The sequence below is a fragment of the Cyprinus carpio genome, chromosome B9 (assembly GCF_018340385.1).
Source record: "Cyprinus carpio isolate SPL01 chromosome B9, ASM1834038v1, whole genome shotgun sequence".
Lineage (NCBI taxonomy): Eukaryota > Metazoa > Chordata > Actinopteri > Cypriniformes > Cyprinidae > Cyprinus > Cyprinus carpio.
Genome location: NC_056605.1, coordinates 20,995,282 through 21,134,133, shown reverse-complemented (window position 1 = coordinate 21,134,133; position 138,852 = coordinate 20,995,282). Strand labels below are relative to the sequence as shown.

The 138,852-nt window shown below is 36.8% G+C and overlaps 8 protein-coding genes across 13 annotated transcripts; all 8 read right to left on the bottom strand.

The window, feature by feature from the left end:
* Positions 1 to 2,284: 2,284 nt before the first annotated feature.
* LOC109073172 (ladderlectin-like) lies at positions 2,285 to 4,126 on the bottom strand. The gene is made up of 6 exons (XM_019089344.2): positions 3,976 to 4,126; positions 3,805 to 3,872; positions 3,512 to 3,606; positions 3,222 to 3,347; positions 2,964 to 3,072; positions 2,285 to 2,491 (listed from the first exon to the last, which is right to left on the bottom strand). The coding sequence occupies exons 2-6, from the start codon at positions 3,863 to 3,865 to the stop codon at positions 2,424 to 2,426; spliced, it is 459 nt and encodes a 152-aa protein (XP_018944889.1). The 5' UTR covers positions 3,866 to 3,872; positions 3,976 to 4,126; the 3' UTR covers positions 2,285 to 2,423.
* A 16,135-nt stretch (positions 4,127 to 20,261) lies between these two features.
* LOC109072851 (galactose-specific lectin nattectin-like) lies at positions 20,262 to 21,826 on the bottom strand. Its single transcript, XM_019089048.2, has 6 exons — positions 21,698 to 21,826; positions 21,496 to 21,563; positions 21,224 to 21,318; positions 20,969 to 21,094; positions 20,674 to 20,791; positions 20,262 to 20,506 (listed from the first exon to the last, which is right to left on the bottom strand). Exons 2-6 carry the CDS (start codon positions 21,554 to 21,556, stop codon positions 20,442 to 20,444), a joined length of 465 nt encoding a protein of 154 aa, XP_018944593.1. The 5' UTR covers positions 21,557 to 21,563; positions 21,698 to 21,826; the 3' UTR covers positions 20,262 to 20,441.
* A 21,259-nt stretch (positions 21,827 to 43,085) lies between these two features.
* Positions 43,086 to 54,385, bottom strand: LOC109072852 (galactose-specific lectin nattectin-like). 2 transcript variants are annotated; one of them, XM_042731485.1, is made up of 6 exons: positions 54,245 to 54,385; positions 54,044 to 54,111; positions 53,772 to 53,867; positions 43,727 to 43,852; positions 43,441 to 43,549; positions 43,086 to 43,266 (listed from the first exon to the last, which is right to left on the bottom strand). In XM_042731485.1, the coding sequence occupies exons 3-6, from the start codon at positions 53,841 to 53,843 to the stop codon at positions 43,202 to 43,204; spliced, it is 372 nt and encodes a 123-aa protein (XP_042587419.1). In that variant the 5' UTR covers positions 53,844 to 53,867; positions 54,044 to 54,111; positions 54,245 to 54,385; the 3' UTR covers positions 43,086 to 43,201. The 2 variants fall into 2 exon arrangements, with proteins under 2 accessions (XP_042587419.1, XP_042587418.1); XM_042731484.1 differs by lacking the exons at positions 53,772 to 53,867; positions 54,044 to 54,111; positions 54,245 to 54,385 and adding exons at positions 44,056 to 44,150; positions 44,838 to 44,905; positions 45,040 to 45,107.
* Positions 54,386 to 62,321: 7,936 nt separating this feature from the next.
* LOC122138505 (galactose-specific lectin nattectin-like) lies at positions 62,322 to 64,339 on the bottom strand. Its single transcript, XM_042731486.1, has 6 exons — positions 64,251 to 64,339; positions 64,050 to 64,117; positions 63,297 to 63,391; positions 62,968 to 63,093; positions 62,682 to 62,790; positions 62,322 to 62,508 (listed from the first exon to the last, which is right to left on the bottom strand). Exons 2-6 carry the CDS (start codon positions 64,108 to 64,110, stop codon positions 62,444 to 62,446), a joined length of 456 nt encoding a protein of 151 aa, XP_042587420.1. The 5' UTR covers positions 64,111 to 64,117; positions 64,251 to 64,339; the 3' UTR covers positions 62,322 to 62,443.
* A 9,750-nt stretch (positions 64,340 to 74,089) lies between these two features.
* On the bottom strand, positions 74,090 to 75,694 carry LOC109072853 (galactose-specific lectin nattectin-like). Its single transcript, XM_042731483.1, has 6 exons — positions 75,540 to 75,694; positions 75,338 to 75,405; positions 75,066 to 75,160; positions 74,738 to 74,863; positions 74,452 to 74,560; positions 74,090 to 74,276 (listed from the first exon to the last, which is right to left on the bottom strand). Exons 2-6 carry the CDS (start codon positions 75,396 to 75,398, stop codon positions 74,212 to 74,214), a joined length of 456 nt encoding a protein of 151 aa, XP_042587417.1. The 5' UTR covers positions 75,399 to 75,405; positions 75,540 to 75,694; the 3' UTR covers positions 74,090 to 74,211.
* Positions 75,695 to 81,865: 6,171 nt separating this feature from the next.
* LOC109096358 (vang-like protein 1) lies at positions 81,866 to 110,454 on the bottom strand. 5 transcript variants are annotated; one of them, XM_042731480.1, is made up of 11 exons: positions 110,277 to 110,454; positions 102,769 to 102,911; positions 100,845 to 101,060; positions 96,205 to 96,340; positions 88,887 to 89,321; positions 87,997 to 88,172; positions 86,954 to 87,087; positions 85,492 to 85,527; positions 83,747 to 83,882; positions 83,399 to 83,633; positions 81,866 to 82,163 (listed from the first exon to the last, which is right to left on the bottom strand). In XM_042731480.1, exons 3-11 carry the CDS (start codon positions 100,913 to 100,915, stop codon positions 81,903 to 81,905), a joined length of 1,620 nt encoding a protein of 539 aa, XP_042587414.1. In that variant the 5' UTR covers positions 100,916 to 101,060; positions 102,769 to 102,911; positions 110,277 to 110,454; the 3' UTR covers positions 81,866 to 81,902. The 5 variants fall into 5 exon arrangements, with proteins under 5 accessions (XP_042587414.1, XP_042587415.1, XP_042587412.1 ...); XM_042731481.1 differs by lacking the exon at positions 110,277 to 110,454 and adding an exon at positions 108,841 to 109,107; XM_042731478.1 differs by lacking the exon at positions 102,769 to 102,911.
* Positions 110,455 to 118,049: 7,595 nt separating this feature from the next.
* LOC122138353 (helix-loop-helix protein 2-like) lies at positions 118,050 to 118,442 on the bottom strand. Its single transcript, XM_042730438.1, has one exon. It carries the CDS (start codon positions 118,440 to 118,442, stop codon positions 118,050 to 118,052), a length of 393 nt encoding a protein of 130 aa, XP_042586372.1.
* A 13,480-nt stretch (positions 118,443 to 131,922) lies between these two features.
* LOC109106140 (cyclic nucleotide-gated cation channel alpha-4-like) lies at positions 131,923 to 138,151 on the bottom strand. The gene is given in 8 exon segments (XM_042731477.1): positions 131,923 to 132,590; positions 132,592 to 133,004; positions 133,630 to 133,795; positions 133,973 to 134,131; positions 135,466 to 136,139; positions 136,354 to 136,460; positions 136,742 to 136,843; positions 137,046 to 138,151. Coding segments are annotated over 8 exon segments (1,962 nt in total). The 5' UTR covers positions 137,168 to 138,151; the 3' UTR covers positions 131,923 to 132,371.
* Positions 138,152 to 138,852: the final 701 nt, after the last annotated feature.

Here is a 138,852-nt window from a genome sequence, read left to right as displayed (position 1 = left end):
GGTGCACAAGGTAACAAGGTAGTCCTTTAATTTAGTCCAAAAAGGGATCCCAAGTCTTATAAAAGAATTTGAGTGAACCAGATAGTGAGCAGCTTAACTTTTAAAGTCTGATGCCTTAAAAAATGTCCTGTATCCACCTGTCATGTGTTGGGGGCGGACTTGTTGCATGCAGAGAAGGGAGAGCAGTCCCTGAGATAAAACAGTTATTGGTAATAGTATAACAAGGAATTTATAAGCAATTTTTTGTAGGCCAGTCATTTTTAACAGAAAAGGTGGGAAAATTTGTAAAAAATGATAAAAAAAATTCAGTAAAGTTGTTATGGGCTACCCCGAGTGCAGGGCTTAATTTGTGCTGGAACAAGCCAGATCTTTGGTCTCAAAGACCAGAGATTGTTGTGGACTTCAGGAGACAGACCAGAGAACCATCAATGAGAGAGTTAAACACTTTAAATATCTTGGCTCATCAGCGTCTCTTATTCTTGAGACAACTGAGTAAATTCAGAATCATTCTACATAAGCACTGTAAAGAGCATCCTTTCAAGCTCTAGTACTATTTGGTTTGGTAACAGTACTGCTGCAAACCGCAAAGCACTGAGAGTAGTGCAAGCATCCCAGCACAGTGTCGGAGGTGAGCTTCCCTCCCTCCAGGACATCTACAACATGCGCTGTGTGAGGAAAGCTCAGATGATCATCAAAGATTCCCGCCACCCTCATGGACTCCTCTCATTGCTACTGTCAGACAGACAGTACGGAAACATGGAGAACTGATCGCACACTGTCTGAGAGAACTGGGATCACAAGAGAGAAAGCGTTTCTGGTGTGTGTCATTCAGCATGATTCCACCTATCCCACCTTTACTAACTGCAATGGGGAAGTCGTGGCCTAATGGTTAAAGAGTTTGACTCCTAACCCTAAGGTTGTGGGTTTGAGCCTCGGGCCGGCAATACCACGACTGAGGTTCCCTTGAGCAAGACACCAAACCCCCAACTGCTCCCTGGGCACCGTAGCATAAATGCCTGCCCACTGCTCTGGGTGTGTGTTCATGGTGTGTGTGTTCACTGCTGTGTGTGTGCACTTTGGACGGGTTAAATTCTGAGTATTGGTCACCATACTTGGCTGTATGTCATGTCACTTTCAAGTTAATCTATAACAAATTGTAATTGGATGCTAATTTTGTTCTACGATGAGCTTGGTAACCATTGATCAGGTATGTTTAATTGCTTCAGAGCCTTCTCAACTCATCTTCAGAGACAGTGATAACATCATGTCATGTCAAGCCTACCTGCTTCAAAGTGTTGGCGAATAACTAGTTACATGTAACTGAATTACATACTTTAATCACAAAATAAATGTAACTGTAATCATGTAATTAAATTACATTTATTTATGAAAATGCTAATTATTACAAAGGGGCTACATCTGAATATTTTCACACACATACAGATTTAATTGATTTCTTTCCCAAATTGCATCGACTGCTCTAAAATATGAGATACCAATGTTTCAGGAGTTTTGAAGGCAGAATAGGACACATGCTTATTTGCTAACTGTTTTAGTTCCTAGATGGGTTTATGTGCAGTGTATGCTTTATTTTTTAAGATGAACTGTTTTTTTTTTTCAAAGATTTGATTTCAAAAACAGCATCACAGCCTGTTTTAAATGTCTGAAAATGATTAACAGTTGAAAACATTCACTAGAAATTTTGAAAAGTAATCAAAAAGTAACCAAATGTAATCCGTTACATTACTTTAATAAATGAATTGAAATAGTTACACTACTTATTACATTTTAAATAGAGTAACTTCTAATCTGTAACCTACTGTATTAAATTTCCAAAGTAACCTTCCCAACAGTTCTGCTTCATTCTGTCACGTTTAGACTAGCGCTAACACAGTGATTAGGCTACTAATTATACATTTTTATCTTTCATATAAACTTTTTAGAAATACTAATTGCGTGTTGTGAACTGCCTATTTAAGAATTTGTTTCTAATGTCAGGTTTGAACAATTGAAATTTGTTGTCCAGATATTAAATGCAGTAGTATTTAATTCAATTTGTTGTTACAAATACATTATGACACTGCATTCCCAATGAGCTCTTACATAATAATGACTTATATATTGTATTTTAATGTTTTAATATGAATCAAACTTTTAATCTTTTACCTACTCCTGAGAACTGCATTAGAATTGCAAAATAGTAATTGCTTTTCTGGCCTTCTAATAACCATGTTCTCACAATAATGTTATAAATGATTTTGATTTAACACCACAGCTCACAAGCTTTGCTTTAATATGTTTATTGATTAGAGGATCAGTATTGGGAAGAGATTAAAGTTGAGAACATTTTGTAAAGATAAGATCAGAAAATGTAAATGTAGTACAATCAAAGTAACTGTGGAGCAGGATGACTGCGTATGATCTCACAGGTCTTTAGCACAAATATAACCCAGTGAGGTTGAACAGCTTATATCATTCCAGCAACGGTTAGCTGTAGGGTGGAAAAATTAAATATGTTATTCTGATCATTACAGTGGTGTTAGAAAATTAGGCTTTTTTTTTTACTTGTTGATATGAAATTATAGAACAGTAAATAATCATTGAAAGCAAAAACCACACTGCATTCGTGGCCTAATGGTTTTTTTCGGACTCCAAAAATCGAAGGGTTGTGAGTTCGAGTCCCGGGCCGGCAGGAATTGTGGGTGGGGGGAGTGCATGTACAGTTCTCTCTCCACCTTCAATACCACGACTGAGGTGCCCTTGAGCAAGGCATCGAACCCCCAACTGCTCCCCGGGCGCCGCAGCATAAAATGGCTGCCCACTGCTCCGGGTGTGTGTTCACAGTGTGTGTGTGTGTTCCACAGCTCTGTGTGTGTGCACTTCGGATGGGTTTTTAAATGCAGAGCACTAATTCTGAGTATGGGTCACCATACTTGGCTGAATGTCACGTCACTTTTTCTTACAGCTCCAGTTGATCTCTCCACAGTTCTCGGTATTCAGATTGTTAGGTTCATTAGGGCACCAGCTGGTGTAGTCATATGGAGTCCCATCACTCCACAACCACTGTCCTTCCTAAAGAGAAAAAAAGTGCACTACTCATACTCCATAAAGAAGGTCATTTAGTTTGACTTTGAAGAAGTCAAACCATCTTCATTGGAAACTTTAGAAATTTTATTATAGACAAGCAAAAAAGTCTCATTAGACCACACAATTTAACTTACTTGTATACCATCATGAACACCAAGCCAACAACGAGTGGAAGAAGAAGGTAACAGACTCAGCAGAAAATCGTGTTCAGGTTTACTGTGCACAGATGCGAGATTTGCATCCAGACTTAGGCAGCCTCTCTAAAGAGATATATTTTTTTATTGTCAATACAAGATAATCTTTTAGCAAAAAGCATAAATTATTTTTTAAAACATTTTAAGTCATTTTCAAACAAAATATGCTGTAAAGGAATTTTAACTTTAAAAATAAAATAAAAATTGCCTTGGTGTAACTAACACTTTACCTCTGCTGTGATCCAGTTAGCCGACTGAGAGAAGAACTTGTAGCACTGGACTCCAAAATTTGTCCATCCAAAGGGGCATTTTTCATCTATATCAACTGTATCCAGTACATAAATGTTAGTCTTGTAATATTTACATGATTTCTCTTATTATTATGCAAATAGACAGAATAATGTATATTCAACAGAATAATGTATATTTCTTTCTATCCCTCTCTACAAAATGCAAATGATTTGGAAGAACAAGCTTTTAAAATGGAATAATGAGGATTTATATAAATAAATGTATTGGTTACCATCTGCATTCCCCATGGAGAACACGGTGAACAGAAGCAGAAGACTTCTCAGCATTGCCATGATGAACCTGAAAATTTATAAGCAGCAAAGGTTAACTGTCTGCACTCATATGCTGCATTATATTTTAAAGACAAAGTTATTTAGTAGGTCTCTGTGCTAAAAAAAATCACCTTGGTTTTCAGATCGTTGCCTTCAGAATCTCAGAGAGGAAAGATTTTGTGAAGTTCCAGAAAGAGCCCTGCTTTTATACTTTTGAATTTAAGTGTGTATAAGTCACAAGGACGACACGGAATGTGACTGTTTAAACTATGGACTTGTGTACACAATCCAAATCCAAACATGGGAGAATGGATTAAGATGAGCCGGCCAAAAATACAATATTATCTTAATTAAATATTTATTTTATTCAAAGTTAAATTACATATTAGCCATAAGGGAAATTCTCTCCCCATACTTGTAAGAGGATTTGAAGAGCAAGGAGAAAAAAAATGAATTAGCATAAATACGAAATTATAGTCCATTTCTGTAAACCAGTGGTTTTCAACCTGGTATTGCAGGTGGGCCGCCAATTACTATTAAAATAAATAATAATATTGTTAATATATGTAAACATGTCTAAGTCATAACATAATAACACCATTTCATATATATAATTAAATAAGCCCGAGTTATTTTTTGTTCATTGTCAGTTCATTCTAGGGCTGTGCGATAGAAATCGTAATAAAAACACGATTTGTGCGTGCGCGATTTCTAAATCGCTTTATAGCACGATTTTCCGCGTCCCTGACCTCCCGCAGTATGCTATCCGATCTAATCAGAATGCAACGCGCCTAGCGCGAGAACAGAACAGACTGGGCATGCCTACGTAACTCCAGGTTCACACACTGTCTGTGATGCTCCTTTTTTCCTAGCCCATGTTAATGGATCAGAGCGTTCACACTGCACGCGGCAAAAGGCTAGAAATAAAAACGTGCGAAAATAATTAATATCTAGCACATGAGCATAGAGAGAGTTGTGAGTGCACAGGACGCAGTTTAAGTGAGAGGAGACACGTTTTAAGTGCGCGCATTCTCTCCGGGCAAGAGGAGCGTGTATCTGAGCAAGCACGTCTGGTTTTGTTACAGAGCAAAGGAAATCTGGTGCGAGCAGAGAGATTCGCGCTCGTGCATTAATTTAATGTGGTTTCGCGTTACATTAATGCGCTCTCGCTGCTGCTTCTGCACCGCATACACATACTGTATACGCACTGCAGACGGAGTAGGCCTACGTGTGAACCTGTATAATGTATAACAAATCTATTTCCACACCTGAGGCACCGCTACAATTAATGAGCTCTATAAACAATGTATGGCAAAAAAGAAAAACAGTCCCTGGACTCAGGATTCATTTATTTATATATTTTTTTGCCATAAATTTTGTTACATCTTTACTATAGTGATTATTTTGACTTATGTCAGTTCTAGAGTAGCTCTAATTGGTTTTCTTTTGGAAATATGTTTCAAATTCATCCTGAATGCATTTATGACTGTAAAGCATATCTGTGTGTGTCAAAATTGTGATTAAAATCAAAATCGCAAAATTGATCAAAGAAATCGCGATAGTTTTTTTTTTTTGTACATATCGCACAGCCCTAGTTCATTCAATAAATACAGTTAACAATCTAACTTCTGAGTACTAAGTTATTTAATTTACAATTAATTTTTTTAATTTACAATTAATTTTAGGAAACTTAATTTCAAAACGTGAGATTTTGCATCAAAATGCATTAAAAAAGTAATTTACACAAAGGCTCTTACTGCATGTTTTGGTTATTAAACATTCATTATGAAACCATTAAAACTACACAATTTCCTTGTATTAAGGGGCTTTTATTTCGATCTTCAGGCTAAAGAAAGTTTTTGAACGAAAATTCCTGACCTTGGCCGTTGGTCCTCTGTACAAGGCTGCACACTCATGAGACTTTAGCAATTTTCTCTGACTTACACCATAAAAATAAATAAAATACAAAAAAAATAATAATAATAATAATAAATAAATAAAAACAATCTTTTAACAAAATAAGTTGTGAGAAATCAAGAATAATAGGCTAAACCTGCGACATGAAAACTAGAAATCATGAAAAAAATGGGATATTAACTTGGAATATATAGATTACATTAAAGGATATGTGCATTATGCCATAAAAAATAAAACGATTGAAAAGGTGGCTTATTGTTGCATGTTATAGGCTAGGCCTAGTTCTAACACATATTTTGGCACTGTCACATTAATGTCACAAATTATGAAAGGCTTGAAACTTACATTTAATATTTTGCTTATTTCAGCAGGTCACACATATTTATTAGTTATCTGCCGTGTCAGAAACTGATGGTTTATATTTACAGAAAGCTACATATAATACATATAACACTGAATCCATGGAGGGCTAATAATGACAGTAAAACGTTAATATTACTGCGCTTTGAACAGGCTGAAACCAGGCTGATTACATCAGGTATTGCAGAGAGATCAGAGATAAATAATTAATTATTATTACAGCAAAAATATGTTTATATTCCATTAATAATTTTTATGTGAGGTTGAAAAATAAACGGTGCTACTGTATTACCATTGGTGCTATAAGTCAGTTTTATAGGCTATTCATCAAAAGCAGCATCAAAAAGCAGCTTGCTCACTGGCAGTCCAGTTCACACTCACACACACACACACACACACACACACACACACACACACACACACACACACACACACACACACACACACACACACACACACACACACACACACACACACACACACACACACACATATTAGGCCTATAAGATCAGCATTAGAACACTATAAACACACAATAATTATCTGCTTGGTGACACTGTTATTTTTATTATTGTGAAATGAGAAGAATGAAGAGGGCATCTGTCTTGCGCAAACAAGCAATGGAAAAGGGAAGTTTGGTTTATCAAGTTAATCCATGGTCCAGTGGAAGAAGTGATTTCTGAAATCAGAATTTTTTTTTTTTTTAAATACTACTAATAAAATAATATATAAAATGATTAATATTTAAAATGATTAATACAGATGTGTGTATTCTGCAGTTTGCTGGGTTTTTTTCTTTTCATTTTTTTCTTTTAGATAGAGCCTGTCCATTTTACACTAAGCATCCAGTAGTGTGACTGAATCAAGTCCAGCTGGTGTGGGTTGGGGGTTAGTTCTATATAGCTTGTGGGGGTTGAAATAAAGGTGTGAATCTCTTGCTCTTTCATATGGAGAATATCTGATCAGCATTTTAAACTTGCAGATATATTTCTCATGAATGTGAGGCACCCCAATTTTAAGTTATTTCATTATCAGGGAAAAATTCAAGTGATCACGAGGGCGCCTCCCTGTAATGCATGTGTATTAATTTTCCGCACAAACATTTGAATATGAATAGTAATAGAGCACATTTCTTTTAGGTTACAGTATGGGATCCCCATTAAAAATAAATCTTCACAAGTCTACAACAGAGACAGATGCAGTTTTAACCTGTAAATTGAAGGCAATTTGACGTTTTAAAATAATCAAACTGCCAATGTCGCCCCAAATCATTGATCATTAGCTGTTCTTGATCGAGATTAAACGGATGCATGACTCTCATAAACTTGTTTTAATAAATCTCTTTTGTATTTAATAATAAAGATACAAAGCAGGTTAAGTTAAATATTATTGTAGTGCGAATAAGATTGCAGTTTCACATTTTGCGTATGCATTACAAAGTTAATTATTTTTTACATGCAATTATACAAAATAAAACCAAACAAGATTTTTATGTAGACAAATAAGAATAAATGTTGCACTCTGATATTTTAAGGAATAGTAGCTATACACCCCTGCATTTAATTTTTTTTTTTTTTAGTTTTATATAAATGTACAAAAGCATGTAAAGGCGGCTCCCTTTAAAATCACTGAGGTTGTCAATTAATGAAGCTCTTTTTACATCGTGTGCACTTTGTTGATTATAATGAGAGAACTTGAGTTTAAGCGTGAGTATGTTTTATTAATCCGTCCATTCTTTTCAGTTTCAATGATTTAGCTAAATCGTGGCCAGGTTTAATTTATTCTTTCTTGTTTTAGTTAGGCCTAAATAATGGGAGCAAAATTATAGCCTACAGTGACTCCTACGATTTGTAAAATAGAAAACCATTATTTTAATTGGCAATAACATTTCACAATATTACATTTTTTTCTGTGTTTTTTATCAAATAAATGCAGCCTTGAGGAGCAGAAGAAACTTTAAAGATCTTACTGAACATTTGAACGGCAGTGTATATAATAAACTCAATGTGTATCAGGTGCATTTTTTTGTCCATTAAGTTGGTTTTTGGTTTTCCTGTAAACTAAAGGCAAAATATATAAACTATCTGATAAAAACCTGTTATTAAAGGTGGTAGTGGAGGATGGGAATAACATCGACAAGACAGCAACACAAAATGTGACCTTACTTGAAAAAGTAAGTGTGAAGACCTACAGTCTTCATTCAGTGTACTGTATGAAAATTATTATATTGTATTATATATATTATATATATATAGATATATATATATATATATATATATATATATATATATATATATATATATATATATATATACACACACACGACATTCTAATTTATTGAGAAGCACCTGTATATATCGACATTCTAATTTATAAAGATATCATCTAAAAGCATCTCTCTCTTTGGAGGTGTGGTCTGTTTGTACAACAGGAAAAAAACAGAGAAAAGGTGTTCACAGGAAAACCAGCAAGACCAACAAAACTTTATTTATGCTAGTAGCGATCCATGACAATCACTGATAATAGAGATAATATCATTTGTTCAAGTCAACATTTAAAGACTATTTTAATTATTTAAATATTTGCAAAATGTACCCGCATGCAAAGTTTCTGGCCTCAATAAATTATTATTTATTATTTTTATTATTCGTTTATTATTATTTTTAAGTCATTTAATTTATACGTGTAGCCTATTTCTATTTTTTCTGCCCTTTTTAATTACTTAATTTATATATTCATTTAAAAACAACAACAACAAAAAACGAGTAAAGTGTGCAATAAAGTACAGTCAATCGTTATATTACAATCACATTGCACTTGAATAAAGTTAAAGGTGTAATCTGCCGATTGTCCTGCAAGTGACCACATAAATCTGTCTTCTTACGATGCACTTAGGGCTTTACGATTACTCCAGAGCACTCGTAGATCTACGATGATTTTCAAGTGCTACTTAAGCTACGATGCTTTTGGGAAACAGACCGTAATATTAAGATTTGTTTTTACGAACTTCATAGGCTTCCAAAGGTTTTGGGGGACTATCTATAAAAATAAATAAAGATGTGTGTGGTTCATTGTGTGTATGTAAACTTTTGAACATCTTTATAAATTATACATTTTCATTTTTATAAAATCAGTAAATGTAAATATCTATTATGTAAAATTGCTTATTTATGACGGTACTTTATAAAAATAGCATACATTATGATCCCTCTTATTTTGTTATAATGATCGCATATTCTGCTAGGGCACAGATGGGCAAACTCAGTCCTGGAGGGCTACTGTCCTGCAGAGTTTCACTCCAGCCCTAATTAAACAGACCTGAAGCTAATCAAGGTCTTCAGGATTACTGGAAGGCTACAGGCAGGTGAGTGTGATCAGGGTTGGAGCAAAACTCTGCAGGGCAGTGGCCCTCCAGGACTGAGTTTGCTCATCTCTGTGATGGGGTATGTAAACTTATGAGCATAACAGATCTTCTGTAGCTTCTGAAAGGCAGAATTAAATGAAAAAAAATATGGCATGGTCCTGATGGTGCCATTAGTTGTAAAATATGTGTGTGTGACTGTCTGATTGTGAGAGCAGTAATCACTGTCCCGGCTTGAGTGTCCATTGCAGGTGTATTCATTATTGTGTTTGTCTTTTGGTTAGTATACATTTTTTTTATTGTTTCTTTTCAAAATGATTTATTTTTTTAATCAGTTTATTGATTTACTTTAAGTGTCTGTGTTTGCAAAATATTCAAAAGATTTTTCTCAGTCTAAATGATGGTGCAGTCCTGCTGAGGTATTTAAACATTTGTTAAGCGTTAATTTGACAAGTTGGCAGTCCTGTTAATGTTTGCAGTCTTGCATTTGCTGACAAATAAAAATTGAGTTTGTTTGTGCCAAATGCCTTGCTTTGTTTGTGGCTTTTGTTGACTACTTGTTTAATTTTTTTTATAAGCGCATATGACGCATTTTTTTGTATAGAAGGCCCGTATTTAACATTTGTGGAAACTGTGGTCCATGATCCAAACATTTGTGTGCAGGATATCAACTTTTACCTCCGAGACGTTTAATTTAATAGGCTATCATTATGACTGTTGTACTATACTTTTTTACCATTATATAATAGATGAGTATAACAAAAGTTTATGAAAGGTCACTCCCAAACCTATCAAAAAATATAAAAATGTATAGTATGTTTGTTACGTCAGTGACTAGCCACTTCCTAAGATTGAAGAAAAGTATTGTATAATAACTAATTAGTACAGACCATTCAAGAAATTTTTCCGGAGCCTGTTTAATACTACTGGGCTAATTAAAAACCCCTATACAGTCAGATTTTGCCTTTGGAAACCACTTGTACCCTGCATAAAATTGTACCAGGTGCCAGGATATTCCCACTTCTTACCTTCCCCGCACACTTGGGTTGTGGTTTAATGTAAATCCCTTACTAATGGACCCTATTAATTTTTTTTATTTGTGGTTATGGAACCCGAGTCCACCGAGGTGTCTCTTTTTGCGGAGACTTCGAGAAGGGTAATTCCCTGCACAACCGACCATTTTTTTACCAGCCCCTTAAGAGTTTGTTTTCCTAGATCGTTTTTATTTTGGCCCCCTTTTAACTTGTAAAATAACAAGTGCCAAATATTTCAGCCCCCGGGTAAAAAAACTACTTACTTGAAAGCCACCCTCCTTTATAACCACGTTGATTTTCAATTTTTTTTCTGAACACCAAACCCACCAAAACAAGAAGAAAACGACCCGTTTTGCCCACCGTTGCCCACAACGGTTTCCCCCCCCAAAGCACGCCCAACCGGTCTAGCTTGGGCCCCCCTGGACCCTGCTTTCAGGACCAGTTTTTTTTTGTGACCCCAGACTAGGACCCTAGTTTTTTTTTTTTTTGTGCCAGCCGCCCTACCGTAATGGATACACGCAGCATTAAAAATTGCCCACTGACTCCGGGTGTGTGTTCACAGTGTTGTGTGGACGACGTGGACTTTCCAGCAATCACTAATTCTGGAACGGTGACTAAGTTCACGAATACCGACCGAATTATTTAATTAAGTTTTTTATTTTATAACGTTTAAACGGTGCGAAGTTTACATAGTGAGAACTGCTAACTATGAATTAATAATTAATTCCCACCAAATTAAGAATTTGTGAGCTAGTTTTATAATTTACTACGACGTTAATTCGTGGCCATGATTTCATAAATCCTTGTTGAGTTTTTTTTTTAATGACGCAATTAAGTATTATAAGTGAATCTAGCCAGCCCACATTAATTAAACTTATCAGATGACAAGAGCATGGTTGATGTAAGGTTTGTAAGATTTACCTGCAGCTTAATGTATTAGTGTGAATACTGGCTTAATACTCGTTGTTTTACCATATTTAAGTATAAAATATCTTTCATAATTAAACTGAACTGACTGCCTAGTTGCACTATGTGTTAGCCTGTTGTTTTGGCATTGTTTTGCAATGATGAATGAGGCGTTTGGCAGTTTTAATAGTTTGTTACAATTTGGCCTAATCTGCGGGCCTAACGTACTCCACATACAGTCCATTGTTATCATGTGTTAGTTTCTGTCATGTTCTGCATGGCCCATATGAAGTGATTTTATGGATTTGGTTAGGCTCATTGTAGGACAGATGATTTAAAAAGGCACTAGGGATATTTTCATGATCTCAAAATATTCTAACAAGTCTTCCTTTCTGTTCCAGATTATCATTTCAGGTCAGAGTACAATATGAATTATTTTTGCATAATGCCTAGTGCACCATTTTGCTACTGATATTTCTGTTATCACAAAAGTGATTGTTCTCTGATAACTATTTCAGTGAAGTGGAAGAATATAATAGAAAGATTGACAAACAATTGAGGAAAGAAGGGAGATCATTCAATTGGTGAGTATTGCTCTTATGTACTTACACATTTGAAGTTTGTAATTAGATGTCAGTAACAGGAATATTCTGTTTGGCTCTCTCTCTAAAACTCCAACATTGCATAAGTGTTAAATCATATATATATATATATATAATATATATATATATATATATATGAATTATATAATATTATATATATGTTATAACAAATGTATGAATTCATTGAATCAGTAATGTTTCTTATTTCTCTCTCTCTCTCTCGGTCTCTCGCTCTCTCTTTCTCTAGAGTTGAAGCCTACAGCCATTCTATCCATGCAGTAACTGATGGAAAAGGGGTTCGCTTTGGTGCTGTTGTCGCAAAAATTACACATAATATATATATATATATATATATATATATATCTACACTACCGTTACACACACACACAAAAGTTTTGGATCAGTAAGACTTGTAATGTTTTTTTATGATTATCTTGTGTTCATTTATTTTATATTTATTTGATTAAAAAAAACGGTAATCTTGCAAAATGTTATTATAATATAAAATAATGGTTTCTATTTATATATCCTTTAAAATATAATTTATTTCTGTGATCAAAGCTGAATTTCCATCAGCATTACTCCAGTATAAAGTGTCACATGATCCTTCAGAAATCATTCTAATATGATGATTTATTATTAGAATTATCAACAGTTGTGCTGCCAAACATTTTTTTGGAAGCTGTGATATTTTTTTCAGGATTCTTTGATGAATAAAAAGTTTAAAAAGAAGAGCATTTATTCAAAATATGAATCTTTTCTAACAATATAAATCTTTTCTATCACTTCTTAACAATTTAACACATCCTTGCTAAATAAAAGGTTTTATTTTTTCTTTCAAAAAAAAGAAAATAGAAATTTACCGACCCCAAACATTTGAACAGTAGTGTATATTGTTAGAAAAGATTTCTATTTTAAATAAATGCTCTTCTTTTTAACTTTTTATTCATCAAAGAATCCTGAATCAAAAAAGCATCACAGCTTCCAAAAAAATATTTGGCTGTTGCCAACATTGATAATTCTAATAATAAATCAGCATATTAGAATGATTTCTGAAGGTTCATTTGTCACTTTAAACTGGAGTCATTGGTGATGGAAATTCAGCTTTTCATCACAGAAATAAATTATATTTTAAAGGATATTTAAATAGAAATAGAAATTATTTTATATTCTAATAACATTTTGCAAGATTAGAGTTTTTTTTCTGAATTTTTGATCAAATAAATGGAGCCTTGATGAGCAGAAGAGACTTTTTTAAAAAAAAAACATTACAAGTCTTACTGATCCCAAACACTTTTTTGAACGGTAGTATATATATATATATATATATATATATATATATATATATATATATATATATATACACACAATTTATATATTAATAAACATTCTTGAATCATTCTTGGTGTCTTGTCTTGCCTCTCAACAACCTTTAAAAATATCAGCTGTAATTTAGTGACTGCATACGCTGATTCCAACTTTAACTTACCTGATAATGAGCTAATTCACCTTAAGGAGGTTAATCAGTATACTGTATAATTCAAGAGACTAAGACTTTTAAGGGTTTCTCCATTTTTTTACAATTGTTTTAAAATTGATATACAGATTTCATTTATATTTTGTGTAAATTCATGTTTAAATTTAAAATTGTGACTCAAAGCACACTTAGTAATCAACCTCTGATGCATTTTAAATCAAAAATCACATTTAAAAAACAAATACTACTGAGATTAATATATTGATGCTATATACAAACATGACTTACAAACTAAACCAACAGGGTCCTAGAACTGCGGTCCTGAAACTGCAGCCATCGCTATATCATCCATCACGGTAGGCGGCGCTGTCACGAAAAACTAGGGTCCTAGAACTGCGGTCCTAGATCTGTGGTCCTGAAACTGCAGCCTCCAGTTGTGCAGGAACATACTATTGGGGAGACTTCTCATGCACAGGGATGTACGTGGATTTACCGGTGAGTGAGTAAACATTTCCGTCCGTGTCTGGGAGTTTATCGCGTTAGTGAGCGGACTGGAAAACTGCCACACACAAAATAGTCCGTTTGCGTTTCTGTCAGTGTCCAGAAATCAGAAACGCCAGAGCACATAGACGGAAACTGCCGGAAACCATTTACGGGTTTGTGTGCTGACGTGAACTGTCCGGAAACGCACTTTTTCATGCAGTGGACCACGAGACCATCGGCTGCAACTTCTCAATGTATTTTAAAGACAACGCATGAATATATTTTTTATAGAAATGTTATTCCGTCATGTATTTTATGTATATAGACAGTATATATATACACATGAATATAATACATAAATAATCATGAAAAAGAATACTGTAAATATCAAAAAGATATAATCTAAAAGCATCTCTCTCTCTTCGGAGGTGTGGTCTGTTTGTACAACAGAAAAAAAACAGAAAAGGTGTTCACAGGAAAACCAGCAAGACCAACAAAACTTTATTTATGCTAGTAGCGATCCATGACAATCACTGATAATAGAGATAATATTATTTGTTCAAGTCAGCATTCAAAGACTATTTTAATTATTTAAATATTTGCAAAATGTACTCACATGCAAAGTTTCTGGCCTCGAGCCAAAGGTTTTTGCCAGCATTAAATTAAGATTTTGTGAAAATTCAAATGAGGCTTGGTTGGTTTCAATAAGTAGGCCTACATTTTTTAACAAAATGGAAAGTATGTCCAGTCTAGGCCATCTGATTGAAACTTCAAAAGCCTGATAAGCAAGGCAATAAGCAATAAATAAGCAAGGCAACATGACAAGGACCCCAAACTCTACCAGACAGGTGTGTTGCCAACTTTACTTAAAAAAAACAACAAAAAAAACAACAACATTTGTTTCAACTTAAAAAAGGTGTTAGTGCTACCTTAAAATTTGTAGTGATGTAGTCAAACGGATATGGCAAGAATCCAAGTTGTCATATAGCACAGCTAAGCATTTCAAGTTGCAACTTTATTTATTTATTTTTTTAAGTTGAAACAACATTTTTTTTTACAACGTAGGAATGCAGTTGTAAAAATACTGACTCTCTTAATCAAGTGGTTCAAGTAAATAATAATAATAATAATAATAATAATAATAATTACTATTTTACATAGCTTATTTCATGTTTGAAATAACATATTTGCAGTTTCTTATTTATTCAGTTTATATTGAGATTAATGTTTGGGTGAATATTTCGTTGGGGCTCAGCCCCACCTGTTCTTACAGTCGAGCCATGCCTGATCTGGACCTTGTCATTGGCCTGTCACACGGAAGCCTGTTTATGCCTCAAGGTAAAAATTAAAGAAGGATATGTGAACTGCGCTATATGAAGTTTCAGTTGTAAAATATCCCCTTTTGTTTATTTATTAACTAGTTTGAGTTAAATTTAGGTTTTATAACTCAACATCAACTCTCTGCACTGTTCTTCAGAATCTTCTAGACAATAAACCTGTGTGCAATGATTGAACTGCACTCCTTGTGTCTGTCTCATTCTTGGCTCACAGGTATACCTGTCTCTTTTCTGTGCTACATCACTCAACCAGAACAGATCTTCTCGAAATACTTGATCTCCAAATTCTTAATTCTAACAGCCCTGCTTTTATAATTTACTTGAAGTCAAGTGTGTTTAAGTCACGAGGATGATACCAGATATGATTGTTTGATCTCTGACTTGTGTACATATTAAATAAAATGTAAATAAGGGAACTTTGAGTAAAATGAGCCTGTCTAAAAATACAATATTAGGTTAACAAAATATTTACTGTAAGTAGATTTTAAGGACAAAGAGAAAAAAAAATGAATTAGCGCAAATAAAAATAAATTATAGTCCTTTTTATATAAACTTTTTTAGAAATATCCAGTGCTTTCTTTTATAAAGGTTTCATGTAGCAAGAAAGAACAACAAAGTGTCGTGAACATGGCTACAACACACTACCACTAATGCAACTCAATCAGGTCTTTTTGCGCATGCCTTGGGCTGTAATTATTTACATTTACATTTAGATTTATTCATTTAGCAGACACTTTTATCCAAAGTGACTAGTGAGTTTGATCTTCCTGCTACAGTATTTTCTTCTCTTTGCTTTCATCTTCAGTGTCTCTGGCCCCTGTTAATGGCTATAGTTGGTTTTTATTTTATTTGCCCAGTTAAATAATAAGTTTGTGTTATATAGAAGTTTCCCTAACCATTAGTTAGAAGTGTATGCAGGGATCTCCTCTCAATTTACAATGTTGTCTACATTGCTTAGCCACAAATGTTAAAAATTCATACCGTTTGTGTAATTCAAACTGGCTTACCGTTTGAACTGGTATATCGCCCAGCACTGCTGACGCAGTTTTGTTAGGCCTGATTGCTAAGAGCAATGAAATGATCAAATACCAGCAAGAATGCAGGGTGAGGACTTGATTCTAACCATTGGCTGTTCATTAGATTTTGAGATGTGAGCTTGCAGTCAATTGTTCGAGGGGCAGGTTTTAAGCAGACTAAAATATTAGAGATAGAGAAGACTGGCATATGTCTCCAGGGTGAAATCTGTCACCTTCACCGGAAGATCGAGTTTAGATTGAATATTAAAAAGAAAGAAAGAAAGAAAGAAAGAAAAAGACAAACATATTCATGGATGAATTCACAATAATATCCATAAAATACAAAAAAAAAAACCATGGGAATTTACATTTCATGCAAACTTTAATTACTCTGCAGTAAAAAAGAGAGAAAAAACTAAAAATAAATTGAAAATTAAAAAAAAAACTCATAAAAAACTCAAAGTGAAGAAACACCTAAATTATAAATGCAAATAAAACCAGCTCAGTTGAAATGAAATAACTTCAGATTATCTCAAACTATTTTCAAAGACTATGCCACTAAATTCATATGCTCCTGACTTATCTGTAAAAGAGGGATCAGCATGACAATCTGAATGAAAAGTCTTGTCAGCTCAGGGACATTGTGATGTCTTTTGTGATACTTAAACACTCCACCAGTATATAAAGCCAATAGACACCTAAATAGATGCTTTTACATCTGCAGGAAAGGTTGCACTTATATTCTTATATATATTATTTATAAATATTAATCTTAATTAAATACAGTTATTAATTAATGCTGTTCGTGCACACACACACACACACACACACACACACACACATACACAAACAAGCCAGTTACAGGTGATATCACTGAACTAATCCACCTTTTTCCTACACCCCAGGATGCTTTATGCAAATTAGGAGAATAACAAAACATTCACTCTATGAACTCAATAAGAATCAAAAACTGGTTTGATAAGGTGACATTATTCCAGTGTAGTAACTGATTACATGTAATCTGGATTACATAATCAGATTCTAAAAATTAAATTGTAATTAGATTAGACTAAATTACATCTTAAAATATAGCTGCAAGTGGTGATCATCGGGGTCCAAGCATGGCCCATTGGGCAATTGATGTTGAAAAACATCAAAATTGACATAAAAGAAAAAATGTTTCGATGTAAATTGAACGTCAAACATATTGGCCCACACATAAATTAAACCAATTTCAGTGTGGGATTAATTTCCTATTTTCACCCAGTTACCACCCAGACAGCAACCAGTGTCTGGCTCACATCTGTCCCGCATGGATTTCACATGGGCCAGATGTGGACCGGATCTGGGCCAACACTATGTTGCTGGGCACTGGAAGAAATTGCTGTCCAAACTGAATTTAAAATGATGTTCCTGCATTGTCATCAATGACTTATTTTAAAGATTTGTTTTTGACATTATTTAAATAGGACAGTGTAACAACAGGAAGTGAGAGAGGGGGCGAGATCAGGAAAAGGCCCACAAGCTGGGATTCAGACTCAGGACGCCCATAACTCAGTGGTGTTTTATGTAGGCACTCTGCCCACAAGGCCACTGGCACCGACATCACTGACTAATATTTGATGTCAAACTGAAATCAAGGTGCCTGCTGGGAAACGCCTCATGTAAAGGATACAGTTATCTTATAATGGCCATGTCTCTTTTCAAATGTAATAGGAGTAGACCTATTTAAGTGTCTTTCTATGGAAGTATTATTTTATGTACCATATCACAACAGAGAAATAATATTGCCTCTTCATTTTAACTGGACCACAATATATACTGTCATGTCTGACAACTTGACAAATGTTTTCTGAATTTAGGGTATATAAATATGAAGGTATTTTGGAGATCACAGATTTATTTGGAAACTGATCAGACTTAGACTGTTTAGTCTTTATTAAACTTTATGAAACTATAATGAATGTTATGCATAGTTAATCTACTGAACCATTTGCAAAGATTTTTTAAAAAAACCTACGATCTAAAATCATTTGTTGTCTTGTCCCTCCCTCTGATGGACAACATTAGTATTACGGCCTTCCTTCATCTCTCATTTCCATTGGTAAAAATCAGAAAGTCACGCGGGTTGCCATGAGTACAGTTGAAGGCAGCAATATGTAGGCTACTGCAATAAAACCAGGCACCTTTTCACTTTAACTGGACAGCGATTATTAAAATCATGCAACTTGACAAATGTTTTTAATATTATTTGGATATTTTAAAATTATTATAACATTAATGATGTTTAAGTGTTTTGGAGATCACACATTCTTTTACAAACTGAAGTTCATTCATCCGTATGAAATATGCTAATCATGCTAGAATCATTCTAGCAACATGTTAGTAATTTGCTAATTATGTTAACAACATGCTAGTAACATGCTAATCCTGATAGAAACATGCTAGTAACTTGCTAATCATGCTAACCAAATGCTAACTATGTTAGAAACATACTAGTAACATGCTAATCATGATAGCAACATGCTAGTAACATGTTAATTGTGCTAGCAAAATGTTAATCATGCTAGAAAAATGCTAATCATGATAGCAACATGCTAGTAACAGGCTAATCATGCTAAAAATATGTTAGCAAAATGCTAGTCATGCTAGAAACAGCTTAGCAACCATCCCAGGTACCCTAGCAATGTGTTTTATCTGTTTTTCTGATAGACTGTATTGCCTTGAAAACATTCAAACTTTAATCTTTAAAACTACTTTAACTTTTAAACTACTCCAAACTGAAAACTTTAAGATTGCAAGCTTTTAAAACTATTTCACACTTTCTGGCTAGGCTTTTTCAAGCCAACTTAAAGTTTGTCTTCAAACTTTACTCATCTAGTTATTATTTGTTCTAAAGGTTATGTAGTTGTTCAGTTTCCCTAAGGAAACATAAAAGGCCTGCTTTTAACTGGATTAAGCACTGACATGGTATCCTATGTGGGGACATGATGAAGAAACAAACAACAAACCTATCTACTGCACGTAAATCTGTTTTGACCTTTTCTGTCTTTAAATGATTGCCACACATACCCACAACACTTGAAATCACAGAATTTACATTTAGTATGCTGATGAGAACAAACTTATAAGTCCCCTGAGTCACGTTAACAAATAGTGTAGCTAGAAAGATTTTATGTATAGCTGGACTGCTGAAAAAAAGGTGTTCAAATCAGTCAACAATGGATCCTTCAGACAGCTTGCTAAAATAATAACATTTCTGTTCACTTACTGACATGTGCTTTATAGAACTGTTAGCTAGCCTGTTTGTCAGTTATTTATAACAATGATAAAACTAGTTTATATGACAGGATGAACATTTACAACAGAAACTAACTGCAAACTACAAAGGAATATAAATACCATCAAATGACCATTGGCCATAAATCTGACAATCAGCATGTGACAAATGAAATCCATACTTGGGTCAGAAAGTTTGGGCTGCCAAAATTATTTTTTAGTTTTAAAAAATAACAGTGGACATTATGGTGATTACAGTAATAAACGCAATGCCCATGCAGAGGTGTACACAAAATGACTGTAAACAACGTACACTAATAAATAAATGTATACATACTGTACTTAGGTGTGTAACCTACTAGCTATTTATATATATTAACATATAAGTATTATGCAGTCATTTAATATTTTTTCCTTACATAGAACCTTTTTGGCATAAAATGTTCTTTAAAAGTGAGTAAAGAACCCTAGGGTGTATAGAACTCACTGTACTTTTTTGTAAAGAGTATACTGAAAGACACCCTTAGATTTTTGTCTTCTAGTCACTGTGGTACCAGCATCTTTGTAAGCCCCTCCCATGATGATGACGTCACTTAAAGCCAATAAGCCATTCTAATAACTATATATTAAATCCTTGCAACACAATGTTTTTAAATGCCTTTATTGATTTGAGGAGTGTTTCAGTATTGAGAAGAGATTAGAAGAGAAGTTGAGAAAATATTTAAGAAAAGTTTAATTTCAGAATAACACTTGTAAAGATCAGATCAGAGCATGTAAATGTAGTACAATCAAAGTAACTGTGTAGCAGGATGACTGCATGTGATCTTACAGGTATTTAGCACAAACATATCCCTGTGGGGTTAAACAGGTTCCATCATTCCAACCGTTATCTATGGGGTGAAAAAATGAAATATGTCATTCTCATCATTACTGTCATGTTAGAATCAAAATAAAATTGAATGTTTAAGACATGTTTGACAAATCAACAATTTCATGTTACTGGCTGACGTGAAATTATATTTCTTATATTTAAATTATATTTTCTTATTATTCTTACTTTCATAGTTCAACTCCCCACAACTCTCCGTTCTAGGTTCTCCCTTATTGTCAGGTTGTCCAGGGGCCCAGTGGGTGTAGTCAAACAGAGTTCCATCAGTCCACAACCACTGTGCTTCCTAAACAGCAAAGGCAGTTATTATAAGAGTGCTCTACTGTACTCAGACTCCATTTAGAAGGTCATTTAGTTTAGCTTTGAAGAAGTCAAACCATCTTCATTACAAACTTTGGAGATTTCAGGCATGACAAACATACTAGACAAAGCAAAACAAAAAAGGCCACACAACTTTACTTACTACTTCACCATCATGAGCACCAAACCAACAACGTGTGGAAGAAGAAGGCAACAGACTCAGCAGAAAATCGTTTTCTATTTTACTGTGTACAGATGCGAGATTTGCATCCAGACTTTGGCAGTTCTTCTAAAGACATAGATTTTTTTATTGTCAATACAAAATAGTCTTTTTTAGAATAAAGCATTTTTAAACAACATTTTTGTCATTTTCAAACAAAGTCAGGTAATAAAAATCACCTTGTAACTAACAATTTACCTCTGCTGTGATCCAGGTGACCATCTGAGAGAAGAACTTGTAGCATCGGACTCCAAGATTTGTCCATCCATAGGGGCATTTTTTAACTAAATTAACTATCCAGTAAATAAACATAAGAAATATTATAATAATATTATGATAAATATTAGTTGGTTGAATATCATACATTTCCTGCTATCCTTCTCCATAAAACTACAAAACATCAAAGGTTTGGCAGAAAAGCTTTTAAAATTAATTATCAAGGAGTTTTAACAAATAATTATATGCGTTACCTTCTGCATTCCCCATGGAGAACACAATGAAAAGAAGCAGAAGACTTCTCTGCATTGCCATGATGAAACTGAAAAATAAAAGTCAAGCATTTAAAATTAAAAGTATGTATTATACCTCACATTGTGGATTGTCAATGTATTTTAAAGACAAAGATACTTTAAGTCAAAACGTTATTCAGTAGGTCTCTGTGCCAAAACTTACCTTGGTTTTCAGATTGTTGCCTTCAGAATCTCAGAGAAAGATTTTGTGAAGTTCCATAAAGAGCATGTAAGATTTTAGAACATCCTGTGCTCTTTTCTGTACCTCCTATATGTGGCCATTGTATCATGGTCATAAGACATGTTGTTTTGCTTGGCATCTATCTCCCTCTTTCCTCAACTAATGCTGATCTGAAAGTTTCACTTCCTATATTATCCATATACACTACCTGTCAAAAGTTTGGGATCAGTAAGACTTGTAATGTTTTTTTAAAGAAGTCTCTTATGCTCATCAAGGCTGCATTTATTTGATCAAAAATACTTTAATATACTTTAAAATATAAATAATTTTTGTGATGCAAAGCTGAATTATTCCAGTATAAAGTGTGACATGATCCTTAAGAAATCATTGTAATATGCTGATTTATTATTAGAATGATCAATGTTGGCAATTTTTTGGTAATTTTTTTTTGGAAACTGCTGTAATGAAGGTTCTGAGGCACGGAGATCCATTTGCAGCTTTATTAAAGAGAGTCAAACAGGCTGAGATCAGATAACAACAACAGGGGTATCAGAGACAAATCCAAACTCATGAATGGGTTTACCAGGCAGAGGTCAGGGCAGGTGGCAGAGAATCACACTATCAGTCCGAGGTAATACACAGGGGCTCAGGATACAGGGGAAAAATGCTCAGTAGTGTACCCAGAGCAAAACAAGACTTCGCAGTGACTGTGAGTTTGGTCACTGCTTAAGTAGGTCACTGAGATAGGAAACACCTGTGCAGGCAATCAGTCTCAGGCATGGGCCGAATTGTAGGAAATGCAGTTCAAACTAAAATTCAGGAGAGGGTTCCCTCCGGTGGTGTTCGTGGAGGGCCACAGAGGCCGGATTCGTGACAGAGACCCCTCCCTGCGAGCGGCTCCTGAAGCGAGGGGCAGTTCTACGCCAAGGCCTTCCACAGGGTGGAGGCACAGGCCTGTTGGGATAAGCATGGTGAAAGTTGCCTGTGAGTGTGGGGTCCAAGATATCCTGGGCATTAACCCAAGACCTCTCCTCAGGACCGTAACCTTCCCAGTGTGAGATACTGTAGCACCCTGCCTCGGCGTAGGGGATCCAAGATCTCGGTGCACAGCGTGTTGGAGGTGAACATGAGTGGAGTTCCAGGTCTCCTCACTACGACCTAGCCAGTCGTTAACAGCAGGCAGAAGGCTCCCCTGACCACGTGAATAGCGAGGGCTGGAAGCCAAGCACACACTGAAAGGGAGTTAGGCCAGTGGATGGTTTGCGCAAGGAGTTCTGTGCCTATTCAGCCCATAATAAATAGCGACTCCAGTCGTTCTGGTTGCCATGACAGTAGGAGCATAGGAAACGAGTTAGTTCCTGGTTGAGTCTCTCCACCTGGCCGTTGGACTGGGGGGGGTGATAGCCGGAGGTTAGGCTGACATTTATATTAAGTTGCTGACAGAAAGCAGACCAGACTCTGGAGGTGAACTGCGGTCCGCGATCTGAGACTATATAATCTGGCAGTCCGTAGAACCTGAATACCTGCTCCAGTAATACCTCAGTGGTTTAAAGGCAGTGGGCAGTTTACTAACGGGAATGAGGCGGCATGCCTTGGAGAAGCGATCAACGACTGTCAGTATGGTGGTGTGATTTCTGGAGAGAGGAAGGTTGGTTACGAAGTCTATGGCAATATGAGACCGGGGTGTTGAGGTTTGGGTAATGGCTGAAATAAACCGGCTGGACATTGATGAGAGGATTTGGTAATGTTGCAGGTAACACAGCGCTGGATGAAAGTAGTAATGTCCTTCTGCAATGATGGCTACCAGAACCGTCCAGCTGCTAGATGAGCTGGGGCAGTGATACCAGGATGGCCAGAGCTAGGGGACTTGTGGATCATCTGCATGACTCTTTGTCGAAAACTCACATGGACATATGTTAGAGTCTGTGGGCAGTCAGGTGGTGAAGGATCATCAGACTGAGCCTCCGTAATCTCCGTCATTATGTCCCATTGTACTGGAGCAAGGACAAGTGTAGCTGGGATGACGGGCTCATTGGGTGAGTTGGAAGAGAGATCAGAGTCAAACTGTCTTGAGAGAGTGTCGGCCTTTTCATTCTTAGTGCCAGGGCGGTAAGTTACACGGAAGTCGAACTGTGAGAAGAACAGCGACCATCTTGTTTGCCTGGGATTGAGCCGCTTGGCTGATCTGATGTATTCCAGATTTCTGTGGTCCGTGAGCACTGTGAATGGGTGTTTGGCGCCTTCTAGCCAGTGTCTCCACTCCTCAAAAGCCGCTTTCATGGCTAGCAGCTCTCGGTCTCCAACATCATAATTTCTCTCTGCGGCATTAAGTTTCCTGGAGTAAAAGGCACAAGGATAAAGCTTGAGAGGGTTGCCCTGGCGTTGTTTCAGGATGGCTCGATACCCGTGTTAAATGCATTGACCTCCACAGTAAATTCAATTTCGGGATAAGGATGATGGAGAATGGGTGCGGTGGTGAATTGCTCCTTTAATTGTTGAAAGGCCTCTGTTGCTGCCGTTGACCAGACAAGATGATGCTTGCCTCCCCTGAGCAATGATGTCATCGGTGCGGCTATAGTGTTGAAGTTGCGTATAAACCGCCTGTAGAAGTTGGCAAACCCCAGGAAACTCTGCAGATCTTTGATGGTCCTAGGCAGCGGACAACTGAGAATAAAACGAATCTTTTTTTTCATCATCCATCGCCACCCCATCTGCACTGATGATTTACCCCAGGAATGAAGTCAGGGTTCGATGAAACTCGCACTTCTCCATTTTTGCATATAGTTGGTGTTCAATCAGGCGCTGTAGAACTGCTCGTACATGTTGCACATGAGACTCAAGCGTGTCAGAGTATATCAGAATGTAGACCAATCAACCAACGATCTAAAATGTCCTGGGAACACCTCATTGATGAATGCTTGAAACACAGACGGACTATTGGCAAGCCCGAACGGCATAACGAGGTACTCCTAGTGCCCAGTGGTGGTAGAAAAGGCAGTCTTCCATTCGTCCCCCTCCTGAATGCGAATTAGGTTGTATGCGTTACGTAGATCGAGCTTGGCAAAGTACTTGGCGGATCAGAGCTGTTCAAGAGCGGCTGGAACTAAAGGAAGGGGGTAGCAAAATTTCACTGTGATCTCATTCAAGTGTCGGTAATCAGTGCAGGGCCGTAATCCTCCGTCCTTCTTTTTCACAAAGAAGAAGCCTGCTGAACCAGAAGAGGTGGATAGTCTGATGAAGCCCTTTGCTAGTTCTTCCACAATGTAGGTCCTCTTGGCCTCAGATTCGGGTTGAGTTAAGGGGAAAACTCTACCTCTGGTTGGGACTGCGCTGGGGATGAGATTGATGGCACAGCACTATTGTGATGAGGAGGAAGTTGCATGATGCAGACGATTGGACAATCTGTTTTATGGATCAGGAAATACAGGGATTATGTCTCTCCAGCCAGGGCAGACCGAGGATTATGAGTGATGTCCCTGGTGATGAACTTGACATGCCCTGTACCCAGAGGACGACCATCTAGTGCTGCCACTGCCACACCAGATTTACATGAAACAACAGGAAGTAAAAGGGTCTTAGCAAAAGTGAGGTCAATGAAATTACCCACTGCCCCTGAATCAATCAATGCCATAGTATCTAGGTTTATGTTGTTATGTGTTATAGATACAGGTACTTCTAGTGTGGATAATGAAGACAGTTTAGAACTCACCATCGACAAACCACCGGTAGGTAGTCACACTAGGCAGAAGATTCTCATATGACCTGGTTACCTGCAGAATAAACACAGATTCTCCCTCCACGGTGTTCTCTCACCTTTGATGTGAGACGGGTCATGCCAACTTGCATGGGTTCGGGCTCTGGTGAGGTTGAAACTGAGACAGAATTGGGCAGTGCAGAGAAACGATGTGGGGGCCGTCTTGAGCGTATCAGGTTGTCATTGCGAATTGTGAGCTCGATGAACTTTGAGTGTCCTTCCCTCGCCGCGGCAAGCAAGTTCTGACTGCAACTTTTCCATAAGGCCCTTTTGGAACAGCAGTTTAAACAGATCCCTCTCCCAGCCTGTCTGAGCAGCGAGAGTGTGAAAGGTGAGAGCTTAATCAGCCACCGTGCTGCTGCCTAGGTGCAGAGCAAAGAGTTGTTCCCCCACCTCCTTTCCATCTGCCGAATGTTCAAATACCTCATGGAACTGCCGTAGGATGATATCGAAGGATGGGAAAGACATATTTCTACCATCCCACACAGCAGTTGCCAGTCAGTAGCGAGCAGACAAAGGAGACTCGGCTGTTATTGGAGGGGTAGAGTTGAGGTTGTTGATTTATGAATAGCGAACATTGCAACAGGAAACCTTTACACTTGCTAGGCGTGCCGTCATATTTCTCTGGAAACGACAGTCGAGGGCTGGTAGCAGTGTGGTTGAGGTGTTGAGCGGGTGGCAATGGCTCAGCGGTGGCTGGAATAGACAGAGGTGGGGCACTGCAGTTGTTGCTGGTGAGACGCTAACAATGAGCCTTGAGCAGAGACTTCGGTGGTGAGTTGATAGACTGCTCCTGGATCTTGTGTTGGCGAAGTCTTCTGTAATGAAGGTTCTGAGGCACAGAGATCCATTTGCAGCTTTATTAAAGAGCAGAGTCAAACAGGCGGAGATCAGATAACAACAACAGGGGTATCAGAGACAAATCCAAACTCATGAACGGGTTTACCAGGCACAGGTCAGGGCAGGCGGCAGAGAATCACAATATCAGTCCGAGGTAATACACAGGGGATCAGGATACAGTGGAAAAATGTGCAGTAGTGTAGCCAGGACATAACAAGCCTTCACAGTGATTGTGAGTTTGGTGACTGCTTAAGTATGTCACTGAGATAGGAAACACCTGTGCAGGCGATCCTTTGATGAATAAGAAGTTAAAAAGAAGAGTATTTATTCAAAATATAAATCTTTTATATCTTTGTTATTATTTGTTATATATTTAACACATCCTTGCTGAATAAAAGTTTTAATTTCTTTCAATTTACTGACCCAAATTTTTTGAACTGTAGTGTATATTGTTAGAAAAGATTTCTATTTTAAATAAATGCTCTTCTTTTTAAATTTTTATTCATCAAAGAATCCTGAAAAAGTATCACAGGTTCCAAAAAAAAAAATAAATAAATAAATAATAATCAGCACAACAGTTTCCAGCACTGATAATAAATCAGCATATTACAATGATTTCTGAAAGATCATGTGAAACTGAAGACTGGAGTAATGACGCTGAAAATTCAGCGTTGATCACAGGAATAAATTAGATTTTAATGTATATTAAAATAGAAATACGATATTTTACATCATAATAATATTTCACAATATAATTTTTTTTCCTGTATTTTTGATCAAATAAATGCAGCCTTCAATAGCATAAGAAACTTCTGTAAAAAACATTTTTTAAAAACTTTTAACCGGTAGTGTAGATTGTACCTCTAGACCAGAGGTCGGCAGCCCGCGGCTCCTGAGACGCATGCGGCTCTTTCACCCCTCCGCGGTGACTCCCTGTAGCATGGGCATAGAATACGTTGGAGATGTGTTCCCCTGACTTTTAATAAAACCTAAACTCTTCCCCTGCACTTTTTTTCGGGTAAGTGTGTTTTCAAAATGTAGATGTTTTCAAGGGCCAGTGTGAAAAAATCTAGATTTAAATTAAAAGAGACAAGATTCAGAAGTCACATTGTTTTGGATACGTTTTATTCGAGTCTAGACAATAAACCTATGCCATGATTGAACTGCACTCCTTGCGTCTCTGTCATTCTTGGCTCCTGGCCAGGTATTCCTGTCTCTTTTTACTGTGCTACATCACTCAACCAGAACAGATCTACTCGAAATAGCCTACTTGATCTCCAAATTCTTAATTCTAACAGCTGGGGCTCATCTGCGAAAGGGGGGATTCTCCGTAAGAACCAGGAAAAGAAAAAAGCATGCCAGAGATCAGGGAAGGACCTGGCTACAATAGGACAGGTAAGTGTTTTTGGATATTTTTTTGAAGGAAATATGGCTCTTTGAAGGAAATATGGCGAATGTTAAACATCTCATAAAAAGACAAGTGGGGGTTTTAATCACTATAGTGGAATTTATTTTCCATTATTGTTACACTTCGGCTGGCAACAGTAGTTTTAATTAACTATAAGCATGTAGAGTGATTTGGTTAAACCACTAGTTGTTAGTGGGATTTCAGTTCCATTGTTGTGACACTTTGGCTGGCAACAGTAGCATTGGTTAGCTATTAATGTGGGTGGTTGGAGGTGCAGTACTTATCACACTGTACTTCGGATCACGGCAGTGCGTATTAGCCTACTTCGCGGAAAATCTTTTCATATTTGATATTGATGAAATTAATTCCGACTGTTATTGCATGTTGATATAGCCTATTGTGACCTAAAATTGTGACCTTTTTTTATTATTATTTAAAAAGGGTGTTTTAAGGGCGACCCGAACGCAGTTTGGCATGAGCTGGACTGTGTAGGTGAGGGCCCAAAATTAGATAACACCCAAAAACAAAAGAAGGTGATTTAGAGGCGATGGGGACGGAAAGTCTAGTGTAAGCCAAAAATAGGACCAATCACCCATTGTCACAATCCAATAGCTTAGATGTACAGCAATTGAGGTTCGGCAATTGAGTAAAAATCTGCGCACATATTAATACTAAAATCAATTACTAACTCATAAAGTGGAAGATTGGGGGGTTCATTCTCAAGACCCCTACCCGGGGAGAAACCAGTTGATTTTATGTATAGAAATAATCCGGGATTTTATACTGAACCATACGTCAGTAACATGGCAGAGTGGTCAGAGCAAATTAAACCACAAAATTTAAGCACCGTATCCGCGAGAGGGTTCATTTAAAGAGGAAGTCATGCAACTGGCTAGAAGTTTAATCAGAGAGGGCTGGGGTGACCCAAATTGGGACTATAAATATGTCAAAGAGTTATGATGTATGGAAAGATATGAAAAAAATAAATAAAATTGGGACAGAGGGCCAGAAAAGAAACAGTAGCTGTTTATGTAGCTAGGAAAAATTGCCCGGCAATAGAAAACCCCCCACCCTACTGCAAGCCTGAACCCTCTGCGGCGCCTGTGGTGAAATCAGAAACATTGTAAATTAATTCACAAGTTGCGAAACAGGGTAACAAAACTGAGATGTCTAGTCGAAATGCAATGGTGTGGGTAAGAGCTGGAAATGCTATATCTATGAAACCATTGAAAATGTCTGACATGGAATCAATATGCAAAAGTTTGCCTTCTCCTCAGAACCCTGGTGAATTTGTGACTGTTCTGCAAACGCATACGAAATATACTCATTATACCGGTGCAGATTACAGAGCAGTTCTACCAGAAAGACTCAGGAGGTGAAGATGAAATGCAAAAGTATTTATTTACAAAACCAATACAAAAAGAACAAGATTATTTTGGCCTAGGCCCCATCTGTAGCTTGAATCAGACGTTGTAGATTCCAGCTATTCCTGCCGAAGACCAAGGCAGGGCGGAGCATACCCCCGCATGGACGGGGCCAACCTGGTGGTGGTGGGGAGGATGGAGGGGAAACTTTGCGGCAGTATCTGCAAACACAATGAAGTGTGAGTAGAGGGCTTTTATAGTCCTCGTGTTAAGTGCCGATTGGCTAGATCTAATTGTAATGTGACGTGGCATTAATGCTCCCATTTCTGCTAAGAGCATTGGAAGGGGATGTTACTGAGTCAACGCTAATTAGTGAATGTCCAACACTGAGTCATGACAATGATAAAACAACAGGCTCAGGCACAGCTGCAAAGCCCCATGAGTTTTTCTGGGAAAAGCATGAAAATCATGATAACTTTTTAAAGAACTCAGAACTTTCTTAGATAAATGTCTAGGTAACAGACAAGATTATCATTCGCTGCAAACACCTTGGGTTGAAGAATCTAAACTCCCAATAAATAATGAGATGAAGGCCTTGTTCACAAATATCTTATTGAATAATCTGAAATGCAGTTTGATCAGAATTACAACTGCAAATCTATTCGATATGGATATAGATGCAATGGGGAAGCGAGAAAGTATATGACCAAAAAGCAGAAGTGATTCCACACTTGACTCAACAAATAAGGCCAGGAATAGTTTGTTATTACTGCGGGCAGGAAGGTCATGTACGCTGTGATTGTAGGGCATGGAAAGGTCAGCTGCAGAGAAAGCCTTGGGTGAAGGCACAACAACAGATAACCAAACCAGCAGGCTCCATGTATCCTACTATATGGCACAGTAAGCAAGAATAGGGATGCCTACAGAGTAATGTCAGTTCCGATTTATCTGTGATGACCCTCACATTCTCAAATCATAGAAAAGACTTGCCTTATGTTACACTAATGGTGCATGGTCAACCACAAACATTCCTTTTTGATTCCGGAGCGGATGTGACGTCAGTGACCACCACACATTATGAGGGTCCTCTTTCTGATCAAATAGTTAACTCTGTGGGAATAATAGGAACGGACACTGCATGTCTGGTAACACCCCCTTGGAACTCCTGGATTTAAACCATTTTTTCATAAATGTACAATTATACCAGGGGCTCCAATGAATTTATTGGGATGGGATATGATGTATAAGTTGAACATGGATATCAAATTCACTGATAAACAGGTTGTGTTTTCCTTCCTATCCAGCTTGCAGGTCTCAATGAACCCCTTGCCTACATGGGAGGAACCCAGTGAACCACAGCCTATCCCACCCAAACCTGACCCACTATGGATGGCCGAGAACGTGCCCCAGCAACAGCGAATGGTTCAAGGTTGTGGCATGGGGACATAACGTCTCCGTTCCCTCCATCAGGGAACGAGGGTTACATACGTAACTGAGACGTTCCCTATCTGTCGGTCACTACGAGTTATGTCGAACGACATATGGGGTCCTATGGAAAACGCCACAACCTGAACACCGTCACAACCCTGTGGCGCTGCAATTGTCGGCAAGACGAGGCGGGCCACAAAAGCTACGCTTAAGGTCATAACCTTCCCAAAGCCCCAGCGCAAATTCACTGACATTGGTACTGAAGGGGCCAAAGGGTGAGTACATCGCTGCTGGAGAAGGCCACGCTGCTGTTCTGCCCACACAAAGTTAGTGGAAGGGATTTCAACCTTCGGAGAAAGATTGCTTCAAATCTTCCCTATTTGTTCTTACAGCTTGGCAAGACGATGGGGAAGCGAGCCTTAGGAAAAGGGTCGCTACGGAGACCACATCCTACCCGTAGGGAGGTGACGTGGAGATACTGATATGGACTGACCCAGGGGGCAGTACTACATATGGAATGGGTCTCTGAGGCAGGTCCTACCTTAGAGTAGGGATGGAACAGCTGCCAGAAGAGACTGACAGAGCGGGTCTGTCAAGGGAAGACATGGGTTTGCCAAGAGGGAAACCTTACAGTGAAAGAATACACATATGGGATTACCCATAGGGAATCAAGCCATATGGACACCTAGCCCAGTACAGGGGCTGACCGGAACTCCGGGCATGCTAACACCAGTGCCGGGCCTGGCGGCAGACTGCTCCGCCAAGTCTGACTACCGAGGGTGCTGGAGGATGCTCGACCAGGGTACGCCGTCCGGGGAACTCTACTTGGAGAAGAAAGGCGCTAGCATCCCCGTGTTAGGGGGAATGGCGCAGCAAGCGTGACACCCAGCCAGCCCTTTCCGCCAATTACCTGTTACCCAACACACGGGAAGAAACTGGCTCTACACGAAGGTTGTAAAACCTCGCGAAAGTATTAGGTGTCACCCAGCCTGCAGCTCGACAGATGTCTGCCAGAGAGGTGCCGTGTGCCAGTGCATAGGAGGAGGCCACACTCCGTGTGGAGTGGGCCCTCACCCCCAGGGGGCACGGCTCGCCTTGGGAATGGTCCGCCAAGGAGATGGCATCCACTATCCAGTGGGCCAACCCCTGCTTGGAGACAGCCTTCCCCTTCTGCTGACCTCCAAAGCAGACCAGGAGCTGCTCAGAGCTTCTGAAGCTCTGGGTGCGGTCCACGTATATGCAAAGCGCTCTTACGAGACACAGCAACGCCAAGGCTGGATCTGCCTCCTCCAGGGGCAGTGCTTGCAGGTTCACCACCTGGTCTCGGAAGGGAGTGGTGAGAACCTTGGGCACGTATCTAGGCCGGGGTCTCAGGACAACGTGAGAGTAGGCCGGCCCGAACACAAGGCACTCTTCACTTACCGAAAATGCTTGGAGGTCCCCGACCCTCTTGATGCAAGTGAGCACGACCAGGATCGCTGTCTTGAGAGACAGGAACTTAAGCTCGACTGAATCCACTGCATCATGATGGACTGCAATGGCAGCCACATACACTTTCAAGGTGGAGGGTGACAGCCCACGCGCCAACCTTCTTGCAGGAAAGAAAGCACGACTCTGACCGAGCATATCCGGGGTCTTCTCGGTGAGAAAAACACCAATTCGTGGACAGACTCCACTTCAGAGCATAGGCCTGCCTCGTAGAGGGGGCTCTAGCCTGAGTGATAGTGTTTACCATCGCCGGTGGCAGATCACTTAGGTCTGCCGCGTCCCATCCAGAAGCCACACGTGTAGGTTCCAAAGATCTGGTGCCAAATGGTGCCAAGCCAGGGGATGCGCCAGGGAGGGGCTGTCACGAGGAGCATGAGTTCCGAAAACCAGGTCCGGGTGGGCCAGTAAGGCGCAACCAACAGGACCTGTTCCTCGTCCTCCCTGACCTTGCACAGTGTCTGTCCAAGCAGGCTCGCTGGGGGAAACGCATACTTGCGTAGAGCCTGAGGCCGGCTGTGTGCCAGTGCATCCGTGCCCAGGGGGGCCTGGGACAGGGAATAGTACAGCTGGCAGTGGGAGGACTCGTGGGAAGCAAACAGGTCTACCTGGGCTTCCCCGAATCGACTCCAGATCAGCTGGACCGTTTGGGGATGGAGTTGCCATTCCCCGGGGAAAGTGAGCTGTCGTGAGAGCGCATCGGCTGCACGATTGAGCTCCTCCGGGATGTGGATCGCGTGCAGTGACTTGAGCCACGTCTGACTCCAGAGGAGGAGATGGCAGGCGAGTTGAGACATGCGACGTGATCGTAGACCACCCTGTCGGTTGATATACGAAACAGCCGCAGTGTTGTCCGTGTGGACCAACACGTGCTTGTCTAGCAACATCGGCTGAAACCGCCGTAAAGCTAGATGCACTGCCAGCAACTCCAGACCGTTGCATGTCGCGCCCCAGCCCATGTTAGAGGCATCTGTTGTGACAACAACATGTTCTAAGGGCATGCCGGCCCGTAGAAAGGCAAGGTCCGACCAGGGGCTGAATAGGCGGTGACACATCGGTGTGATGGTGACACGATGTGTACCGTGGCGCCATGCCCATCTCGGGACTCGGGAGTGCAACAAGTACTCTTCTCTTCTCTCGGTTGACCTGAAGCCCCAACTGACTGAGGTGCTGGAGCACGAAGTCCCTGTGATCGCACAACTCCTCTCGGGACCAGGCCATAATGAGCCAGTCGTCGAGATAGTTGAGGATCCTGATGCCCACTTCCCAGAGTAGGGCAAGGGCGCCCTCCGTCACCTTCGTGAGGACACGGGGGAACAGGGAGAGCCTGAAGGGGAGGACCTTGTACTGCCATGCCTGACCCTCGAATGCAACCCGCAGAAACGGTCTGTGGTGAGGAAGGATCGAGACATGAAAGTACGCATCTTTCAGGTCGATTGCTGCAAACCAGTCCTGGGACTGAACACATTTGATAATGTGTTTCTGCTTCAATATCTTGAACGGGAGCTTGTGCAGGGCCCGATTCAAGACTCGCAGATCCAGGATATGTCGAAGGCCACCGCTTTTCTTGGGTATGATGAAGTAAGGGCTATAAAACCCTGTCTTCATCTCGGCTGGAGGGACTGGCTCGATTGCATCCTTCGCCAGCAGGACAGCAATCCCCTCATGCAAGACAGAGGAGTCCTGGACTGCCACCGAAGTCTCGAGAACGCCATTGAAGTGGGGCGAACTGAATCGCGTAACTGAGTTGGACCGTCCAAATGAGCCAGCGTGACGGGTTGGGCAGCGCAAGCCACGCTCCCAAACTCCGTACAGTCGACATACCCGCAGCGGTGCAACGATGGGGAGTTGTGTCGGAGGCCCAGAAAGCATCGCGTTCTGAGTCATCACAGCCACACTCCCCATGTTCCTGGAGGAACTGGCCCGAGACGCGTGGAGAGGTGTTGCGTCTCCGAACCGCGACCTCTTGACCACTGGCGAAAGGGGGCTTCGTGGGTGAGAATGAGGAGGCAGTGCATCGCTCATCGTCAACCCACGAGCCTTGCAACTCGGAGGAAAGGGAAACTGCTCTTTCATTGAAAAAGGTGGGTCCCGCTGGCCGTTGGACCAGCGGCGGAACAGAAAGAAACTTAAACTGAAGATTCTCCACCCGGCCCTCCTCCTGGGGAAGGAGTGGCGCTGTCTCCGCCATCTTCTGAAGAGCAGTCTCCCACATCTCCGAGTTGCCCGTGTCAGGGCCGCTTAGTCATCTTAGTCAGACACCGACTGCTCGCAGATCTTTAAACTTTCCGCCTGAGGAGTCCATGGAGGAGGACGTATAATCTCTTTGTTTTTGTTAAATACAAGAACTAGAAACCTTTTCAAAGTTTGCTTATGGTTCAGCCCATCAGAGTGATATGGTAACATTCCTATTTTTATAAGGTATTTTTATTTATTTGTTTATTCTATTTTTGATTTTTTTTTTTTTTTTTTTTGTTCTATCTCGTGCAGATTGATAGATATTGCTTTATAGAGAGTTTTTAGTTGAGTATTGTTAGCTCGCTAACCTTAAAAGGTTGGGCCTTACTTCATAATTTAATTCTGGTTGCCATAAAGAGTCCAGTTATGGACATCACATGTTAGATGATTATTCAGAGTTCTGTAAAAATCATCTTATAATTCTACATTTCTCTGTTTGTTTAAATCTTAGGGGTTAATAAGGTGAATAGTGTTCTAGACATTGCCTCGCGATCGCCACAGATGTTTGCTAAAAGGGTTATATGGGAGAGGGAGGGGGTGCTTAGGCGCATAAAGCATTCTAATTTTATTATTGAACACAAAGGTTCCGATGACGATGGCCGAGTTGCTTATTGCTGTGCCTTAATTTAAGGAAATAGGTATGTATTTGTTAATATATATGCCCCAAACTCATATGACGTCTCCTTTTTTCCACAAGTTTGAAAACACTTTTATCTCTTCATGGTTATTCAATTGTCATTGGATCTGACATGAATGCTGTGTTTGACACAATTTTGGATCACTCCAATCTTTCAGTTTCAGTAACACAGTCTCAGTCTTCTGCAGCACTGAGATTGTTTATTAAAGACCTAGACCTACTGTATGTAATGCTTGGTGTTTACAAAATCCTACAGCCAAGGAATACACCTATTTTCCCCAAGTAACAAATCATTCTCAAGAATTGATTATATTTTACTTTCGTCTAAGCTACTTTCAGATCTAATACACATTGAATTCCTACCACAAAGTGTTTCTGACCATAATGCTGTATTAGCACAGTTCCAGATCAAGACATCCTGTAAACCGTCCCGATGGAGATTTAACACTCTGCTTCTACAAAACGAGGACTTCCTATCTCAACTGAGAGCAGAATTGACTGAATTTATTAGATTAAATCAAAACTCAGTCTCCAATTATGATATGCTATGGGCATCTATCAAAGGCTTTTTAAGGAACAAAGCCATTTCCTTTTCTGCTAGACTTAAAAAGAAATATTTTGAACAAATATCAGTATTAGAAAAAAGATGTGGGGACTTAGAAAGGGAATTAGGCTACAATTTTTCCAGTATTAAACTATGTGAGTTAAATGTTGAAAGGGCTGCACTCAATGATTTGCTACGCAGAAGAGCAGAATATCTAATGCATATTACAAAACATAAATACTATATAGATGGAAGCAGACCAAGCCGACTCCTTGCACTTACTCTGAAAAAACATGAGCAACGTTTTTATATATGGGCGACTAAAAAAAAAAAAAAAAAATTCAATTCACATCCCAAAGATATTAACAAAATATTCATGTCATTCTTTGAAAAAATTATATACTTCAGAAACACAACCCTGTAACGGTCAGTTAAAAGGATATTTTGACCAACTGAATTTAAATAAACTTTCAAAAGAGGAAATGGACAACCTTGACTCTGATATAACCTTAGAAGAACTACATATCCTGGAATTGACGGCCTTCCAACAGAGTTATACCTGGTGCTATGGGATTTATTAGGTCATATTTGGTTATGCACTATAAATGAGGCCATATCCAAAGGCCATTTTCACCGAGACCTCAATACAGCTTCAATCTCTCTTCTACCTAAACCCGGCAAAGATTACTCAGACTGTTCTAATTATAGGCCCATCTCCTTGATTAATGAGGATGTCAAAATCTATGCTAAAGTTATTGCCAGACGCCTACAAGTAGTAATATATAAACTAATTGATCCAGATCAATCAGGTTTCGTTCCTGGTCACCTGGCTTCTGACAATGTCCGCGGTGTGTTACATGTCATCGCAGAATCAGGGAAATTGAAATCGCCTAGTGGCCTTCTATTTATTGATGCCGAAAAAGCCTTTGATCGGCTTGAATGGGGCTATCTGTGGTATACTTTAAAGAAGTTCAATTTTGGTGATCAGCTCATTAGAATAATACAAACTCTATACACTAATCCCATGGCCAGGGTATCTACTGGTGGACTCATCTCAGACAGGTTTAATATTCATAGAGGTACAAGGCAGGGTTGTCCACTTTCCCCCCTTTTATTTAACTTATCAATAGAACCCCTGGCACAGTATGTTAGACAGTGCAAGCCTCATTACACCAGTTCGGTTAGGCGCATCAAGCCACTCTGTTTTCTTATATGCAGATGACACTTTATTATTTCTATCTGACTTGCAGCGCTCGCTTCCTAACGCCCTGAAATTATAGATGAATTTGGCATACTATCGGGATTTAAAATTAATCTTTCAAAAACTATTTTGATGCTTCTTAATTCCGGTGGTCTAAATTTTTCTATTCCAAACAATATCTTATTATCAACACAAGTTAAATATTTAGGGATCGAACTCAGACCTACTCTACCCCTAATCTCAAAAATAAACTATATGTCAATCTATGGGAAAATCTGCCATCACCTTCAGCCCGAATGTCAGTAATAAAAATGAATATTCTGCCTCGCATCAATTTTATTAGTTCCATGCTTCCTCTCCCCCCACCTACAAATTATTGGAAAAAACTAGATTCTTTACTAATAAAATATATTTGGAATGGAAAACGTCCCCATGTTAAGTGGTCTACACTTCAAAGAATTAAAATGAAAGGCAGATGGGGTTGCCCAAATTTTAAATTGTATCATTGGTCCTTTATTCTGCTCTTGGTTAAGAAATGGTTTGATCCTTGTTCACAGTCCTCGTGGAAAGTAATAGAGCAAGAGCTTATTTCACCAATTCGATTGCAAGATTTTTCATTTTCTGGTCTTACATATAAGAAGTGCTCATTACATTATGGACATATACTTTCCTATACTCTCCAAATATTTAAAAAGATTGAATCCCTTTTTCCTTCTAAAATTATATGGCATACCCATACTCCCATATGGCACAATCGGAATCTGCTTTCTGGTGGACAACCATTTGTACAGCCATCTTGGGCTACAAAAGGTATTCTAATGCTAAAAGATATAAATAGAGAGATATCAATTTTACATTTTCAAGATTTAATTTAAAGATTTAACATTTCCCATAACACTTTATTTCAGTTTTTTTCAACTCCGTTCTGCATTAAAATATCATAAGGTTCCTTGGGGTAATAATCTTCAAATTCACCCAGTAGTACAATGGATTCAAAATGCGCCAAACATAGGAATTGTCTCTTATTTTTACTTTTGCTTTTCAAACCTTAATTCTGATCATTTCCCTAAAGCTAGAGTGTGGTTGTCCGATTTGACTCCCTATAATAGAAGCATTGATTGGGACACAGTGTGGGTAAATACATTCCATGCGTCCTCAAACTCTAATCACAAATTCATTCACTTTAAAATTATTCACAGAGTATATTTAACCACACGTATACGTTATGCTATAGGTATTTCACCCCATCCATATTGCATATTTTGCGGACCAGGTTGCCTTGACACTTTAAGACATATGTTATGGGATTGTCCAGGTGTACAAAAATTTAGGGACATTGTGCTTGATGTTTTATACAAGGTAATCAAGATTTGTTTTCCCAAGGATCCTGTTATTTTATTGTTGAATGATAATTCTCAATTTTCTGTAAGTGTGAAAGAACAGAAATTTTGGCTAGCAGCTATGACTGCGGCAAAGAAATTACTAGTTCAACGCTGGAAACCCCCTCATGATCTTTCTGCTAAACACTGGATTCATTCCTTATTGGAAATACTATACCTGGAACTGCCTTCTGCACGGACTAACCACGCAAAGCCTGCTACTCTTTCTATGTGGAAGAACTGGATTTCCATAATATCGAAGATTTTGGTTATTTAGTCTTAGATGTCATTCTGTTGTTAATATTATTACCAATTCTGTTTGTATATTATTTTTATTTATTTATTTATTTTGTGTATATTTATTTGATCATATATTATCTTACTTTTGTATTTATTTGGGTCCTGGGGTGCGATGGGATAGGTGTGGGTTGGGGGGAGGTTCTGGGAGGGCAGTGGTTTAAATTGGTTTTCTTTCCTTTGTTGTGATGTATTTTTGTGTGTTCTATTAAAATAAAAACAGTGAATTACAAAAAATGATGTTCCTGCATTGTCATCAATGACTTATATTTTGAAGATTTGTTTTTGACATTATTTAAATAGGACAGTGTAACAACAGGAAGTGAGAGAGGGGGCGAGATCAGGAAAAGGTCCACAAGCTGGGATTCAGACTCAGGACGCCCATAACTCAGTGGTGTTTTATGTAGGCACGCTGCCCACAAGGCCACTGGCACCGACATCACTGACTAATATTTGACGTCAAACTGAAATCAAGGTGCCCGCTGGAAAACGCCTCATGTAAAGGATACAGTTATCTTATAATGGCCATGTCTCTTTTCAAATGTAATAGGAGTAGACCTATTTTAGTGTCTTTCTACGGAAGTATTATTTTATGTACCATTTCACAACAGACAAATAATATTGCCTCTTCATTTTAATTGGACTGCAATGTATGCATAGTTAATCTATTGAAACATTTACACAGATTTTAACAACGATCTAAAATCATTTGTAGTCTTGTGCCTCCCTCTGATAGGCAACATAAGTATTACGGCCTTCCTTCAACTCTCATTTCCATTGGTAAAAATCAGAAAGTCATGAAGGTTGGCGTGAGTACACTCAGTGTTGCCAACTTAGCACCTTTGTCGCTATATTTAGCGAGTATTCAGACCCCTCTAGCGACACATTTTCAAAAAAGTGACTAGTGACAAATCTAACGACTTTTTCTGTTGTCATTGGAGACTTTTGAAGACTCTCTGACATGAAACTATATATCGTTCTTACGCTTCTCAACGAGCAACGGTTGCTGCCGTGGGCCCCACCCCCGTCCCAAAGCACTAACCGGTGGCCCAGTTCTCACGCAGCAGCCCCTCCTAGCTGCAGTCAGAGCAGGAGATGTTCACCCCTCCAAGTCCAGACTGCAAATGAATCGCGCGGCGGTGCATCATGTGCACAAACTGCCGTGAATTAAGCCGCCGCTGGCTGATCCCGCCCTGGCTTTACATTCAGCACGGGATGTAAAATGTTCTTTGTCTAAAGGAATTAAATCACTAAACAAAAATAAATCACTGCATTTTTTTTGACTCACACAGGCTCAGTCACTTACTCTCGTCCACTGTGTGTTTGTGCCTCTCTGTTACATAAGCTAAACTAGCTGGCTGGCTAGCTCATCATGTCGAAACTGTACACTCAAAAATACAGAAAGGAGTGGGAATCAAACCCTGAATTCAAAGGCTGGTAAAAGCCGTTTTTTGTAGATAATACACGGGCATACTGTCTGTATTGTAAGGCAGATTTCTACGCCAAACCTAGCGATGTAAAGAAACACAAAACAACTCTCAAAAACACACTCAAAAGGCAAAGCCTTATGATAGTTCCACCCCCAAAAAACTGCCACTTATGCTTAAAACAATTGACTCTGCTAAAAAGGCTGAGGCCATCATGGCATTAGCTATCGCTGAACACTGTTCCATGCTAGCATGTGATCACATTGGAGAAGCATGTAGAGCTGCTTTCTCAGACTCCACTGCTGCTACCCATTTCAAAATGCACAGGACAAAGTGCACAGAAATGATTAATGGTGTTCTAGCACCATACTTTATGAAAAAGTTGGTTACAGATGTGGGTGACCAGCGTTTCAGCCCCCTCCTCAATGAGTCCATGGATATAAGTGTTTCTAAATACCTGGGGGTTGTGATAAGGTACTTTAGTGACACCAAGCAGACAATTGTCTCAACATTTCTGGGGCTTGTTGAATTGGAGGGAGGAGATGCCAGATCTATAGCCCGTGCTGTTGTAGCTTTCCTCGAGAAGTGTGGTCTTAAAAAAGAGAAACTCCTGGGGATAGGGACTGACAATGCCTCTGTTATGACAGGGATTAACAATGGGGTCCATAAAGTCCTGAAGGAAGAGTATGGCCTCAAAGATCTGATTCTTATTCGCTATGTGTGCCACTCTCTGCAGCTTGCTGTAAGTCATGCTTCCAATGACACCATCCCCCGTAGTGTGGAATACTTGGTACGAGAGACTTATAACTGGTTTTCAGTATCTCCAAAGCGCAGGGAGGCCTACAAGGCCATATATGAGACCATCAACTGTGGGGAAAACCTTTACAGATTACCAAGGTCTGTGCCACAGGTTGGCTCTCCATTGAACCTGCGGTATCACACATTTTGGACCAGTGAGAGGAGCTTAGGCTGCATTTTTCGGTTACCAAGTCCAGTGAACACTGCTACATGGCTGAGGTTTTATATTCCATGTATAGTGATCCTCAAAACATTTTGTATCTGACTTTTTTGAAGTCAGTGCTGGGTGAGGTACAGTTGGCCATCAAGGCATTTGAGGGAGAGCAAGTAGATCCTCTTAAGCTACTTGACAGCTTGGTTAGCCTGATCAAGTCTGTGAGCAGCAGGGTGCTGAATCCACTTGCAAATATTGATGTACTCAAAGGGCCAATAGATGGATACATCAGTCCCCAAACCGTACCTTGGTTACCTTTTTGAGTCAAAGGCAGCTAAGCTCCACCTTGTGCCGGAGGATGAAAAAAATGTCAGAAAGCGGTGTGTAGCCTTCACCATCTCTCTCACTAATGAGTTGAGGGTGAGACTGCCGGACAACATCGAAGCATTGCAGTACATGTCAGTTTTTAATGTGGAGGAAACTTTAAAGCACAGTAAGAGCCCTGGAGAAATAGAAAAAATAGCCAAGCTCCTCGGCTACTCCCCTGCAGAGATAGACAAGATTATCCAGCAATGGCGTGCCATCCATCTTAGTAAATGGAATAAGACAAAAAACACACTGGGTTTCTGGAGTGAGATTTGGAAGTTCAGAGATGCAGCTGATATCAACCCGTTTCAAGAACTTGCCATGGCTGCTGTGTCCGTGTTGTCCTTAACACACTCGAATGCTGAAGTTGAGAGAGTATTCAGCCAGATGAGTGTGGTAAAAAGCAAGCTAAGAAATTGGATGTCCTTGCAGACCCTTAACTCCATCCTGTACATTAGATATGGACTGAAACTGTCTGGTGAGGCTTGCTATGAGCACCAGCTGCCTGATAATGTTTTGCAGCTTTTCCGCCAGATCAGCGGCTTACTCATTTAAGTCAGCTCCCTCAGTTGCTGAACGTGCCATAGAGAGCCTTGACCAAAATGACTATGACCCACTCTTTCTGTTAATGTGACTTGTTGTAGGCTCCTAAGTGGACCATAATCTTAAAAACCAAACCAAAAAAAAAAACTTTATATAAAAAACAAATATTAAAAAAAACTAAAAAAAAAAACTAAGTAACTCTGCCAGAGTGTCTCTATCGAGTCACTTTTGCCGGTCCCAAGCCCGGATAAAGGAGGAGGGTTGGAATTGTGACCTTAAAAAAAATAAAGATTTGATAGAAGAAAGTTAATTGATGGTTCTAAACATATTCAGGGTGTTTTTACTCACCTTTTGTCTAATGTTATTCCTCTCTTCTACAGCGTCCATCACAATTACATGCACATGGTCAGTTATGGTCAGTTATGCAAATTAGGTGATGACATCATTAAGCTACTTCTAGCTACTTTTAGTACAGCCAATAGCTACTTTCCTTACTGAGGAGTTGGCAACACTTGAAGGCAGCAATATGTAGGCTACTTCAATAAAAACAGGCAACTTTTCACTTAAACTGGACAGCGATTATTAAAATCATGCAACTTGACAAATGTTTTTAATATTATTTGGTTATTTTAAAATGAAGGTAACATTAATGATGTTTAAGTGTTTTGCATTCTTTTACAAACTGAAGTTCATTTATCCATATGAAATATGCTAATCATGATGGAATCATGCTAGCAATATGTTAGTAACTTGCTAATTATACTAACAACACGCTAGTTACATGCTAATCATGCTAGAAGAAACATGCTAGTAAAATTGCTAATCATGCTAATAAAAAAGCTAAAAACTTACTGACATGTGCTTTATAAAATTGTTAGCTGATGTTAGTCAGCTATTTATAACAATGATGAAACTAGTTTATATGACAGGATGAACACATTTACAACAGAAACTAATGTGAAGCTGATGAGGAATATGAATATAATCAAATGACCATTGGCCATAAAACTGACAATCAGCATGTGACAAATGAAATCCATACTTGGGTCAGAAAGTTTGGGCTGCCAAAATTATTTTTTAGTTTTATATCACAGTGGACATATGGTGATTACAGTAATAAAACACAATGCCCCATCCAGAGGTGTACACAAAACGACTGTAACCTATATACACTAATAAATAAATGTATACATACAAAATGACTGTAAACTACCTACTTGCTATTTATATATATTAACATATAAGTATTATGCAATCATTTAATATTTTTTTTCCTTACATAGAACCTTTTGGGCATAAAAGGTCATTTAAAAGTGAGTAAAGAACCCTAGGGTGTATAGAACTCACCCTTAGATTTTTGTCTTCTAGTCACTTGTCTTCTAGTCACCCCTCCCCCTAAAGCCAATAAGCCATTCTAATAACTATATATTAAATCCTTGCAAGACAATTTTTTTTTAAATGCCTTTATTGATTTGAGGAGTGTTTCAGTATTGAGAAGAGATTAAAGTTGAGAAAATATTTAAGAAAAGTTTAATTTCAGAATAACACTTGTAAAGATCAGATCAGAGCATGTAAATGTAGTACAATCAAAGTAACTGTGTAGCAGGATGACTGCATGTGATCTTACAGGTATTTAGCACAAACATAACCCAGGGAGGTTAAACAGGGTTCATCGTTCCAACCTTTATCTATGGGGTGAAAAAATGAAATATGTCATTCTCATCATTACTGTCATGTTAGAATCAAAATAAAATAGAATGTTTAAGACATGTTTGACAAATCAACCATTTCGTTTTACTGGATGATTTGAAATTATATGATTGCAAATAATTATTGTAAATAAAAACACACTGCATTCTTACTTTCGTAGTTCAACTCCCCACAGTCCTCTTTACCAATATTGTCAGGTTGTCCAGGGGCCCAGTGGGTGTAGTCAAACGGAGTTCCATCAGTCCACAACCACTGTGCTTCCTAAAGAGCAAAGACAGTTATTATAAGAGTGCTCTACTGTACTCAGACTCCATTTAGAATGTCATTTAGTTTAGCTTTAAAGAAGTCAAACCATCTTCATTACAAACTTTGGAGATTTCAGTCATAACAAACAAACTAGACAAAGCAAAACAAAAAATGCCACACAACTTTACTTACTTGTTCACCATCATGAAGACCAAACCAACAACGTGTGGAAGAAGAAGGCAACAGACTCATCAGAAAATCGTGTTCTATTTTACTGTGTACAGATGCGAGATTTGCATCCAGATTTTGGCAGTTCTTCTAAAGACATAGATTTTTTTATTGTCAATACAAAATAGTCTTTTTTATCATAAAGCATTTTTAAACAACATTTTTAGTCATTTTCAAACAAAATCAGGTCTGACTGATTATTTGCTCATAACTAGTTTTCTGTCAATTTTATTTACAAAAAGGAAGTTTTATTTTTAAAAATAATAAAAATCACCTTGTAACTAACAATTTACGTCTGCTGTGATCCAGGTGACCGTCTGAAAGAAGAACCTGTAGCATCGGACTCCAAGATTTGTCCATCCATAGGTGCATTTTTTAACTAAATTAACTATCCAGTAAATAAACATAAGAAATATTATAATAATATTATGATAAATATTAGTTGGTTTAATATATACATTTCCTGCTATCCCTTCTCCATAAAGCTACAAAACATCAAAGGTTTGGCAGAAAAGCTTTTAAAATTAATTTACATTTACATTTACATTTACATTTAATCATTTAGCAGACGCTTTTATCCAAAGCGACTTACAAATGAGAACAGTAGAAACAATCAGATCAACGAGAACAACAACGGTATACAAGTGCTATGACAAGTCTCAGTTAGTGTAGTACAGAACACGTAGCCAGGGGTTTTTTTTTTTTTTTTTTTTTTTTTTTTTTTTTGGAATATGATAGAAAAGAAAAAAGGTAAGTACTAGTATTAGTTGGTTAAGTGCAGGCGAAAAAGATGAGTCTTTAGATGTTTTTTGAAAATGAGTAAAGACTCAGCTGTTCGAATTGAGATCGGGAGGTCATTCCACCAGCGGGGAGCAGTCCAGGAAAAAGTCCGTGAGAGTGATTTTGAACCTCTTTGGGATGGCAACACAAGGCGTCGTTCACGTTGCAGAGCGCAAAACTTCTGGAGGGTGCATAAGATTGAACTAGTGAGTTTAGGTAAGTTGGCGCCGTGCCAGTGGTCGTTTTGTAGGCAAGCATCAGTACGAGATGTTTTAACAATAAATATATTTGTTACCTTCTGCGTTCCCCATGGAGAACACAATGAAAAGAAGCAGAAGGCTTCTCAGCATTGCCATGATGAAACTGAAAAATAAAAGTCAAGCATTTAAAATTAAAAGTATGTATTATATCTCACATTGTGGATTGTCAATGTATTTTAAAGACAAAGATACTTTAAGTCAAAAGGTTATTCAGTAGGTCTCTGTGCCAAAACTTACCTTGGTTTTCAGATTGTTGCCTTCAGAATTTTCAGAGAAAGATTTTGTGAAGTTCCATAAAGAGCATGTAAGATTCTAGAACATCCTGTGCTCTTTTTCTGTACCTCCTAAAAGATTTGACCATTGCATCATGGTCATAAGACATGTTGTTTTTGCTTAGCATCTATCTATCATTTTTCCTTTACTAATGCTGATCTGCAAGTTTCACTTCCTATATTATCCATATACACTACCGGTCAAAAGTTTGGGATCAGTAAGACTTGTAATGATGTTTTTTAAAGAAGTCTCTTATGCTAATCAAGGCTGCATTTATTTGATCAAAAAATACGGAAAAACAAACAAACAAACAAAAAAACATTAATCTTGCAAAACGTTATTACAATATAAAATAATGGTTTCTATTTTAATATCCTTTAAAATATAATTAATTTCTGTGATGCAAAGCTGAATTATTCCAGTATAAAGTGTCACATGATCCTTGCTGAATATAAGTTTTAATTTCTTTCAAAAAAAGAAAGAATAAAAATTGACTGACCCAAATTTTTGAACTGTAGTGTTTATTGTTAGAAAATATTTCTATTTTAAATAAATGCTCTTCTTTTTAACTTTTTATTTATTAAAGAATCCTGAAAAAAAGTATCACAGGTTCCAAAGAAAATATTAAGCATCACAACAGCTTCCAGCACTGATAATAAATCAGCATATTATAATGATTTCTGAAGGGATCATCTGACACTGAAGACTGGAGTAACTCATACTGATGCTGAAAATTCAGATTTGATAATAGGTTATATTTTTGTGTATATTAAAATAGAAAAACTTTATTTTACATCATAATAATATTTTACAATATTATGTTTTTTTCCTGTATTTTTGATCAAATAAATGCAACCTTGATTAGCATAAGCAACTCCTATAAAAAACATAAAAAATCGTTCTGATCCCAAACTTTGGAACGGTAGTGTAGATTGTACTTCTAGAGTCTAGACAATAAACCTGTGTGCAATGATTGAACTGCACTCCTTGTGTCTGTCTCATTCTTGGCTCACAGGTATACCTGTCTCTTTTCTGTGCTACATCACTCAACCAGAACAGATCTTCTTGAAGTACTTGATCTCCAAATTCTTAATTCTAACAGCCCTGCTTTTATAATTTACTTGAAGTCAAGTGTGTTTAAGTCACGAGGATGATACCAGATATGATTGTTTGATCTCTGACTTGTGTACATATTAAATAAAATGTAAATATGGGAACTTTGGGTAAGATGAGCCTGTCTAGAAATACAATATTAGGTTAACTAAATATTTACAGCAAGTAGATTTTAATAACAAGGAGGAAAAAAAATGAATTATTGCAAATTATAAATTATAGTCCTTTTTTTATATAAACTCTTTTAAGAAATATCAAGCGATTTTCTTTTCTAATGGTTTCATGTAGGAAGAAAGAACGACAAAGTGTCGTGAACATGGCTACAACACACTACTAACCACTAATGCTACTCAATCAGGCCTTTTTGCACATGCCTTGGGCAGCAATTATTTACATTTACATTTAGATTTATTCATTTAGCAGATGCTTTTATACAAACCGACTTACAATTCATGGTGAACAGTGAGTTTGCTCTGCCTGCTACAGTATTTTCTCCTCTTTGCTTTCATCTTCACTGTCTCTGGCCCCTGTTAATGGCTACAGTTGGTTTATTTGCCCAGTTAAATAATAAGTTTTGTGTTATAGTTCTAGAAGTTCCCTAACCATTAGTTAGAAGTGTATGCAGGGATCTCCTCTCAATTTACAATGTTGTCTACATTGCTTAGCCACAAATGTAAAAATTCATACCGTTTGTGTAATTCAAACTGGCTTACCGTTTGAACTGGTATATTGCCCAGCACTGCTGACGCAGTTTTGTTAGGCCTGATTGCTAAGAGCAATGAAATGATCAAATACCAGCAAGAATGCAGGGTGAGGACTTGGTTTTAATCATTGGCTGTTCATTAGATTCAATTGCACTCAATTGTTCAAGGGGCAGGTTTTAAGCAGACTAAAATATAAGAGATAGAGAAGTCTGGCATATGTCTCCAGGGGTGAAATCTGTCACCTTACTCGGAAGATCGAGTTTAGATTGAACATTACAAAAAAAGAAAAAAAGAGAAAAAGAAGTAATAAAAACAAACATATTAATATTCAATAAGATCCATGAAATACAAAATATACCATGGGAATTTACATTCATGCAAACTGTCGTTACTCTGCAGTAAAACAGAGAACAAAAAAATAAATAAATAAATAACAAAAATTATTGAAAAACACTCAAGGTGAAGAAACACCTCCATTATAAATGCAAATAAAACCTGCTCAGTTGAAATGAAATAATTTCAGATTATCTCAGATTATAATATTATTTTCAAAGACTATGCCACTAAATTCATATGCTCCTGACTTATCTGGAAAAGAGGGATCAGCATGACAATCTGAATGAAAAGTCATGTCAGCTCAGGGACATTGTGATGTCTTTTGTGATACTTAAAACACTCCACCAGTATATAAAGCCAATAGACACCTAAATAGATGCTTTTACATCTGCAGGAAAAAGTTGCACTTATATTTTATATATATTACTTACTAAATTACTAAATATTAATCTTAATTATATACAATTATTATTTTTTATTTTGCTATTTTTGGAGGTTTGCCTTAAAGCCATTTAATTTTTATCCAGCCAATGGTCCGTGGGCATGACATCTAAGTCTGAGACTACCAGAGATCTAAAATAACAAAATTAACTCAAAGAGTGGTGTAGAGAAACAAATAAATTCTGTTTGTGCAGACACACACACACACACACACACACACACACACACACACACACACACACACACACACACACACACACATTAACAAGCCAGACACAGGTGATATCACTGAACTAATCCACCTTTTTCCTACACCCCAGGATGCTTTATGCAAATTAGGAGAATAACTGTACACAGCGACACATTCACTCTATGAACTCAATAAGAATCAAAAACTGGGTTGATAAGGTGACATTATTCCAGTGTAGTAACTGATAACATGTAATCTGGATTACATAATCAGATTCTAAAAATTAAGCTGTAATTAGATTAGACTAAATTACATTTTATAATATAGCCGCAAGCACCGATCATCTGGGTCCAAGCATGGCCCATTGGGCAATTGATGTTGAAAAAACATCAAATGATGTTGATTTGATGTAAATTGAACTTCAAACATATTGGCCCACATATACAGTACATTAAACCAATTTCAGTGTGGGATTAACTTCCTATTTTGACCCAATTACCACCCAGACAGCAACCAGTGTCTGGCTCACATCTGTCCCGCATGGATTTCACATGGGCCAGATGTGGACCGGATCTGGGCCAACACTATGTTGCTGTCTGGAAGAAATTGCTGTCCAAACTGAATTTAAAATGATGTTCCTGCATTGTCATCAATGACTTATATTTTAAAGATTTGTTTTTGACATTATTTAAATAGGACAGTGTAACAACAGGAAGTGAGAGAGGGGGCGAGATCAGGAAAAGGCCCACAAGCTGGGATTCAGACTCAGGACGCCCATAACTCAGTGGTGTTTTATGTAGGCACGCTGCCCACAAGGCCACTGGCACCGACATCACTGACTAAATATTTGACGTCAAACTGAAATCAATCAAGGTGCCCGCTGGGAAACACCTCATGTAAAGGATACAGTTATCTTATAATGGCCATGTCTCTTTTCAAATGTAATAGGAGTAGACCTATTTAAGTTTTTTTTTCTATGGAAGTATTATTTTATGTACCATTTTCACGACAGACAAATAATATTGCCTCTTCATTTTAAATTGGACTGCAATGTATGCATAGTTAATCCATTGAAACATTTACACAGATTTTAACGACGATCTAAAATCATTTGTAGTCTTGTGCCTCCCTCTGATAGACAACATAAGTATTACGGCCTTCCTTCATCTCTCATTTCCATTGGTAAAAATCAGAAAGTCATGAAGGCTGGCGTGAGTACACTCAGTGTGGCCAACTTAGCACCTTTGTCGCTATATTTAGCGAGTATTCAGACACCCTCTAGCGACACATTTTCAAAAAAAGTGACTAGTGAGAAAATCTACAACTTTTTTCTGTTGTCAATGGAGACTTTTGGAGACTCTCTGACATGAAACTACATATCGTTCTTACGCTTCTCAACGAGCAACGGTTGCTGCTGTGGGCCCCACCTCGAGGGCCCGTCCCAAAGCACTAACCGGTGGCCCAGTTTTCACGCAGCAGCCCCTCCCAGCTGCAGTCAGAGCAGGAGATGTTCACCCCTCCACGTCCAGACTGCAAATGAATCACGCGGCGGCGCATCATGTGCACGAACTGCCACGAATTAAGCAGCCACTGGCTGATCCCGCCCTGGCTTTACATCCAGCACGGGACGTAAAATGTAAAATGTTCTTTGTCTAAAAGAATTAAATCACTAAAACAAAAATAAAATCACTTGCATTCATTTTTTGACTCACACAGGCTCAGTCACTTACTCTCGCTAGCTCATCATGTCGAAACTGTACACTCAAAAATACAGAAAGGAGTGGGAATCAAACCCTGAATTCAAAGGCTGGTTAAAAGCCGTTTATTGGAGATAATACACGGGCATACTGTCTGTATTGTAAGGCAGATTTCTACCCCAAACTTGGCGATGTAAAGAAACACAAAACAACTTAAAAACACATTCAAAAGGCAAAGCCTTATGATAGTTCCACCCCCAAAAAACTGCCACTTATGCTTAAAACAATTGACTCTGCTACAAAAGGCTGAGGACCATCATGGGCATTAGCTTCGTCTGAAACACTGTTCAGCTAGCACTGTGATCACATTGGAGAAGCATGAGAGCTGCTGTTCAGCACCCTGCTGATACCCCATTTCAAAAATGCACAGGACAAAGTGCACCGAAATGATTAATGGTGTTCTAGCACTTCATACTTTATGAAAAAGTTGGTTACAGCTGTAGGGGGTTGACCAGCGTGTTTCAGCCCCTCCTCGATGAGTCCAAGGATATAAGTGTTTCTAAATACCTGGGGGTGTGATAAGGGATTTAGTGACAACAAGCAGACCAATTGTCTCAACATTCTGTGGCTTGGTTGAATTGAGAGGGGGAGATGGCCGATCATAGCCGTGCTTGTTGAGCTAGCTTCCTCGAGGACGTGTGGTTTAAAAAAGAGAAACTCTGGGATAGGGACTGACAAATTGCCCTGTTATGGACAGGGATTAACAATGCCTGAGGCCGCTATGTAGGACCATCAACTGTGGGAAAACCTTTGCGATTACTGAGGTCTGTGCCACAGGTTGGCTCTCCCATTGAATCTGCGGTTTCACACATTTTGGACCAGTGAGGAGGGAGCTTAGGCTCTGCATTTTTAGGTTGCGCATCAAAGGCAGCTGAGCTCCACCTTGTGCTGGAGGATGAAAAAAATGTCAGAAAGCGGTGTGTAGCCTTCACCATCTCTCTCACTAATGAGTTGAGGGTGAGACTACCGGACAACATCGAAGCATTGCAGTACATGTCAGTTTTTAATGTGGAGGAAACTTTAAAGCACAGTAAGAGCCCTGGAGAAATAGAAAAAATAGCCAAGCTCCTCGGCTACTCCCCTGCAGAGATAGACAAGATTATCCAGCAATGGCGTGCCATCCATCTTAGTAAATGGAATGAGACAAAAAACACACTGGGTTTCTGGAGTGAGATTTGGAAGTTCAGAGATGCAGCTGATATCAATCCGTTTCAAGAACTTGCCATGGCTGCTGTGTCCGTGTTGTCCTTAACACACTCGAATGCTGAAGTTGAGAGAGTATTCAGCCAGATGAGTGTGGTAAAAAGCAAGCTAAGAAATCGGATGTCCTTGCAGACCCTTAAATCCATCCTGTACATTAGATATGGACTGAAACTGTCTGGTGAGGCTTGCTATGAGCACCAGCAGCCTGTCTGTATGTGGAGGGGGGTCTGAAAAAAAACACAATCAACCTGAATTAGGGCCAGACTAGTTACCATTTTCTCAGATTATCTATATTATCTCCTATTTTCTGTCTATTATCTGTTTTTGGTCCATCTAGATTGTTAATATTTTTTTTTAAATGTTATGGTTAAAAATGTTAATGTTTTACTGTGACTTGTTCTAGGCTTCTAAGTGGACCATAAGGTTAAAAACCAAACTTAAGAAGAAAAACAAAAAAAGATTCTATACAAAAAAAATTGATGGTTAAAAATGTTAGTTTAATGTGACTTGTTGTAGGCTCCTAAGTGGACCATAAGGTTAAAAACCAAAAATAAAAAAAAATAAAAAAAAAAAAAACTATAAAAAAAAAAGTAATAAACAAGTAAGTAACTCCGCCAGAGTGTCTCTTTTGAGTCACTTTTGCAGGTCCCAAGCCCGGATAAAGGAGGAGGTTGGAATTGTGACCTTAAAAAAAATAAAGAATTGATAGAAGAAAGTTAATTTGTGGTTCTAAACATATTCAGGATGTTTTTACTCACCTTTTGTCTCTCCAGTGACGTTATTCCTCTCTCCTACAGCATCCATCACAATTACATGCACATGGTCAGTTATGGTCAGTTATGCAAATTAGGTGATGACGACATTTAGCTACTTCTAGCTACTTTTAGGACAGCCAATAGCTACTTTCCTTACTGAGGAGTTGGCAACACTGAGTACGTACACTTGAAGGCAGCAATATGTAGGCTACTGCAATAAAAACAGGCAACTTTTCATTTTAACTGGACGCGATTATTAAAATCATGCACGTGACAAATGTTTTTTTAAATATATATTTGGTAATCGTTTAAAATGAAGGTACCTTAATGATGTTTAAGTGTTTGCATTCTTTTACAAACTGAAGTGCAGTCATCCATATGAAATATGCTAATCATGATGGATCATGCTAGCAATATGTTAGTAACTTGCTATGATACTAACAACACGCGAGTTACATGCTAATCATGCAGAAACATGCTAGTAATTGCTTAATCATGCTAAAAAAGCTAAAAACTTACTGACATGTGCTTTATAAAATTTGTTTTAGCTGGATGTTATCATCGATTATACCAATGTGAACATTTTATATGACAGGATAACACTTTACAACATAAACTAACTGCGCAAACTACAAAGGAATAACATACATCAAATGACCATTGGCCATAAACTTGAAAATTGGCAAGTAACACATGAAATTCATACGTCCGTCGGAAAGTTTAGGGGCTGCCAAAAATTTATTTTGTTCATTTTTTATGTCACAGTGGTACTGATTTATGGTGGTTACAGTAATAAAATGCAATGCCCATGCAGAGGTGTACACAAAACGACTGTAACCTATATACACTAATAAATAAATGTATACATACGTAGATGTGTAACCTACTAGCTATTTACATATTTATATTTACATATATAAACATAAGTATTATTCAATCATTTAATATTTTTTCCTTACATAGAACCTTTTTGGCATAAAAGGTCCTTTAAAAGTGAGTAAAGAACCCCTGGGTGTATAGAATCCACTGTACTTTTGTGTAAAGATTATACTTTGTCTTCTAGTCACTGGGGTACCAGCATCGTTTTAATGATGACATCACGTAAAGCCTATAAAGCCATTCTAATAACTATATATTATAAATCCATTGTAATTTCTATATATTTCTTCTCCTTTTATTGATTTGAGGAGTGTTTCAGTATTTGCACGAAGAGTATTAAAAGTTGAGAAAATATTTAAGAAAAAAGTTTAATTTCAAGAATAACACTGTATGTATCAGATCAGAAGCATGTAAATGTAGTATAATCAAAATGTAACTGTGTGAGCAGGAATGAACGGCATGTGAATCTTACAGGTATTTAGCACAGAAGCATAGCAGGGAGGTTAAACAGGGTTCATCGTTCCAACCTTTATCTACGGTGTGAAAAAAAATGAAATATGTCATTCTCATCATTACTGTCGTATTATTAGAATCAAAAATAAAATAGAATGTTAATGACATGTTTGACAAATCACAGTTCATTTTACTGGATTATTTGAAATTAGTGCTTGCAAATAATTAGTGTAAATAAAACACACTGCATTCTGACTTCGTATTCAACTCCACAGTTTCCTCTTACCAATATTGTCAGGTTGTGCCAGGGCCCAGTGGGTGTAGTAAACGGAGTTCCATCAGTCCAGCAACACACTTGTGCTTCAAAAGCACTAGAAGTTTTTAACAAGAGTGCGCTCTACTGTACTCAGTCCTCCCTTTAGAATGTCATTTAGTTGTAGCTTTTAAAGAAGTCAAACCATCTTCATACAAACTTTGGAGATTTCAGTCATGACAAACAACTAACAAGCAAAACAAAAAAGCACACAATTTGCCCAACTTACTTGTTCCCATCATGAGCACCAACCACAACGTGTGGAAGAAGAAGGCAACAGACTCATCGGAGAAAATCGTGTTCTATGAGAAAATCGTGTTCTAATTTGCATCCAGACTTTGGCAGTTCTTCTAAAGACATAGATTTTTTATTGTCAATACAAAATAGTCTTTTTTATCATAAAGCATTTTTAAACAACATTTTTAGTCATTTTCAAACAAAATCAGGTCTGACTGATTATTTGCTCATAATTAGTTTTCTGTCAATTTTATTTACAAAAATGAAGTTTTATTTTTAAAAATAATAAAAATCACCTTGTAACCAACAATTTACCTCTGCTGTGATCCAGGTGACCGTCTGAAAGAAGAACCTGTAGCATCGGACTCCAAGGATTTGTCCATCCATAGGGGCATTTTTTAACTAAATTAACTATCCAGTAAATCAACATAAGAAATATTATAATAATATTATGATAAATATTAGTTGGTTGAATATATACATTTCCTGCTATCCTTCTCCATAAAGCTACAAAACATCAAAGGTTTGGCAGAAAAGCTTTTAAAATTAATTTACGAGGTGTTTTAACAAATAAATATATTTGTTACCTTCTGCGTTCCCCATAGAGAACACAATGAAAAGAAGCAGAAGGCTTCTCAGCATTGCCATGATGAAACTGAAAATAAAAGTCAAGCATTTAAAATTAAAAGTATGTATTATACTGCACATTGTGGATTGTCAGTGTATTTTAAAGACAAAGATACTTTAAGTCAAAACGTTATTCAGTAGGTCTCTGTGCCAAAACTTACCTTGGTTTTCAGATTTGTTGCCTTCAGAATCTCAGAGAAAGATTTTGTGAAGTTCCATAAAGAGCCTGTAAGATTCTAGAACATCCTGTGCTCTTTTCTGTACCTCCTAAAAGATTTGACCATTGCATCATGGTCATAAGACATGTTGTTTTGCATAGCATCTATCTATCATTTTTCCTCTACTAATGCTGATCTGAAAGTTTCACTTCCTATATTATCCATATACACTACCGGTCAAAAGTTTGGGATCAGTAAGACTTGTAATGATTTTAAAGAAGTCTCTTATGCTAATCAAGGCTGCATTTATTTGATCAAAAAATACGAAAAACAAACAAACAAACAAAAAACATTAATCTTGCAAAACGTTATTACAATATAAAATAATGGTTTCTATTTTAATATCCTTTAAAATATAATTAATTTCTGTGATGCAAAGCTGAATTATTCCAGTATAAAGTGTCACATGATCCTTGCTGAATATAAGTTTTAATTTCTTTCAAAAAAGAAAGAATAAAAATTGACTGACCCAAATTTTTGAACTGTAGTGTTTATTGTTAGAAAATATTTCTATTTTAAATAAATGCTCTTCTTTTTAACTTTTATTTATTAAAGAATCCTGAAAAAAAGTATCACAGGTTCCAAAGAAAATATTAAGCATCACAACAGCTTCCAGCACTGATAATAAATCAGCATATTAGAATGATTTCTGAAGGATCATGTGACACTGAAAGACTGGAGTAATGATGCTGAAATTCAGGTTTGATCACAGGAAAAATTAGATTTTAATGTAATTAAAATAGCAAAACTTTTATTTTTACATCATAATAATATTTTTACATATTGTTTTTTTCCTGTATTTTTGATCAAATAAATGCAACCTGATTAGCATAAGCACTCCTATAAAAACATAAAAATCGTTCTGAGCCCAAACTTTGGAACGGTAGTGTAGATGTACGTCTAGAGTCTAGACAATAAACCTTTGTGCAATGATTGACCTGCCTCCTTGTGTCTGTCTCATTCTTGGATCACAGTATACCTGTCTCTTTTCTGTGCTACTCACTCCACCAACAGATCTTCTTGAATACTGATCTCCAATTCTTAATTCTAACAGCCCTAGCGTTTATAATTTCCTGTGAAGTGTAATGTTTTGTTTTTAAAATTAAAGAGGATGATTTTAGATATGCTTATTTTGATCTCTGGCTTGTTTGTACATAATAAATACAATGTAAGATGTAAGAACTGTTGGAGTGAGATGAGCCTGTCTAGAAATACACGCATTGGAGGTTTACTAAAAATATTTAACAACAAGTAGTTATTTAATACTTTCAGGAGAAAAAAAAATGCGGAATTCTAGCCTGGAAATTATAAATTATAAAGATCCTTTTATATACCATCTTGTTTCAGAAATATCAAGCGATTTCTTTTCTAATGGTTTCATGTAGGAAGAATGAGCGACAAAGTGGTAAATGAACATGGCTCTATTTACACTGCTAACACTAATGCTATTTCTCAATCAGGCCTTTTTGCACATGCTGAGCATAGTGGCTTTGATGTTACATTTAGATTTATTCATTTAACCGATGCTTTTTTATACAAATCGACCGACCTTACATTTATGGTGAACGTGAGTTTGATCTTCCTGGCTACAGTAATTTTTTCTCCATCTTTGCTTTCATCTTCACCTGTCTCTGGCCCCTGGTAATGCTACAGTTGGTCTATTTGCCCAGTTAAATAATAAGTTTTGTGTTATAGTTCTAGATAGTTTCTCTAACCATTAGTTAGAAGTGTATGCAGGGATCTCTTCTCAATTCACAATGTTGTCTACATTGCTTAGCCACAAATGTAAAAATTCATACCTTTGTGTAATTCAAACTGACTTACCGTTTGAACTGGTATATTGCCCAGCACTGCTGACGCAGTTTTGTTGGGCCTGATTGCTAAGAGCAATGAAATGATTCAAATACCAGCAAGAATGCAGGGTGAGGACTTGGTTTTAATCATTGGCTGTTCATTAGATTTTGAGATGTGAGCTTGCACTCAATTGTTCAAGGGGCAGGTTTTAAGCAGACTAAAATATTAGAGATAGAGAAGTCTGGCATATGTCCCCAGGGTGAAATCTGTCACCTTCACTGGAAGATCGAGTTTAGATTGAACATTACAAAAAAGAAAAAAAAGAAAAAAGAAATAAAAACAACATATTAATATTCAATAAGATCCATGAAATACAAAATATACCATGGGAATTTACATTTCATGCAAACTGTCGTTACTCTGCAGTAAAACAGAGAACAAATAAATAAATAAAATTATTGAAAAACACTCAAGGTGAAGAAACACCTCCATTATAAATGCAAATAAAACCTGCTCAGTTGAAATGAAATAATTTCAGATTATCTCAGATTATAATATTATTTTCAAAGACTATGCCACTAAATTCATATGCTCCTGACTTATCTGTAAAAGAGGGATCAGCATGACAATCTGAATGAAAAGTCTTGTCAGCTCAGGGACATTGTGATGTCTTTTGTGATACTTAAACACTCCACCAGTAGAAAGCCAATAGACACCTAAATAGATGCTTTTACATCTGCAGGAAAGGTTGCACTTATATTCTTATATATATTACTTACTAAATTACTAAATATTAATCTTAATTATATACAATTATTAATTTTATTTTGCTATTTTTGGAGGTTTGCCTTAAAGCCATTAAAATTTTATCCAGCCAATGGTCCGTGGGCATGACATCTAAGTCTGAGACTACCAGAGGTCTAAAATAATAAAATTAACTCAAAGAGTGGTGTAGAGAAACAAATAAATGCTGTTCGTGCAGACACACACACACACACACACACACACACCACACACACAACACAACACACACAAACACACACACAACACACACATTAACAAGCCAGACACAGGTAATATCAATGAACTATTCCAACTTTTTCCTACACCCCAGGATGCTTTATGCAAATTAGGAGAATAACTGTAAACAGCGAAACATTCACTCTATGAACTCAATAAGAATCAAAAACTGGTTGATAAGGTGACATTATTCCAGTGTAGTAACTGATAACATGTAATCTGGATTACATCCTCAGATTCTAAAATTAGTTGTAATTATAAAAGATTAGACTAAATTACATTTTATCATAAGCCGCAAGCCCGATCTCCTTGGTCCAAGCATGGCCCATTGGGCATTGATGTTGAAAACACATCAAATGATGTTGATTTATGTAAATTGAAGCTTCACACATATTGGCCCACATATACAGTACATTAAACCAATTTCTTGTGGGATTAACTTCCTATTTTGACCCAATTACCACCCAGACAAGCAACCAGTGTCCTGGCTCACAATCTGTCCGCATGATTTCACATGGGCCAGATGTGTACCGGATCTGTGGCCAACACTATGTTGCTGTCTGGAAGAAATTGCTGTCCAACTGAATTTAAAATGATGATGTTCCTGCATTGTCATCAATGGACTTATATTTGAAGATTTGTTTTTGGACATTATTTAAATCGGAAAGTGTAACAAAAGGAAGTGAGAGAGGGGGCGAGATCAGGAGAAAGGTCCACAAGCTGGGATTCGTGACTCGAGGACCGCCCATAACTCAGTGGGGGTGGGTTTATTTTTAAATGTAGGCACGCTGCCCACAAGGCCACTGGCAAACCGACAATCAACTGTACTAATATTTGAACGTCAAACTGAAATCAAGGTGCCCCCTCATTGAAAACGCCCTCATGTAAAAGGATACAGTTTTATCTTATAATGGCCATGTCTCTTTTAAAATGTACTAGGAGTAGACCTATTTTAGTGGTCTTTCTATGGAAGTATTATTTTATGTACCATTTCACAACAGAACAAATAATATTGCCTCTTCATTTTTAATTGCAGACTGCATGTATGCATAGTTAATCTATTGAAAACATTTACACAGATTTTAACAACGATCTAAAATTCATTTGTAGTCTTGTGCCTCCCTCTGATAGGCAACATAAGTATTACGGCCTTCCTTCAACTCTCATTTCCATTGGTAAAATCAGAAAAGAAAGTCATGAAGTTTGGCGTGAGTACACTCAGTGTTGCCAACTTAGCACCTTTGTCGCTATATTTAGCGAGTATTCAGACCCCCTCTAGCGGACACATTTTCAAAAAAGTGACTACGTGACAAATCTAACGACTTTTTTTGTTGTCATTGGAGACTTTTGAAGACTCTCTGACATGAAACTATATATCGTTCTTAGCTTCCTCAACGAGCAACGGTTGCTGCTGTGGGCCCCACCCCCGTCCCAAAGCACTAACCGGTGGGCCCAGTTCTCACGCAGCAGCCCCTCCTAGCCTGCAGTCAGAGCAGGAGATGGTTACCCCTCCCACGTCCAGACTGCAAATGAAATCGCGCGGCAAATGCCTCATGTGCACAAACTGCCGCCGGAATTAAGCGCGCCGCTGGCTGATCCGCCCTGGCTTTACATTCAGCACGGGATGTAAAATGTTCTTTGTCTAAAAGGAATTAAATCACTAAAACAAAATAAATCACTGCATTTTTTTTGACTCACACAGGCTCAGTCACTTACTCTCGTCCACTGTGTGTTTGTGCCTCTCTGTTACATAAGCTAAACTAGCTGGCTGGCTAGCTCTCATGTCGAAACTGTACACTCAAAAATACAGAAAGGAGTGGGAATCAAACCCTGAATTCAAAGGCTGGTAAAAGCCGTTTTTTGTAGATAATACACGATAATACATACTGTCTGTATTGTAAGGCAGATTTCTACGCCAAACCTAGCGATGTAAAGAAACACAAAAACAACTCTCAAAAACACACTCAAAAGGCAAAGCCTTATGATAGTTCCACCCCCAAAAAACTGCCACTTATGCTTAAAACAATTGACTCTGCTAAAAAAGGCTGAGGCCATCATGGCATTAGCTATCGCTGAACACTGTTCCATGCTAGCATGTGATCACATTGGAGAAGCATGTAGAGCTGCTTTCTCAGACTCCAATGCTGCTAACCATTTCAAAATGCACAGGACAAAGTGCACAGAAATGATTTATGGTGTTCTAGCACCATACTTTTGGAAAAAGTTGGTTGCAGATGTGGGTGACCAGCGTTTCAGCCCCCTCCTCAATGAGTCCATGGATATAAGTGTTTCTAAATACCTGGGGGTTGTGATAAGGTACTTTAGTGACACCAAGCAGACAATTGTCTCAACATTTCTGGGGCTATGTTTGTTGAATTGGAGGAGGAGATGCCAGATCTATTAGCCCTTGCTGTTGTAGCTTTCCTCGAGAAGTGTGGTCTTAAAAAAGAGAAACTCCTGGGGATAGGGACTGACAATGCCTCTGTTATGACAGGGATTAACAATGGGGTCCATAAAGTCCTGAAGGAAGAGTATGGCCTCAAAGATCTGATTCTTATTCGCTATGTGTGCCACTCTCTGCAGCTTGCTGTAAGTCATGCTTCCAATGACACCATCCCCCCGTAGTGTGGAATACTTGGTACGAGAGACTTATAACTGGTTTTCAGTGTCTCCAAAGCGCAGGGAGGCCTACAAGGCCATATATGAGACCATCAACTGTGGGGAAAACCTTTACAGATTACCAAGGTCTGTGCCACAGGTTGGCTCTCCATTGAACCTGCGGTATCACGCATTTTGGACCAGTGAGAGGAGCTTAGGCTGCATTTTTCGGTTACCAAGTCCAGTGAACACTGCTACATGGCTGAGGTTTTATATTCCATGTATAGTGATCCTCAAACATTTTGTATCTGACTTTTTTGAAGTCAGTGCTGGGTGAGGTACAGTTGGCCATCAAGGCATTTGAGGGAGAGCAAGTAGATCCTCTTAAGCTATTTGACAGCTTGGTTAGCCTGATCAAGTCTGTGAGCAGCAGGGTGCTGAATCCACTTGCAAATATTGATGTACTCAAAGGGCCAATAGATGGATACATCAGTCCCAAACCGTACCTTGGTTACCTTTTTGAATCAAAGGCAGCTGAGCTCCACCTTGTGCTGGAGGATGAAAAAAATGTCAGAAAGCGGTGTGTAGCCTTCACCATCTCTCTCACTAATGAGTTGAGGGTGAGACTGCCGGACAACATCGAAGCATTGCAGTACATGTCAGTTTTTAATGTGGAGGAAACTTTAAAGCACAGTAAGAGCCCCTGGAGAAATAGAAAAAAATAGCCAAGCTCCTCGGCTACTCCCCTGCAGAGATAGACAAGATTATCCAGCAATGGCGTGCCATCCATCTTAGTAAATGGAATGAGACAAAAAACACACTGGGTTTCTGGAGTGGGATTTGGAAGTTCAGAGATGCAGCTGATATCAACCCATTTCAAGAACTTGCCATGGCTGCTGTGTCCGTGTTGTCCTTAACACACTCGAATGCTGAAGTTGAGAGAGTATTCAGCCAGATGAGTGTGGTAAAAAGCAAGCTAAGAAATTGGATGTCCTTGCAGACCCTTAACTCCATCCTGTACATTAGATATGGACTGAAACTGTCTGGTGAGGCTTGCTATGAGCACCAGCTGCCTGATAATGTTTTGCAGCTTTTCCGCCAGATCAGCGGCTTACTCATTTAAGTCAGCTCCCTCAGTTGCTGAACGTGCCATAGAGAGCCTTGACCAAAATGACTATGACCCACTCTTTCTGTTAATGTGACTTGTTGTAGGCTCCTAAGTGGACCATAATCTATAAAAAACAAACCAAAAAAAAAACTAATATAAAAAAACAAATATTAAAAAAAACTAAAAAAAAAAACTAAGTAACTCTGCCAGAGTGTCTCTATCGAGTCACTTTTGCCGGTCCCAAGCCCGGATAAAGGAGGAGGGTTGGAATTGTGACCTTAAAAAAAATAAAGATTTGATAGAAGAAAGTTAATTGATGGTTTCTAAACATATTCAGGGTGTTTTTACTCACCTTTTGTCTAAATGTTATTCCTCTCTTCTACAGCGTCCATCACAATTACATGCACATGGTCAGTTATGGTCAGTTATGCAAATTAGGTGATGACATCATTAAGCTACTTCTAGCTACTTTTAGTACAGCCAATAGCTACTTTCCTTACTGAGGAGTTGGCAAACACTTGAAGGCAGCATATGTAGGCTACTTCAATAAAAACAGGCAACTTTTCACTTAAACTGGACAGCGATTATTAAAATCATGCAACTTGACAAATGTTTTTTAATATTATTTGGTTATTTTAAAATGAAGGTAACATTAATGATGTTTAAGTGTTTTGCATTCTTTTACAAACTGAAGTTCATTTATCCATATGAAATATGCTAATCATGATGGAATCATGCTAGCAATATGTTAGTAACTTGCTAATTATACTAACAACACGCTAGTTACATGCTAATCATGCTAGAAACATGCTAGTAAATTGCTAATCATGCTAAAAAAAGCTAAAAACTTACTGACATGTGCTTTATAAAATTGTTAGCTGATGTTAGTCAGCTATTTATAACAATGATGAAACTAGTTTATATGACAGGATTAACATATTTACAACAGAAACTAAACTGCAAACTACAAAGGAATATACATACCATCAAATGACCATTGTCCATAAAACTATACATACCATCAAATGAAATGAAAATCCATACTTGGGTCAGAAAGTTTGGGCTGCCAAAATTATTTTTTAGTTTTATATCACAGTGGACATATGGTGATTACAGTAATAAAACACAATGCCCATCCAGAGGTGTACACAAAATGACTATAAACTACATACACTAATAAATAAATGTATACATACTGTACTTAGGTGTGTAACCTACTAGCTATTTATATATATTAACACATAAGTATTATGCAATCATTTAATATTTTTTCCTTACATAGAACCTTTTGGGCATAAAAGGTCATTTAAAAGTGAGTAAAGAACCCTAGGGTGTATAGAACTCACCCTTAGATTTTTGTCTTCTAGTCACTTGTCTTCTAGTCACCCCTCCCCTAAAGCCAATAAGCCAGTCTAATAACTATATATTAAATCCTTGCAAGACAATTTTTTTTTAAATGCCTTTATTGATTTGAGGAGTGTTTCAGTATTTGAGAAGAGATTAAAGTTGAGAAAATATTTAAGAAAAGTTTAATTTCAGAATAACACTTGTAAAGATCAGATCAGAACATGTAAATGTAGTACAATCAAAGTAACTGTGTAGCAGGATGACTGCATGTGATCTTACAGGTATTTAGCACAAACATAACCCAGGGAGGTTAAACAGGGTTCATCGTTCCAACCTTTATCTACGGGGTGAAAAAATTAAATATGTCATTCTCATCATTATTGTCATGTTAGAATCAAAATAAAATAGAATGTTTAAGACATGTTTGACAAATGAACCATTTCATGTTACTGGTTGATGTGAAATTATACGATTACAAATAATTGTAAATAAAAAGACACACTGCATTCTTACTTTCGTAGTTCAACTCCCCACAGTCCTCTTTACCAATGTTGTAGTTTTGTTCAGGGGAGTTGTGGGTGTAGTCAAACGGAGTTCCATCAGTCCACAACCACTGTGCTTCCTAAAGAGCAAAGACAGTTATTATAAGAGTGCTCTACTGTACTCAGCCTCCATTTAGAATGTCATTTAGTTTAGCTTTAAAGAAGTCAAACCATCTTCATTACAAACTTTGGAGATTTCAGTCATGACAAACAAACTAGACAAAGCAAATCAAAAAAGGCCACACAACTTTACTTACTTGTTCACCATCATGAGCACCAAACCAACAACGTGTGGAAGAAGAAGGCAACAGACTCATCAGAAAATCGTGTTCTATTTTACTGTGTACAGATGCGAGATTTGCATCCAGACTTTGGCAGTTCTTCTAAAGACATAGATTTTTTATTGTCAATACAAAATAGTCTTTTTTTATCATAAAGCATTTTTAAACAACATTTTTAGTCATTTTCAAACAAAATCAGGTCTGACTGATTATTTGCTCATAACTAGTTTTCTGTCAATTTTATTTACAAAAAGGAAGTTTTTTTTTTAAAAATAATAAAAATCACCTTGTAACTAACAATTTACGTCTGCTGTGATCCAGGTGACCGTCTGAACGAAGAACCTGTAGCATCGGACTCCAAGATTTGTCCATCCATAAGTGCATTTTTTAACTAAACTAACTATCCAGTAAATAAACATAAGAAATATTATAATAATATTATGATAAATATTAGTTGGTTTAATATCATACATTTCCTGCTATCCTTCTCCATAAAGCTACAAAACATCAAAGGTTTTGGCAGAAAAGCTTTTAAAAATTAATTTACATTTACATTTACATTTACATTTAATTTAGCGACGCTTTTATCCAAAGCGACTATTAGAAACAATCAGATCAACGAGAACAACAACGGTATACAAGTGCTATGACAAGTCTCAGTTAGTGTAGTACAGAACACGTAGCCAGGGTTTTTTTTTTTTTTTTTTTTTTTTTTGGGAATATGATAGAAAAGAAAAAAGGTAAGTACTAGTATTAGTTGGTTAAGTGCAGGCGAAAAAGATGAGTCTTTAGATGTTTTTGAAAATGAGTAAAGACTGTTCGAATTGAGATCGGGAGGTCATTCCACCAGCTGGGAGCAGTCCAGGAAAAGGTCCGTGAGAGTGATTTTGAACCTCTTTGGGATGGCAACACAAGGCGTCGTTCACTTGCAGAGCGCAAACTTCTGGAGGGTGCATAAGATTGAACTAGTGAGTTTAGGTAAGTTGGCGCCGTGCCAGTGGTCGTTTTGTAGGCAAGCATCAGTACGAGATGTTTTAACAAATAAATATATTTGTTACCTTCTGCGTTCCCCATGGAGAACACAATGAAAAGAAGCAGAAGGCTTCTCAGCATTGCCATGATGAAACTGAAAAAATAAAAGTCAAGCATTTAAAATTAAAAATGTATTATATCTCACATTGTGGATTGTCAATGTATTTTAAAGACAAAGATACTTTAAGTCAAAAGGTTATTCAGTAGGTCTCTGTGCCAAAACTTACCTTGGTTTTCAGATTGTCGCCTTCAGAATTTCAGAGAAAGATTTTGTGAAGTTCCATAAAGAGCCTGTAAGATTCTAGAACATCCTGTGCTCTTTCTGTACCTCCTAAAAGATGTGACCATTGCATCATGGTTCATAAGACATGTTGTTTTGCTTAGCATCTATCTATCATTTTTCCTTTACTAATGCTGATCTGAAAGTTTCACTTCCTATATTATCCATATACACTACCGGTCAAAAGTTTGGGATCAGTAAGACTTGTAATGTTTTTTAAAGAAGTCTCTTATGCTAATCAAGGCTGCATTTATTTGATCAAAAAATACAGAAAAACAAACAAACAAACAAAAAAACATTAATCTTGCAAAATGTTATTACAATATAAAATAATGGTTTCTATTTTAATATCCTTTAAAATATCATTAATTTCTGTGATGCAAAGCTGAATTATTCCAGTATAAAGTGTCACATGATTCTTGCTGAATATAAGTTTTAATTTCTTTCAAAAAAAGAAAGAATAAAAAATTGACTGACCCAAATGTTTATTCAATATATAAATCTGTTATTAAATTTTTATTTTTTGATTAAATTATTTTCTTTTTAATTTTTTATTTATTAAAGAATCCTGAAAAAAAGTATCACAGGTTCCAAAGAAAATATTAAGCATCACAACAGCTTCCAGCACTGATAATAAATCAGCATATTAGAATGATTTCTGAAGGATCATGTGACACTGAAGACTGGAGTAATGATGATTTATGTTGGGTTATGCTTATGATGAATATTTTGGTTTTTTATGTGGATTAATTTATGAAGGCTTTATTTTACATCATAATAATATTTCACAATATTATGTTTTTTTCCTGTATTTTTGATCAAATAAATGCAACCTTGATTAGCATAAGCAACACCTATAAAAAACATAAAAAATTGTTCTGATCCCAAACTTTGGACCGGTAGTGTAGATTGTACTTCTAGAGTCTAGACAATAAACCTGTGTGCAATGATTGAACTGCACTCCTTGTGTCTGTCTCATTCTTGGCTCACAGGTATACCTGTCTCTTTTCTGTGCTACATCACTCAACCAGAACAGATCTTCTTGAAGTACTTGATCTCCAAATTCTTAATTCTAACAGCCCTGCTTTTATAATTTACTTGAAGTCAAGTGTGTTTAAGTCACGAGGATGATACCAGATATGATTGTTTGATCTCTGACTTGTGTACATATTAAATAAAATGTAAATATGGGAACTTTGGGTAAGATGAGCCTGTCTAGAAATACAATATTAGGTTAACTAAATATTTACAGCAAGTAGATTTTAATAACAAGGAGGAAAAAAAATGAATTATTGCAAATTATAAATTATAGTCCTTTTTTTATATAAACTCTTTTTAAGAAATATCGAGCGATTTCTTTTCTAATGGTTTCATGTAGGAAGAATGAACGACAAAGTGTCGTGAACATGGCTACAACACACTACTAACCACTAATGCTACTCAATCAGGCCTTTTTTGCACATGCCTTGGGCAGCAATTATTTACATTTACATTTAGATTTATTCATTTAGCAGATGCTTTTATACAAACCGACTTACAATTTATGGTGAACAGTGAGTTTGATCTTCCTGCTACAGTATTTTCTTCTCTTTGCTTTCATCTTCAGTGTCTCTGGCCCCTGTTAATGGCTACAGTTGGTTTATTTGCCCAGTTAAATAATAAGTTTTGTGTTATAGTTCTAGAAGTTCTCTAACCATTAGTTAGAAGTGTATGCAGGGATCTCCTCTCAATTTACAATGTTGTCTACATTGCTTAGCCACAAATGTAAAATTCATACCGTTTGTGTAATTCAAACTGGCTTACCGTTTGAACTGGTATATTGCCCAGCACTGCTGACGCAGTTTTGTTAGGCCTGATTGCTAAGAGCAATGAAATGATCAAATACCAGCAAGAATGCAGGGTGAGGACTTGGTTTTAATCATTGGCTGTTCATTAGATTCAATTGCACTCAATTGTTCAAGGGGCAGGTTTTAAGCAGACTAAAATATTAGAGATAGAGAAGTCTGGCATATGTCTCCAGGGTGAAATCTGTCACCTTCACTGGAAGATCGAGTTTAGATTGAACATTACAAAAAAAGAAAAAAAGAAAAAAAGAAATAAAAACAAACATATTAATATTCAATAAGATCCATGAAATACAAAATATACCCATGGGAATTTACATTCATGCAAACTGTCGTTACTCTGCAGTAAAACAGAGAACAAAAAAAATAAAAAAATAAATAACAAAAATTATTGAAAAACACTCAAGGTGAAGAAACACCTCCATTATAAATGGCAAATAAAACCTGCTCAGTTGAAATGAAATAATTTCAGATTATCTCAGATTATAATATTATTTTCAAAGACTATGCCACTAAATTCATATGCTCCTGACTTATCTGGAAAAGAGGGATCAGCATGACAATCTGAATGAAAAGTCATGTCAGCTCAGGGACATTGTGATGTCTTTTGTGATACTTAACACTCCACCAGTATATAAAGCCAATAGACACCTAAATAGATGCTTTTTACATCTGCAGGAAAAGTTGCACTTATATTTTTTATATATATTACTTACTAAATTACTAAATATTAATCTTAATTATATACAATTATTAATTTTTATTTTGCTATTTTTGGAGGTTTGCCTTAAAGCCATTAAAATTTTATCCAGCCAATGGTCCGTGGGCATGACATCTAAGTCTGAGACTACCAGAGATCTAAAATAACAAAATTAACTCAAAGAGTGGTGTAGAGAAACAAATAAATTCTGTGTGTGCAGCACACACACACACACACACACACACACACACACACACACACACACACACACACACACACACACACACACACACATTAACAAGCCAGACACAGGTGATATCACTGAACTAATCCACCTTTTTCCTACACCCCAGGATGCTTTATGCAAATTAGGAGAATAACTGTAAACAGCGAGACATTCACTCTATGAACTCAATAAGAATCAAAAACTGGTTTGATAAGGTGACATTATTCCAGTGTAGTAACTGATTACATGTAATCTGGATTACATAATCAGATTCTAAAAATGAAGTTGTAATTAGATTAGACTAAATTACATTTTAAAATATAGCCGCAAGCACCGATCATCTGGGTCCAAGCATGGCCCATTGGGCAATTGATGTTGAAAAAACATCAAATGATGTTGATTTGATGTAAATTGAACTTCAAACATATTGGCCCACATATACAGTACATTAAACCAATTTCAGTGTGGGATTAACTTCCTATTTTGACCCAATTACCACCCAGACAGCAACCAGTGTCTGGCTCACATCTGTCCCGCATGGATTTCACATGGGCCAGATGTGGACCGGATCTGGGCCAACACTATGTTGCTGTCTGGAAGAAATTGCTGTCCAAACTGAATTTAAAATGATGTTCCTGCATTGTCATCAATGACTTATATTTTAAAGATTTGTTTTTTTGACATTATTTAAATAGGACAGTGTAACAACAGGAAGTGAGAGAGGGGGCGAGATCAGGAAAAGGCCCACAAGCTGGGATTCAGACTCAGGACGCCCATAACTCAGTGGTGTTTTATGTAGGCACTCTGCCCACAAGGCTACTGGCACCGACATCACTGACTAATATTTGACGTCAAACTGAAATCAAGGTGCCCGCTGGGAAACGCCTCATGTAAAGGATACAGTTATCTTATAATGGCCATGTCTCTTTTCAAATGTAATAGGAGTAGACCTATTTAAGTTTCTTTCTATGGAAGTATTATTTTATGTACCATATCACGACAGACAAATAATATTGCCTCTTCATTTTAATTGGACTGCAATGTATGCATAGTTAATCCATTGAAACATTTACACAGATTTTAACGACGATCTAAAATCATTTGTAGTCTTGTGCCTCCCTCTGATAGACAACATAAGTATTACGGCCTTCCTTCATCTCTCATTTCCATTGGTAAAAATCAGAAAGTCATGAAGGTTGGCGTGAGTACACTCAGTGTGGCCAACTTAGCACCTTTGTCGCTATATTTAGCGAGTATTCAGACCCCTCTAGCGACACATTTTCAAAAAAGTGACTAGTGAGAAATCTACAACTTTTTCTGTTGTCAATGGAGACTTTTGGAGACTCTCTGACATGAAACTACATATCGTTCTTACGCTTCTCAACGAGCAACGGTTGCTGCTGTGGGCCCCACCCCCATCCCAAAGCACTAACCGGTGGCCCAGTTTTCACGCAGCAGCCCCTCCCAGCTGCAGTCAGAGCAGGAGATGTTCACCCCTCCAAGTCCAGACTGCAAATGAATCGCGCGGCGGCGCATCATGTGCACGAACTGCCGTGAATTAAGCCGCCGCTGGTTGATCCCGTCCTGGCTTTACATCCAGCACGGGACGTAAAATGTAAAATGTTCTTTGTCTAAAAGAATTAAATCACTAAACAAAAATAAATCACTGCATTTTTTTTGACTCACACAGGCTCAGTCACTTACTCTCGCTAGCTCATCATGTCGAAACTGTACACTCAAAAATACAGAAAGGAGTGGGAATCAAACCCTGAATTCAAAGGCTGGTTAAAGCCGTTTATTGGAGATAATACACGGGCATACTGTCTGTATTGTAAGGCAGATTTCTACCCCAAACTTGGCGATGTAAAGAAACACAAAACAACTTAAAAACACATTCAAAAGGCAAAGCCTTATGATAGTTCCACCCCCAAAAAACTGCCACTTATGCTTAAAACAATTGACTCTGCTAAAAAGGCTGAGGCCATCATGGCATTAGCTATCGCTGAACACTGTTCCATGCTAGCATGTGATCACATTGGAGAAGCATGTAGAGCTGCTTTCTCAGACTCCACTGCTGCTACCCATTTCAAAATGCACAGGACAAAGTGCACAGAAATGATTAATGGTGTTCTAGCACCATACTTTATGAAAAAGTTGGTTGCAGATGTGGGTGACCAGCGTTTCAGCCCCCTCCTCGATGAGTCCACGGATATAAGTGTTTCTAAATACCTGGGGGTTGTGATAAGGTACTTTAGTGACACGAAGCAGACAATTGTCTCAACATTTCTGGGGCTTGTTGAATTGGAGGGAGGAGATGCCAGATCTATAGCCCGTGCTGTTGTAGCTTTCCTCGAGAAGTGTGGTCTTAAAAAAGAGAAACTCCTGGGGATAGGGACTGACAATGCCTCTGTTATGACAGGGATTAACAATGGGGTCCATAAAGTCCTGAAGGAAGAGTATGGCCTCAAAGATCTGATTCTTATTCGCTATGTGTGCCACTCTCTGCAGCTTGCTGTAAGTCATGCTTCCAATGACACCATCCCCCGTAGTGTGGAATACTTGGTACGAGAGACTTATAACTGGTTTTCAGTGTCTCCAAAGTGCAGGGAGGCCTACAAGGCCATATATGAGACCATCAACTGTGGGGAAAACCTTTACAGATTACCAAGGTCTGTGCCACAGGTTGGCTCTCCATTGAATCTGCGGTTTCACACATTTTGGACCAGTGAGAGGAGCTTAGGCTGCATTTTTCGGTTACCAAGTCCAGTGAACACTGCTACATGGCTGAGGTTTTATATTCCACGTATAGTGATCCTCAAAACATTTTGTATCTGACTTTTTTGAAGTCAGTGCTGGGTGAGGTACAGTTGGCCATCAAGGCATTTGAGGGAGAGCAAGTAGATCCTCTTAAGCTACTTGACAGCTTGGTTAGCCTGATCAAGTCTGTGAGCAGCAGGGTGCTAAATCCACTTGCAAATATTGATGTACTCAAAGGGTCAATAGATGGATACATCAGTCCCAAACCGTACCTTGGTTACCTTTTTGAATCAAAGGCAGCTGTGCTCCAACAAGATGAAAAAAATGTCAGAAAGCGGTGTGTAGCCTTCACCATCTCTCTCACTAATGAGTTGAGGGTGAGACTACCGGACAACATCGAAGCATTGCAGTACATGTCAGTTATTTTACCGTATTTATTGCACAAAGGAAAGAAAACAGTACTTAACAGTATTTTGGGAACAGAAAGCTGCAGCGATCACATGTGGATTTTTATCCGTCTTTATATTGTGATTTAACCGGAGAGTACACCTTTGCCTTGCTCCTTTTACACTAAATACACGTTTGCAATTGCAGATAACTGTGCAAATAACTGTGATAATAGTGGATGCTGAGGTTGTAACTTTTATACGTCCATTTCAGTGCTAAACCTGTCAACGTGCCAACGGCGTCATAGAGTGGAGCTGGATTGATTCAGATATTCCCCGATTAGGTTAATATGGTGAGTTCAATCAAACATGATATATAAACTCTTCTGCAAAGTAAGCCTTTAACACAATAGCAACGAAGTAATATTGATGTATCTGTAACACGCTGAAATTATCGTCATCTCGTTTGCTAATTTTAGCTTGCTATCTTTTCATTTATTGCCTAATAGTGTATATTAGACAAAACGTTGATTTCGATAACGTTGTGCTTGCAAATTTGGGTAAGCATGTTCCAATTTGTACATAACTGTATTCTGAGGTAAGTTTTACTTTACTAGTGTTGTTGTTTTGTTTCTTTAATGTTGGCTGTATTTTGGATTGCTTCGATCCTAGTTAGCTTGGTAGAATAAGTTACGCAATATAATACTCAGTAAGAATAATTCCTGTTCAAAGTTTTAGTGTTGTTGGTTTGTATTGTAATGTTACTTTGCCCAGTACAGTAGGCCAATGGCCGTTTTATTTCGGTGGAGATTTTTTTTTCTTGTTGTTGAGATTTTTTTGAGTTAAGTTTTTTCATGCCCAAAGACTGTCCGTTTTGACTTGTCAGCATGTTTGCGTGTCAGTTATGTGGGCAGCAATGCAGTACTCCAGTGGTCTGTGTGAAGCACATGAGGATTCACAGCAATACCCCTAACTTGTTTCTTCATTGTTGCATCCAGGACTGTAACAGGAAATTTGCTTTGAAATCACATCTTTACAGACACCACAATGAGTGTGTGGTGGTGCCTAGATCGCATTTGTACCCAGCAGCATGCCATGTTGACTTGTGTAGTGCCAAATGTGATACACTAATTCAGTTTTATTCCCATCTTAAAGTCCACATTAAAGAGGGACGAAGAGTGACATGCCCCTTTAAGCAGTGTGATCAATCATTTTCAGTGATATCCACCTTTACCTCTCACGTATCAAGGAAACATAAAAATTAAACAGAGGTAAACCTAAGTGAATCCATTGTTGCCACATCACTTGTAACTGAAGCTGAAAGCTTTCAAGATATTGACAGTGATATGATGACAGGAGAACATAACTGGTGTAGTTGGAAATAGTGAGAATTTGGAAGTTAGTCCAGAAAATATCGATGAGACATTATTTTTGAAGGATATGGGTTTGTTTTTTTTGAGGTTGATTGATGAGTTATTGCTTCCATCTTCAGTCGTTCAGACTATCATTGAAGACATGCAGTCAGTTTATGATCAACCAGTCACATCTACTTTTCAAACTAAATTAGAAATTGGGTCATATGATAATTTCTATTCACATTCTCGTTATGTAAAATTTTACCCACACTAATTCTGAATGTATGCATTTGTTTTTCAGGCGCTTCATTGGACAAGTCCTATCAAAGCGGACAGGGAAGGTCGGCCACAAAAAGAAATCAGTCAACACTCGGGTTGCCAGTCTACTTAAGAAACTAATGGACTTTGAGTGGGACTTCATATAAGTGAACTCACTCATCCACTGACATACCACACACACACACCATACACATACTTTTCACACATGACAAAACATGCTTTTCATTTGTTAGTCGCACAATTTTTTTATAATGTTATGTAAATGTTTTGTTTTTTCAGTTAAACGAAAGTTTACTCCGAGGATTAAGTTTTAGTCATTCCACTTGAATCAGCCACTAATTTTGAGAATATTTTGTGATTAAAGTGGCTTTGGTTTTTCACATTTTCAAGTTTTAATAAAGCACATTTTGAAGTTACACTGCATTGTGTTAAATTTTTAATGTTTCAAAGGCTATATTTGTACGTTGTATTAAAACATGGTTTTATAGCAAGACTTCTAAGGGGAAATTTATAAAATCAAAAAAAAAAATATCTAGAAAAATAAAACCACACCTTTTTTTCTTAACAGTCCATTTCTCAACATAACATGTTTGTAGTTTACAGGTAAAAGTGCAAAAAAAAAAAACATTAATTAACTGTTGCTTTTGACAGTAATTTACTGTTAATGTATAAAATAACAGCTTAATGCTGTATTTCCAAAAACAGTAACAGACTGTAAATTTCAACAACAGCGAGACACTGTTAATTTAACAGTAACTTGCTGGCAACCGTGCTGCCAGTTACTTACTGTTTTTTAACGGGACAATTTTTAACAGTGTAGGCTCCTAAGTGGACCATAAGATTAAAAACCGAAAGTTATTTAATGTTTTTTTAAGGTAAAAAAAACTATAAAAAAAGTAATAAACAAGTAAGTAACTCCGCCAGAGTGTCTCTTTTGAGTCACTTTTGCAGGTCCCAAGCCCGGATAAAGGAGGAGGGTTGGAATTGTGACCTTTAAAAAAAATAAAGAATTGATAGAAGAAAGTTCATTTGTGGTTCTAAACATATTCAGGATGTTTTTACTCACCTTTTGTCTCTCCAGCGACGTTATTCCTCCCTCCTACAGCATCCATCACAATTACATGCACATGGTCAGTTATGGTCAGTTATGTAAATTAGGTGATGACGACATTTAGCTACTTCTAGGTACTTTTAGTACAGCCAATAGCTACTTTCCTTACTGAGGAGTTGGCAACACTGAGTACGTACACTTGAAGGCAGCAATATGTAGGCTACTGCAATAAAAACAGGCAACTTTTCATTTTAACTGGACAGCGATTATTAAAATCATGCAACTTGACAAATGTTTTTAATATTATTTTGTTATTTTAAAATGAAGGTAACATTAATGATGTTTAAGTGTTTTGGAGATCACACATTCTTTTACAAACTGAAGTTCATTTATCCATATGAAATATGCTAATCATGATGGAATCATGCTATAGCAATATGTTAGTAACTTGCTAATTATACTAACAACACGCTAGTTACATGCTAATCATGCTAGAAACATGCTAGTAACTTGCTAATCATGCTAAAAAAGCTAAAAACTTACTGACATGTGCTTTATAAAATTGTTAGCTGATGTTAGTCAGCTATTTATAACAATGATGAAACTAGTTTATATGACAGGATGAACACATTTACAACAGAAACTAACTGCAAACTACAAAGGAATATACATACCATCAAATGACCATTGGCCATAAAACTGACAATCAGCATGTGACAAATGAAATCCATACTTGGGTCAGAAAGTTTGGGCTGCCAAAATTAGTTTTTAGTTTTATATCACAGTGGACATATGGTGATTACAGTAATAAAACACAATGCCCATCCAGAGGTGTACACAAAATGACTATAAACTACATACAGTAATATATAAATACACTAATAAATAAATGTATACATACGTCTAGCTATTTATATATATTAACACATAAGTATTATGCAATCATTTAATATTTTTTTCCTTACATAGAACCTTTTGGGAATAAAAGGTCATTTAAAAGTGAGTAAAAAGAACCCTAGGGTGTATAGAACTCACCCTTAGATTTTTGTCTTCTAGTCACTTGTCTTCTAGTCACCCCTCCCCTAAAGCCAATAAGCCATTCTAATAACTATATATTAAATCCTTGCAAGACAATTTTTTTTTAAATGCCTTTATTGATTTGAGGAGTGTTTCAGTATTGAGAAGAGATTAAAGTTGAGAAAATATTTAAGAAAAGTTTAATTTCAGAATAACACTTGTAAAGATCAGATCAGAACATGTAAATGTAGTACAATCAAAGTAACTGTGTAGCAGGATGACTGCATGTGATCTTACAGGTATTTAGCACAAACATAACCCAGGGAGGTTAAACAGGGTTCATCGTTCCAACCTTTATCTATGGGGGTTAAAAAATGAAATATGTCATTCTCATCATTACTGTCATGTTAGAATCAAAATAAAATAGAATGTTTAAGACATGTTTGACAAATCAACAATTTTATGTTACTGGATGATTTGAAATTATATGACTGCAAATAATTATTGTAAATAAAAACACACTGCATTCTTACTTTCGTAGTTCAACTCCCCACAGTCCTCTTTACCAATATTGTCAGGTTGTCCAGGGGCCCAGTGGGTGTAGTCAAACGGAGTTCCATCAGTCCACAACCACTGTGCTTCCTAAAGAGCAAAGACAGTTATTATAAGAGTGCTCTACTGGACTTAGACTCCATTTAGAAGGTCATTTAGTTTGGCTTTGAAGAAGTCAAACCATCTTCATTACAAACTTTGGAGATTTCAGTCATAACAAACAAACTAGACAAAGCAAAACAAAAAATGCCACACAACTTTACTTACTTGTTCACCATCATGAGCACCAAACCAACAACGTGTGGAAGAAGAAGGCAACAGACTCATCAGAAAATCGTGTTCTATTTTACTGTGTACAGATGCGAGATTTGCATCCAGATTTTGGCAGTTCTTCTAAAGACATAGATTTTTTATTGTCAATACAAAATAGTCTTTTTTATCATAAAGCATTTTTAAACAACATTTTTAGTCATTTTCAAACAAAATCAGGTCTGACTGATTATTTGCTCATAATTAGTTTTCTGTCAATTTTATTTACAAAAAGGAAGTTTTATTTTTAAAAATAATAAAAATCACCTTGTAACTAACAATTTACCTCTGCTGTGATCCAGGTGACCGTCTGAAAGAAGAACCTGTAGCATCGGACTCCAAGATTTGTCCATCCATAGGGGCATTTTTTAACTAAATTAACTATCCAGTAAATCAACATAAGAAATATTATAATAATATTATGATAAATGTTAGTTGGTTGAATATCATACATTTCCTGCTATCCTTCTCCATAAAGCTACAAAACATCAAAGGTTTGGCAGAAAAGCTTTTAAAATTAATTTACGAGGTGTTTTAACAAATAAATATATTTGTTACCTTCTGCATTCCCCATGGAGAACACAATGAAAAGAAGCAGAAGGCTTCTCAGCATTGCCATGATGAAACTGAAAAATAAAAGTCAAGCATTTAAAATTAAAAGTATGTATTATACCTCACATTGTGGATTGTCAATGTATTTTAAAGACAAAGATACTTTAAGTCAAAAGGTTATTCAGTAGGTCTCTGTGCCAAAACTTACCTTGGTTTTCAGATTGTTGCCTTCAGAATTTCAGAGAAAGATTTTGTGAAGTTCCATAAAGAGCCTGTAAGATTCTAGAACATCCTGTGCTCTTTTCTTTACCTCCTAAAAGATGTGACCATTGCATCATGGTCATAAGACATGTTGTTTTGCTTAGCATCTATCTATCATTTTTCCTTTACTAATGCTGATCTGAAAGTTTCACTTCCTATATTATCCATATACACTACCGGTCAAAAGTTTGGGATCAGTAAGACTTGTAATGATGTTTTTTAAAGAAGTCTCTTATGCTAATCAAGGCTGCATTTATTTGATCAAAAAATACGGAAAACAAACAAACAAACAAAAAAACATTAATCTTGCAAAATGTTATTACAATATAAAATAATGGTTTCTATTTTAATATCCTTTAAAATATCATTAATTTCTGTGATGCAAAGCTGAATTATTCCAGTATAAAGTGTCACATGATTCTTGCTGAATATAAGTTTTAATTTCTTTCAAAAAAAGAAAGAATAAAAATTGACTGACCCAAATTTTTGAACTGTAGTGTTTATTGTTAGAAAATATTTCTATTTTAAATAAATGCTCTTCTTTTTAACTTTATATTTATTAAAGAATCCTGAAAAAAAGTATCACAGGTTCCAAAGAAAATATTAAGCATCACAACAGCTTCCAGCACTGATAATAAATCAGCATATTAGAATGATTTCTGAAGGATCATGTGACACTGAAGACTGGAGTAATGATGCTGAAAATTCAGGTTTGATCACAGGAATAAATTAGATTTTAATGTATATTAAAATAGAAAAACGTTTTTACAGAAAAAAATATTGTTTCAAATTTTTATGGTTTTTTTAATTTGTTTTTGGTTATTTTAATTCATAATTGTTTTCCATAAGCAACACCTATAAAAAACATAAAAAATTGTTCTGATCCCAAACTTTGGACCGGTAGTGTAGATTGTACTTCTAGAGTCTAGACAATAAACCTGTGTGCAATGATTGAACTGCACTCCTTGTGTCTGTCTCATTCTTGGCTCACAGGTACCTGTCTCTTTTCTGTGCTACATCACTCAACCAGAACAGATCTTCTTGAAATACTTGATCTCCAAATTCTTAATTCTAACAGCCCTGCTTTTATAATTTACTTGAAGTCAAGTGTGTTTAAGTCACGAGGATGATACCAGATATGATTGTTTGATCTCTGACTTGTGTACATATTAAATAAAATGTAAATATGGGAACTTTGGGTAAGATGAGCCTGTCTAGAAATACAATATTAGGTTAACTAAATATTTACTGTAAGTAGATTTTAAGGACAAGGAGAAAAAAAATGAATTAGCGCAAATTATAAATTATAGTCCTTTTTTTATATAAACTCTTTTTAAGAAATATCGAGCGATTTCTTTTCTAATGGTTTCATGTAGGAAGAAAGAACGACAAAGTGTCGTGAACATGGCTACAACACACTACTAATCACTAATGCTACTCAATCAGGCCTTTTTGCACATGCCTTGGGCAGCAATTATTTACATTTACATTTAGATTTATTCATTTAGCAGATGCTTTTATCCAAACCGACTTACAATTCATGGTGAACAGTGAGTTTGCTCTGCCTGCTACAGTATTTTCTCTTTGCCTTCATCTTCAGTGTCTCTGGCCCCTGTTAATGGCTACAGTTGGTTTATTTGCCCAGTTAAATAATAAGTTTGTGTTATAGTTCTAGAAGTTTCCTAACCATTAGTTAGAAGTGTATGCAGGGATCTCTTCTCAATTCACAATGTTGTCTACATTGCTTAGCCACAAATGTAAAAATTCATACCTTTGTGTAATTCAAACTGACTTACCGTTTGAACTGGTATATTGCCCAGCACTGCTGACGCAGTTTTGTTAGGCCTGATTGCTAAGAGCAATGAAATGATCAAATACCAGCAAGAATGCAGGGTGAGGACTTGGTTTTAATCATTGGCTGTTCATTAGATTTTGAGATGTGAGCTTGCACTCAATTGTTCAAGGGGCAGGTTTTAAGCAGACTAAAATATTAGAGATAGAGAAGTCTGGCATATGTCTCCAGGGTGAAATCTGTCACCTTCACTGGAAGATCGAGTTTAGATTGAACATTACAAAAAAAAAGAAAAAAAAAAGAAATAAAAACAAACATATTAATATTCAATAAGATCCATGAAATACAAAATATACCATGGGAATTTACATTTCATGCAAACTGTCGTTACTCTGCAGTAAAACAGAGAACAAATAAATAAATAAATAAATAAAATTATTGAAAAACACTCAAGGTGAAGAAACACCTCCATTATAAATGCAAATAAAACCTGCTCAGTTGAAATGAAATAATTTCAGATTATCTCAGATTATAATATTATTTTCAAAGACTATGCCACTAAATTCATATGCTCCTGATTTATCTGGAAAAGAGGGATCAGCATGACAATCTGAATGAAAAGTCTTGTCAGCTCAGGGACATTGTGATGTCTTTTGTGATACTTAAACACTCCACCAGTATATAAAGCCAATAGACACCTAAATAGATGCTTTTACATCTGCAGGAAAAGTTGCACTTATATTTTTATATATATTACTTACTAAATTACTAAATATTAATCTTAATTATATACAATTATTAATTTTTATTTTGCTATTTTTGGAGGTTTGCCTTAAAGCCATTTAAATTTTATCCAGCCAATGGTCCGTGGGCATGACATCTAAGTCTGAGACTACCAGAGATCTAAAATAACAAAATTAACTCAAAGAGTGGTGTAGAGAAACAAATAAATTCTGTTTGTGCAGACACACACACACACAAACACACACACACACACACACACACACACACACACACACACACACACACACACACACACACACACACACACACACACACACACATTAACAAGCCAGACACATGTGATATCACTGAACTAATCCACCTTTTTCCTACACCCCAGGATGCTTTATGCAAATTAGGAGAATAACTGTAAACAGCGAGACATTCACTCTATGAACTCAATAAGAATCAAAAACTGGGTTGATAAGGTGACATTATTCCAGTGTAGTAACTGATTACATGTAATCTGGATTACATAATCAGATTCTAAAAATTAAGTTGTAATTAGATTAGACTAAATTACATTTTATAATATAGCCGCAAGCACCGATCATCTGGGTCCAAGCATGGCCCATTGGGCAATTGATGTTGAAAAAACATCAAATGATGTTGATTTGATGTAAATTGAACTTCAAACATATTGGCCCACATATACAGTACATTAAAGCAATTTCAGTGTGGGATTAACTTCCTATTTTCACCCAGTTACCACCCAGACAGCAACCAGTGTCTGGCTCACATCTGTCCCGCATGGATTTCACATGGGCCAGATGTGGACCGGATCTGGGCCAACACTATGTTGCTGGGCACTGGAAGAAATTGCTGTCCAAACTGAATTTAAAATGATGTTCCTGCATTGTCATCAATGACTTATATTTTAAAGATTTGTTTTTGACATTATTTAAATAGGACAGTGTAACAACAGGAAGTGAGAGAGGGGGCGAGATCAGGAAAAGGCCCACAAGCTGGGATTCAGACTCAGGACGCCCATAACTCAGTGGTGTTTTATGTAGGCACGCTGCCCACAAGGCCACTGGCACCGACATCACTGACTAATATTTGACGTCAAACTGAAATCAAGGTGCCCGCTGGGAAACACCTCATGTAAAGGATACAGTTATCTTATAATGGCCATGTCTCTTTTCAAATGTAATAGGAGTAGACCTATTTAAGTGTCTTTCTATGGAAGTATTATTTTATGTACCATTTCACAACAGACAAATAATATTGCCTCTTCATTTTAACTGGACCACAATATATACAGTCATGTCTGACAACTTGACAAATGTTTTCTGAATTTAGGATATATAAATATGAAGGTATTTTGGAGATCACAGATTTCTTTGGAAATTGATTAGACTTAGACTGTTTAGTTTTTATTAAACTTCATGAAACTATAATGAATGTTATGCATAGTTAATCTATTGAACCATTTACACAGATTTTAAAAAACTATGATGATCTAAAATCATTTGTTGTCTTGTCCCTCCCTCTGATGGACAACATCTCTCATTTCCATTGGTAAAAATCAGAAAGTCACGAGGGTTGCCATGAGTACAGTTGAAGGCAGAGAAATTTAGGCTTCTGCAATAAAAACAGGCAACTTTTCACTTTAACTGGACAGCAATTAATAAAACCATGCAACTTGACAAATGTTTTTAATATTGTTTGGATATTTTAAAATGAATGAAACCCTCTTTTTTTCATGTGTGTACACTATGTCAATTATCTGATACCCTCTGAGTATTGTCTATGTGAACTAGACATCAACTGGTAAATTTAAATGTAATGTAAAGGAGGACAGAAATATACCTTAGGACATAAGCACAGGATTTTTTTTCTTTCACTTCTGTAAACATTTACATCTGTAAAAAATATTTTAATTGTTATTCAGAATAGAAAAAAGATAAGTAATATCCTGTGGTTTCCTCTAGTGGGCAACATTAGTACAACATGTTGTAGCCCATCGGCCAATTTAAGTTAAAACTTCTTTTTCAATCTCCTCTTAAAACAATTGACTGATTCAAACACAATTTTGCATGTATCATCTATAGATACTCATGACAAAAATTTATCTTAAGAATTGTAATTAGTCAAACTGTTTAGAAGCTATAAGCCAATACATTTTGTGGCCATGGCACCATGCACTTATTAAACTATATCTTCTAAACCAGAAGAAGAAGGGGGAAGGAGAAGAAGAAAAGGAAGAAGAAGAAGACAAGGAGGAAGAAGAAGAAGAAGAAGGGGAAGAAGACAAGAAGGAAAAGAAGAAGAAGAAGAAGAAGAAGAAGAAGAAGAAGAAGAAGAAGAAGAAGAAGAAGAAGAAGAAGAAGAAAGAAACCCTATTTATTAGCAAGGTAAAAAGATCAGCAAAAGACATTAAGTGAAAGTGATGTGACATACAGCCAAGTATGGTGACCCATACTCAGAATTCGTGCTCTGCATTTAACCCATCCAAAGCGCACACACACAGCAGTGAACACACACACACCGGGAACACACACCCGGAGCAGTGGGCAGCCATTTATGCTGAAAAGTTCTTAACTTTTATTTTTTTCCCACCCAAAAAATAGAAATCGCCAAATTTTCCTGGTCTGATTGGTCTGGCTCAGCAATCCAGTGACATTTGTCAATGTTAAAAAGATTAAGATGGCCAATCAAGTCATAGCAGGTGGGGTTTACTGTTCACAGAAGCAGAGTTCTCTAGAGCACGAATTCCAGTGCAAAGCATCAGGATTAACATCGAAAGAGAGCGAGGTAAAAAGAATGAAGTAAAACATTTTGACAGTTGTTTTAAAATACAAATGTTAAACGGCTGACAGTAATATCCTTATGAGGAACATTTTTCCTCAAATTTTGCCGTTTTGAATTGAAAATATGGTACTATTCACGTGACTCATGTATTTTCAAACTGTATGTGATGAGGCATAATTTGAAAAAAAGAGAGAATTTTCAAATAGTTTAAAATGATTAGGCTACTTCTCTATATACAATTGGACATAGAATTTTAATGATTCTTTAATGATGATGCACACACACTGAAAAAAATTAAATGTAAAAATACCTTATTCACAATTTAATTAGCACACACAAAAAAAGGGGCAATCTACAAATCACAATTTATTAATCACAAAAAAGGCTGTTTTTTTTTCTCACAATATATTACCCATTTTTCTTCCAATAAAAATGGTAGAAATAAAAAAAAAAAATCCAACAGGCTGAAAATGTATGTTTGGCTATTATACCACTATTATGTATATGGCATTGATAAATGTGACTCTCTAACCGATCTTTGTGACCTTACTAGATCTTATGCAATTCCAGCTCTGTTGTGATAAACTGAAAAAAAAAAGAAAGAAAAAAAAAAGTCTCACAAACATAGATATCCTAAACAACATCTTCTTGCAAAAGCTTTACCAATGATGCCTCAGTCTGATGCTTATCACAGTTTGTAATTAGCATTTGTTCTATGAAGTAAGAACCATACAGACAAGCAGCACAATCACACCAGTCAGCACTAGGTAATCAGATACACACAGTACATGTATATATTTTTTGTTTGTTTTTTTCCCTTCTCTGTTCTTGGTAATAACAAATATTGTATCAAAATACATCCATTATGTAAAATGCCATTTATAAACTGTGAAAAAGTGAAAAAGAATTTCAAACAAAATAGCACTAGTCCAAAATTTACAGGTGCAGAAAACCCAAACCAAACAAAAGCAACCGAATCCATCAGACGGAGGTCTCAGACTGCAGTTGTAGTACAAACTTGTGAGATTTGGGGTGGACGTACTCCTCACGGAGTTTGAGGTGAGGGATAGCTTTGCTGGTGACCACTAAGCTGAAGTCAGATGATTTGAGCTGGAATTCAGAGCCGTGACGGAGGGGACTGGTGACAGACGCTTCGCTGACCAGCGTCCACTGCCGGGTCTGCCAGCACTCTCTCGTATACTGCAGTGTGGGCCCAGCCATCAGATAGCTCTCCAGAAATGCCTAGCAGGGAACAACAGCACCCATATCTGTTCACTGATGTCTGTCAGTATCCTACAGTAAATTGATTTGATTAGAAGTTGTGTGTAATAATTGGGACTGGGAATTTTTTTATTTATATTTTTGAGCTGAATAATGACACTAATGTCTTTTTAGAATCTGAATTGTCTCCATAATTGATTATTTTCCTGTTTATCACTGTGAAGCTGCTTTGACACAATCTCTATAGAAATAAAGATGAATGAATAAATACTGTATTTGTTTTGAAACTTTGTGACTGTTTAAAAAGTATGTATATCAGTAGTATGAATGAAACTCCCGTGCTGTTACTGTCACGTAACCTACCAGCATGAGTTATGTTGCTTCACCGCCATTCACAAATCCTCTCTTGTGGCCTCATGGGATAGTAAATTATCCACTGAATGCACATTCTCCAATTTCCAAAGTAGTAGGTCATCCATTTTCGCCTACTGTTTTACAAATACTAAGAATTTGGACATACTAATCTTTTCAAGTACTGTTTTTCACCTACTATTTAGTATGGATATAGGCATATTCAGATGTAGCAAGAGATATTGATAGTGTATTTGTTGTTGTTGTTGTTGTTGTTGTTTTAAACCAGGCATGCACTACTGGTTCACAGGGCTAGTGAAACTTCTCAAATTCTCAAAATTTAAATGTTATTCCTCATATATGCCATCCATAAATACATGAAATGGGTAATAAACAGGTTAAGATTTCTGCAAAATCATTGCATGTTTATTAACTATTTTCATTGATTTGATTTCAATTTAAATAATGATATTAAACGCATTATTCAAATTGCTTAGAATCAGTGTAAACCATTATTCACATGGTTAAACTATTGCTAGCAATATTTGATTAGTTATGAGCATGGGTTTAAAAACCAATAGGATTTACTGATGCTAAATATATAAACCTGGTTATTATGTATTTAAAACATACTTCAGTTTATTAGTACTAGAACAGAAATCTGTTTTACCCGTTTTATTTATGTATGACTGACAAATATGCATCATATGTAGTTTATTAGTTTTTATTAAAACTCTGTAATCCAAATGGATGTAAATTGTATATACAATTTGAATATTTAACTTTAAACCTAAATATTTTTTGAGTGTCACTCCTGTTATGGGAACTTGAATTTTATATATTTGAGGACATTTTTGATAGGGTCAATTAGGAGATGTTTAGATTCATGCCACACAGTGTCTCACCTTTGGAGTCATGTTGTTTGTAATGCAGAATGCCAGATGGGCCTGAATACTGTCCATGCTGTGGCAGTGCTGCTGACGGGTGGTGCGCAGGTATTTCTGCAGTGCTCGAGCCATGGAGGGGAAGATGGCCTGCGCTGCCTCACGTGGATCCATCTCATCTCCTGGCAGCTTCTTTTTCTCCTCCTCCTGCAGCCGTCTAACGTGTGTGAACGCCTCCTCTACTGCCACCACCAGCCTAGAAGGAGAAAAGAAGATGTTGCATATTAAGATGCAGTAGTTTTCATTGAAACAACAATGTATCACATAATTCTTGTTTCACAAAGTCTGCCCCTCTATAGTTTCTCTTACCGTGCTCTGCGCTTTCGGACTCTTCTTTCATGCTCTGCTTCCTCGTAGTACAGCTCATTGTGGCTGGCGTCTCTCTGTCGTGCGGCAGCTGCTATTTTAGCCCGAGATTGAGCTGTTGCAGTATCGCTACCAGCACCTGGAAAGAGAAAGATTAGCATTGTGACAGAACAGATGCAATTTAATAATAATAATAAAAAAAACCTACAAAGTCACTTTGAAATTGTTCTATAATATAAAAAAGACAGATACCTTTGCAGATTATCATGCAAATGTGTAATTCAACAGAAGTCATTATTATGACGATTAATAAGTAATATAATTCTTTTTTATTTTATTTTATTTTATTTTTTACATTCGCAGTCATTTTATTGTCCGTTTATTTTCTCTCATACAGGTCATATACACTACTGTTCATGAGTTTGGGTTCTGTAAGATGTTTTTTCTTTGAAAGAAAATAATACTTTTATTCTGCAATGATGTTTTTAATAGATCAAAGGTGACAGTAAAAACATTCATGTTACAAAAGATTAATATTGCAAATAAATGCTGCTCAGAACTTTCTATGCATTAAAGAATCTCCCCAACAATTTAATAACAATTCGATTTAATAACTTTGCACACTGACATGACCGAACACGCAGGAAACCTTCATCCACCATTGGATAACTCCGTTGGGCCAATCGTGTGGACCTTACAATACCGCATTTTTGATCAAATGAATGCTGCATTCATTTGAATGCATACATTTATTGCAAAAAAGATCACTGGCAGCCAAGCACATCTTCATGTGGAATAGGGCCATGATGATCACACGTAATGCATATTAGCTCTATGTGCATAGTAATGCGGTGAACAGAATTATTTATGCATATTTATCCATATTCAGGTCACAGTTATAATTAATAATGCATGACAAGGGCAGCATGACTTTCCTTGGTAGCAGGGCAGCTTTGTGATCTCTTCTATAGCTCACTGAATCACCTCCAGAAATCACATATACTAAAAATGGACCAGCGAATCTTGAAACCACCCTTTCCTTGCTTGTTATTTGTATTTACATATATACACATAAAAATAGGATAAACAAGATACTAAACTAATTTAACACAAAGAAAAAAACATGTAGTTGAGTGTACACTATTTCAGAGCGCTTTGAAACCAGGAAAAAAAAAGATGTGGAATTTTTTGGGGGGTGGGGGGGTGGGTTTTTCTTCCTAGTGATGCATTATTAATACTCTGACAATCCGTGCAAAGCACAAAGAGCTACACTCTGCTGATTTTCATATACGCGCACACTCACACTCAAACACACATTCCTGGCCTGGTTCAATAGCCACAGGCATGAAGGAAGTTTTGAGTGCTTAAGGGGTTAACTTGATCCCACGTATGCATCTCTGCATCAAGGTGTACGTGTATGTATTTCTTGTGGTGACAGCACATCATGAATTTTAAACAAAGAGAGAGGAAGAGAGGGACAGTGTTTTTGAGATCTGGGGTGAGGAAGAAATATTGACTTTTTGGACAGATTTTTAGAGCATAGTGAGTGCAAAGATGAGTGCCTTCTTCACAGTAGTCAAGACATGTAGAAGGATTTCTTGATGCAAATGGTTTTTTGGATGAGTCTGTGACCTTGTGCACTGTGTACAATGACTGCATGCACAAGCAAATAACCAAGACGTGGATCACTTGAAAATTCAGTGTCTCGGTGAAAGGATTTCTGAATGTATTATACAGTATGAACTTACAATCGAAAAGATAGCTTTTCAGTTTGGCTTTAAACTCTGCAGAAAGAAACGTTACAGAAGATTCGTTAGATGTTGATGGTAACTGATTGACACAGTTGCTGCATTAAAAGTGTGTATGAGTGTTTGTTTTAGCACATCTACACACATTTAATAAATTCAGGACAATATTACTTTACAGCTTATGAGACTTGATGCTTTTAGCTGATTTAACCAACTGTAGATTTTTATCTTCATCCCAAGTATCAACTTTCTCAACTTATCTCAGATTTTTCTATTAAAAATCCTCATGAGGGATACAATTAGAAACAAAATTGGTTATATATAGTGGAAAAAAGCACAGGGTTACAAAACAAAGAATTTACTTTTTAATTTACAGATATAACGCTCTTTACTGTATGTAAATTGTTAAACATATTAATATACAAAGGATAAGGGAATAGTTCACCCAAATTAGTTTAAAATTTACTCAGCCTCAGGCCATCCGAGATGTAGATGAGTTTGTTTCTTTATCAAAACAGATTTGGAGAAATGTAGCATTTCATCACTTGCTCACCAATGGATCCACTGCTGCGAATGGGTGCCGTCAGAACGAGAGTCTAAACAGCTGATAAAACATCACAATAATCCATGACTCCAGTCGATCAATCAACATCTTTTAAAGCAAAAACCTGCATGTTTGTAATAAACAAATCTCTCATTGAGATGTTTTTACTTCAAAACTATTCCAACTGGCTAAAATTACAACTCCTCTATCCATACTGCTTTCTCTAGTGAAAAAGTCACCTTGTCTGAATCAGGAGAGAAATATGCACAGATGAAGCACCGTTAACAAGTGAAAACACCATCCATCAGTAATCAAGAGATGTAATGCTACATTTTGTCAAAATCTGTTCTGATAAGAAACAAATTCATGTATATCTTAGATGTCTTGACGGTGAGTACATTTCTAGCAAATTTTAATTTTTGCTTGAATTTTGGTATTCGTTTAACAGCAGTAAGTTAACCCAGCAATGAATGTATTGTGATTCAATGCATGCTTTAAAATGACATTTAAAATGAAATACATTAAAAGCTCATGTCAAGTTGTACTGAGGTTTACCAATTGTAAGGGTTTGCATTTAACATGGATTGCACTTCTCAGATGATTTGACTTTGGGACGAACATGCTGAGAAAGATTCACATGTTGAAAATCTCTGACATTTGATTGGCAGTTTGTGACACTGATCTTTTCTAAAACTAGAAGAGACATGTTGCATTACTTTTTCTCAGGACAATAATCTGTGAAGCAGGAGACGAAAGCTCTCATTTCTGTCTAAGAGAAAAATTTGATGTACAGTATTAAGGACATCTCAATTTTGATGCCTTTCCTATTTAGGGATTCCAAAATTACTTCAGAATGTATTTGTCAAGAGAACAATAAGGTCAGAAAACAGACAGTGATTTTACACAGATTAAACTCACCATCTACATTATAGACTTTTAGCCCAGCCAGATGTTTAGCTGCCCTGGACTTTGCAGCCGTCAGTAGGGCAGGGTTGTGGACTGAGAAATCCTTATAATAGTGTTCAAGAATTACCTGGGCTGCCCGCTGAATGCTACAGAGAGAGAGAGAGAGACAGAATCCCATCATGTATTTCATTAAACAGAGTCATTGGATGTCAGATAACAATAGATTTTATTCTGCTTTGTGTGTGTGTGCACTGTCACTTGATTCTGAAGCTACACTGGATCAAAAATGTTCAGCCAATGAAACAATGAGAGCAAGAACAAAGGAAAGCGATGGGCAGGAGAGAGGAAGGGAGAGGGGAAGTAACGCAGGGCAAAGTAGGGAGTGTCTGTAATGGAGTGATTAATGGACCTTTTTCCCTTGGCCCAACCTCAACTCATTAATGCATTAAAACAGTGCACACACACACACACCACACACACACACACACCAAACACACACACACACACACACACAGAGAAGCAATATGTTAATAATGATAAGAGACAGAGAAGCAATCAGTTTGAACACACAGACGAGTACATATAATATCTCAGCAAGAAAGCAGCTCAGCCATATAATCAGTTCTGAAAAATATTTCTTGTGTTTAATATATATAGTTGGTTTGCGCAGTATTAAAACAGTATTAAAATCAAAAGGATATTCAATGATTCTTATGTTTCAATGTAGAATCAAAATCAAATTCTTCTAATCAAAAAAACATTTTCACTGTAGTGTATATGCTTATATATTCTCTAAAAGGTTCCTCAGGCTGGTTCCTTACTGGTTTCTAGATTTTTGAACACATCAATAAATAAATGGTTTACTACAGAACTAAAATGATTTTTCTAATGTAAAACATTTAGGTTTTGTACAACTTTTTAGTATTAGTTGGAACCTTTAATTTGAAGTGACTTCCTCTTTCTTTTTACTTTTTACTAAAGAGCATGCAACAGACCATCAAACAGCATATTATAGTCATTTTAATCAAAGTTTGGTCATTGTTTTCAGCTGGCACCTGAGCTGTCCCAGGTTATAGTGGTGAGTCTCTCCATCGGTGGAGCGCACGACACAGAGAGAAAAGCAGGGCTGCAGATGTCGGATCTCCAGCAGAACCACTGCCAGGTAATGGATGAACAGCAGAGCATCCACCAATGATACTGCAAACTGCACTATGCCCTGGTAGTTCTCATCCTGTCAAGCACATATAGTAAAGCAGTAAGCAAAGGGAATCAAAATGACCTGCACTAAATTCAGTAATGTTCTTCAAAGAAAAGATATCCTGTTTTATCTTTATTTTCCGTGTTATAAAACAGTTTAATAATTTTATAAATTATTACTTTTCAACACAGACACATTAACTTGATCAAAAATGACATTAAAGACATGTTACAAAAGATTTCCACATTAACTTGATAGATGTTGATTTTAAATTTATGTTTATAAAGGTTTCATGTAAAATTTATTATAATGAATTTTTTATTATGATAATAAGAAGAAATGTTTCTTGAGCACCAAATCATCACATCAAAATGATTCCTGAAGGATCGTGTGACACTGAAGACTGGAATAGTGGCTGCTGAAAACCCAGCTTTACCATCACACGCAGGAATAAATAACATTTTAAAATATATTAAAATAGAAAACAATCATTTAAGTTAAATGAAGTTCTTAGTCTAAATTTAGGTTATACTATAAGTGAAGTGAGTAATTTCAGTGCCAGTAGCATCACAAAAATAATGATCCACATTCAAAGGTGTGCATATCTGTATTTATTTCAATATGGCTTTGAACATGGCTCATCAACAGCTGAAAAAACTATCCATTTTATATTCACACAATCACAATCTACAAATCTCAACACGTTTCTCTTGACTCTTTATGGTCACTACACACATTTGCCCATACCTGCGAGTCCAAGATACGCACTCCAAAGAACAGCCAGTAGGAGAGCAGCAGGAGGAGCGTGAGTAACCCCAGCAGGGCGCGGAACACTGCTATCCGGGGCAGGGAGGCTCGTGCCGGTCGCACAAGCAGCGCCCAACCAGCCAGCAACAGAATGAGGAGCTTGAATGCCAGCGAAAGAAACAGGCCCTCACAGGCAGTACCACAAGCCTGCAGGCGCTCCGGCCACATCAGCTGGGGCAGCACCAGGAAGGACATTGGGGTGATCAGAACCAGCAGGCCCAGGACAAGGGTGAGGGCCAAAGGAAGGAAGCGTACACAGTTCAGTTTCTCTACTGGACCTTCCGTCTCCTTCCCGAAGCCAGCCAAATCCTCTTGAGACAAGCTGTGGTCTGAAGTTCCGGTGACCGCTGTGGTGGTTTCGCCCCAGTTGTCATCCTGTCAAGAGGTGGGAAGGGATCAGCGATATATCATGCACATAAAAAATTCAACACACTCCTAAAAGTCCTTATCTCAGACACCCAAACCCAGCACTCAGGATCGATAATACAGAAAAAGACACATTTACAGCTTTGGATTTGCCCACTTTTCCATCCCTGTTGGTGAGATGACAAAAATCTGCTTCACGGCTAATTCAGACAGACAGTACGGAAATACCCAGGTCTCCCTCATCAACATATATTTATGACAAATACCCAAAACGGACATACATCTGCATATAAATGAACCTGAGAACTGAGAGACAGACTAACAACAAAAGAGAACTTTCTAACAGCAGGATGTCTGAGTGAATGCCAGTAGAATGTGAAATGCAGTGCAGATTAGAATTCCATGCACTAAGGATGGTAATTCATCTGCAATTATTTTATATTTATTGGGCTTCTTTATGCATCTATTTGCATGAATAGAAGCTGTATTTTGTATGGGTAATGTAGTTTAATGAATATAATCTGAATTGAGAAGTTTTCAATTCATGTAAATGACAGCAATAGTATTATCATAATAATAACAGACATAAAATACAGCTGCATGCAGCAATTACTGAGCCAAACATCGACTATATTTAAGCTCAATTCAATGAGTTTAGGAACAACACTGATGCAACTCCGCAATATGACAGACCTTGCATAACCTGGTTTTTGTTAGATTCAAAGAACCATGGGCCAAAGGAATAAGACAACTAACAAATACGATAATATGTGACAAAAGAAAAGGGATTATTAGTAGGTGTCAGAATATAAAAAAAATTTAAAGTGAGCATATCGTCTGACAGTTTTCAGCTCAAAAAAAAAAAAACAAGGAAAATAAAAGAATTTCCCTTTTTGTTACACAGTTTAGAGTTTGTGCCAACCCTTTAGGGGTCATCATCAGAAGTGAGGAAATGGCAGATGGAAAAGGTTAAGAAGCAAAGCGTGTTGTAAAAGTTGGTGGAAACACAAACACAGATGCACATGAACTTTTTTATTAAAAAAGAAAAAGCCCATCAGATGAAGTCACAGGATCAACCTCCAAAAGTGTTTTGCTACAACCAGAGGCAGCTACTAGTGTAAAATAATCATTATATGCAATAAACACATTTACACTCACATTTTTGAGCACTAAAGTCTCACACAGCTACCTCAAACTACAGTCATATCTCTTCATTTTTTCTACCACCAAAATTTTTAGTTTTACTTGACCATTTTCCACCTCCTTTTTGACCCCTAAAATTATACTGTTTTTGCTACTATACCTTTCAGACTTCAAAACAACTTTTGAAATGATTGGCTTCCCATATGTGAAATAAAATATTCAACTAAAAATAATAACAATTTCTATTAGTGGGTTTCATCCTTCTTTAATAACAGTCTCACAGTTGAAAAGGTTCACACAGCAAGCCGGGCTGAACTGTACTTTATAAACTGTTAGATTTGACTGAAATGATCACAATGGTCAGGTTTAGGGATGTGGGGAAGGTGCGTATTATACAGTATGTACGCCAAAATGTGGGTCATATGCATGCCAACAAAGTGCATATCGTATACACGAAAAAATTTATTTTATTTGCATGCCAAACACTTGCGTCTCGTATGCACGCTGAAGTCACACACAAAAAAATTGTGATATTGATACACATTTTCCTGAGACCGAGCTCAAAGAGACAATGAAATGAAGGTGAATAAATGATAACAGACTTTTCATTTTTGGTTCAACTTGCTCCTTACTTTTATTACATTTACATTTATGCATTTAGCAGACGCTTTTATCCAGAGCGACTTACATTGCATTCAGGCTAACATTTTTTTTACCTTGCCCAAGTACAACAATATTATATTTTACAAGTTTATTTTATTTTACTGCCGTATATTTCCACAATATTTTCACAAAGATTATTTTTTTAAATGAGGCCTTTGTTAACTGAATAACTCTTATGAGCTGATTCTTTGCGACCAGAGGGCAGACTATTTTACAGTACTGCGGTCTGATCTGTTCCATTTTGCCCACAGTCCCACACTGCTGAATGTGCTTCCCCCCACTGAGAGAGACAAAAGAAGCACACAGCGCAGCTAATAGTGTGTGTTTGCATGTGTGTTAGTGTTCTGCTTGACTCGAATACAGCTCATTTCCCCCTCACAGAGCCACAGTCTGAGCTGTACCACAGAAAGAAAAGCAGGAAGCGAGGGAGTGGTAAACAAGTGTGTGAGAGAAACTCCTACATCTCTCTCTTCTCCACCCTCCATCCTATTCCTCTTATTTTTTTCCAAAATAAACCTGCATAGATGTGTTTCTCAGGTTCACAACTCCAAATGAAAATGAACATAACGAATATGGACATGAATTACAGACATGGCTATTAGCACAATGATTTAAAATAATATTCCGTAGTATCTGACAGCTTTCGACAAGAGTTTAACTTGATTTTGAATTAACTTGTATTGAACCCGTGACATTCCTTTTAACAGACGTTGGCTTTGAAAAGTTAGAAGCTGCATTAGATAAGGATTACATATCTCATTATGACTCTGGGCTATTAACTTCCGTGAGAAGCGAGATAAATCAAAGTCAAACAGTCCTGAGTGAGTGAGTTGGGGGGAAGGGGAGGAACTAAAAAAGACATCTGTCATTGGTGATGACGCTCTGATAGAGGCTATGTCTTTAACGTAAGTCTGTTTTTTTTTTTTTTTGAGTGGGTTTATTGTTAAATGCATGAAATAATGTCTGTGATTAACACAAGCTAAAGACATTTTCATGTTTTATTGTATAAAATACCTCAGTAATACCCCCTTGTGCTTTTTTAAAGCGTTTACTTGTCTTGGAAAAAAGGCCACTTGTTAACAAGTGGTTAAATGGGACTACAGAAGTTGTCATGGACGAACAGGTAAACTTATCTACTACTCCGATTTTACAGCCTCATTGTGTTTACAATCACACTTTTGCAAACTATTTTAACTCAATCTCTTAGGGAAAATTCTTTAAAAAAGACTGAAAGAATTGTCAGAAGCTTAATGGTGGTGATTTTCAAATCATGCGACCGTGGTGTAGTTCGTATATAGCTTAAGCTTACACTTAGCTTTTTTTCTGGTGATTGTTTAAAAATTCATAAATGTTTGTGTTCATATGTAAACATTGCCATGATGAACAAAATGTGTAAGAATCATAAACGTTGTCACAGAACTTATTTTTGTAATAATCCAAACATCCAATGAAAACAATCAAACTTTTTTTTGCTAACTTCAGGACTGATCTACAAAGATACATAATCACTACAGGACTCTTTGGAGGTATTACATTATCAGACAACATCATAATGTGCCTGAAAAATACTGAAAAGGCTTAAAGACCAAACCAATTTTTTGTAACAATGGATAAATCTATGTAGCCTTTGAAATTCAGCCAATCAAATTACAAAGCCAGAGCTATCTGCTTTATAAATAAAACTGACTTTAGCAAGTAAGACACACTCAAACAAGGGCACAACAACCAAACATAAATATAGACCCTTTAGCAAGTAAGTAATGACTTACATGCTTGCTATTCCAAGTCATTCTCTTCACTAACGTCTAAAGTTTCCTCACTAGAGAAAACATTCCAGAGGCCCAGGCTGAATGACAGGAAGACGAAAGAAGAGCCAACATGAAGAATAGACCTGACAGCCGTTCAAGGGCATGGCATTAACCTTTTAGTGGTGCCAGGGGCTTTCCCCGATTTACTATGATATTTTTACCAAATATACCAGTGTATATTTCCTCCTTTATATATGAGTGATCTGCCAGTTTGGGTCAGTAATATTTTATTGAAGTCTCTTATGCTCATCAGTTTGATCAATTATTTGATCAAAAATACATCAATATTGTGAAAAATATTACAATTTAAAATAACTGTGTTCGATTTTAATATATCTTAAAATGTATTTAATTCCTGTGAAGGCAAAGTTTAATTTTCAGAAGCCCTTACTCAAGTCTTCACTGTCACACGATTCTTCAGAAAACATTGTAATATGCTAATTTTCTGCTGTTATTATCAATTATTATTGATGCTCAGTTAATAATGCTTCTTATTACTGTCAATGTTTTTTTGTTTTTTTTAAAGGTTTATGCCGCTTTTTGTGGAAACCATGATACATTTATTTTCAGGATTATTTGATAGATATAAAGTTGCTGAATAGAAATATTCAAAAAAGTACTGTTAAAAAAAAACAGTAGAACTTTTGAACTGTGTATGAATAGAATTTTATTCAGTATTGATTTATAAAATATAATGCACTAAAATCCTTAGCTAAGTCTAATCAATCAGAATTCCTCCATGTCTTAAAGTCTTTTCGAACAGAAATGTACAGCATTTTACACACACACACACACACACACACACACACACACACACACACACACACACACATACACACACACACACACACATTTTAAAACACAAATATTTTGCACAAATTAATGTAGACAGACATGAGGACCTATAAAAACTTTGTGTGCCTTTTGCCCCTGAGGGAGAGCCAAGTAGGTCAGAATAACTGAGACCCAGTAGGAAGTACAAAGCGACGTCCCTTCATACTGAGATGTATGTCACTCCTGTTTTCCATATCTGTCTATACCACAAAAACCCCCTATTAAAACACACACACACACACACACACACACACACACACACACACACACACACACACACACACACACACACACACACACTTTACCCTCGTATTCTGTCATTCCCTTTTTCATTGTCTCTCTGATTCCAGCACAGTCACCTCACCTTCCCTGGGACCTGATTGTTTCCTTTACATATGTGTTTTATATAACTCAAATGCAGCTATATGCCAGAATTTAACCGATGATAACCAACATCACAGGAAAACTGATATATAAATTTTAGGCTTGTTTCACACTACATGCTCATAGCAGCAAATATTTATTTTGCTCATAAAGTTTCACTATTGAGGCTATTTTTCCCACTTCTAAGTGTGCTGAATGCAGCGGAAAATACATTGAAAACACTATAACCCATTTTATTAACACATTTTACATTATTGGCTTTTATAAAGAAAGACAAAATAACAGTCATCTACTTGACATTTCACAAAAATACATCTATCTGCCTTCATTACGTTTAAACACTGACAGGCAGCCGAGAACCGCAAATCATTAGAGTCAATCCAGATCATTTAAGAAGTTTATAGAGTTCGAGTTCCATATGAATTATTATTTGGATGTAAATGTGATCCACCTTGCTCACAATCACATAATTCTCAATCACACACACCTTTGGTTAACCAAAAATCCCTTTAGTTTCTGTATAAAGCTGCAGCTCTTTTATGCATTAGGAACACAGTTAGTGTGAAAGCACAATGAGAGCCTGCTATGGCAGTTAAGCTGCAGCACAGCTTGTGTACTGTTTATGCATGCGGTGTGAAACAGCATGAACCACATCTGGGACTTGCTTTTTACAATGGCGCGCTAGTGGGGCAAGCAGACTGGAGGCTAAAAAAAAACACAAATGTGAAGCTTGTGATTTTGATAAAGGATAATATACATGAATAATAATCATTAGTTGAGCTGTAAATGACTTTTGATGTGGGGCTTCTTTTCTTTGAGGTTCTTTGCTTTAATCTGTCAAAACACTGAGCACTTCACAAATGAGTTCCTCTGGCAGCACATAACATTCAATAAATATAATGCATTTTTCTATTTTATGGAGCATGTCACTGTCTGAAATCCCCATTATCCTCTTTACTCTGTTAACTATGCCTGTGTGTTTACTGAGCTGCGGTCAGGATGACGTCCTCACCCCATCACATACAGTCTCATCACATACATTCTGCACAAATGCATATGCAAAAACAACAAGAATGTTTGTATTTGTGCATCTACACTGTATGTATACAATGATGTGCATGTGAAATTGGTTTGCAATGCTGCAATGAGTGAAGTAAGGATAAGAAAATTACTTAATATATATACACACATAAAATATCAACTTACAGTTCAAAAGTTTGGGGTCAGTAAGACTTTTTAATGTTTATAATTGAAATCTCTTAGATTCATCAAGGTTGCATTTATTTGATCACAATACAGTAAAACAGTAATATTGTGAAATATTACTACAATTTAAATAACTATTTTCTATTTTAATATATTTAAAAATACATATTATTCTGTGATGGCAAAGCTGAATTTTCAGCAGTCATTACTCCAGTATTCAGTGTCACATGATCTTACAGAAATCAGTATAATATGCTGATTTGTTGCTCAATAAATATTTATTATTTATATATACTGCCTAATACTGTTTTTATGTAAACAAAGATACTTTTCCTTCAGGATTCTATGATGAATAGAAAGTTTAAAAGAACTTCATTTATTTAAAATAGAATCTGATCAACTAAATTATCAACTTGAAAAAAGTAATTTCCTAAACTAAATAAACTTACTTACTGAATATTTTTTTTGGGTAGTTTATTTTTTATTTATTTTTTGTTTGTTTTATAATATTATAGTTGTTTTTTTATAAAATATGTATATTATATAGATTATCAATATTTGATATAATATTGAAAATATTAACTTTAAATCTGGAGACTGGTTTACATGTAGAAAGCAACATGCTTCGATTTGCTAAAATATTTTTAATATTTAATCATTAATTCCAATATGACAGCCAAACGTCACAGTCCCCAGCTCCCAGCCCTCTGTTGTTTTACTCTAATCCTCATCAGTCTGTATAGTGTGTTTTCTGAGAAGGTGTTTTATTCAAGCAACTCACAGGTTCTGTTCCCCTGGAGTAACTTAGTGAATCTACATCAATGGCCCTCAAATCTATTTAGTGTTTGACTCACCTGGGCGTCTGTGGGGGCGGAGCTCTGATCCGGCTGCTGTGGCTGAGCTGATGATGCACTGATGGTGACATTTTTGTCTGAGCGGCTGCTGCTGTCTCGGCTGTGTGATTTGTGCCGATCCCTGCTGCTCCGTTCACTGCACGAGAGAGACACACACAGCGATGGAGGTGAGGGAAACGCTGTCGCCATGGCGATGGGAGCGGGAAAACACACTCAGACTAATGACAGGATAACCTCCATCATCATTCTCCCTCCTCATCCTCTCACTGACATGCGCTGGCTTCCTCTAGCACTGTCTCGCACATGCCCGAGCTGGGGCATCTGGTGCAAACTGGGTTAGATGCAGTGAGCTGTGACGACCCTAATCCAAACACAGCGTTCTCTCTCTCTCTCTCTCTCTCTCTCTCTCTCTCTCACTCAGTCTTTTTAGTCATCATAGTTAATGCCTGGCAAGCCTTAGAACAAAACAAAACAGATAAACAAACAAATACAAGCACTACTTCATACACATGCTCAAACACACATACCATCAAACAGCATCAGACGTCTTGCTCTGAGTAATTACTGACATCTGCAAATATCTGCAAACACATCCTTTGTTCTCACACTGTCTGTGTGTGCTTAATATTACACAGCTTTCACAAGGAAGCATGAAAATGACATTTTTTACAGTGATTGATGACAAACTAGCTCTGTTTTACAATCAAGTGTCTACTACCTTCCACTGATTTCTATAGTAGTTTTCCATACTATGGAAGCCTGTGTGGACCAGCAAATGTTTGGTTACCAACATTCTTCAAAATCTTATTTTGTGTTAAGCAGAAGAAAGAAACTAATACAGGTTTGGAACAACATGAGGCTGAGTTATTGATGACAGAATTTCCAGTTTTGAGTGAACGATCCCTTTAACTACACTACACTAACTACACTACCTGGTTTAGCCAATTATTCACTACAAAAATATATATATATAAAAAATAATTAATTAAAAAAATTAAATGATAATAATAATACAATAAATAAAATTTGAATAATGCAAAAATTGTACTCTTTGGATGCCATAATACACTCCATGGGCCCTATTTTAATGATCTAAGCGAATGGTCTAAAGCGTACGGTGCAGGTGCACTCAGGGTGTGTCCGAATATACTTTTGCTAGTTAAATGACGGGAAAATGGTTGGCGCGCCCGGGCGCATGGTCTAAATGGGTTGTCCCTATTCTCTTTATGAGTATTGGGTATTTTTTGGGCATAACATGCAATAAACCAGTCAGAGTCTCATCTCCCATCCCCTTTAAAAGCCAGTTGCGCTTGCGCCGTGGCGGGTTCGCTATTTACATGCCGGAATGTAATTTTTTTCTTGCTTTTCAAATTTCAAATCACATCACATTAAAATGGCATTTATTTGTAATAAAAATGAAGGAAATAATCAAAAGGTTTAAAATAAAGTATCGGGTAGGGTTAGGGTAGGTGTAGGGAGGGCTTTTGTCCCAATAAAGTGGCATCCATTTAATAATTTGAATTAATATTTACACTCAATAAGTTATTATTGCATACTGTTTTATAATTAATTACAATACTGAGGTGCACATAATTGCCACTATTTGCAAGTAGTATAAATAGCAGAAAATCCTATTTTGACATAAATATAATCTATAGCTTGCACTTAGTGTAAATAGCATAAATACTGCTATTTTCACTGTATAGCATCCTATTTCACTAATAGCATCCATCGTTAAGAAAATATGCTATTTACACTAAGTGCAAATAGTCACTACCAAAATAAATAATAGATACATATCTACTGGTTTAAACAGTCATTCAGATTTTTGTATTCGCAGTGGTGTTAATCACAGCACCAAATACTTAAATATTTAGACTTAATAGGCTATTTATTTTCACTTTAAAAAAATAAATAAAAAAATGGGACTACAACATGCCCTAGATATTGTTTGAAAATGTTTTGATTCTTTATTGTTTGGTCACACTTTAAGCTACATTAAGGCTCTATTAAGTAGTTAACATAAACTGCCACTGAAAAATTATTCTAAACATTCATTAATCTTAGGTCATTTCAATATCTAATAACACATTGTTAAAATCAAAAGGTGCAACTGTGTTATTTAATGAACTAACAGTTTTTTTTAACAAAGATTAATAACTACAGTAGCAAATGTAGCTATGGCTCATTATTCATTGTAAATGCATTAACTAAGGTTAACTAATGAGATCTAATGTAAAGTGTTACTTATTGGTCTTTATAATTCTTTTGCACTTTAATCTCTGTGAATTTTTTTTACTTTATATTTTTTTTTGTGTATTACTTTATTGTATATAAATGTTTAGTTCTTTTTGTTATAAGAAAAAAAGTTATTAAACCTGTTATAGTTTATGACAACACTGTTTTTGCAACTAAATTCCAATACATTGATAATACCATATACCGTGATAAAAGAATTAGCAATTAATCGCAACATGAAAATTTCATACAGTCATATGCCTAGAAGGTACATGTTTTGATCAATCTCAATTTGAATACTACCCATATGTTTTTAAAACACTCCCTTTTCTTTTACAGCAAGTTATCACATATGTCAAGCCTCTTTTGCTTTACTCTTATCCTGGACAGCCTGGGCAGCGTGTGAACGCTGGCTACTCTGGGATTGTGTTATATTATAGAACATGTCTACAGCTGAGCCACAGGGACTAAATCTAACAGCTGCTCCAACATACAACAAAGTACAAGGTTAAAATTTGTAGATAGACAATTAATAAAGTAAGAATCAATATAATAATATTAATTAAAATTCATTTAATTTTAAAAATATATTTTTTGACTAAAAAAATAAATATATAACTAACGAAAACTTTTCCTGAAATTTTCTAGCACCCAAGTGGGTTTTCTAGTAACCCAAGGCTTTTTTTTTTTTTGGTCCTGCTGAAGTGGGTTCAAACCTCAACCACATCTTCAACTGCTGTACCACGCCACATTCTCTAATTCTTCTTTCTTTTTTCACTGTCTAAAAATATCTAAATGGCATTCAGAATACATATTTTCTTTGCTCTTAAAAGTGCTAAAGGTCTTGGCACTGAATTCCCGAAGGGATTTTTTAAAAATGCAATCAATGAATAAAACAACAAAGCCCCTTTTCCCAGCAGTGCAGATCTACTCAACTCTGTGTGTATTTCAGTATTCTTAATACCCTGCAGCAAGCATGGGATTGTAATTAGAAGTTATATAAACTGGGTGTTGATGCTGAATGGGAGAGGCAGTATGATAGCCCCTGGTGAAACACTGAGGTGTCCATCCCCACCCAGACATTATGAATGTATGTTGATGTAAACTGCAGTTCAACTTCATTTGAAAATTGGAAGAAAGAAATAGCTGAGCCTGCCCACTGATCCGAAGGAAACTGTAGATGAGTGTATGCTACAATTGTTGATACATGACAGAAAGAGGTGGTGTGTGAAAAATGTTAGTAAGTAAATATAAATGATCATTGTTATAGCTTTCATTAGCACATCTTTTAGAGCCAAGTTTAGCTTTTTCCATGTCTAGAAAATTTAAACAAGACTAAGTACTGAACAGACACAATTATGGTAAGATGTGGAGATGATAAGATAGGATGCATGTGCTAATTCATCCAAAAAATAGTTACTGGAAAAGAATATAAATGGAAAGAAACAGAGATGAAGTGAAAAGTGGCACAAAACAGCCGAACAGAAAGAGGACATTCATTTGTGGCTTTCTCAGTGAAGACTCAGACATTCTCTGCTTTCATTCTGGAATTCTTCAGGCCTGTTTGGGCCTTTCACATGGAGATTTTTATAGGAAACCAAACAATGGCGGAGCTCAATAAATAACTTCCTAATTACAGTGGGTGGGGTCAACACAGTCTAATAGCACTCAAGTGTATATCACTAAGTACTGACAAGGAGAGCTGGGAGAATATGTTGAAAATATCTGGCTCAGATCACAGCAGCTGAAAATCCAGCCCAAATCTGTGAGCATGAGTGAAAAGTGTCATACAAACACAAACAATTTTATACTATAAGAAACTACTTATTGTATAATAGAAAGGAATAGAAGATGAAACAGAGATGAAAAAATATGTTGACAACAAATGCAATATTGGTCATGTAGTCATAAAAAGCATACTTTAAAAAAGACAGAAAAAAACTAAAAATGCCCTTAAAAGTTCAACAGGCCTGGTTTTGTTTAGTCTAGAATTATGCAAATAGTCTTCATCTCATATCAAAAATACTGAGTGAACCTTTAAACAAGAACATTTATTTAAAAAGTTATGACACTGATTACCTTTTTAAAGTAATAATTCTCAATATATATTCTCAAATGTGACCCTGGACCCCAGAACCAGTCTTAAGTCGCTGGGGTATATTTGTAGCAATAGCCAAAAATACATTATATGGGTCAAAATTATTGATTTTTTTTTATGCCAAAAATCATTAGGATGTTCCATGAAGATATTTTAAATAAATCTTTCATGATGACAATATTAATTTTCTGCATGAATAAGTGTGAGGAAATCTGAGAAAATCTTCAGGAGAGAGATACATTAGAGGGAGAAGGAGAGTATGGTGTAATGTACATGCATGCGCACAGGCAGTTCAGCCCTTTACCTCTGTTTGTTTGACCCCCGTGACCTGTTGGAGTGGTGGGAATAACCAGAGTGGATGGAATCTGTGTCCATTGTGTCTGTCCGTGCTGTGACTGGTTTAACACAGCGGAGGGAGGAATGCGGAGACAGTTAAAGTGCTGACGATGATCAGGACATACATGAAGCTGCTCAAGATGACAGGATCGTTTCTAGGGGCTTTCTGTTATCAAACATTAACCTAAAAAGAGAGAAAAAGAGAAAGAAAGATTTTTTTTAAACAAACTCCTTATACCACAATTTAATACATAATTTTATTCAGGGCACAAACACAGTCTTTTAAAAAGGTTAAGGCTATCTCATGTCAGTTAGTATAAAATAACTGCAATACAGTGCAACAGTCCAAAAAAAGGCATGTGTTCAATTCCCAGGGAAAGCAAGAACTGATGAAATGTGAACCTTGAATGCAATGTTAGTCGCTTTGGATAAAGCATCTACCAAATGCATAAATGTAAATGTACACAGCTTTTCTCCAATACACTGACAACAAATGCAGGAAAAGCATCAAGAGTTCACTGCAGCAATGCCTAAAGCACTGTAAAGCACCTCTGCTGGCAAGATAAATGTGCATCTGTTTCAGTGCTACTCAACTTTAGCCAATACAGAAGCTGAAGTAATACATGTATTTCGCTTGCTTTCCACTTCCTCCTTCCTAGTTGGAATATATCTGCTGGCGATAATTTATTAAAGAACGGAAGGTATGATCCTTAGGGTATCAACTGTACTTCATTAGTACTCAGCTATTCCTTTTCATTACTATGCCCACAGAGCCCTCTCACTTGAGCTGTTGTGGAACTTATTTTTCTTAGCTTTTTTGGCCCCCAGGTCTCCACCTTCAGAGAATTCTGACTGCTCAGTTTTATGGTGTCACTTTAAATTTGATCTTTCAAATCACATACGCACTTTCCCACAGCATTCAAACACATTTAGACTAAGCTTGCTAGATAGTTATAGTTTTCTTAGCTGTTAAAACTTGAATGACATGCCAGATTGCAGGACCAAAGGGGTATTCTGATTGGTTGGTTATTTAGCACCCAGAATAGGGCATATCAAAGTGATGTGACTCATAAGCCCTGGACAATAACATAAAGAGTTTAGAGAAAAAAAAAATGTCTTTGAACTGTCACACAGAGTCATATGAGGCTAGCAAGCAGTGAGTATCAAGGCTCTATACTGAGACTTCTAGCACAGACCTTGTGCACTGATTTATCCTCTCATAAATTACTAATTTGGAGTGCACTCATGCTCTAGTGCCACCTGTCATCTCAAAGCAAGCAACCAGCACATCAACACACTCATAAAGCACACTCACAAATACACACCTATAAGAGGATTTACAGGTCTAAAAATTAGATCACAGCATGGGCAAATTTATTCCATCACAAGTCACTCGTATTAAACCATGATGGAATTAAATTCTGCAATATACTTTCTGCCTCTCATTCCCTGCCACATTCACAGAAGCTTTGGGTGCCTCGATTAATTAATTAATTATTGGCAAACTATTTTGCAGATTAAATTATAGAAAAAAAATACATTTAATTTAATTTATGTTTGTTCGAACAATGGAAGACAGATTTTTTAAAACTCATTTGAAAACTCTTTATTTATGTTATTCACACGAAAATTACATATAGCACATATACGCAGTGCAGAAATTGCTCAAACTAAAATTCTTGTTCTTTAAGACTTCTCATAGAAACTTATCAAAAAAAAATGACCCGTCAATATCAATATATCTTATGTAGGTTTTCAAACCATTCTTTTGAAATCACAAGAATGATATTAAACATTCTGTACTCTGGAAAAAAAAAACACGTTTTGAACTTGTTATTTAGAATGGGACGATTGGCTTAATTGCTGGTTTATCTAAGAATACTGGTAAATACCTGTATGTTCTTGATCAGCGTGTGGTATGTGAGTTTGCCAAGATAGCACTGACCACTTTCAAGTCTTCATTTCTCTTATCAATGGGAGAAATCAGACCTGGACAAGCACACATAGCATTCCTCTGGGGTTACCTCATAGTGCCCTGAAAACACACACACACACACACACACACACACACACATACAAAGAATTCCTCTAAAGTTACTCCATGTACACTCATATGCACTCACAGAAAGTGTATCATGTTAGGGAGGCCGGGGGCTTAGTATTTTTTATGTGATTATACCCAAACATAAAGGAGACGATAGCTATTACAGCCAAACGTTTAATAACATCAGACAGATTTCACTCTTCTTATCTCAGTTTTGGCACTGTGTGTCAATCCATTACTATTCTGGAGACAATTTAGAGGTTGTTGCATATTTCACAGGGCAGCACAGGCCAAATAAATCTCTTTGTTGAAGCAGGAATGCAAGGTTTTGAAGACTTTGATATGTGATCTGTCTAGATGAACTATCTAGAGGCGGTTGAAAACTGAAATCTGTTTACAAAATTCATTCTATTATTGCAATACACAGATTCCCACTTCAGAGTGAATAAGTTTTCTAATCTTACCAGGCTTGCTCTGTTGACGAATAGCAGGCATGTAAAAAAAAATCTTAAAAATCATTTTTTATTGATATTCAAAAATATATAAACATTTATCACTTTTATTTTAGATACTGTGTGTATTATATATCCGTGTTCACCATACATCTTAGAATAGTATTTATCAGATATACACACACAGAAAAACTGCACATTGATCTGTGAAAATAAAATCTCTCTGTGCTTTTTTGTTAATGAGGGGCTAGCTCACCCAAAATCAAAATTCTGGCATCATTTATTCACAGTCCTATTGTTCCAAACCTCTCTTGATGGAGGTACATATACATATTTTGAAAAGTGTTTTTTATCTTCGTACAATGAAAGCCAACGGGGCTTGATATTGTTTAGGACTCTGCTGACTTTCACTGTCTAGGCCTAATCTCAAATAAAAAATTTGTTGTAGATCTGGGTCTCGGTTTACAGTCTCAGACTGCATTCTATTTCTAAACTATGGGGATAATTACAGATCGACACAGTATCTTTGCCATTTCATTCAAAATAATTTAATGGCCTGAACAGCTACTTAGTCCCTTTTCAAATCAGCTTTGATTTGTCACACATTGGCTTCAGAAGACTTGAAAGAGTATGAGTCACATCTGCAATACTTTTTTGTCTTTTGAAAGCTCCACATTAACTATAATTTTCTTGGAAATGAGCAACCAGTGGTTTTTTTTTTATGAACCTTTTGCGTTCCACTGAAGAAAGGAAGTCAGTAACAGAAAACAGTGGCTTATTTTAACATAAGCTGATGGACAGTTGCTATTAGAGCATATAGTCAGAATGTAGTGTTAACTGGAGCAGGAGAGTCCCTGGAGGCTTTTACATTTAGCCATCAAAACTCAGATTTTTACAGCCATTACACCTAAAGCTAAGACACATGAACACACACATCATTTGACAGAGAGGCCCACTCAGCCAACGAAGCCTTTAACATATGTTCAAAGCACTGAGTAATGCATATCATATACACTCATGTAGAAACATCCATGCACACGCAAGACTTTCACATTTGCCTTGCCCTTGAGGCAGTCATGGATGATCAAAGACAGAACAATAATATTTCTTCACCTACTAAACAAGAATACAACACAGGCAGAAAGACAGAATCAGAGAGCAGAAAGAACGAGAGCAGAGGGGGGGAGGGACAGTGAGAGTGAAAGGAACAGAAGTAATGGGGAAGCAAAAAAACTGTAGTTTTCAGAATGAGCAACCATACTGTATAAAAGCATACACACATAAACAGATCATGAACGGTCATTTCTTAAAAACAGTAAATAGAGGTGCATGTGTGTGTATAAACCATATACTGTATAAAAACAGGTATAAACGCAGATATTTTATTCATTATATTTAACTAATATACTTTACATGTAATAGTAAAATTGTTTTAAAACATATACAAACATATACGTTTTTACATTTTCATTATTATATAATTTCTCTTACTCTATAATAAAAGTGTAAAATAGGTATAATGTAAAGATGTGTATTAAATGATGTCTTCATGTCATTTTCAAGTGATGTAAAATGTTACAAATATTATGGATAATTGCATACATATACTATTCTGCCTTTTATATATATTTATAATTTATATATGAATATGCACTAATGTTATTGCTAAGATAGTCTCAAATTTAATCTTGCACTGTTCAAAAAATATTCCAAATAACTGAAGATAAAGTGCTCATATATGGGTGACACGGGTTTGATTCCAGCCTGCAATATATCCAAATGCTATCAAAGCAAGAAAATTCTTGCTTTTCTTAATAATTTCCTGATATTATTTTCATTTATGTCAAGTAAAAATGCAAAAACTTTAAGATAAATCAATAAATATTACACAATTATCAACTTCCCCGCTTGCCGTGTCTTCAATACATCCTGGCTCTACAGACTACTACAGCATTTCCAAAGAGGTTTTTCAAAACATGAATATGTAAACAGCATGTGTGTGTGTGTTTGTGTGTGTGTGTGTGTGTGTGTGTGTGTGTGTGTGCATTATTCCAAAATGGACAGAGACAGAGAGAATGACAGCGAGTTACACTAGCGCAACAGAAAAATTGCATTACAGAGCCTTGCTCTCTTTAATCTTGGTGTTGAGGCCTGATGGAAATTAAATAATTGTGTCAGAAACATTGGTAGCTCTATATTTAGCCAAGACAATCCAGCACCATACAGAACACTATCCTGAACTCTCTCTCTTTGTCCAGCTGCGCAGTGAAGAGCAGTCCATCTCTAAGGAGCAGATGTGGAAAAATCACCATACACACCCACAAACAAAAACATCACAAACGCTGCTGTAAAAATTATTTAAAAAATCATAGAGTAGTCCTTACTAGATGGGCTTTCATTCCTTAAGCATTTCATTCATGTGCTTGAGAAACATCCAGCTCTCACGCTTGCAACCTCAGCTACACGGCACACTTGAAGTATTCGTTTCAAGTATTTGGATCATTATATTGTCAGTCTTGACATGCAATGCAGTATTATTTTGTATATAGAAACACTGCACTTATCACTTCTAGATCTTTAAGCCACATGCAAATACACATATTTTGTGTATTGTCCAGATTGCTGACAACAAAACGGTCTGAAGCTTGTAACGGCCATTCATAGTGATAAACAGTATATAACATAAAATTGTTCATATAACTGTCTGGAAGGCCACTGACGCCCATCATTATTCCCATCGCTCTACATCTCTTCATCTCACAATAAAAAAACCACAAGCTTATGTGGTTAGCATATGTGATTGCAGCCTGGGCCAGCACATGAGCTCTACTGACTTATTTTATAGCAAGGCCTCCCAGCAGTTTTACTGTAATAAGGGTTGTTAACACTCCCTTCCCTGGGTGCTGCTTGAGGAAGCCTTTGCTAGAAGGCAAGGGTTACTACATTTAATCATTTAGCAGACGCTTTTATCCAAAGCGACTTACAAATGAGAACAGTAGAAACAATCAGATCAACGAGAGAACAACAGCGGTATACAAGTGCTATGACAAGTCTCAGTTAGTCTAGTACAGAACACGTAGCCAGGGTTTTTTTTTTTTTTTTTTTTTTTTTTTGAATATGATAGACAAGATAAGAAAAGGTAAGTACTAGTATTAGCTGGTTAAGTGCAGGCGAAAAAGATGAGTCTTTAGATGTTTTTTTGAAAATGAGTAAAGACTCAGCTGTTCGAATTGAGATCGGGAGGTCATTCCACCAGCTAGGCGCAGTCCAGGAAAAAGTCTGTGAGAGTGATTTTGAACCTCTTTGGGATGGCACCACAAGACGTCGTTCACTTGCAGAGCGCAAACTTCTGGAGGGCGCATAAGATTGCTAGTGTTACTATACTAAGATACTAAGTGTTAAAAGGTCAACATACGTTGTGATAAACAGTATAAGATACTATGAAATTAAAACAAAAAGTATGTTATAGTTTCTGAATATCTCACCACTTCCAGCGTTTTCAGGCTCCGTGCCTTTTTGTGTTTGTCCTTGGAATGTTTTTATACACAATGATATGGTGTTGTAAAAATTTAAACAAAAATAAAACACTGAAGTATTAAACAGTAAACATAAGAAATGATCCCATTTTCAAGACATGCATAAAGTGTGTTGAATGTGTGTGTAACAATAGAAAGACCGTTTATAAATACATTACAGGTACCCAAATAACAATGTGGGAGCTTTGTTACTTTGCGGTGTTCTTGAGATAAAGTTTAGTGTTATTTTAGTGCATGAGAGCGTAAAACTTTTAGACAGGCCAATGCATAATTCAAGTGCTGTCAGATATAAAATGCAAGAGTTGTACTGACAGATTAAAAGCCAGCGTTTGCAAGTCGGTTGTAGCAAAAGACATAAAATGTCTGCTTTACAAGAAAGACTGTCTCATTACTTATTTCTAGTGAGAAGAAACATGCACGCTTCCACTGTTTATCAGTCAAAACCACACAGCATACAATACATAGCTGAGGTGCACATGCCCTGTTAAAATACCTGTTTTCTAATGTGTTACTAATACAATTCTAATCTCAATTCTCAATTTTTTTTTTTTTTTTTTTTTTTTTTTTTTTTAGTTTTCACAGTTCAATCTTCCCTGAAAAGCATGGCATCTTACAGAGAGTCCAACAGCATAATGTGGCCTACATTAGCTGGCAGTAGTTTCCAGAATAGACCAAGAAGCACAAGAAACTAGTCCATGTGAACAGTGTGATGGACACAATCTCATTCATTTTGTACAAGCCAACAGAAGAAACATATTATTGTAAAATGTGGTCCCTAACAATTCACATCAAATTAGGGCACAGGTATGTTAGGAAACTGTAAGTGTATGTCCAATAAAAATTAATTCACCTCACCTTAATTTTGAAGAGATGCTCTATGCAACTATACACTGACTTTAATACACACCTGCATTTACTATTAGGCTACAGAAGAGTCAGAGAAGAAAGTGTTGAAGTCAAAAATGTGAAGTCAGCCAGAAATTATCATTAGCAGGGCCGGCCCGTGGCATAGGTGACACAGATAGTTGCCTAGGGCACAAAATGACCGGGGTGCGCAGCACAAAACTTTTTTTCTCTGAAAATCCATCTTGTGACAAAAAAAGCCTCTTGTGACCATTGTGTGCTCCTACAACCCATATATTAAGCAAATACTGACAATTAAAATATTAGTACTGATCGAATATCGAACTGATTAAAATAATGTTAGAATAAAATAAAATAAAATTGACTTCAGCAAAAAATCATAAGACATGTCATGTTGGACTAATTTAAACACTTTCTGCGTCAACATGATGTAATTATAATACATCATCATAACACATTAATTATGCATGGTGCACGCATAGTTTTGCCATTTATATCTCTCATATTTCTCCTGTTGTAATTTGTCACTGTAGGCATAGTTGTGGGTTGCATTTCTCTGTTTGGGAGTATAGCTCATCCCTGGCCTATTCGATATTTTAACAGATTCAGTCAGAAAATACCTACAAATGTAATAGTTTCTTCTTTTGCACTTTTTTGTTGATTTAATTTCTAATTACATTTTTGTTTTATTCTTAACATTTGTTTATTTATCGTCACAATTTATTTACTACTCATATATGTTTATACTTATCAGTATGGTTTGCCATATTATAGGAAAGGTTTGGAAAATCTGCATTTTTTTTTAATTGGTGTATGGGGTCTAAAATCTCGCCTAGGGCACCAACAGAGCCTGGGCCAGCTCTGATCATTAGGATAAGGGCATGCATATGTGTACGGAAAAGAGGAGAAAGAATATTCTTGACTGCTGACCCCCAAATAGCCTTTTTAAAGATAATCAGGATTATGGTAACCCCCCCCCCCACCACCCCCATAATGAATGATTATATATAAACATAAGAAAGACAATTAGTCAATGAGGATTAAAATTAAACATAAGCATCCATTTACCCTCTTACTGCATCAAATCCAACGCAATGTGAAATCGCAAAATGATCTGTCATTCCTGCAAACCGTCCGTTGTTTCCATGCGGACCACGTATTCAAAACAAAAAAAAATCCGCTTTGACATTGAACATATCCGTTTCTATTTGCAATAATGCGAGAGCAACCCCCTCAGCCAAAGGGCAGTCTGTGAGGAAAGAAACGGGAACCGCAAGAGGTCTTAAATCGCGTGTAGCTCATGGGCGTAAATGATAGCGTTGGGAAGACCGGTTCATTCTAAAGAATCGGTTCGTTCGGATCTCTCATATAGTCAAGGCGATTTACCAATTCGTTTCACAGCTCATAGTGCTTCGGAGTTTTTTTTTTGTAGATAAATACATATTTGGTTAAATGTTGTTTATATAACTATGTTTCCCAACAAATTATATACATAATGCTGTTTTTGTTAGCCAGTAATTTTGTTGTAGCCAAATTTTAATGGTAGTTTTATGTGAAAATAAATATTCTAAATAAATAAATAAAATATTATCGTATAAAAAAGAAAAGAAAAGAAGAATAAAATAAAATAGAGGAGAAAGGTGTCACTTATCTGTTGATATTATATTTTATAAAAATACATTCTATATTAGCCCTGTTTTCTTTAAAATTTAAAACAATTAAAAACATGCTAAAATGTAGGCTAAATAAAATGATATGAATATGGACTAAATATTTTTTCCAGTGGTCACTTCATTGATAAAATATATTATATTACTTTACCCAGTTGTAAAGCTAAATTTAGTTCCTTCTTTATGAAATGTTCTATGTCAGTGAATTCCTTTGCTCTGCTGCTTCGAGAACTGAATCATTAAAACGAACCGGCTCAAAAGAATGATTCTATTGCGAACCGGACATCTAGGCATGGATACACCACCCAAGTCAATGGAATGCCAAACATGTGCTTTAAAGAGGGGCATCACTGCCTCCAATACATCCGATAAACACATCAGCAAATAAATAAACATGCACTCTACGTGAAGCGCGCGTGATCCACCCAGCAGCATTTCTGAAGGCGAGTCCATGTCATAAGACACGAGATTAATGATCACAAGGAGTCATCCCATTGCACGTTAAAATCTGTTGTTTTTTATTGGTATTAAGGGAAATATTACAGACACTTTATCTACGTTGTGTTACAATATTACTGAATTATAAAATCACGGCTTCTTTGACGTCTCGTCAGGAAGCATCAATAATGATTTTCGTTTTAACCCTGTCAAAAGGACTATAATCAATACTCTATGAGCTGCAATGACTTTAATCTGTCATTTTACAGACAGCAGCTGCGCGTGAGAACTTTAACAACATGCATCCCAGTGTCTTCCAATGCAAAGGTGTTCACTTGTATTTAGATCAATGCAGTGAGCACAAAAGAATAGACAATAGGTACAGAAGTAACTTACCCAGCGGCTACGCCAACATCTCCGATAAAATGAGCTGATGATCAATACTGTAACCAAATTTACCCACTATCAGGCATTGCGACCAATCTGACGGCAGTAATGCTAGTATCCTTTACAGGAGGAGCACACAGGATGCACTTTGGCAGAGGAGGTGGAGGGACCGACTGAGACTCATTACAGTGTGCTGCGCTAGGGGGAGTTATCGCCTCTAATTAGACGTGTGTGTGTGTGTGTGTGTGTGTGTGTGTGTGTGTGTGTGTGTGTGTGTGTGTGTGTGTGTGTGTGTGTGTGTGTGTGTGTGTGTGTGTGTGTGTGTGTGTGTGTGTGAATTTGTATTTAAAGTGTTTTTAACACTTTGGCAATGTAAAGAACATTTCACCTTGCAAATAAAGCTATTTGAATCTGAATCACTCACTAGTATGCATTAGAGGGGATTTTTCCTGATTTCAGTATAGGCTATTTTTCGATCCCCGAGAGCAACTTATAGGCTACGTATGCTGTTTACATCGTTGCGCCAGTAGGTGGAGACAAGTTACTGTCTTTGAGTGTGAGGAATTGAATCATTCATTCAAGTCCTTCTTTCAAACACATTTTCTAATTCAGAAACACATCAAGTGACCTTCGTTTTGAGTGAGTCAGTGGATCATGCACTGAACCGATTAGTTCAGGAACTATAACTACTTGTGTGTTGCTCTGAGACATGTGGGTGAATTTGATTATTCTGCTTGGCTTCATTTGGATCTACTTTTGTCTGCACAACAAAATGAACGAACTAACTGGCAGTTGTGTCAAAGTTAGGGTACCCTACAGTGGTGTGAAAAAGTGTTGGCCCCCTTCCTGATTTCTTATTTTTTTGCATGTTTGTCACACTTCAATGTTTCAGATCATCAAACAAATTTAAATATAAGTCAAAGATAACACAAGTGATAACAACATGCAGTTTTTAAATGAAGGTTTTTATTATTAAGGCAAAACAAAATCCAAAACTACATGGCCCTGTGTGAAGAAAGTGTTTGCCCCCTGTTAAAAACTGTGGTTTATCACACCTGAGTTCAATTTCTCTAGCCCACACCCAGGCCTGATTACTGCCACACCTGTTCACAATCAAGAAATCTCTTAAATAGGACCTGCCTGACAAAGTGAAGTAGACCAAAAGATCTTTAAAAGCTAGACATCATGACAAGATCCAAAGAAATTCAGAAACAAATGAGAAAGAATTGAGATCTATCAGTCTGGAAAAGGTTATAAAGCCATTTCTAAAGCTTTTGGACTCCTGCGAACCACAGTGAGAGCCATTGTTCACAAATGGCAAAAACATGGAACAGTGGAGAACCTTCCAAGGAGTGGCCGGCCGACCAAAATTACCCCAAGAGCACAGCGACGACTCATCCAAGAGGTCACAAAAGACCCCACAACAACATCCAAAGAACTGCAGGCCTCACTTGCCTCAGTTAAGGTCAGTGTTCATGACACCATAAGAAAGAGACTGGGCAAAAATGGTCTGCATGGCAGAGTTCCAAGACGAAAGCCGCTGCTGAGCGGAAAGAATGTAAAGGCTCGTCTCAGTTTTGCCAGAAAACATCTTGATGATCCCCAACACTTTTGGGAAAATACTCTGTGGACTGACGAGACAAAAGTTAAAATTTTTGGAAGGTGTGTGTGTCCCATTACGTCTGGCATAAAAATAACACAGCATTTCTGAAAAAGAACATCATACCAACAGTAAAATATGGTGGTGGTAGTGTGATGGTCTGGGGCTGTTTTGCTGCTTCAGGACCTGGAAGACTTGCTATGATAAATGGAAACATGAATTCTGCTGTTTACCAAAAAATCCTGAAGGAGAATGTCCTGGCCATCTGTTCGTGACCTCAAGCTGAAGCGAACTTGGGTTCTGCAGCAGGACAATGATCCTAAATACACCAGCAAGTCCACCTCTGAATGGCTGAAGAAAAACAAAAGGAAGACTTTGAAGTGGCCTAGTCAAAGATCTGACCTGAATCCTATTGAGATGCTGTGGCATGACCTTAAAAAGGCGGTTCCTGCTCGAAAACCCTCCAATGTGGCTGAATTACAACAATTCTGCATAGATGAGTGGAACAAAATTCCTCCACAGCGCTGTAACAGACTCATTGCAAGTTATCGCAAACACTTGATTGCAGTTGTTGCTTGCTAAGGGTGGCCCAACCAGTTATAAGGTTTAGGCCCAAACACTTTTTCAAGGTTTAGGGGGGTTCATGTAGTTTTGGATTTCGTTTTCCCTTAATAATAAAAAACCTTCATTTAAAAACTGCATGTTGTGTTCACTTGTGTTATCTTTTACTAATATTGAAATTTGTTTGATGATCTGAAACATTAAAGTGTAAAAAACATGCAAAAAAATAAAAAATCAGGAAGGTGGCCAACAATTTTTCACAGCACTGTATATTAACTGTTTGTTTGTTAAAGCTAAAAGCAATGGCAAAATCACAATTGTTGGTTTACAGCCTATATTCAAACCAACGCACAGCAATAGCACACGTTTGGTTATGTATTAATCAGGTCAAATCTTATGTCCACGTCTTTTGTCTATCTCTCTTTCTCTCTGTTTTCTTTACATCTTCCTGTCTGCAGTTTTTACCGACTTCCTGATGATTGCATCCAGCTATCATACTCCATAAAACTGATGAAGCGAGAGAGATGCAGAGAGAGCTTGCTGCCATTAAATATAGCTCCATCCCCTGTATTCTCTCGACTGCTCATGCCACTTAAAGCTTTTCTTCAGTGTTCACTCACAATGGTCACCAAAATAATGTTGTTTGGACTGATAGTCCAGAATCTTAAAGAATAATCAGAAAATTATAAAATATAGGCTGTACATTAATATAATAATATGTCTGCAAATACACATATTAACCTACTTTAGTGCATTGCCGTAAAAAATAAGTGTAATTTTAACTGTAAAATTCTACAGAAAAAAACTGTTAATAGGTTAACAGTAAGTTCCCGTACTATATACAGGGAAAACTGTAAAAGATCTAACCAGATATTTAATGTAATTTTACAGTAAATGCTGTTAATTTTTACGGTTTTTAGAAGTATAAAAAAGAACAAATCAATGTATAAGTTAGTCAAAAATGGTAAACTGAAAATCCCAGAATTCCCTGCATGACACTCCACATTTGAAAGTATTTTGTTTAAATAATCATGTTTCTTAATAGGTTTTGTTTTCAATTATGTACATTAGGGCTTTATGTTACATCTTCTGTTGTTTAATGAAAGTTTATTGCATTATTTAAGTATCATGTATATACTTCTGCTTGTGGCGAGGCTACTTATGATGAGCTTTGATTCTTCATGTGGATTTCTCTCTTACTCCCTGCATTATTATGGTGGTTGTCAGTATGTTAAAGGTACAAAACAGATTTTAATAGAAGTGTGCGCTGTTGAATTTACTGGTTTACATTCAAATTGTCTTGTTTGTAAATCAGAGTTTTATACTGTAAAATGTACAGTTTTTGTTTAGGGTTTTTCTGTATTTTTTTTTTACAAAATTATTTTGGCAACCACAGCTGCCAAAATTATTTTGTAAAAACTACAGATTTGTTTTTTTTTTTTACAGTGTGTGTCTGTGTAATAGTGTTAGCTTGGATAACTGTGTCTGCTAAATGACTAATATATGTGAGGACTGATAGGTTTACTTTTAATACTGACAACCTTTAGAGTGATACATGAATAATTCATTCTCTCTTTTTAGCAGTTTTCACAACTGTATTTGCTTTTGGATTGATACACCTTAATGTCTCACCTTCTATTTCTCAGTCAGAAAGATACAGCCTTTTAAATCAGTCCTTGCAATATTTCGTGTTGTTCATGTAAAATATCTTAGAAAATGCATTTGTTTGACTTTTTCTTTTCTTTTCTTTTTTTTTACACTCAGAAAAAAAGGTACAAAAGCTCTCACTGGGGAAGTACCTTTCAAAAGGGACACTTTTGCTTATTTAATTAATGACCCAGAAGTAGTGTACTGTCTTAATTTCCTCTTTTATCAGTTTTGTTCGTCTTAACTTTGTACTCTACACTGAAGAGAAAGTGTACTCTTTACAAAAAGAAGATAACAACCTACTTCTCATTATTGACCAATAGGGGGCAGCAGAGTTTTGTTATACATTATTTCACTGTTGGAAGCTAGACTTGGACTTCTATAAAGCAATTTGAAAAAAAAAAAAAAAGAACTGTAGTTGTTTGATGACAAAGTTCATATTTCTCTGTGAGTTTCACCCACGTCTACCCTGATATATGTTTAATAATTATTATTTTAATAATATATTTTTTTATAAATCATATTCTGATAACGAGCTTAATAATAATAATGTGTTATTATTAATTTGCTGTCGTTATCATTTTACAGATCTATCAGATAAATGAAGTGACACTGGGTTTGTCCACTAAGTGGCACTACTGAGCACCTCACACATTTGTCAGTGTTTTTTTTTTTAATTCTGTGGATTGAACCACTGACTACTTTATTGTACATTTTGTATATCTCAAGTAGCCTATTATCCGATGCAGTGGTTCCAAATCATGGTCCTAGAGAATCCCCAACACTACACACTTTAGATGTCTCCCTATTCAAACACACCTGATTCAACTCATCAGCTCATTAGTGCAGACTCCAAGACTTCAAATGTGTGTCAGATAAGAGAGACAACAAAAACGTGCAGTGTTGGGGGTTCTCCAGTTGTGAGATTTTTTTTTTAATACAACTGTGTGAATCCACTACGTGAATACTAAAAATACATAAACAAGTAAAATAAATAAAAAGCACTTGATATTGTGTTCTCCAATGCAATAGCGTTCGAACATTTACCAAATAGCCTACCTTTTATAATCACAGTTGGCCTATAGCGCAACCGCAACTTTATTGTGTTTGAAAGTATTAATTTTTTCTTCAAAATCTCTTACAAAACCCTGCAGCCTAGTGTGTGTTTGATCCTGTACAAATATCCGAAGGAAGGTCACAAATCTGTAATCTTCAATGCATGCATCAACAAACCCATGTGCAGACTATGTCAGTGTGTCATTGTGTGATGAAAATCTGATCATTGTATGTCTGACGCGTGCACAGATGGTCCGGGAGTGCGCGCGCAGCCGGGTTGCATTGTTCTGAGTGTGACACTTTCTATGCGCTAGTTAATGAGAACAGACTGACTCTCATTTTCCCCTCTAAGCAGTTTTTTCTAGTCTTTTCTTTATAAACACCCTCAATGTCGTCTTTCTCTCATCCGTCCGTTTCCATCTGGCCACAAATAACTTAACCAAACTGACAGATTGACCCGGGACAGAGATAGATAGATAGATAGATAGATAGATAGATAGATAGATAGATAGATAGATAGATAGATAGATAGATAGATAGATAGATAGATAGATAGATAGATAGATAGATAGATAGATAGATTTTTACGACTCTTAGTACAGATGGAGAAAATATTATATAGCTTAATATGTATGAGATAAAACAGGATTATATCAAACAGGATGTTATTTATTTATTTATTTATTTATTTATTTATTTATTTATTTATTTATTTATTTTTAATCAGGATTTAATTTCTTTTTGTTTTATTATCTAAGACACTTGTAGAGACGACAGATTGGCTCTTTGCATGAAGAGTCAAAGTCTAATCTGGCTACCTGAGTTTAAGGCTAATGTATTCGACCCTTCTCCGTGACATACACCCAGACATATGGCATTACAGCAGGGCTGAGGGTCATTCATTACATAATCAACTAACGAGGCTTGTTCACGTCCAACATGGAACACACAAACTGATCAGCCCGTTTGCCTGGGTGAGGAACATAATGTAACTTCCGGGATGTGTTATGTTAGACCTACACGTTAAATGTATTCTGAAACTTAAAAAAATATTTGTTATCATTTAAAACAAATTTCCACGAACTAACAATTTCTTTACTGAGTGAGTGAAACAATCAAAGTTGAGATCGACAGTAACCCTTAAAGTTGCAACATCTTCAGCTGAGTAAAAATCTTTAGTGTGAAATATGACCAGGACTTGGACACGTACACACGCGCACATGCTCTCGTTGCTCTTTCCCACGGGACGCAGCAGAAGGGTCGTAATTTGGTTGCCTTGGCCCGTCTGGACAAGCACCTGTCTCCTCTCTGGGGAGAAAGTCGCCTTTGGGCCGTGAGCAGAGCGGACTGTGCATGTGTTGTGTGACAGCATGAAAAGGTCTTTTTCATGGCTTTTTAATAAGTAAATAATGTTTACGACAGTGAATTTCACAATGTGAGCCTATAGTTCATTCGTTGATTTCAGTTGTCTGAAATGACGTGCGTGAAAGTATATGAACAGAGAACATCGTATTGGCACAATATCTTTAATTTCATTTTGTTTTATACAAAAACTACAACAGACGAATCAGGGCTGAATTAATATGTTTACTATTTATCCTAAAATAGTATATGAAAAACTGCGATACAAACCAGTGTACTGGCTATTCCACTACAAAATGACGGACAAACCCTTGAATTAGCAGGGTGATCTTTGGATATGAGGCAGATGTGAGATAAATTTGTTCACTATAAAATTTCCAAAAGGTACACAAGATTCACATAAACAAATAATCTCTATAAATAGTTTCTAAAAGAAAATTAAAACTACTTTGAGATCATTTTTGGTCGCAGCAAAGAGAGCGTCGATGGGTAGCTTAGACTTGCAAGGCAGGCTACACAATGTTTATGGCCAAATTATTTATCTGACATTGATTATGATGTATTTAAATTAGTGTAATTGTACTTTTAAACTACCCCAAGTCATCAGGTACCCAAAGCGCTATCTATGAGCACTTTGTAAACAAAATAAAAAAATACAGCAATAGATCCTATCCGATGGGAAGTGCTTCTCGTTATCATAGGACAGGACATCAACAGCAACACTATTATATTAATAACTGTAGTGCACACACAGCGAAGGCCCTCCTACTCCTAAGAAAACTGCCAATGAAAAGTGCAAGTGAAAAGCAACAGTAAACCCAAACTCTGCACATCAGTCTAAAATAGGAACAATAATAATAAAACATTAAATATTTACATATATACGTAAACACTTTAGATATGCTATTTTAATGACACTCGCATAACTTAATTTACTTTCATAAATAAATAAACAAGAAAATAAAAAATGAAGAGCTAACAAGGTAATGATTTTTTGTTCCAGCCCATAGAAGTAGCCTATACATTTCTCCCACACGGTTGGTAGCCTGTAAAATCAGCTTGGTTTATAACAAGGTTGCGAAAAGATAAATATTTTGTTTTTTTTATATGTGCTGTAGCCTATTAAGATCCAACCCAAGTCAAATCTCTCCACAACAAATTATTGCCACAAATGTGCTCATGATGTGGCATGTTGAACAGGATAGCTAATCTTTGAAAAGCTATCCTTAACTACAGTAGCTATCAAAAACAACAAGCTTCATTTACTGCGATACGTAAAAATTTCGGTAGCTACTGTTTTATTGTAACTAAAAGACTTTCTCCCATCCCTTTGTTCTGATTTCCGTTTTCGTAATTAGAGGGGACAGACAACAAAACATAGCCTATTTCTGAAAATAATTATAAGTATTATCACCCATTTCTCTCTCTCTCTCTCTCTCTCTCTCTCTCTCTCTCTCTCTCTCTCTCTCTTAATGGGCTATTCGTGTGAAAGCTTGAATATGCAACTTCTCAGTGTCTATAAAAGTATTCTTTATTTACACTTGTAGGGTTTTGTTTTAAGGTACTGGTAAATGTTCTTTTAAAACGTCCAAAACGTGGTTAAGATAAGAAATGTAACAGATAGCTAGGCGAAGTATTTCGATCTTTGACAGCTTTTTGTCGGGTGGAAGTGTTGGTAGCAGCTTTCTCAGCTCAGCGAACGCTACGTTGAACGCTTCCACTCGGATGCGCTCGCGCGTGGCATGCGCAGAACGGTATTTGGCAGTCGCGCGCCTCCTCCGTCTCTTCTCCTCTCTGGTGAGCGCGGCTGGCACGAGTGCGCGAGTCTTGCCATCCGCGGCCTCTAAGGGCTCGTGGGCCACACACTCCACCTTCATGACGTTCAGACATTCCGTGTCCGGTTGTGTCCAGGTGAGGTCAGGATCCGTCTGATCGGGACTCAGCATCATTTTCAGATCCGTTTGATCAAGGCTTTAGTGGTGCACTGATTGTTAACTGCCCTGGTGAATTAGACACAAAAGGATTTGTTTTTATAAATATAAAAATTAATCTGTAGGCCTGCATATTATAATACATTCAGTACAGTAACTGAGATAAACAACAAAGAATAATTAACTAACAAATCCAACGGTTATATCTCATGAAATGGATAGAATGTCTAGACTAAATTATTGTGTTTTACTTCTGTTTTAAAAGTAACACTCTAGGCTTTTGGTTTCTGTTACTTTAAAAACAGTTCTACTAAATGTTGGTGAATGGTTGTCAGTGTGCATTTTGCAATTTAGCTCACTCAGCACACATTACCATCAGTAGATGATTATACATATTCACCGGTTCCATGCAAAAGTTAATGGAAATCAATTATTGTCACAAAACCAAAGTCATAGCTGACCATCTGTCGCAAATGCAAATGCAAAGCCTATAGCTCCAGATGACACAAGGGTGCATGAATCTCAAGACATGGATTCAATCACAAGAAACATTTAAAAGAAAAAGAAAAATGTATAAGATGGTTGATGTGTTTAATGTGTATTTTTTTATTATTTTTGTATATTATACTGTTCATGATACTTTTATTTGAGCTATGCAACTGAACACTGTAAAATTTCTCCCCATTACAACTGAAAATGTACATTTAAATGCTGTTTTAATTTTGAAAGAAAAAAATCAAAGCGGTTCCAAGGTGACAACCTGCAGAGATTAGTTCTTTTCACTTGTTTAACCATTTTAATTTTAGAAGATCGAATTGAAATCCTAAAAACAGCGTGGAAATTAGGTTAAACGGATGAAAACTAAGATGTTATCATAAAAAGGTGTATCAGTGCACAAAATTCTTTTGCAGAGCTGCTTTTTTATAGACTGTTGCTATAGCTAATAATTCGATATTATGGCATTTTAAAACATGAAGATGAGTGAAAAGTATAGGCTACAATCAACATTTTATGAAATTGATTTGAAACTCACCTCTGCTGATGAAAAATTGGATGAGAATCAATTTATTTCTTCAAATCCCTTTTATCAAGTCTGTTTTCAGTCAGTGATTCATGTTCATCTGTCCATTGTGCTTTCTGAATATTTATTTCAGCATCAGCAACAGCATATTTTAGTAATACTTTCCTCGCCACTAATTCCACGCAGTCGGCGACGAAGATTTGTGTTGATATATCATGAAATTTCCGTAAGCAGAGTTACAGAATGGATATAAATATCAGGACCGGTAACGCACGCTTGGAGATGTGTTGCCCTCTGACCCGTGTGTGGATAACAATGGACACGCGTCCTCAGATAAGATCGATTAGATACGAAAGTGGCGTCTCAGGCTGTCCTTTCTGTTTCCCGTGGATTAGGACAACATTGCTCCAGCCATCCTTACAGCCACGCGTGCTGGTCCTCGTGCCTCTGATGATTTGAGAGATAACATTCCGCTGGCTCCCTTTAAAGTCTCCCTCTCTCGCTCTCTTGCTCTCTCGCTCGCTCTTACAAATCATTCACTTTATGCACTTATCCACGACAGTCACACCTCCGTCCCACCCCCTCTGTTCTCTCTCCTTCCACTCAGGGAGTTCTTTCTCGAACAGATTGAAAGGCGCGCCTGAGGCTAGAGCTGGACGCAAGTGTTTGGCAGTAACGCATGGGTTGTACGCCTGTGTTAAAGTGGTGCAATTGTTTGTAAAACTTTCAGCTACCAATCTGGACATTTTAGCTCAATTAAATGTTAAGTTATGATATTTTAAGAAAATCCTTTTTTAGGGAGACGTTTTGGATGACAGGAGCGCGAAGCCTAGCTTTTTTTTTCTTACACATTTTTATAACCTAAATTGAGAGACATATTTGAGAAAATACTATCAAAGTTATCCATAATACAACAGGGAAATTAAAATGAAATAAGTTTTAAATTAAAAACGATGGTTGAAAAAAATGAATATCCATGTTGTTTTATCAACTATCTGTTAACAAACTACCTGTTTTTTTTTTTTTTGTTGTTTTTTTTTCTACTTTGGCACCAGCTGTTAACTTTGTTTGCCTTATACATGATAGTAAGTCTATAATTTTAACAAAATCTAAGCTGTCCAGAAGTCACAATAATGATGTAAGCATTGATGGGCCACACACATAAATGTTTTTATTATTATTGGCATCTACGGTTCCACAAGGAACCTTTGACTTAACCCAAAAGGTTCTGTATAGTGAAAAAAGTTTCTTCAGATTTTCACACACACACACAAAAAGCTCTTTTAACCAAAAATGATTCTTCTATGGCATTGCTGTAAAAACCCCTTTTGGAAGTTGTTTTTTTTTAGTGTTGTTGTTAATAAGGTATTATTTTTTTATTATTCATCAAATGATGTTTTTTAGATGATCTTCTTCTATTTTCCAGTTAAAATAAATAAATAAATAAATAAATAAAAATGTTAGTAATGATTTGTTATGAGATGCAAGATTGTGATATTACATGGGTAGAGATACAGCCTTGAAGAGGCTGATTTGGCAAAGACATTTCTCATGAAGATATTTCTCATTTCTCATGAAGATATTTCTCATTTCTCATGAAAGATATTTCTCATAAAAGATTGGGAACAGGGCTGTTTAATGTATTGCTTAACTTCTCGTAAAAGACCTGTAAAGAGTATTTCACTCTAATAGGCACATCAATAGCAAATAGATCCACCTAGTCTGTGTATGTGATTCAAAAAGACATTTGTAATATGATCAGTAAAATGAATGTATAGTTCAATACCAAGTTTGATGAGAAAAAAAAAATCTTTAATAGAAAATGAAATCATTGGAATTCTTCAGGATCCACAAAACATCCTCAGACCGATTATGTTTTTAGATAATTATTGATCATGGCTGATGAGATGTATTAGATTCCATTAAAACCTTATTTCTATCCTCTGTTTGTGAACAAGTCAGCTGGTCTGCTATTTCCTGCAACACACCCCTCACCTCCCGTCCTCACACATACACATATAAATACATGCAGTCAAATGTGAGAAAGAGGCATATGGCTTCAAGTGTCACCCATCCCCCCTCTGCTGCCCTTTTTGCTGGTGCATGTGTTCAGATCTGGGCATTGCTTTGGGAAGGGGGGCAAAGACCTTACTGACTGAATTAAGGTCTACTCTATGTGTGTGTGTGTGTGTGTGTGTGTGTTGGGGCAGCTGGCTGATGTTGCTGGAAGGGATGGAAAGATGGATGGGTGGATGGAAAGATGGATGGAGGCAGAATGTATGACCCAGGGCCAGTGGAGGGGTATGAAAATAGTAAGACCCAGAGAAAGAGAAAAAAACAATAGAGGGGAGGATATGGAGGCAGAGAGAAGTACTGGGCATAAAGAGGGAAAAAAGACAATGGGATGGAATATTTTAACTGGACAGAGTCAAAGTGAAGATAATATGTGGCAATTTTGGGCAATATTATTGCATGAATCTCTTTGTAAAGGCTTTGGTTTTGTATAATTTGGTTCAGTCAGATTATGCCGTCACTGAAGGGAACATGTGGTGTCCTTGTGTGCTTAGTTTCAGGAGGGCTGGTGGAAATCATAAGTATTGATCTCTGTTGTTCATGGTTTAAAGAACAATGGATTGCAGCTCATTTCACGGCTTAATTCAGTCCAAGTACACGGTCAATAAGAATACCTTCTGCCTGGCCAAGCTGTGAGGCATGTTCATTTAAATCACATTAAAACAAATTCCAGTGCATGTAGTGCAAAATATTCCCTATCCGCATCATCTCCACATCCCTTATGCCTACAAAATAATAAACAAATTATTTAGTAGCAAGTATAGCTGATTGTTATTCAGCTAGATAGATTGATTAACTTACATTTTAGACTCAAAATGGAAAGTTATTTTTTGTTCTGCCAGAACAGTACTAAGCAGCCAGTGCACAATTAACCATAATGTGACACTGAATAACAAACACAGGTGCTTCATTCCTTGATGAATCAGTGTTTTTGAAACAATCAGTTAAATCAATGACTCCTTGACTCACTCATAAAAGACAGTCACTTGTTGGCATATCAGGTATTCTTCAAGAAAGAGTCAATATAACCACTAATGCACAGCTTGACAGCCTGTATAAAAAGTCATAATTTATGTTGTACTGCATAACTGAATAAGAAATAGCATATTATCATACTTAAGAAATATTTTTTTCTCTAAATATGCCATTCAGCCGCACTCTTAAAAATAAGAGTTCTTATTTGGCACCTGTGGTTCCACGGAAAAAACCTTTCACTTCCTTGGAACCTTTCCATTCTAGAAAAAAGGTTCTTTATAGTGGAGAAATGTAATTCAGAAGTCTAAAATGTTTTTTACACTGAGAAAAAAGTGGTTCTTTTGAGAACTGTTCACTGAAAGGTTCTTTGGGGAACCCAAAATGGTTTTTGGCATTGCTTTACATTTGAGAACTGGAACTTACTGTTATATAATGTGGGACTTATTTCTTATTATTTGGGCATTCAGTGGAAATACTACACCTAATTAAGCACATGTTTGCATGCCTGTTCATAGAATTGTAGTGATCTCTATAGCTTGTCATGGAGGGACAAATTAATTTAAATGGATGTTTAATTCAGAAAATCGTTTAATGACCTATCTCATTAAGATAAGTACATAACTTCTTTACTTTTAAGAGGCTGAATGAGTTTGAACATGGATTGCTAATACCGAGGGTAGTCTAAACTTCAGCTGCTTGTTGTGACTGACCCAGGCACTGGATAGCACCCATACAGCCCCAATGAGAGCCAGCTGCAGCTCATCAGCACAGGACACCTGAGCTCAGCCCTGCTTGGACATACTGCCCTTTACACACAATAAACACTGATGCACACAGACGCACAATGTTTTACATACATGCACATGCATGCATAGGCTTCTCAAGGACACCATCTAACATGGTTTTTAGGGGTTATTGTTGGCGTTAATCTGACAGGAGCACAAAGAGTTACTATGCACGAGACAGAGAGCCGAGAAAGATGAGCGATGGCATATATTTTCTTCTTTCTCACCTCTCCAGGGTGAGCTCAGATCAGAGCACCTCCTCCTCCCCCATGAATTGGGATCAGGTGGGGATCAGCTGGACCTTGGAGAAGGGGGGCAGAGGGTTTATGTGTGTGTGTGTGTGTTTTGGTAGTGGTGCTGTTGAGCAGAGAAGGGTAGGGTGCCAGCCGGCCGGCCGGGGGCCAATGTTGCACCTGTGTGAGAGATCCTGGAGGCAAATCTGGGTATGAGATGCATGGATATGATTGGAAAGGTCCATCGTTGCACCTGCACAGAGAAGATTGAAGAATTTGACAGGCCCAGAAATATAAAAACAACACTCACAACAACAACCTAACTTTGGCTTTCATGATACAGCCAAGATGTGCTGGATGTGTGGCTGCACTCCTGGGCGGAAAGAACGAATTGGTCAGGTCCTTTCCCCCCAGAGGTCAACAATCTGCTGAGGTGTAAATAACTGAGACAAAGAGGGAGTTAAGAGAATACTGAGGTGTCTATTCTCCCTTTTTGCTTTTCTCTGTCTCTCTCTCTCTTTCCCTCCCACTTCGTCTCCAGGGACTGTACCAGCCTGGCTTGAAGAACTGGACACCATCTGCTATAATGTGGACAGAATGGAACCCCACAAATACTTTTCATTTAATTCTGCTTTGTGAGTGTGTGTGGTTTGTTTGTTTGTGTGCACATGAAAAGAAAGCTATTATCTATGTTTTTTTCTTTTTCTTTTTTTTAAAATGCAGCTTTGCTTCTGTAAATACATGGACTGGTATACATACACCACATCAGCACATGTACACTAAAGGTGTGTGGGTCATGTCTGCACCCAGCGTTTGTTCCCTTGGGTCCTTTGTTGAATTTACAGACCATCTGTTTTTCTCTAACAAGCTTTTTCTTTTTTTTTTCTCTTTGTTATTTTAGCAATGTTTTTTTGTGTGTTTTATTTGTTCAAAGTGTTGTGTGTGATTAAACTAAAGTGTTTGCTATTACAGACCTCTAATACTATGAGAAACGTGGAAGAATCAGCACCATGGACAGTGTGGAGAACCATATGCGCAGGCATTGCCATAATGAAAGGATTAGTTTCATTTATTTATTTATTTTTTACAGAGGTCTGTGAATGCATATGCTGAACTTCATAGGAGCACAACAGGAAGTATCAGATTTCACTGAACTTTAAGTAGGCATAAATCTGTTAATATGAAAGAGTAAAGCCCATGAGCACTTCTGAAACTCAATTTTCTAACCCTTATGGTGGTTTGCAAATGCAAATATTTTCTATTAAATGCTAATTATTCAATTGAATAATTTATTAGCTTCAAAGCTGCTAGAGGGGTTATGATGGGAAACTGACGAAAGCATTTAAAAAATGTGTCTGATAAAATGTGTCATACTATTATATTCTAAAGTCAGAGTATGCTTCTGCGATACACAGTTGTTTGATATTTACATTCAATAAAGAGAGAAAACATAATGAAAAACGAAAGATGTTAAACTTGCGTTTTAGTTGTAGCTTTGTCATTAGCTAATGTTCAGAGAGAGACAGTTCTGGAGGGGATATTTTAATGTCCATCAGGACCTAATCTACGAGATGAATTACTGAGGATCACTTTTTACCCCTCACCCCTATAATAAAGGCAATGTTCGTCTTAGTTGTTGCTTTACGATCAAGATTGATCTCTCCATTGAAAGCTCAACACTCTTCCACAGCTACCACCAATAGGAGAACTCTCTCATTCTACCTACGATATTACCAAAAATTAATGTACATATTTGTACATGATCTACTTACTGCATGTAGATTGCATGTTATATTCATATACAATCTACAGAAAAACACTCTGAACTCTGGTCACTCAAGAACTCTGGTCACCATCGACTGTAATATTCTTCCCTGAGTTTGAAATATGACTGCATCCTATCGATCGGATGTGGTGTCACGGTGAATAGACTTAAGAGAGAGAAAATACAAGCTTGCAAAAAGTGAATTGAAGGAAAAACAACTGCAGTTGTCATAGTGGGAAACTAGCAGACAGAGTGAAAAGACAGATCAGTGTTATTTCAAAGCAAAGTGAAAAGATTCGTACGGGCACATACATAAACTTGTATACTGATGTGTCTGTGCCTCAATACCTGTGTTATTGTTGAGTGTTTTGATGTGGACTCGACCCTCATCTTCTTTGTCCATGAGACTCTGTTAGTTTTCTCTCTGCATTCAAATCTGTCTCGTCTCTGTCATGTCTGTGCGGGGCTGTGTGTGTTTGTGGATGATGGGAGTGGAGTGGACACATGGATATGAGGAAACTGGTGCCTTGCCTGAGGAGAGCTGAAAAATAGCAGCTGCCAGTGTGACTTTCGTCTATCTATCTATCTATCTATCTATACTATCATCTATCTATCTATCTAATCTATCTATCTATCGATCTATCTATCTATCTATCTATCTATCTAGCTATCTATCTAGCTATCTTATCTATCTATATCTATCTGTCAGTCTATCTAGCCCATCCATCTATCTGTCTTTCTTCTGTCTGAAAGCCTTCTTTCTTATCTTTCTTTCTTCGTTTCTTTCTTCCCCCTTCTTCCTCTTTCTTTCTCCTTTCGTTCTTCTTGTCTTTTTTTCTTTCTTTCCTCATTAAATTCACTTTGGCTCTTTCACACTAAAAAAAAAATCACACTATTTCCCCTTGGGCCTTTCCTCTACGACCATAATCATCCCTCTAATGAAGAGTGGCAATCCCTATGATGAAGGCCCTTCCCCCCCTTTCTCTCCTCTTTCTCTGCCCCCAACACCAATTTTACTGTCTGTCCACTTTTTTTTATACAGGTGACTGGGTGTTTTTGAGGTTCGGGGTGCTGCTGCTTCTATTTGGCGATGATAATATGGATCAGCTGTCCACGTGATTGGTTTTTGCACTGGCCTGAAGTATCTTTTCTACTTTAACATGTCTATTTCCCTTGTAGTTTAGACACCCTCGAGGGATGTTTTGCCATAACTGAAAACACTGGTATGAGTTGTGTGTTGTGTGTATTTATGATGGGAAATATATGAGTCTTGTTTTCTTTTGGTCTTGAGGGGACAGGTTGCCGTGGTAATGATGCCTAAGGGACTGGGTACGATGTAATTGGGTGATCATCAGAGATGTAAAGTGAAATCTGCAGTGTACCACGGGAGTCTGAGTAAGAGAGACAGACGGAGTGAAAAAAAAGAGGGGTCATGTCCTGCAGGCGCTCAGGGTCTAAGATGCTGAATTTCCCAGATGAAAGAGAAAACAGGGCCTGTGTTTTTTGTGTGAGTGATCATGAGTGCCTATGATACAGTCAGAATATCCAGCATGTCTGGACATCGGACTGCTCAAAGTCCATAATCTTAATTGGCTCTCTCTTGAGATTATGAGTGCTAGTTAATTGGAAAAAACACCCTCACTTGCCATGTATTTTTTTACCTATTTTATTCCCTCAGACAAAAAAAAAAGAAAAAAAAAACTTGGCTGGTTAAAGAAAAAATGCTTAAATAAAAATAAACAATTAAATATTTTAAATAAATAAATAAATAAATGACGGAGAGATATCAAATTAATTAGCCAATTCCATTCAATTAGATGCAATTTTATAAGTCAGTTTATTTTTTCTTTATTATTCCTTTGTGAAACATTTTTATTTACCACAACACGTGCATACATTCTTCAGCTTGCATGTGTTTGGGGAGCTTTTCTATTCTCGGAGGCTGCAGTCAACATGTGTACCCTATAAACAAAGAAGCTGCAAATTTCTGGCCATAAACGCAAACATGCACCAGTGGATTATGAACAGCATTGGAAAAAAACTGTAAATGCCTTTTTGAGAGGGGAGAAATGGGCAGAGGAAAGGAATATAAAAATGACACACATTTTACTTGCATGTGTTAAAGTATAAGAATAGGATAGGAATAGGATGATTTGCAATTGGACGTTGGAAATAAAGTGTTTTAAACAAGCACAACAAACCCTTACTGTTATGTAAAAAACACGGCACATGTAACAACACACATATTTAAATCTGTCTCATTTTATGTATAGAAATGTCAGCAAGAGAAGGTTGTCGTGAAGGGGAAAAGGTCATTATTGGGTACTTACTTTTCTCTCTCCCACTCTGTTTCTTTTTTCTTTAACCAGCCAATGATATCTCAATGTTTTCTTTTTTTTCTTCTTCCTCTTCCTGAGTTTGTCCAGTTGCCAGGTAACCCTGGGTCACATCTGTGGGGGTCTAAATTGAGCACTTCTCTTCCTAGTTATCAGAGAGATGGGCTGTAATTTATTAGTTTGATAAAAAAGAGAAAGGTATTATACAGCACCGCCAATCTCCACAGAGCTTGTTTGGAATTCATGCCCTATCCCATTTCCGGTGCATTCCTTGCGGCATCTCTGAGCCATTCATCTTCAAATTGACCACCTGAGCCAGGTTTCTGCATATTCATTTGGAAGAAAGCACACTAGGCTTGGACAGCCAGCCCTGTAGATTCAACATGTGCTGTAGCTTAATGGAATTAGGATTTTTAAAGGGATTTTTGAAACAATTTTTTATTTATTTAAACAATTATATTATGTCTGCAATCGACATTGAAGCCTATTTCTGCCACAAATAATACAATACAATACAATAAAAAAATAAATAATAAGAAGAAGGAAGAAGATGAAGAAAAAAATCATGTGTGTGGTGGTAAATCATATAGTCATTATGACATAAAAGGTTGAAATTATGATATACAAAAAAGCAAAAAAATTATTTATGGCATAAACTATGACTTTGTCATGATTATGAATGCTTTATAATTATGTCAGTTTTATAGAATAATTAGCTTTTTAATCACATAATTTCAACGTTTTATGTCATTGTGACTTTGGTAGGTCAAATTTATTACTTTTTATCTCATAATTTCGACAGTTTTTACTTATGTATTAGCTATGAACTTAATTTTTAGATAATAATTCCCTTTTTAATCACGCAATTTTCACTGATTCATTTATCTCAATTTTGTCATAATTATAGCTTTTTTATCAGAGTAGCTTGTCTTTATGTCTTATGACTTTTGTCACATTATGTATTTTTTACCTTAATTTTGTCATAATTATGTCTTTTTATCTGATTATTTCAACTTATGTCTTATGACGTCATAATTGACTTTTTATGTCATAATTATTGCTTTTAATCGTATGATTTAATTTAGTATGTCATAATTATAACTTTCTGTCATAACTGTGATTTTACCAAAGCATATTTTTGTTTTCGTATGTGGTAGAAATATGTTTCCACTATAGAGAGAGAGGAGACGCACTTGCCCAGAAAGAAAAAAAACTGCCAGAGGGTGTTGCCAGAATGGCTGCAGAGTGGACTGACTTGCCTTAATAGATGGGGACTTTGAAATTCAAATTATATCACCCAACAGTCGCTGTCAATCATGTCACCATAAAACCGCCAACTTTCATTGAAATGAATGACTTCCGGCCGTTTGGTCACTGCAAATGGCTGTATGTGTGGATGCTCCTTGAAAGAGCTGCCAGGGATCTGGAAGCAGTTTCGCTGGTTAGTGTGAAAATGCCAGGAAAGAACACATACTCTGGCATTTGGGAAGGTGCACAGATGCAGTCCGTGAGGTGTTGAACGGGTGACAGACAGCCAAGTAGAGAAAGCGCAGGGATTTGTGATTTGTTTAAAAGCTTCTGTCATCCTCCCCAGAGTGTCAGTTGCGTGTCCCTGCTTAAATAATTTAATTTACTGGGAAATGACCGTGGAACTATAGTTATACATAACAAACCCCGCAATCCACCACAAAGAGTAAACAAGCAGACGTGGAACATCTGATATGAGAACGTTTGTGCACCATCATATGGTAAACTGTACTTTAGTGAGACCAAGTACAGAAAAAGTTATTTCCTCCTATCTGTCTTAGCAGCAGATGCACCATCCGCAAACTTGCCAATCAGTTCAGAACTGCACATATATAAATGAATTATTATAGAACATATTACGCCTTCAAAGCCGTGTGTATGCTGCGTAAAATTCATTTTGAAGCATTTGCACACCTGCTCCATTGTGGCTCTGGCTGCTGTTATGATCACAACTTGCAATTGGCTATTTATAGAGATCTCCTGCTCCAATCTGAGGAGCAGATGATGCATCTATCACAAAGAGGTGTTTATGAAGAGGGTTAACCGTCCCAGATCCCCAGTATAAAGTGGCGCTTGAATTGATGTCCCTCGCCGTGAATTAGGACACTCTAAACTGACAGTTTTCCAATGATTATGGCAAATACTTTGATTACAGAGAAAGATAAAAACAAAAACAAACGCACCTGTATTTTCACAGGAGAACTGCGACCGAGTCCCGCGAGACCTGTAAAATGGACGCCCAGTTTCCACCTCAAGGCAATTACGTGCCATCTGCTCTAGTCTGTGTCTGTTTTTCGGGTTGTTGATGTAGAATTACGCGCTTTAAATTGACATAATCCATGACAGATTGTGATTGACGGCCACAAAATTAATCATATGGCTTAAGCGAGAGGTCAGTTACTTAGAGAGAAAAATGAACACCTGGAGTGCATACCATCAGCCAAAACAGAAGACACAACATGATATGACGCTATCTATTATTTCTATTCTATGGACAGGTCTTGAAATTTGTCTTGCTTGACATTCTTTTCCATGGTTTTGCGTCTCCTGTTGTAATTGTAGTTTTATTGGATATCAAGCCTCCTTTGGCAGTGAACATCTGGGCATCTACAGCAATAACGGCAACGTTTACGCTTGTATCTCAAAACACCTGCGATATCTAAACTGAGATGTATGAATATATTGAATTTATCTCATCTGAATATGTAATTTTTTCGTCTTTGGTGCAGGAAGAAGAAGTACAAATCGATTTTTAGTGGTTTATTATAAATGCTGCTGTTGTTCAAAAGTCATCCATTATATAAGGAATACTAAGAATGTATTCTAACATATTCCATTTTTTTTTTGGATGTGCAAAACTTGTGATTTATTAGCCACAGTAGGCCAAACTAGAAGAATAAAGTGCAGTAAACTGTAAAGTTATTTGTGTTTATGGTTGTGATAATGAATAAAATTCACATAATAACATATCAGTTTGCAGTATAAAGAATCTTAACAGGTAAAATAACTGGACGCAAATGAAAGCGGAAGGCTTTCACATTCAAGTTACGAATGGTTGCGTCCCTTCTTACAGTTAAACATAAAGCAGATAGTTATTATACGTTTTCTGCTAATCACTTTATTTCAATGATTTATTTAGCTGTTTTCTCAGCTACATGAGAAATAAAGCCTCTTTTTTTTTTTTTTTTTTTTTTTAATTCGAGACAAACCTGAGGACAACAGCGATCACCACTAGTGGGTAACACATACACACAGTGGTAGGCCCAGTAATTTGCTACCACAGCAGGACCCTGCGCAGGAGTGTAGTTGAGACAGGCCCTGATACACCACCACCACACAGAGAAACAAACAGAGAGAAGAAGAAGCTGTTTCTGTATTTGATATCACTTGAATTGTTATTAAGCAAGATAAGACATGCACATGCTCTGAGATGTGTTCAAAACAAACACACTTATTCTCTGAGGATTTCATCAGAGTGTCAGACTCCAAAGCAGGAGCGGAAGAGTGGGCTTTTGCTTTGATAATTCACAGCACCGATGAACCAAGTTTAAAGTCATGTCAATGCTAACAATTTAAAAGGATTATATATTTAGGCATGCATTATAATTTGGTTGAGCCAATGTGAATTAGTATTCTTCGATCATTTGTTGTTTAATTGAAGAAGAACATTACCAGACTTACTCAATTAAGAATGGGGAGATGATTATAAAAAACTGCACTGCAGTAGCCTATATTGATTGCTGACAGCAGCTTTCCTGTTCCAATGGAGTTTGCAGTCACAGAAGCAGACTGTGCAAAGATAAACAGCACTGAATCCACAGAATCCAGACTTCCTACATTCTTGTTATTTTTCTTTACCAAAACACCAAGAATGTGGTAATGAATTCTGCATGGTAGAAAATTTCACACCACGAAAACCAGGCCTGGCAACAGCTCTGAAACATAAAGTTGGGCCACAGGACTCTTTGGGTGGACTATACAGTTGATGAAGTTCTCTCTATTGTTCCTCTGTAGAGTTGTTTTTTAATGAAGAAACACAACCTATAATAAATCTTACTAGCACAGCTGTATGAGACATTACCCTCCACACTGACGTCCTCTGGTAACTGTGAAAGTGGAGTATGTGCTGCCACCTAGCGTCTCGAACAACTAAGCAACGCTAACAGTGGCGTTATATATAACCGAGGGACTGATTGCATTACATTATAATATATAAAACTATGAATATTTTCTTTTTGTTAAATAAAACCAGTGCTCTCAAAGTGTAATTAACTTTCCTTTAATGCATCTCATAAAACTGTACTCATAACAGTACAGATTGTCTTTTGTATCGATAAGCCACAATTTCATTACATTCATAGTATGGTACACTGATATACACTATACTGTTCAAACGCGTTTTTAAATGCTTTTGAAAGAAATCTCTTCTGCACATCAAGGCTGCGTTTATTTGATCAAATACAAAGTAATATTCTGCAATATTATTACAATTCAAAATAACTGTTGTAACATATTTTAAAATGCAGGCTAATTTATTCCTGTGATGGCAAAGTGGATTTATTTTACCAGAATTTTTTATTCAAATTAATAGAAATCTTCTGTAACATTCTAAATGGCTTTACTGTCACTTTTGATCATTTTAAAGCATCCATGATTTATAAATGTACCCCAAACATTTAAACGGTATATTTTACATATATTTGAATATTTTACAAATATCACCTACTTACATTTAATCTCTTTTCTGATCCTGTGTTTCTGTCTTTATTTGCTCTTCCTCTGTCTCTTCTTTTTCGTTTTCACTTTCCTCAATCCCTCCTGCATTCTTCTCCTTTTCTCCCAGGCTTTCCTCTCCTCCATCACCCTCTCCTCTCTCTCCTTCCACTATTGGGTCCTCTTCTTCTTCCTTTTCTTCTTCCTTCTCCCCATCCCCATCCCCATCCCCCATCCCCAATCTCCCTCTCTTTTACTTTTTCCCACTCTTCTATTTCTCCCTGTGGCCCCTCGGCCACAATGCCTTCCCATCCTGCGGTCTGCAATTCCAGTAGTTCCACTCTTTGCATCATTTTCCGGGCACTAGACTCCAGTTCAGCTATCAGCCGAGCTAGTTTGGTCTGCAGGGCCTCTAGGCTGGCCTCTAAGCGCTTCACCTTGTCCTCCGTTTTCTCCACCTCTCCCTCCCCTTCGTCTGTCTCTTCCAGCATCCCCATCTTTGTTAGGATCTGATGACCCTTCTCCTCCAACAGGCGTTTGGCTGCAGGGTACTCAAGAAGTGTTTCAGTCAGGTCCTCTTTCGATAGGCTGAAAAGATCTGAGTAACCAATGCTGCGAATGTTGGCTGTTCGTCTATTTCCTGATTTGTTACCTGTAAATTAATTACAATTGTGATGAATTTGGGTCATATATGGTGATTCATTATGTGTTTACAGCTAAATACAGCTAAACATGTTTTTATACAACAAAAGCAGATGGTGTTTTTATTGCTAAAAAAAAAAAAAAAGGCATTAATGAAATCCACACAAAGTTCTCCGTAGCCAAAATGATATTGCATAACACAACCACAAATGAAGGAAGACTTTTAGTGAAAAACAAATTGTTTGGATGATTTTTTCTGTATAAATTACAGTCCACATTCTTTCCATGACATTTTCATGGAAGACAGAAAATAATAAAATAATAAAGTTGCTAAAAATTTTTATAAAAGGTATTTACTTGATTTAAACATTGTGGAGAAACTGTCATTTCTTCGCATGCATAGGGAAGAAGGGAATAAGGGAATTTATTATTTCTAAGCCCTTAAAGGAAAGTCTTGAGAACAATTTTCATATTTACAAAACAATAAAAAGCATTTTAGTTGTTGTTGTGGAAGGAAATTATAAAAACTTTAGGTATCACCATGATAATGGATATACTGTATGTTGTTATTGAATATAAGGAATGCAGTTATACTTTATGTATTGAATATGTTAATCATCTTTATCTTTTCCTACCTTTGATATTCAAGATACTGATTTCTCCAAAGAAGTTTCCTTCCCCCAGAACAGCAAACTGAGTAACTCCATCATCTGCAACCACTGCCAGCTTCCCCTCTTTAATGATGTACATCTCATGACCTACATCTCCCTTCTTGCAAACATACTCTCCTGGGCTATACACCTAAAGAGGATAGCAATGATTAGTGTATGTTTTGGAAGATTTACTAACAAATGATACTGTCCAATAATGACAACAGTTGACGAAACATAACATTTCTGAGGTAAAGTATAAGTCTCAGCTCAACTGGCTCTAGTGTTAGACTTAATCCTGTCCAGGGTGTGCCACCTGTTTTCTAACCTGTGGGGTGAGTTTAAGTACCAGCTGCTCCAACAGACTGTTCTCACAGTTCTGAAGGGTGTTGGTGACTTTGGACATAGTGGGCAGATGCACACTCACGGCAATCGCTGTCTGAAGTGTGATGAGATGCCGAAGAATCTCATTCTCCGTGTGATCTTTCTGTTTCAGACACATGAGAAGATTTGGATGGAACAAACATTTAAATGATATTAACGAGAGAGGAACAGCTTTAAGGGATTTAATGGCATGTTACAAAAGAAAATGGCAAAAATTAGTTTCGAGAAAAGCTGGCATTGTTTTTTTTTTTCCAGTTGCCATTTGATGCAATATTTTGTTTACTTTTGCAGTTTAGCAATCTTTTACATTTACACTACTTTTCAAAAGTTTTGGATTGATAATGTAATGTTTTTGGAAGAAGTCTCACCAACTGCATTTATTTGATCAAAAATACGGTAAAAAAGTTTACATTATTATTATTTAAAATAATATTTTAAATTTACGTTTCTGGCATAATTTAATTTTTAAAAAGCATTTATTTGAATTTTTGTAACAAAAGAATTTACTGTGACTTTTGGTCGATTTAATGCATCTTGCTGAATATATATATATATATATATATATATATATATATATATATATATATATATATATATATATATATATATATATATATATATATATATATATATATATATATATTTAAATATCTTACTGACACCAAATTTTCGAATGGTAGTGTACCCTAGAAAAAAGTAGTATATTTAAAATACATTTATTTCGTACTAAGAATAGTTCAAAAACTATTAACATATTTACTGGCATCGCTTGAGGCTTACGGATATAAAAATTATAAGTAAACTTTATTTGAAGTACTATTTGTGTACAGTGCACATTTCTTAATATTATGCCTAAAACGTGTTTTATGCTATATGATCTTTTAATAATATAAGTGTACTAAAGTTGGAATAGTTCCACTTTAGCAAAATCAGCTATACTTCAGTATATCTTTAGTTGGACTTCAGCACTACTTCTGCACAATTAAATTGCATTAAGTACAAAATTAGTTGTTCCAATTTAGCAGACTTTAAGTATACCAGTTTAGTAAATTTCAAATACATTTTAGTATATTTATTTTTCACTAAGGTAGATGTTGCTTAAGTGTCTTTAAATTCTGCTGTTTGTGAATTTGCCAAGTCAGACATGTTCCAGGATCAACATCTTTTGTTGATCCCGGAACAACATTACTGTCCAAAAACATAGACCTAACCCTATCCCTCCCCCCTACATCTAACCCTACCCATAATTTATCCCAAAAATCAGATGGAAATGATAGCTGAAAAACAAGGGTGCAGAAGCACCTAACCCTTGCTGTAAGCCTAAAACAGACATTTCCTGTAAATTATCCCTCTGTTATGATTGGTTGATTGAGATGTTGTTTCAGGAACATGTTACTTGGTGAAATCATGTTCACCCAAACACTATAACGGAAAGACCCACTTGTTGATGTGGAGATGCTGGTACCAGTCGTTGACGCGTTTCTGCAGTTCTTTGCTGATGCGCCGGCTGCGCAGGTAACCCTTCACCAGCTCATGATTGGGAAAAAACACGTTGTCACGATCACGCAAGCTTGATATCACGTCCCCCATGCTCCCCACGACAGAAGCAAACACCAGCACGGCGATCAACATGTCTGCGACCAAAAACAGATACTCTTCTTCACGTTCGGGCGGCGGAGTGTCACCCACTGTGGTGAGGATGAGAGTGGAAAACCAGAAGCAGTAGAAGTACTGGCGTCTCGTGGCAGCAAAGTCCGGGTCTGAGATGTTGGGATAGACCCAGGGATCTGCACCGAAGCCTATGTAATTAGACAGAGAGAAGTAGACGCAGGCGTTCCAGTGGATGAGCACGAAAATATACAGCATGAGTTTGGCGACGCGGAAGGTGTTTGGATAGGATGTGCGTGTTTCCATGCGGTCCAGGGCCTCATTCATACGGCTCGTTCGCAGGAAGCGGTTGACCCGAACTAGAGGTGTGTGGATCCCCAGTTTCAGGTAGAGTAGATCAGTGGGCAACAGGGAGGCAATGTCCCACTTGAAGCGAGAGGAGCGCATGTAACGCTTTTTTAAAAGGGACAAGTCTCGCACCAGGATACCCTGCTCCAGAAAACCTGTAAAATAGGAAAGCCTTTTATGAAATTATGTCTTGAGGTTTTCCAGTGGCGATCTGAGGAATCACAAATGGTGCTTCAAGTTCCTTTTCATTTGTACAGTGACAAAAAGTGAAGTCATTCTATATTTGAAGCAAAGTTGAAAATTAAATAAGTACATTCAGACTAATAGGGAGGCTAAATAAACAAATAAAGCAACAAGATGCACACTTACCTGTGCGAAACCCAATAACTGTGTCAAGCACATAGAACAAGTCACAGATATAATCCAAGGTGAGCCATGTTGCCACAAACTTTTCCTCAATTGCATAGAAGCATGTCCTTTGAACAATACACAGATATTTGAACAAGTTTTCATGTCAAGGTCTACCTGTATTGACTTACTGTAGCAAAATAAACTACTGTTAGGACTTGAAATCCAAAATAGGCATATATCTGCAGATTTGATATCATTTTAATTCTTAATGTGTCTTTGTTATTGTTCTCATTTCAGTAATACAAGATTTTTCTAAAATGCCATAAAAAAATTAATAAAAGTGATTTATTAAAACATATTCAGATGTAGTTCAACATCAATCAGTAAAACCTCAATGTTTTCCTACCTGAATATTATGATGACCCAATTGTAGCAGATAGGTAGTATCATAATTTGTAACCATGTGTAATAAAACTCTTCAGATGGATCAATTATCCATTCCTTCCAGCTGAAAGATAAAAAAAATTCTGTTAGTGTTTTTTGTATAGTGTACTTTTTTTTAACCAAACCCCTTAAAATGGCAAATAACTGTATTTGTGTGTATGTGTGTGTATTTGGAGCATTGTTGTCAAACTTAAACTTCATAGAATTTTTACATTATAATATTACCGTAACAAATTTGACAACTAAACATTTGAACTAAAACTCACTTCAATTTTGTAGTCTCTTCTTTCTTCTTCTCTTTCGGTTCTTGTTCCTTATTCTCTTCCTCTTCACTATTCTTGTTCATGCGTTGCCATGTGAAAAGTCTTACCCAGCGATTTGTGTTCATATTTAGTATTTACAAAGAAAATATGAAGCTAAGTAAGTTTATAACAACATTACAAGACAGATGAAGAAAACACAACCATTGTTTGACCACATAGCTGTCTCATCATAACAACAAGCAGCCCCACCCATATAACAGGTACTATGTGATGCTTATTGCCATGACACCATTCCTCAAGGGAACAGACAAGCAGTTTCCTCCTGGCTCAGCATTCTGTGTGAACCAATCAGATTTCTGCAAGCTCTGTGGGTAGCTGAGCAACGGTAACTGATATGTAAAATAGTTAAAATGATCCATCAAATGTCTAAAACCTAAATCTTTCAGCTTACAAACTAAAAAAAATAGCTCTATTATGTTTGAATACTATAATATAAGCAGTATAATAGTATAGCAGTATAAATGTACTTTGTTATCAATGTATTTTGAAAATGAAATCTTTGTTTTATGATTTTAACTGTATCAGGCAGGAAAAATACATCATATTGCCACTTGGTGGCAGCATTTATACCAAAGATTTTTTTGTTCTGTACAGCGATGGACGCATTTTACCCACCATGTGGCCAACTCATGAATATTAATTACGCACCGTGTCTGGCCGCCCCTTAAAGGTTACAAACCAACGCAACGTCATCACAATCTAATAAATATTCATACGCCACTTCATCAATTCTCCAATAGAGTGGGGGAACTATGACTGTGTTCAACCATAGTTCATGAAACCTACACGTTTTGTCCATCACGATAATCTTCACAAAATAATATAACTCTGATGAATTTTGAAGCCTAAATAAAAGCGCCAAAACTTAAAAGTTAAACTTAGGCTATAACGAACTACAGCACCACAGACACTCGCCTTCAGCGTCACCACCTCCACGCTTCCCACAACCTTTTTCAAACTTATTTTTAACATGTTCAGTGAGAAGGATTTACTCTGTATATGAATTTTAATTCACGCTACATTAACCTTTTTTATATATATAAACTGGAATAAATACAAAACTAGAGACATTAATAATCAATAATATAGTGAATAAATGAAATAATCATAACTAAAGGACATACGAAAGCACGTATTTCTGTACATTTCTAGTACAAGGTGCATTAAAAGTCAATAAATCCTTGATTAAAATTAATATTTTAATTAAAAACGTGTCTCCACATACTATTCAATAGAATTCAAGTGCATTTAATCTATTAAATAATAGGAGAGTGTGCGAGTTTTTGGATATGGTAAGATTAAACCTATTTTAGTGAAGAAAGTACCACATTTCAGCTTTGTTAGGGTGGGTAAGTTACACAAAATGTTATTTTATCCTTGCTTCTAGGAAATCCTCAAATGCTTTCTAACAGCTTCATGTGGCCGTAAACATTTAAATTTAACCTGGCTTTAAGCACCATGCATCGTTAAAGTTTCACTTTCACCGTGACTAAGCCGGTAATTGTGATGTTTACATGGAATAATCGTAATAGTTTACGAACCCAGAGTGTCTTCATTCCATCTGAAGACTTTTGTTGCATTTCAGGGCAAAACAAAAGAACATCGTCGACCAACAATATAAAAAACGGGAAACTATTAATTGGTTATTCTACAATTATTTGTATTACAGATTATACTACGACTGGAAAATACTGTAAATTGATAAACTGTTCGGCGTAATGACGTATAATGTGTCCGACGGCGCAATGTA

Coding starts and splice junctions, on each gene's coding strand:
- LOC109073172 (XM_019089344.2), bottom strand. CDS start 3,865: ATGGCAATGCTGAGAAGTCTTCTGCTTCTGTTCACCGTGTTCTCCATG. Junction 3,348..3,511: donor CTAACTGGATCACAGCAGAG/GTAAAGTGTTAG, acceptor ATATCTCTTTAG/AGAGGCTGCCTAAGTCTGGA. Junction 3,073..3,221: donor GTGTTCATGATGGTATACAA/GTAAGTTAAATT, acceptor TTTTCTCTTTAG/GAAGGACAGTGGTTGTGGAG.
- LOC109072851 (XM_019089048.2), bottom strand. CDS start 21,556: ATGGCAATGCAGAGAAGTCTTCTGCTTCTTTTCATTGTGTTCTCCATG. Junction 21,319..21,495: donor CTCCATGGGGAATGCAGAAG/GTAACGCATATA, acceptor TTTACTGGATAG/TTAATTTAGTTAAAAAATGC. Junction 21,095..21,223: donor TCACCTGGATCACAGCAGAG/GTAAATTGTTAG, acceptor CTATGTCTTTAG/AAGAACTGCCAAAGTCTGGA.
- LOC109072852 (XM_042731484.1), bottom strand. CDS start 44,898: ATGGCAATGCTGAGAAGCCTTCTGCTTCTTTTCATTGTGTTCTCCATG. Junction 43,853..44,055: donor TCACCTGGATCACAGCAGAC/GTAAATTGTTAG, acceptor CTATGTCTTTAG/AAGAACTGCCAAAATCTGGA. Junction 43,550..43,726: donor GTCTTCATGATGGTGAACAA/GTAAGTAAAGTT, acceptor TTTGCTCTTTAG/GAAGCACAGTGGTTGTGGAC.
- LOC122138505 (XM_042731486.1), bottom strand. CDS start 64,110: ATGGCAATGCTGAGAAGCCTTCTGCTTCTTTTCATTGTGTTCTCCATG. Junction 63,392..64,049: donor CTCCATGGGGAACGCAGAAG/GTAACAAATATA, acceptor TTTACTGGATAG/TTAGTTTAGTTAAAAAATGC. Junction 62,791..62,967: donor GTGCTCATGATGGTGAACAA/GTAAGTAAAGTT, acceptor TTTGCTCTTTAG/GAAGCACAGTGGTTGTGGAC.
- LOC109072853 (XM_042731483.1), bottom strand. CDS start 75,398: ATGGCAATGCTGAGAAGCCTTCTGCTTCTTTTCATTGTGTTCTCCATG. Junction 74,864..75,065: donor TCACCTGGATCACAGCAGAG/GTAAATTGTTAG, acceptor CTATGTCTTTAG/AAGAACTGCCAAAATCTGGA. Junction 74,277..74,451: donor TGGGGAGTTGAACTACGAAA/GTAAGAATGCAG, acceptor TAACCCCCATAG/ATAAAGGTTGGAACGATGAA.
- LOC109096358 (XM_042731480.1), bottom strand. CDS start 100,915: ATGGACACAGATTCCATCCACTCTGGTTATTCCCACCACTCCAACAGG. Junction 96,341..100,844: donor CGGGGGTCAAACAAACAGAG/GTAAAGGGCTGA, acceptor TCTCTCGTGCAG/TGAACGGAGCAGCAGGGATC. Junction 88,173..88,886: donor TGCGTATCTTGGACTCGCAG/GTATGGGCAAAT, acceptor TGTGCTTGACAG/GATGAGAACTACCAGGGCAT.
- LOC122138353 (XM_042730438.1), bottom strand. CDS start 118,442: ATGATGCTGAGTCCCGATCAGACGGATCCTGACCTCACCTGGACACAA.